Genomic DNA, 144,179 nt, shown 5'->3' with positions numbered 1-144,179 from the left:
AGAAACACATTAAAAGTATTATGATAATATTTACGTGGGGTAAAGTTAAATTAATTTCTTGTAATGGAATTTAGACAGAAAGCTAAAGCAAGGAGAATGTGTTAATGGAGAATGTGACATTAGCTAATGTAGATGGAAGATGTCTACCTTCTTTAAAATGATTCCAAGAATTTTGGTACAGAGGAAACTAAAACATACATATTTCAGAAAATTTTTCTTCTTAGAGCAATAAAATATGGAATATTAAAGTAATTTTTACACTCTATATAATATTCTCTTTCCAATATAAAGCACTTTTGTACATTTATAAAATGTATTTAACAATAGTTGGATAGATAGAATAGGAAATATTAGAATACAGCTAAAATTAGAAAGATTAAATTATTAACAAAATCAACAGCAAAGAAAGCTTATTATTGTTTAGTTGAGGCATTATCTAGTTTCGAGTTATTGTTTTCCCACCCAGTATAATCATGTTAAATTGGTACCTGGAGCACTTGGGACATGTGACGCATTTTAAATTAATATCTCTATGTTCAGGAACATATTTATCTCTCCTCTGGAGACAGAATTCAGAGAACAGTTTTCTTCTTCTTCTTCTTCTTTTTTCTTTTTGAGGAAGATTAGCTCTGAGCTAACATCTGCTGCCAATCCTCCTCTTTTTTTCACTGAGGAAGGTTGGCCCTGAGCTAACATCCATGTCCATTTTCTTCTACTTTATATGTGGGACGCCTGCCACAGTATGGCTTGCCAAGCCATGCCAAGTCCGCACTCAGGATCCGAACCAGCCACCCCTAGGTTCCTGAAGTAGAACGTGCGCACTTAACCACTGCGCCACTGGGCCAGCCCCCAGAGAACAGTTTTCTTAATCCTCAAATATACTAATTTAAAAGTTGGATTTTATATTTTATTGCATCTAAGCACTACCATCATATAGCAATTAGAAAGCACATTCTCTCCTGCCTATCAAAACCACCACTCACAGCTCTGTCACCTTTCTTTTCTCTGTACTCTCCTTTCCCATCCAAGAACTTGCCCTTTATGACTCTACAAGTTTTTAAGACACCCCATACAGGTATTCTGTTATTGCTTCCTCTGTTTATTTTCCACAGTTTTTACATTTTACTTGCCATATTGTATCACAAAATGTTGAATGTCAACTCACATGATATCTTAAGAGACCTTATTTTCAAAGCTTCTCCTACCCTGGTGAAAACACATATCCCTCGAATGTATGCCTTGACAAGGAGAGACTGGATATTTCCGCAAAATATTAGGAAATATGTCACTGAGTTTCAGCTTCTTTCAAAGTTAGTATATTATAGAGAACAGGAGAAATGTTGTTCCATTTTATGTTAGTTTTTCATAATCAATTATGCACAAAGGGCTATGCAACACAACAGAAGAGTCACAATGTACATTTTAGTTAATCATAATGGTCTTGAGAGGCTGAATATAGAAACTGATAAAGGCAAGACCACATATAAAAACAGAACTCTGACCTCTCAGCAGCCAGCCCAAGGAGCCAAATCACAGCCTCTGGAGCAGTTAGAAGCCAGCAGTTGGTTGAAAACTGCCACTTCCCTAATTTTTGCTGCTATTTCCAACTTGGGATGAACCAGAGAAAGCAAAATATGCACATTTAACCAATAACATAGCACGCCCCCCTTCTAGTTAGCCCACTTCCAGCTTCCCCATGCCAACAACTTGCAATTAGGGCATATCTAAATCTTTCCCTTTTTCCACCATAAGGCTCTCACACTTTCCTGCTTGCCTTTGAGTTTCTGCCCTTCGAGAGTAATGGTGGCTGACTCCCTTTCTATAGCAAGTTCTGAATAAATATCTTTTCTTTGTTCTCATTTGTGTGGTCTTCATTCATTTCTAGTTTTTCTGGAGGTTCCAACAAGATGTGGTCTACATTGCTTGTCACCGTGAGCCCCAGCCTTCAACCAGGCGTGGTACCTACAGAAGCCACTTGTGCCTTGTGGTAAGTCAGCACCAGATCTGAGCTTTGCTCTCTTTGCATTGAGTTCCTTGGTTATTTATGTTCAGTTTGATACTCAATTTTGGTTATTGGTTCCTATCTGTTTAGCATCCTTGGTAGAACCAGGTCATTCCATTTAATCCCTTTCCACTACCTTCTGTGTTACTGTTTTGTGTTGTGATGTGTAAAAGTATTGTTTATCATAAAAGGAGAACCACAGGGTAGAACACAGGCATAGACCCCACAAACCTGTTATTTAAGCCAGCCTCCCAAACCAATGAATTTGCAGTTTTCACTGGACCTCTGTCATTTTTGACAAACTTTGCTATGTGTCATCAATAAAACCAGATGAGGTTTCCCTTCTTTCTTGATTTTTTTGGTCCTGAGAACTTGACATTGATCTAAGAGACGTCACAGTTTTCCACTTGCCAAAGGAGCACAGCTTTTTGGGTCTGCATTGGGAGACGACCCCCTTCAGGTCAGGGGTTACACAAGCAGTACATTTCTGCCCACTGTGGTCAACTTTCCTGGGATTGTCTAAATTGAAATCTTCTCTTCCAAGAAAAACTCCTTGCTCTCATAGGTACTCTCATTATATTCTAACCTTGTGCCTGTCTTTCTAAATGGCGTAACTTCAGCAATGATGATTTGGATGTTTAGTGGCCACTTGGAAGAACATTTGAATTGAACAAAATCGTTACTTGTCTTCCATTCCCTCTTTATATCCTTCTATCCTCTATCCTCCTGATCTCTCTCCTTTCACAACTCTATTGACCCTGCCTTCTCTTTTTTCATGTGCAGACCTCCTACCTTTTTTCAATGTCTCTTAAAACCATTCTTATTCTCATAATAAATCTCTCTCTTTATATATATATATATATAGAGAGAGAGAGAGAGAGAGAGAGATTTATTATAAGTATTGGCTCAGGAAAGCCAGTGGTATAATTCATCCAAATCCGAAAGCCTTACACAGGAGACAATGGTGTAAGGCCCAGTCTGATTAGAAAGGCCTGAGAATGGGAGGTCAATGATGCAAATCACAGTCCAAGTCCAAAGGCCAGAGAACCACAGCACTGACACCCAAGTGCAGGAGAAGATGATGTCCTAGCTCAGGCAGAGGAAGCGAATTTGCCCTTTCTCTGCTTTTTTGTTCTATTTGGGCCCTTAATGGACTAGATGATGCCCACTCACATTGGTAAGGGAGATCTTCTTTACTCAGCCTACTGATTCAAATGCTAATCTCTTTCTGAAACAGCCTTACAGACATACCCAGAAATATTTTGTCAGCCATCTTGGCATCCTTTAGTCCAGTCAAGTTGACACATAGAATTAAGCAACACACTGACCTCCATCAAGTTGTACACATGTTGGTCAGAACCTCAGATGCTAAATCCTGAGGGCAAAAGCTGATTGGACTAGCCTGAAAAGGGACTTACAGGATCCCTTTCTCACAATAAACCCTATCATCAAAGAAAAGCTCAAAAAGTAGAGCAAATTCTTTTAAAAGTCACACCCAAAACATTTCTAATAAAAATTGATTGGATCATAATACAACCATGCAAACAAAAAAGATCAAACTAGAGAAGACTTTTGGGATGGACTAGAATTCTTCCGATAACAGTTGGAAGTTAAAGAGAGGCTAATGTAACAGGAGCTCTTTTATCTCATTTTGTCAATGGAATTAAACCTGAAATTAGACACCTAACTGGAAGACAGAAACTAAAATGGGAAATAGCTCCTTTACCTGAACTAAAACACCTGGCAGAACAGTTTGAAAGGGCTTTACAATAAAAATTAGGCAGAACCTAAAATAAACTTGTGGCCTGCAGATCAAACAGGTAGGTGGCCCACGTCCTGACCAACCACATACTATCAAGGACCTTGGAAGCATTGTATACAGAAGGGGCACTGGAATAAAGACTGTCCCATCTTACAAAAGAAAAACCAAGACACAAAGAAAAATTCTTCACTTCAGATCAATGAGGATGCCCTGCGGAAGGAAAAAGTGCCCCATATGCTGCCTTACCCTTAAACACTCGAGGTGAATTAACTACAAATATAGAGGGTACTATGCACTGAATTATGCTCCCTCAAATCCATATGCTGAAGCCCTAACCCCCAATGTAACTGTATTTGGAGATGGGCGTTTTTAAATTTATATTACCTACAAGGAGGTAATACAGGTTAAGTGAGGTCATAAGAGTGTGGCTCTAGTCTGATAAGATTAATGTCCTTATAAGAAGAAATACCAGAGAGTTCTTCCTTCTCCTTCCCCTTTCCTCCTACTACCCCCTCTCCCCTGACTTCTCCTACACATACCACCGGTGCACAAACCAAGTAGGAGAGGCCATGTGAACACACCAAAGGCGGCCGACTGCAAACCAGGAAGAGAGCTCTCATCAGAAACTGAATTTGCCAGCACCTTGATCATGGACTTCCCAGCTTCCAGAACTGTGAGAAACAAATTTTTGTTTTTTAAGTCACTCAGAATATGATGCTTTGTCATGGCAGCTCAAGTTCACTAATACGGAGGCTCAAGCTCTTTGACTCCTGGTAGATACAGGTGCTATTCTTTCTACATTAAACCCTGCCACCTTTGCTCAACCGTCCTCTGAGTAAACCAAACACACAGGTGGTAGGTATTTCAAATAACCCAAAGGATTTTTTCTGTTGACCTCAGCTGTGACCCCTGAGCCCTTGACTGGAAAACATTTCTTCCTGCTTTGTGTTATGATCCTGGCAATTTTAATAGGAAGAGACTTTTTTTGCAAATGGTGTTGAAATATTAAATGTACATCAGCAGGACTGTTTCTTGTGGTTCCAGAAGGCTTCTCTATTCCTAATCAAGTTATGTCTACTCTGTATATGCCTTTGCCTTCTCCATTATATTTGATACATACCCTAGATAAATATCTTACCCCATACCTGACACTCTATGGGCTAAAAGTTCCAATGAATAGGAAATAGAGAGGAACCTATTAAAAGTCAGACAGATCCTACAAAAGTATTACCCGAACTTCTCCAATATCCCTTGAAGCCCGAAGCAAGAAAAGAGCTCAAATCTATAGTTGAAAGCCTGATATACAAAGGTCTTCTCATACCCAGTACTGGCCCTTTTAACACTCCCATCCTGCCAGTAAATAAAGCAAATGAAGGAGGATATCAATTTGTTAAAGACCTTTGATAATACTGAGCCAGGATTATTTGTTGATAGACAATATCTCAAAACTGAAACTGGAGGAGATCAAGTATGATATATTATCAATAATTTAAGCTCACCTTTAGAGTATAATTCTTTACCTGAGTTAAAATCAGCCCAGATGACAGAACTTACTGCATTTACTAGATCTTGTTAACTAGCCAAATGCCAGAGATTAAGAATATATACAGATAACAGGTTTGCTTCTGGAGTTGTACACGATTTGGGGATGCTTTGGAAACAAGTGAGGTTTCTCATCTTTGCTGAAACTCCCAGCAAAAATGAATAGCGAGTTTAAGGAATGCTTAGATGCAACCCTACTTCCTAGAGAGGTGGCTATTAGACAGATTGAGACTCATGCGAAAAGATAATGCGGACGCTAAAGGAAGTACTCTAGTAGTTCACCATGCCAACAGAAATCAGCCTTAATCAAGGTTATGATCCTATCTAATTCTTTAAAGGATAATTCTCTGGAGGAATTTAAAGAGGCCATTATAAAACAACAATGTTTATCCCCTGATTCTGAAAAGGAAGAATGGAAAAAATCTGACTGCACCCTTTAATCAATAATCTATGGCATGCCGAAGGTCACTGCTTGGTGGCACCAGATGATTTCAAATGGATATTAGCTAAATTCCTCCATGCAACTAGTCATCATGATATAGGCAAATTGGTTACTATTTTAATTCAACACTGGTGGGGAAAATTTTAAAAAATAGCTGAGGTTATTTGGGGGCCGTGTATTACCTATCAGCAACATACTCCTGGAAAAACTGTAAAGATGGGACAAAGCCAGCAACCAAAATTTCAAGAGTGCTTTGACCATCTTCAGTTGGATTTTATACAGCTCCCAGTCTCCTTGGGATTTGAATTGGTTTTAATTAATATATGTCTATTTCTCAAGATGATTTGGAGCATTTCTAGTATTAGAGGTGGAAACCTTAAACACAGGGCCTTCCTGTTGCCAGTTCATGGGAAGATAACTATGTGTCCCCGACGTAGTAGAAAACATATGTTCACAAGGGCTAGTGGGAGTACCTTTGGCCACAGGACCTCAAGGATTCCTGAAAGTTTTGGTAAATTTAATTTAAGGATATCATTGGTCCTTTCAACCTTTCTAGAAGACTGTGGTTATTAAGGACAGTGTAGTAAGGGGTAACACCTTACAGAGTTCTTTTATAATGGCTATTATAAAGTGTATGCCTTGATCATTTGATACAAAGATCAGCATGCCCCAGGTCAGAAACACAAAATCAAGCAGCTTTTTATCTAATATAAAGGTTGTAGCCTAAATTCAGCAGCCTTTGTAGGGCAATAGGCCAAATACGTGCCACGTGGAAGAGATGAATAGAGATCTGAATATGTAGCCCAGTTAATGTCTGGCTGTGGTTCAGACTTCATGCTATGAACATGTCTTTTTTTTTCCTGGATCTCCATATGCCCCTCCTGGGTAAATATTTCCTTTGTGCTCAGGACACCTTGTCCTGTCTTCCTCAGACTAACACCTCCTACACTTTATAAATAGTATTCTGAGATTTTTCTGTACACAGAAACCCTGATTATATAAATAACCAAGCATGGAAATTCTGTCGCAGATGTGAGCACCAAAATGAGTCCACTCTTACTTTTTTTTTCAAGACTGGCACCTGAACTAACAACTGTTGCCAATCTTTTTTTTTTTCTGCTTTATCTCCCCAAACCCCCTAGTACATATTCGTATATTTTAGTTGCAGGTCCTTCTAGTTGTGGGATGTGGGACGTCGCCTAAACGTGGCCTGACAAGCAGTGCCATGTCCGCGCCCAGTATCCCAACCCTGGGCCACCACAGCGGAGCGCGAACTTAACCACTTGGCCACGGAGCCGGCCCCTACGAGTCCACTCTTGATTATCCAGGAAAACTATCTGAATTGCTAACTAATTGTTTAAGTGAAAAAAATCAGAATAGCATTCCCATCAGTGGGAATCATACAAATCATACAGAAAAGACTGTAAGAAACTTATCACTAATTCTGGTAGAAGTTATTGATGATACCACTTCTGCCCTAGATGGAACATAGATCACTCATTCATTGGCACAGTAGTGAAGGAAAATCACAGTGCTCTAGATTTCTGTTGGCTGATCCTGATGGCATGTGTGTCATTACTAATACTACTTTCCTGGATTAATGAAACAGGCAAAGTGGAACAGGCTATACATAACCTTAAGATATAAGCTATTTGGATCTCTAAGTTTCATCCTCATGGTTGATGGGATTTGTTCCTTTGGCATAGTTTGGGCAATTGCGATTCCTGGTTCTGAAGCATCTTACAAGGACTATTAAGGGGGCCGGCCTGGTAGCGCAGCAGTTAAAGTTTGCACGTTCTGTTTCAGTGACTCGGAGTTCGCTGGCTTGGATCTGGGGTGCGGACCTACACACTGCTTGTCAAGCCTTGTTGTGGCAGATGTCCCACATATGAAGTAGAGGAAGATGGGCATGGATGTTAGCTCAGGGCCAGTCTTCCTCAGCAAAAAGAGGAGGATTGGTGGCAGATATTAGCTCACAGCTAATCTTCCTCAATTAATAAATAAATAAAGTATATTTTAAAAAAGGACCATTCATTATTCTTTTTATAATAGTGCTCATAATGTTGGTCCATTGCATTCTATCCAGAATCGTATTGTGATTTTTTTTTTTTGTGAAGCTGTTTTCTCATTAGATGATTGCCGTGATGATATAACAAAAAAATCAAGAAGATCCGCCAATACAGTTGACTATAAAGATGACTGAACAATCCCTGAACAGTAATGATGTGGATCTCCAGACTTCCCTGAATTGTTGAACCTCTTATAATTAATAGAATGACCAAAAGAGGGTACTGAGAGACTAAATATACAAACATTCAGTAGCCAGACCATATACGAAAATAGAACTCTGACCCACAACCTCTATAGCAAATAGCTTGGAAGTCAAACCACTACCTCTGCAGCAATGAGTCAAAAAGAGCCAGGGCTTGGTTGATAACTTCCAGTGTCCCTAATTTTTGCCCATGCTTCCAAGACGAACCAACAAAAACCAAATATGCTCCCCAACCAATCACACAGAATGCTCCACCTCTGTTTAGCCTGCCCCCAACTTCCCCATGCCATCAACCTCCAATCAGAACATACCTCAAGTCTTTTTCCACTGCAAAGTTTTCAAATTCCCCTGCCTGCTACTGAGTCTCTGCCAAACGCAAGTGATGGTGGCTCACTCCCAAGCTACAGCAAAATCTGAATAAATAGCCTTTGCTTGCCTCATTTAGATGACCTTTGTTTATTTCCACAGTTTACAGCTAGTAATCATTGAGCAAGAAGTCTTTTTCTCCTTGGTGGGAATCCTGATACATATGAAGAATGTTGGAATTGTTTTTCTTAGCAGTGGACACTAAATACTGATATCCTACTTCTTAGTATATTCAAGCTGATAGTCAACTGTGAAGTCAGAGCTAAATATATTCATTTTACAAATGATACAGAAGGTCATGTCGAGGCTTGCTTTATACTAGACCACAATGAAAGAATCAGGAAATAGAAGTTTATTATTGTGGGACAACAAACAAACACCCGTGTGGTGGCTAGGTATTAAGTAATTGAAGAGATTATGGATTCTGTTCCCACATAACGATACAAAATGCAATGAACCCACTACTCTGGATTCTTGGAGTGGAAGTTTCTTACCTTCAAAGTCTGCACTGAACACAGAACTTCAAGGAAGTCTGAAGTGAGGCTAGAGAGATTGAGAGGCAAAGGGAGATATATCCAGTCATCTGGAATTTTATATAAGTTTTTATAGTTTTCAGTAATAATGTGCATCTTTGAAGTGGTCCCAGAGTCTTCTACTCTAGAATAATAGCCTTTGTCAATTTCTAACCCTGGATCATTTCTTATTAGTCTTGACTTCTTTGTGGTGTGGAAAACTCTAACAATGAAGTGAGCCTGGCAAGGCTAAATCTGCACCAAAGTCCTGATACCTAGTGATTTCTGACTCAGTGCAAAGCTTCTTCTACTGTGCCATGCCACTCCAGGGAAATTTTTACTTGGCAGAATGGAACAAATCCGTTTGTATGATTTAAACCACAACATCAAGTGAGTAAAAGAATAAGAATTATGTGTAGCTGCAGTATATGCGTAACTAAACTTAGTATTTTTTAAAAATTAAATTCAGTAGAACTACTTTTGTGTCTAATGTATTCAGCTATGTGACATTTATCAGATGTAAATTTTATGTATCACAAAGCCTTTCTAAAACTAAAAAATAATAGATTTTTCCACATCCTTGAACAACACTTCACCCTGTGGAAACCAAAGATGTATGTGTTTAATGAACTTAATCCACCGAGCAGTATTTACACAGATCTTTTCATTTATACCTGATGTATAGTCTAAGCTTCAGAATAAGCTGCAGGGACAGAAAATTTTGAAAATTTGCTTCTTAGATATAGGAATAAACAGGCATTCTGTTTATAAATATGAAATTCAATGAAATCCAGCCTTTCTTATTTCCTCTAGGTGCAATTCCATAAAAATGAGTAAAACGTTCAAATTCTTTATAAAGCATTTGAGATTCAAGATTATGAGCATATTTTAATATAATTAAATCTTTTTAAGTTAAAATATTGCAAAGATGGTAATTTCTTAATACATTAACATTGATGTTACATAGATTTCCTGAAAAACGGTTATTGGATTTTTTCATGCTTTATGTTTTCAGTTATAGCTAAGACTCTTATCCTCACTGTGAGTAGGGATTCAATCGACAGCATCATCTACATTTTTTATTTTACTTCAAATGCTGCATGAAGAAAGAGAAATGAGAAACTTCTAGCTCTGTGAACACTAACATTGGTTCCTCATCAAAATAACAATTTTTTAATGCAGAACATTAGGACCAAAAGCTAAGTAGTAAGAAAGAGTATAAATTGCAATTTATCAGGCTGATGTTACCATTAATATTATTCTGTTAGCTGATTACACAATTTTCAGTTCCATTCTACTTAAATCCTGTTATTTAATTGCAATGTACATCCGATTCAAAAATAAAACTATTAAATATTCAGCTCAGGTATTTTACATAGACTCTCTATTCAATTCTATGTCTCAATCAGTGCTAGGGTGAATCTTAAAGCGCCTCTTGCTGAAGGTAATGTTCCTACTTTATCAGAATTCAAAGCTTGATCCTAAAGACAAAAAATTCTAAGGGTGAAACACATTACCAGAAAGGGTCTAGGAGGTGAGGTGAAGTGATCATGAAGGAGGAGTCTTTGGGGAGAGTCAGAAAGGACTCTGAAATCATAACACATACTTACCAATGCTATCTCCTTGTAAGACAGATCCTTCTGCTCCTGTGGAAGCTACTACATCTGTGGCTGTATCTCCAGTTTCTCCCATTGCCTTACCAAGTTTCTTCAGTTGACCACTTTCACTGCTTTCTCTGCTTCATGTGGAATGTGGATGGCCCGGCATGATATTATCTCCTCCATCTAAGTTATGAAGCTGTGAAACAATGTTTCTCATGAGAGTGCCAGCATTTAGGACTCACTTGAGTCCTCTGGATGACTAGAATAATGTAAACAATTCTTTTCTGGTTGACTATGTTTTTTCATTGTTATGATTGCATTGTTCGGTTGCTTTGCTTTCAAATCTATGTTGTTTACAAAAGTTCAATAAATTCTAATAAAATTGAACTAATATTAACCTTACTGATAGATTTCACAAACTTTACAGAGAACTGATGAAATCCTCTTCAGGACTAACTCAAATGATGAGGCTAGGATGTTTGCTATGAAAGCAAAGAACACAATTGGGGAGTAATCCACTCATGGTTCTATGATTGGGGTACCTTCCTTTATTTTCACATATGATCTGTAGAAGTAAGACAGAACCCAGCCACATAACAGGATACAGCTCAGAGTAAATCAGTAGTGTGTTGCACTAGCAAATCTACTGAGAAGAATATTTTTCTGCAAGGCATATTTAATCATATCGCCTCCTGTTTAAAAGAAAATTGGAGGCATTGCTTCCACTGATGATGTAGAAAGCTGCAAGAAAATGACATTTCTGCCATTAAAAGGAGAAAATTCATAATTATCTGGAGCTCACCATAAAGCAGAGAACACAAGGTAACCAAGTAAATTGAACTTTAAGGAACAGCAATCCCACCCAAGAAGACAGATTTCATCATTGGCAGAGGTGTCTGCCATACAAGTTAAAAAGACAAAATCAGCACAACTTTTAAAAAATTCTTAAAAGCCAGATGTAGATTACCATGTCAGTTTGGAATAGGTACGGTCTCCAGTAATGGGGGGAGCTTGCACTCACCAACAAATTTTTCACAAGATATGTGTTTCTTCTCAGGTGATGAAAATGTTCTAACATTGGCTGTGATTATTGATGCTCATATCTGCAAATATTCTAAAACACATTTAATTGTATACAATACCATACAATTGTATGGTATATGAATTATATCTCAATAAAGTTATTAAAAAATCTACCGAGGGGGTTGGTGACCTCAGTGTCATGGAGGAGTGAGCTTGCCCAGGACTCTCTCCCCTTCAACATACAACAAAAAGGAGCAACCATATTCCAACAGAAAAAATCCTAATAGCACAGGAATCCTTGGAGACCCAGAGCAGCCAAATGACAGAGAGTGGAGAGGCTGGAGCCCCCCTAGGAGGAGATGGAACAGGGTAAGAGAGAACTTTGCTCCCTCCCCTAAAGACTGGGATAGCTACTCCAAGATGCTTAGTGAGGGGAGGAGTGGGGGAGGAGTTGCGCATCCACAGGATCACCCAGGACTCCTTAGCACCCTTGCAGCCTAGAGGGAAGCCCTCTAAAGAGGCAAAAATCAAGATCCCAGGAGAGCAGATAGTGAGAGCTGATCTGGAAACCCGGTCTGGTCCAAGACAAAATGCCCCTTCCAACTCGTGCTGTGTGTCGCCATCTCAGCTGAAGGCGGAGGGCTCAGAATACATGGCTCTCAACCCCCATCTAGTGGTGATAGGCTGTAACTGCAACTGAATAATATCACAATGGGAAAGACCCAAACTTCCAGCATCAGGCAGTTCATAAAAGCTCCAGACCAGAGGGAATACAATAAATTCCCAGAATTATGTCCTGAAGACTCAGAAATAAGTAAACTGAATGACAATGAATTCAGAATAGCTATCATCAAAAAACTCAATGGGGTAAAATAAAAAATAGAGAAACAATTCAATGAGTTCTGGAGCTACTTCACAAAAGAGATTGAAACTATAAAGAAGAATCAATCAGAAATACTAGAGATGAAAAATACAATGGAAGAGATAAAATAAAATGTGGATTCCCTGAATGCTTGTGTGGACAGCATAGAGGAGTGAAGCAGCATAATTGAAGATAGACATGTTGAATCGCTCCAGACAGAGGAGGAGACGGAACTAAGACTACAAAGAAATGAAGAAGATCTCCGAGAAATAGCGCATTCAGTTAGGAAATGCAACATAAGAATTATAGGTATCCAAGAAGGTGAAGAGAAGGAGAATGGAGCAGAAAGTGTGCTCAAAGAAATAATAGAGAACTTCCCAAATCTAGGGATGAGAGAGAAATGTACGTGGAGGAAGCTTTCAAATATCCTAGATTTGTTAATGTAAAAAGACCTACTGCAAGGCATATAGTAGTAAAACTGGCAAAAATGAATGGCAAAGAAAGAAGACTCAAGGCAGCAAGGCAGAAGAAAATAACCTACAAAGGAACCCCTATCAGACTTTCAATGAATTTCTCTGCAGAAACCTTACAAGCTAGGAGAGAATGGAATGACATATTCAAAACTTTAAAAGATAAAAACTTCAACCAAGAATACTCTATCCAGCAAAAATATCCTTCAGATATGAGGGAGAAAGTAAATCTTTCCCAGACAAACAAAAGCTAAGGGACTTTGTAGCCACGAGAGCTGCCCCCCACAAGAAATCCTCAAGAAAGCCCTCCTACCTGAAAAAAGAAAAAAAGGGAGAAAGGGGTCACAAAACACAGAGTAAGGAGACAAACAGATAGAATCAAAAACGATAGCAAATATTCAACTATAGCAATAGGATAAAGAGAAGGAAAACACCAAAAACAAAGACAGTCTTGTCACTTTAACCACAAACTCACAACACAAATTGGAATAAGATATGAAAATAATAACTTAGGAGGGGAGGAGGAAAGGGACTGAACTAGTTTAGACTAAGGAAATACGAGGCCATCAGAAAATGGACTATGTTATGCACGAGATTCTGAATACAAACTTCAGGGTAGCCACTAAACTAAAAAGCAGAACAGAGACACAAAAAATAAATAAGGAAAAAATTAAGAAACACAGCATAAGAAACTGCAGAAGTCAATGGGTAGGCCAAAACACACAGGATGAGAAACAAAGGAAATGCAGGAAAACCGGGAAACGAGTGACAGAATGACAGCATTAAGCCCTCATACATCAATAATCACCCTCAATGTAAATGGATCGAACTCTCCAATAAAAAGACACAGAGTGGCAAGACAGATTAAAGAACAAGATCCAACAATTTGTTGCCTCCAGGAAACACACCTTAGCTCCATTGTCAAATACAGGTTCAGAGTGAAGGGGTGGAAGATGATATTCCAAGCTAATGGTAAATAAAAGAAAGCAGGTGTCACAATACTTATATCAGTTAAAGTAGATTTCAAGATAAAGCAGGTAAAGAGAGACAAAGAGGAGCTGTATATAATGATCAAAGTGACACTATGTGAAGAAGAAATGGTGCTTATAAATATCCATGCACCCAACACAGGAGCACCAAAGTTCATAAAGCAACTATTCACAAACCTAAAAGAAGATATCAAAAATAAAACAATAATAGTAGGGGACCTTAACACCCCACTCACATCATTGGACAGATCATCCAGACAGAAAATCAACAAGGAAAATGTGGAATTATATGAAAAGCTAAGACAGTTGGACTAAATAGACATATGTAGAACACTCCATCCCAAAACAGTAGAATACACATTCTTCTCAAGTGCACGCGGAACATTCTCAAGGATAGGCCATATGTTGGGAAACAAGGCAAGACTCTATAAATTAAAAAAAAAATTGAAATAATAGCAAACATCTTCTCCAATCATAATACTATAAAGCTAGAAATTAATTACAAGAAAAATGCTGAGAAAGGGACAAAGATGTGGAGACTAAACAATATGCTATTGAACAAGCAATGGATCATTGAAGAAATTAAAGAAGAAATAAAAAAATATCTGGAGACAAATGAAAACAGTAACATGACATACCAACTCATATGGGATACAGCAAAAGCTGTATTAAGAGGGAAATTCATCGCAATACACACACACCTTAACAAACAAGAAAAATCACAAATAAGCCATCTCAAATTACACCTAACTGAATTAGAGAAAGAAGAACTAATAAAGCCAAAAGTCAGCAGAAGGAGAGAAATAATAAAAATCAGAGCAGAAATAAATGCTATTGAAACAAAAAAGGCAGTCAAAAGGATCAATGAAACAAAGGTCTGGTTCTTTGAGAAGATAAATAAAATTGACAAACCCCAAGCCATACTTACAAAGAAAACACAGAAAGAAAGCTCAAACAAACAAAATCAGAAATGAAAGAGGAGAAATAACAGCAGACTCCACAGAAATACAATGGACTACAAGAGAATACTATGAAAAACTACATGCCAACAAAATGGATAACCTAGATGAAATGGATAAATTCTTAGACTCTTACAATCTCCCAATGCTAAGTCAAGAAGAAGCAGACAATCTGAACAGATCAATGATAAGGAAAGAGATTGAAACAGCAATCAAAAGCATCCCAAAGAATAAAACCCCAGGACCAGACGGCTTTCCTGAGGAATTCTACCAAACTTTCAGAGAGGATTTAATACCTATACTATTCAAGCTATTCCAAAAATTTAGGGAGGATGGAACACTTCCTAACACATTCTACGAGGCCAACATAACTCTGATACCGAATCCTGACAAGGACAGCACAAAAAAGTAGAACTACAAGCCAAAATCGCTGATGACCATAGATGCAAAAATTATGAACAAAATTTTGGCAACCAGAATTCAGCAATACATCAAAAGGATCATACATCATGATCAAGTGGGATTCATACCAGGGACACAGGGATGGTTCAACACCTGCAAATCAGTCAATGTGATGCACCACGTCAACAAAATTAAGAACAAAAACCACGTGATCATCTCAACAGATGCAGAGAAAGCATTTGACAAGATCCAACAGCCATCTATGATAAAAAGTCTGAACAAAATGGGGATAGAAGGAAATTACCTCGACATAATAAAGGCCATATATGACAAACCCACAGCCAACATCATACTCAATGAGCAAAAAATGAGCACCATCCACCTGAGAACAGGAATGAGACAAGGATGACCTCTATCACCACTCTTATTCAACATAGTACTGGAGGTTTTGGCCAGAGCAATTAGGTAAGAGAAAGGAATAAAAGGAACCCAAATGAGGAGGGATGAAGTGAAACTCTTGCTGTTTACAGATGACATGATCTTATATATAGAAAACCCCAAAGAATCCATTGGAAAACTTTTAGAAATAATCAACAACTACAGCAAAGTTGCAGGGTATAAAATCAGCTTACATAAATCAGTAGCATTTCTATACTCTAATAACGAACTAACAGAAAAAGAACTCAAGAACGCAATACCATTCACAATTGCAAGAAGAATAATAAAATATCTTGGGGTGAATTTAACTAATGAAGTGAAAGACCTATACAACAAAAACTACAAGACTTTCCTAAAAGAAATTGATGACGACATAAAGAGTTGGAAAGACATTCCATGCACATGGATTGGAAGAATAAACATAGTTAAAATGTCCATACTACCTAACGCAATCTGCAGATTCAATGCAATCCCAATCAGAATCCCAATGACATTCTTTACAGAAACAGAACAAAGAATCCTAAAGTTCGTACAGGGCAGCAAAAGACCCCAAATAGCTAAAGCAATCCTGAGAAAAAAGAACAAAGCTGGAGGTATCATAATCCCTGACTTCAAAATATACTACAAAGTTACAGTAATCAAAACACCATGGTACTGGTACAAAAACAGGTGCACAGGTCAATGGAACAGAATTGAAATTCCAGAAATAAAACCACACATCTGTGGACAGCTAATCTTCAACACAGGAGCTGAGGGCATACGATGGGGAAAAGAAAGTCTTTTCAGAAAATGCTGCTAGGAAAACTGGACAACCACATGCAAAAGAATGAAAATTGACCATTCTTTTTCACCATTCACAAAAATAAACTCAAAATAGATCAAAGACCTAAAGGTAAGACCTGAAACCATAAGGCTTCTAGAAGAAGATATAGGCAGTACACTCTTTGACATCAGTATCAAAAGGATCTTTTCTGACACCATGTCTTCTCAGACAAGGGAAACAATAGAAAGAATAAACAAATGGGACTTCATCAGACTAAAGAGCTTCTTCAAGGCAAGGGAAAACAGGTTTCATTAATTGGGAGAAAATATTTGCAAGTCCTGTATCCGACAAAGGGTTAATCTCCATAATATATAAAGAACTCACACAACTCAACAACAAAAAATCAAACAACTTGATCCAAAAATGGGCAGGAGACATGAACAGACATTTCTCCAAATAAGATATATGGATGGCCAATAGGCACATGAAAAGATGCTCATCATCACTGATCATCAGGGAAATGCAAATCAAAACTACACAAAGATTTCACCTCACACCCATTAGAATGGCAAAAATAACCAAAACAAAAAGTAACAAATGTTGGAGAGGTTGTGGGGAAAAAGGAACCCTCAGACACTGCTTGTGGGAATGCAAACTGGTGCAGCCGCTATGGGAAACAGTATGGAGATTCCTCAAAAAATTAAAAATCGAAATACCATATGATCCAGCCATCCCTCTACTGGCTATCTATCTAAAGAGCTTGAAGTCAGCAATTCCAAAAGCCTCATGCACCCCTATGTTCATTGTAGCATTATTTACAATAGCCAAGAGGTGGAAGCAACTTAAGTGCCCATCGACTGATGAATGGATAAAGAAGATGTGGTATATCTATATACAACGGAATACTACTCAGCCATAAAAAAGGATACAATGGTCCCATTCACAGCAACATGGATGGACTTTGGGGGAATTATGTTAAGTGAAATAAGCCAGATAGAGAAAGACAATCTCTGTGTGACTCCACTCACACGTGGAAGTTAAATATGTAGACTAAGAGAACAGATTAGTAGCTACCAGGGGAAAGGGGTAGACGGGGGTGGGCACAAAGAGTGAAGTGTTGCACCTACAACACAAATGACAAACAATAATGTACTGAAATTTCACAAGGTTGTAAACTATCATATACTCAATAAAATTTTAAAAAAAATCTACAGGGGTAGAAATCAGATCAGTGATTGCCAAGAGCTGGGTAGGTGAGTGTAGATTGACTAAAAAGTAAACTTTTTTGGCCTAATGGAAATATTCCAAACTTTGATTGTGGTGTTGGTTATGTAACTACACAAGTGTGTCAAAACTAGTGAACCTGTATATTTAAAAAGGATTAATTTTGCTACATGTAAATGATGCCTCAATAAACCTGACTTTATAATTGGAGGTGATAAAGACAAGAGAAGCTGGAGATAACAGTGATGACTTGAAGTAAGAGGAACAGAAATAAGACAAAATCCAGACTGAAAGAAATGAGAGAAGATCTAGATTTTGAAAGATGATTTTGAAATGCATTTCATGACTCCTGTACAATGTACTACCCTTCTAGAACTGGACATAGTTGGCAATTTAAAAAAAATTGCCCCACCTGCTTCTAGCCAAAGAGAATGTAATCCTCCAGGTTAAAACATTTTTAACTACCTTTAAAAATCACTGGAGTATTAGTCAGGAGTCCTGGCAGGGAATATTCAAAGCTTACTTGAACACAATTTAATAAAGAGACAATTACAGACCTAGAGGGAGTTCTCTGTCCTTTCCGACTTGGATTCCTTTCTGAGCCTACCACTCCTAAACCCAACCAGAAGTCAGAGGATAAGGGAGTCTTATGATGCAGTCTGTGGAGGCCAGTGACTTAGAGCAGAGAGCAATGCGGAGAAGGACAGAGTGGACCTAGTGGATAAATGGAAAAGAACTAGTGCAACATTAAAAGCAATTTTGTGAGGCTGGTCCTATGGTCTAGTGGTTAAGTTTGGTGTGCTCTGCTTCAGCGGCCCAGGTTCGGTTCCCAGGCATGGACCTCCACCACTCATTGGTGACCATACTGTGGCAGCAACCCATACACAAAATAGAAGAAGATTGGCATGGATGTTAGCTCAGAGAAAATTTTCCTCTTGCAAAAGGAGGAAGATTGGAAATAGATAGTAGCTCAGGGTGAATCTTCCTCAGAAAAAAAAAAGGAATTTTGAAATTACAATTATGATTTACTATGGACCAGTAGAAGATCTATTTGAGTATGATAAAACACGCTATCTGCAATGGTCTTTCCTTAATATATTTTTTAAATAGGAGACTTAGGCAAAGATATATACATACATTATTGCCCTAAAAATATGTTTGTGTGTGTGTGCACACAGAGAGCAAATTCTAGACACACTTTTCAAAGGAATTGAAAAAAAAGGAAAGGAAACTCTGAAGAAAAACGTAATTCCTGAGACTGCCTGGCTCATAATGCCTCCAGGGGCTGATCAGTTTTGTGATTACATATAATAATAAAACACCACTTTCTGGATGAATTAGAGTTCATGTGACCAAGCTGGACCAATCAGAGAACCCCTCTTTCTAGGCACAATGACTGGTCCAAGGGACTGTGACTCGTAGATTTCCCCTGAATTTTTTCAAATTTATGTGAAAAGTACATAGTCTTTTCTCTTTAGTCACAATATTGTATAGACATGTTTATGCTTTGCCTGTGGTCATCATTCCACGTTTGTGTGGTAAGAGATAATAAACCAAGTACTTGAAGAGAATCGAAGATAAAGAGAGAGAGAGTCCCAGAAATATTGATCTAACATTCCAGGTCATTCCCACCCAAACTCCTTCTTTTTCTAGTCATGTCAAACATGAAATTTCTATTGTTTGCTTAATCAAAATGAGTTATTGTCACATTATTAAAGAAGCCAGGTAAAACAGAAATTGGCATCTGGTGGAGAAGTGTGGCAAGTGCCTGAACTTCGTTGGGGCAGGATAGTTACTATGACTTTAGCTTTCCTTTATCCTGGTAGGCGGTAGTCCACATAGCTGGCTGAATAATTCTGTTTTGTAGTTTGTGGGCTCAAATTGTGGTCACTGAAGCTGTAATGTTAGGGAACTTGCTAGAATGAAGTCAGCATTTTGGAATGTTTTAGCTGCTTGTTTTGATGAGTAGTCTCATAAAATTTTAAATTCATACAAAGGCACACACTCTTGCAAATACACACACACACACACACACACACGCACACACAGATATGATGGAATATCCAAACCACAAATGAAGTGAATTTAAAGATAAATATATAAATGTTATGGAAAAGCATACCTAAATTTTTGATGCTTCTGTAAATAATAGTTCTAGCTCATTGTGCTCCTTTAAGCCCTTAATTAACTGATGAATGCCTTTTAACAAGCCTTCATAGGTGTGGATGAGAAAGCATGGGAGGAGGAGCCAAATGTGTTGAGTAGTAAGATCAATGCGTCCTCACAGGGGACTGCTCGGTTTGAAGCAGAGTTCTAACAAGAGGACAAGATCCTGGGTAGAATCTACTTGAGAAGATAAACAGCTTTGCTCTGTGTTTATTGGCCTCAGCTTCATTCCTAACAGCCAAATGTCTAGTTTAGGCTTTCAGATCAACTGGGAGAAAAATGTGGGTTAATTGGAGGAATTCTATTGTCACTTACAAGAAAAGAAAAAGAAAACAAAATGAGAAAACCACAAAAACTTCAAAGCACATGTTTTGCAAATGATAAATCAGTAGAAACATATTTTTTTGTGTGTACTACAAAATACAAAAGCAAAAAAGACGAAAATACTCAGTGAGCAAAGCTCTGCAAGACCTCCATGAATATAAAGCCACAATAAAATGCAAGAATCTACAAAATGTGTCACATCCCTTGGTTTAGTCACTGATGACGCCTCATTAATAACATTATTTTTATCTTCCCTTTCTCTTCTAAGGATAACATACGTACGTGGCAAAGTCAAACCCTTTCCTTTATATACATTATTAATAGACTTGACTTTTTAGAGAAATTTTTGGTTTACAGAAAAATTGAGTGGAAAATAGAGTTCCCATATACCCATTTACATCCGCTACTGCGTCCTCTATTAACAACTTGCCTTCGTGTGCTACATTTGTTACAATTGCTGTGTAATATTGATACATTATTATTAACTGAAGCGCATAGTTTACATTAGGGTTCACTATTTGTGCTTTGTTGCAGGTCTATGGGCTTTGGCAAGTGGTTAATGTCGTGTATCTATCATTACAGTATCATACAGAATGATTTCACTGCCCTAAATGTCCCCTGTGCCCCACCTATACATCCCTCCTTTTGAATCCCTCCAAATCTTCCATATTTTCACTGCTGCTATAGCTTTTCCTTTTAAAGGATGTCATAGATTTGGAATCACATTAAGTATCCTTTCCGGACTGGCTTCTTTCATCTAGGAATACGCATTTAAGTTTCCTCCACATGTTTTAGGGGCTTAAGAGCTGATTTATTTTTACAAATGAATGATATTCCATTGTATGAATGTACACAGTTTATTCATCTATTGAAGGACATCTTGGTTGCTTCCAAGTTTAACCAGTGAGGAATCAAGCTGCTTTCAGCATTCGTGTTCAGATTTTTTTGTGTGGATGTAAATTTTCAACACATTAGGATAAAAACTTATGTGCCTCATTGCTGGATGATATAGTAAGACTATTTTTAGCTTGGTAAGAAACTGCTAAACTGTCTTCCAACGTGGCTGTACCATTTCGCATTCTCACAAGCAATGAATTAGAACTCTTATTGCTCTCCTTCCTTTTCAGCATTCGGTGTTATCAATGCTTTGGATATTAGACATTTTCATAGCCGTGTAGTCATATCCCATTGTTGGTGTAATTTGCAATTTCCAAATGGTGTATAATGCTGAGCATCTTTTCATATGTTTATTTGCCATCTGTCTATCTTCTTCAATGTGGTATCTGTTCTGATCTTTTGCCACTTTTTAATTGGATTGTTTGGTTTCTTTTTTTTTTCTTTTACCAGCTTTATTGAGATATAATTGACAAATAAAAATTGTATATATTTGAGATGTATAACTTGATTTTTGGTACACATAAACATTGTGATATAATCACCACAATCACGTTAATTAACATATTCATCATTTTCTCTTTTTTTGTGATGAGAATACTTAAGATCTACCCTCTTAGTAAATTTGAAGTCAACAATACAGTATTGTTAACTAAAGTCACAATGCTGTATGTTAGACCTAAAGAACAATCCATCTTGCATAACTGAAACGTTGAACGCTTTGACCAGCAACTCTCCATTTCCCCCTCCCCCCAGCCCATGGTAATCAACATTTTACTCTCTGCTTCTATGAATTTGAGTATTTTCAGTTCCACATATAAGCAAGATCATACAGTACTTGTCTTTCTGTGTCTGGCTGATTTCACCTAGCATAAGGTCCTCCAGGTTCATCCATGTTGTCACAAATGGCAGGACTCCCTTCTTTTTTGAAGGCTGAATAATATTCCATTGCATATGTCTACACACATATACATATATACACACATACATGTGTATATATATATGCAAGTAAATATATACACAGACATGTACAGACACACACGTACATGTATAAATATACATATATATATATATAACATTTTCTTTATCCATTCATCCATCAATGGACATTTAGGTTGTATCCATATCTGGGCTATTGTGAATAATGCTCAAATAAACATGGAAATACAGATATCTATTTGAGATCTTGACTTCATTTCCTTTGTATCTATACCAAGAAGTGGGATTGCTGGATCATAAGGTAGTGTATTTTTAATTTTTTGAGGAACCTCCATTGTGTTTTCCATAATGATTGTACCAATTTATATTCTCACAAACAGTATACAAGGATTCCCTTTTCTCCACATTCTTGCCAACATTTGATATCACCTCATGTCTGATAGGATGGCTAATATCCAAAAGATGAAAGACATCAAATATGTCTAGTAACAGTAGAAATCCTCAAAAACTGTGATGGATTCAAGGAAAATGATATACTGGCTCTCGAATATTTTTGTATTGAGAGTCCATAAATTTTTTATTTTTGTTTCTATATTACCAGTCACTATGATATTGGAAGTCCTTTCTGTAACTTCTAGAAAACAAGCCTGGATTCTCTTCTGAAATCTTGCACTGAAACGCAATGTAAAATTGGACAAGTTACTTACCCTTCTTAGCATAAATTTTTCTTCTCTAAAATGAGCATGCTATATTAAACTATATTAAAAAATTCATGTAAAGATTAAATAAGACAAAATGGAAGGGGCTTAATACACAGTAACTAGTTTTAAAAGAATATCTTCCATTTCCCTTTACATTATCTTCTTATCTATTTTTACTACCACTACTGGCCAAGAGGTCATTTAATTTCAGATACTATATTTTTATGAAAGTATCCATTGCAAATTTAAAATGGAGTATTGAACATCTTAAAATTATTTCTTTTTAATCAGTAACTCAAAAAATATAAACACTTGATATGAAATAAGATTGCAATGGAATTGTATCATATTAAAAAGAGTTAGGAAACTGAGATTCAGAATAATCCTATGATCTAATATGCGTGAGTATGATGCCACAGTTTAAAGGTTTTATAGTTTGCTATATTCAAGAACATTCATATATTCGTATGTTTATATATTCATATATTCAAGAACAGTATCATGTTACTTTTTTATTTACATTGTTTTAGTAGAAAATCATCTTTTCTCTAAGCATTATAAAGCCATCTAAATAATAACTTGTAATAATACTTGTTAGAAGTAAGTACAAATGTTCTTAATCTCTATTAATGACCCATTTTAACTGTAGTCAGTAACCCTAGCTCTGGCTGTGCATAGTTATCATCCTTATATACCATATATAAACCAGCCTGCCAGTGACATCAAGAATTCTGAGATGTTAGGATAAAATTCCCTTATAATATCCATTCTGTCCCCAAAATCATTTCTCATGGGACTAGTTTGATAGGATATTGAAGTAATTTTGCAAGTGGAAACTCTAAATAATCTGTAATTTAATGAGGCATAAAATGTTATAAAACAAATTGTGCTAGAAATTTCATATAAAATCCACTCTAGGGAACATCATATTATATTGCCTCCATTTCAGGTTAAATATTTTAGGATGAGTGTACACTATTCAAGTTATTTGCATATATTGGAAATTACACTGAAAAGTGCACAATGAATGTATAGACATTATTTTTTAAAAAAAGGAGAAGCTGGATTATTAACCTGAGAGACTCTTACTTGGAGGTTCATTGAGCATACAAAAAAAGATAGACTATATAATGTAGAAAATATTAAAACTTTCCACAGACTTTAAAAAGAAATTCTGAATTTTGAAATCATTATTCTCAGGACAGTATAAAGAAATGTACAGTGAGGTCTGCATACCTTTCATCCAGCTACCGCCAACCAATATTAACATCTTGTACAGCTATAGTACAATATCAAGACCAGGAGATTAACGTTGATACCAACCATAGAGCTTATTCACCTTTCATCAGTTATACATGCACTCATTTGTGCGTTTATGTGTGTATATAGCTTTATGCAATCTTATCACGTGTGTAGCTTTGCGTAAATACCACCACAATTAAGATACTGAACTATACCATCACAAGACTCCTTCATTCTATCCATTTATAGCTATGCCTTAGGTATCCCATTTCTAATTCCTGGCAGCCACTAATCAGTTCTTCATCTCTATATTAGGTATTTCACAAATATTATACCAATCAAATTATACAATGTGTATCCTTTTGAGATTTTTTTGCATCCCACATACTTTCCTTGAGATTCATCCAAATTGTCGGTGCATCATTTTCATTAATCCTTTATATTGCTGAGAAGTATTCCATGATATAGATGTACCTGAGTTTGTTTAACCATTCAGCCGGTGAAGGGCATTTGGGTAGTTTCCAGTTTGAGTCTATTATGAATAAAACTCAAACGTCCATTGCCTAAGTCCATGTGTTAAAACTATTAGTGCTTCTGATTTTATACTCTGCTTGGAAGATAAGGCTACTGCTGAGGCCGGTTACTCCACAGCCAAGATACAGCTTCCAGACTGCACCCCTGCCCCCGGATTTCCCATCTGAGGCACCACTACTTCCGCCAGGGCTCTGCAAAGGAGCTGAGCTCAGGTCACAACCACCTGAGAACTTGCAAACTCCAGTCCTCTTCTAATCTTGGAGGAATTCCTTTTTTGCTCAGCTTCAGGTGTAATTGCTCTCTTCCTTCCTTAATGCCTAGTATTATCGGCCAAAGAAAAACAGGTTCTGGGAAGAAACAAATAAATAAATAAAAAGGCAATATCACATTATCTGTAAGCAACTCAGCTTTATGACTGGTAAAAGAAAAAATTCTTGCAGTAAGAGAACTTGAACTTGAAAATATGAAGAAATAAAAATATAGAGATAATAAAATACAAGTTAATTTCTGTATGAATTTTGTGCTACATGCACAATTAAAAAAAGTGAAATAATATTTAAAAAAGCAAAATGATTGTATGCCACCCTTAATCTCATACCCCCCAGATATTTTTCTTTATATACATCTTCTCATCACACTCTTACACATAATAAGACATAAATAATGTGTAATCATCTTTATTATAAATAATAAATAGGATTACAATATTGTCAATGTTTTCCCTCAAAATCTTATATCTACTTTGGAAAACTATAATTTCCAATGTGATGTGACCTTTATATAAAAACTTGACGTTTAAAATTTTGTTACACATAGAATATTTAAAATGTAAAGGCCATATATTAAGGAAGTAATCCTCAAACTATCCTTTCCAAATCTAAATTATAATACACGTAATAATTCTATTTTCTATATATTAGATGCAGTTGATAAAACATAATTTATTTTTCTATAATTGTTAAAATACTAATTTTTCATTTATATATTTATAATTATAGTCTATAATTATTAGACTGTTTTCATTATATTTTAGTTCATTAACTACAGTCATTTAGTAATGAAAACTAGTTTTTATTACTTCACTATCTCAAATATCATTTTTTATAAATCTATTTGATACAATTTAAACTGCATTGTAAGTGGATTTTACAGTACATATGCTTTCAAAAATCAATTTTATTTATAAACCAACAAAAATGGATGACAGCACAGTCACTGGACGTGGAGTTATATTATTGTTTTGTTTTATTAAATAAATAAAGTAAGTTTCTACATTGTTGTTTTACTTAATTACTGGCAATTGTACAGTAGAAAATATTCCTGGAATCGCCAGTGTGCTGAAAAGCCAGAGGCTATAGAAGAAAAAGACGGAGGGACTTGATATTAGTGTTTATAAATTTCTATGGTGAAATACTCCCACTATGATCAATTTCAAGCTGCAAATACATTGCTGTATTGAGGTTTGTGAAGCAATGTGTACAAATGGCTCTTGTTATCCTGTGACTGCTTCTGCCTGCGCACCACTGCCTGGAATTCTTGTGGCATTTCCTTCAGAGTTTATTAAATGCTCTTGCAGGGAAATCAGTTTCATTGCTTTATTGTTAACATTGTCTATGTGGACCATGATATTAGCAGTCAAACTCTTCCATTACTAGTCAAAATCCTAGTCTGTAAAGAAGTTTGGGCCACATGCAATCATTAAATCTAACTTGTTAAGGACAATATTTGCTATCATAGTGAATATTTACAAAAATGTCATGGAAACATTAAACAAAGTTTAAAAAAAGAAATTTCAAATATATGACTGAAATCAATTGAGGTATTTAACTAATTAATTTTTTTATAAGATATATACCAGTATAAAGAAAAAGACAGTCCTCCTGAAAGGTTCATAAATAGTAAAACTAATATTGAACTCTTAGAAGAATATTGAAAAAAGTGATAACTTTAAATCTATGATATCCAAGTATATGACATTATGGAAAAGGCAAAATTATAGATACAGTAATATGATCAGTGGTTGCTGGCAGGGAGATGAGAAGTCAGGGTTGAATAGATGAAGCATAAGTGATATTTAAGGCAGCAAAACTATCCTGTAATAGATACATAGCATTATGCCTTTGTCAAAACCTATGGAAGTTTACAGCACTAAGAGCGAAATTTCATGTATGCGTATTTTTAAAAAATCATTTAAGATTTCAGGATACACAGGAAGGAATACAGGCTGTGACAAGAGAATTTAGCTGTATTACAAATGTATGAAACAACCTTACTGAAGGGATGTGGGAAGAGGACGTGCTGACCTAAGTAACTATGGAAGTGAGTGGTGTCTATAAGACTAAAGATAAAAGGAACTGCCTGTATGCACTATACTTTAGTTGACTAAGTTGTTTCCTATGGGAGCATGAATTAATCATGATATTGCTATACACATATACTGGAATTGAACAACTAAGTAAATGGTGAGAGTTAGGTTTCTCAATGCTGGAGTTGAAATTTACAGACAAGCAAGAGGAGAAGCCTAAAATGATACATGTGATAACGTGTTAGAGGTGGAGATATCAAAATGAATCCATGTTTAGCTTAAAATAGATGCAGAAGGTTGCGTACGGAAATATGTATAGATAGGTGTATATCCACAGGTTGGTATACCTACATGTATTTCTCGGCTCTCTGAGAGTCTAGAAGCAATGATATCCCCATAGCAACGAGTACACCTAGCATTCAGATCTTGGTTTCTGAAATGATTCCCCAATAAGAGAAATCAGTGCTCCTTGAAGAGATGGCTGATTTTAGGACTAGAGCAGGAAATATACAAGATGAGCCTGGATCATTTTATAGTCTCATAAAGTAAGAAAGTGCTCAAAAAGAAAACAAAACAAAAACTACATTGATGGGGAGCTATCAAAAGGACATATTAGTCACAAAATTGAAACAACAAGTTATACCTGATAAGCTAATTAAGAAAACAGAATTATGAAAAACACTATTTAAACCAAAAAAACTCAGAAAAAGAACATAAAAGATAAACAGGAATAAGAGCAAACATATTGTAAGATGGTAGACTTCAAACCATATATCATCTAAATATCCCATTAAAATCAGAAAATGATAATTTATATAGAAAAGAGAGAAAACATCTGCCTGCCTATAATAAACCCACTTTATACAAATACAGATAGATTGAAATTAAAAGAATGGATAAAAAGCAGCAAAATAAGCACAAATAAGTAGAAGGAAGGAAATAATTACAAGACTACAGATCAATGAAATTGAAAATAAGCAAAAATAGGCAAAATTAATTTAACAAAAACTTTGTCCTTGAAAGAATTAACAAAATTGATAAACCTCGAGCAAGACTGACAAACATTAAAACAAAGAGAGAAGATACGAGCATCCTATATCAGGAATAAAACACAGAATATCAAAACAATCCTGATGCCATTAAATGGGTAATAAGGAAATACTATAAAAACTATCCTCAACTTAGAAGAAATGGACCAATCCCTCAAACATCACAAACTAGAAAATTCAGTCTTCCAACTAGTACCTAGAGTAAATTTGCATTTAAAAAGCTTCCTAAGTAGAAATCACCAGGCCCAGATGGTTTCACTGAAAAACTTTACCAAACATTTAAAAAATTAACGCCAATTTTACAAAATCTTTTCCAGAAAGCAGAATTGCCTACTTCCCAATTCATTTTATGAATTCAGCATTACACTGATACAAAAACCAAGACCAAATAAATCTAAAACAGAAAAATGCAGCCTGATATGTCCCTTAAATTCAGGTTCACCAATCCTCAACAAAATATCAGGACACCAAATTCAACAACATATAAAAAGAATTAAACATCATAACAAATTTTGGATTATTACACTGTTACACAACCAGACAAAGGCATTGCAAAAAAAGAAGACTTCAGAGCAACAGTCTTCAGAAACATAGATGCAATTGTAAAACAAAATCTTAGCAAATCAAATTATAAACATATCAAAAGCATAATACGTTACGACCCTAAGAGGTTTATTGTGGTTATTCAGAGTCAGTTTAACATTTGAAAATTAATCAGTATAATTCACCATAAAATGCAGTATGTGTGTTAGTACTTTAAAATACATCCGGAATTTGGAAAGTAAGAAGTGCATCTGTCTGTATTTGTAGATAACATAATCGCTTATATAGAAACTCTGATAGAATCAAAAATCCTACCAGAACTACTAAACGAGTTTAGAAATGTTGTGCAATATAAAATCAATATACACAAAATCAATTGCATTTCCATATACTAGCAACAAAAAATTAGAAATAAAATTATAAAATATATCACTTTCAATAGCATCAAAATTATTAAATACTTAGGAATAAATATAGCAAAAGTTGTACAAATTGTGTACAAAGTAATTTTAACTTTTGGGACCCTTTATATAATGTTGGAATATTTTCTCACCTTAGTATTCTTAGTATTGGCATTTCTTAACTATAGTATTCCTATGCACTAAAAAACCTTTAACTGAATGGATAATTAAAATAAGAAATTATTGTTAATGTTTCTAAATTATCTGTTTCTAAATTTATATCCATGTACTAAAAACAAAAGAAAAATGCTTTTCTATGTATTTTCTAGTTCAATCTCACAATTCACTTGGAACATTTGTATCTACATATTACAGTTTCTAGTTTCTATAATTTTGCTTTTATGAAAAATCTTTTAGTTTTGCCAAATGTAAGAAAAGTTTTTCCTTTCATTCTATAACATTAATTTCCACTGATGTCAAGCTATAATTCTTTAGACAAAACTGATTGTTGTTTTAAACACATAAATTGAATTTAATGATAACATTGTTAATATTTCAATTTAAATGGAAAACTATTATCAGGGAAATAATTTGTGACTGATATCATAAATGTATACCATTCTTTTATTGTTAGGATAACTATTTTAAAAAGAGGAGCCCATGCAACTTAAATATGAATGATGTTAAATGAGCTAAATTTCGGAAAGAGTAAAATGCTGTGTTTGAAATTATACTGTTATATTTTGCAAAGGTTAAATGAGCCATTTCTAAATGGTTCTTAGAAAATATATGAGAAGAATTCTAAGAAATAATAGAGAAGAGTGCTTTAAACCATAAGGAAAAATTAATTCACCAACTGCTTTGTGTTATAGGAAAGTGGAGAGGCGGCCTAATAATTTTGGCTTTAGTAATAAACTAATAGGTTAATTTCTTGTTCAATTTCAGAATTATCTCATTAATATCTTAATTAAATACATAATGGAATTTGATGAAGAATGATCAGGTTTTAAATCTGATGTTTTTCTTTGCACCATTTGCACCTTCTGAGAAAGAAATGTTCATTTGAAATATGACATAATGAAAATATTAGAACATTTGGGAACTTGCCACTTAACCCTGGCTGCAGGAGCAGCCATGTGTATTCTTTTCCTTGCTGTTGCTTCTTGATTATTTGAGACATTGTAATCCCTCTAATTTACAATATGACCCTTTGAGGATTTCAATGGGTACATTTTCCCCGAGGAACATGAAACACAGGTTTCAGAGTCAGACCTACTTAAACCTGATTGCTGGCCTACAGTACTTGCTATCTGAATAAGCTTGGTCAAGGTCACCACTTAATGTAGGTGATTGTTTAGTGCTGGTGACCGCACTGACCTTAGAAGGAAACATTGTCTTAGCTCAAGCTTTATCCTTTGTTGCAGTCTCCGCCCCCCCGGCCCAGTCCTATTAGGGTGTTCATCACTAAGTGTGATTTCCCAGGATTTTATGAGATCTTGTGAAGTTTAAGTCACAGTGCATGTATTGATATAGAGAGAGCACTGAATTTGAAGCAAGTGGTATTTTCTTCAGGTTGACCACGGTAACCTGAGCTATTTGGAGAATATGTATAAAGATCAAGTAACAAATCAACATGATTGCCAAAACTTCAGAGGAATTTGATATCCTGTAAGTGCTCCTGAGATATGGCAGGCAGAAGCGAGGCTTAGACCTGTCTTTCTGGAGCAGTTATGCTGATACGCAGGATACAGCAGACTTGGGGCAACTTTGACTGTGAACGTCACAGAAAATTCTTGCAGTTCCCTAGCCTTTGGGTGGAGCAGTGGTTCTTGTCATTTAGGTAGCTCGATTCAGCCACAGGATGGAACCCAGATCTCCTGGCTTTTGCTCCTTTAGTTCTTCTGATTATTTTTTAGTCTCCTAGTTAACCCTAAAATTCCTTGTTCCTAAAATACGTAGAATGGTTTTTATTTCCTTCACTAAAATATGTCTAAAATGAGTCAAAGTGCATAAATACACATTGCTGATCAGATTTCCAAAAAGTAACCTTGACATATTATTTAAATATATTATTACCATAAAGTAAGTTAGAAGACAAAGACTTTGGGATTGGGCAAATTTGAGTTACAATTCTGGTTTCATCAATTATTGTTCAGCCTTGGACAAGTTATATAAATTCTTTAGTCTTCTCTTTGCTGTTAATATTCTTAACTGCATCTTCTAAAAAACAAAAAATTTGAATTTTGGTAAAGTCAACTTATTTTTTTCTTCCACTGATCATGCTTACTGGTGTATCTAAAGACTGGTGTATCTAAAAAAGATCAAGGCACCAGCTGATTCTGTGTCTGATGAGGACCTGTGTCCTGGCCATCATTTCGATGTGTCCTCACATGGTGGAAAGAGGAAGAGAGCTGTCTACGGTCTCTTTTATTTATAATTCCATTTATGAGGTCTTCACTCCCGTGACCTAGTCGCCACTCAAAGGCCCCCTTTCCTAATACCATCACAATGGAGGTTAGGATTTTGATATATGAATTTGGAAAGATATAAACATGTGGTCCACTGCAGATGTGTTTTGGATTTTGTGAAAAGAATTTTCTGTGTCTATTGACATGATTGTAAGATATGTTTTCCTTTTTCAGCCTGTTGATATGAAGGATTTTATTGATTGAATTCCTAATGTTCAATTAGCTTTGTGTACCTAGAATAAATCGCACTTGGTCGTGGTATATAATTCTGTTTATATATTGATGAAGTTTATTTGCTACTACTTTTTGAATATTTTTGCAATTATGTTCATGAGAGATATTAGTCTTTAGTTTTCCTCCCTTGGGATGTCTATTCAATTTTGTTATTAAGATAATGCTGACCTCATAGAATAAGTTAGTGAATTCGTTCTCTGCTTGTATATTCTGAGAGAGGTTTTGGATAGTTAATATCATTTTTTCCATAAATGTTCTGTAGAATTCACCAGTGACACCCTCTGGACCTGATGAGGTTTCTTTTCATGGTTTTTTATTATTGATCAAAGTTTTCGATAGGATAGGGCTATTCAGGATATCTATTTTTTCTCATGTGAGTTTTGGTAGTTTGTGTCTTTCTAGAGATTTGTCTATGACATCTCATTGTCAAATTTGTGGGCACAGAGTTAATTACTCTTTTTTCTCTAGTTCCCTAAAGTGGAAGCTTGAGGTGTTGCATATTACCTTTGTAAATCCGAAAAATCCTGAATTCCTAAACACAATTAGCCAACAGGTTTCAGATAAGGGATTATGTACTGGTGCATTAACAATTATTTGGAGAAAAATATAATTATTTTTATGAGTTTCCTTTTGTTTTGATACTTTTTTTGCATACAATTACTTATTTGCACTTTGGTCCATTATTTATTTAGCATAGCCTTAGGTTAATTTATTTTACAAACTATTTTTCTAATATTCCTTCAAGAGTGTATGGCTTTCATTTCCACTCATCCATTTATCTTTCTTTGCTAGTTCCAGTTCTCATTTGTCAGGTATTATTACTTCTGGGACTATCCCCAAAATCGATCTTTTCACTGGTTTTATATTTGAATTTTATCCTAAAAAACTCCGTTTATTCAATTTTCTGCACACTAAATCACTATTTAGCCATGTCCTTTTAGGTACCTGGAAGTCTATTGAATTTGGGATCATATTTAACTTTCCTGAGTTATACCTGTTTCTATTTTGCACTCATAATTAGCCAGCTCATATTTGATGGAAATGAAGCAAATTTTATCCTTCCTATACTAGTAGCTGTGCTTATTTTAAAGTCTACTTTATGACTTATTATCTCTGATTAGGTATTAGAATTTTGTTTGTTTATTTGTTTTTGATTCTTCTTCCCTATGTTGGTAATCATCAAGTCAATGGTGATTCTAGCTTATGTGTCCATATAGGTAACTGAGTTCCTTATTTCCACGTTATGGATACTGCATCCATTGATCATAGCATCCCTCTAATAATTATGCAGGGAAGATAGTACGTCTTGTTGGTCTGTTTATTAGTACTCTGTTTTCTTAAAGATGTCACCCTGCCTCTCTGACCACAGTGGCTCTGACATAGATTGGCAGTCTGCAGTGTCACCACTGCTGCAAATTACTATAAAAGGCAACGTGCAGAGGATGCACAATCTGTGTGATCATGAGTGTTTTATGACTGCAGAGTTTTACTCTCTAGGATATCTTTGCAGATTTACCACATCACCTTAAGTGAATGACACGAATGGATTCTATACTAGTTAATTCTGGGCTTGCAACTTTTCCAAACTACTCACAGTATTTTCTCCAAAAAACTTTTTGGAAGTCTTCTCCACTGGTTTTGAGCCTTATTTCCTCCCAATATTTAATATAATCTCTTTTATCTTTCAAGGATTCTTCAAAATTACTATCAATGTTAACATGGTTTCTTGAATTCCGGAATTCACCTATTCTTAAAATATGTTTTCGTCTATTTAATATGATTTTGGATTAGAGTACGGGATGTTATACTTGTTTAGTTTGCCATCTTAAACTCGGGGTATTACATATTACCTGTATAAAGAAAAATGATAGGGCTTAACTACAAATAATAGATTAGGTAGAATATGAGCCTACTGCTTAAGGAGAACAGCTGAAAGAATATTAGAATAACAAGGGCACAAATATGTGATGGTTTAGATGAGTTCCTTAACATTAGACACATACAAGTGTGTGTATGGAAAATTTAAGACTGTTATGTTAAACAAATGATTCTGCTAGGGATGAGTCAAACATGGCTTTAAGATTTCATGTGTGCTTAGCAGAAATTAACCAAAGGAAAGTAATTTTCATACAAGCAATTTGATATTAGACATATATTATTCATGTAGGGTCAGGAAAAATCTTTAAAAATAACCCTGCAACAGAAACTGAAAAAAAAAATCACAGAAAACATTATCTAAGACACTTACAATTCACTTATGTATCTAAGTTGTAAGCAGGATCAAGTGCCTGCCATGTTTCAAGCACTTGGCTTTGAACTAGCGAAGAACAAAATGTAAGGCCTAACTTTGCCTTTTAAAGTGTTACAGTGGAGGGCTAGCTACAGGCAAAGAATTCAATATTTAAAGCCCAGTGTAAAATTTTTCGTAATAAAAATAGGCAAAAGGAGCTGTGGGATTATAAAGGTAGATCACAATAGGGGAGGTGTCTAACCAACCATGGTACTTAGGTGGAGAATTAAACGTTCCTAAGAGCACAGAATGCTTGACATACATCTGGAGAGAGAAAGAGGACTTTTACGGGTATTATTAATAAAGGGTCTCAGGAGGAAGGAGGTAGATTCTATGAAAAGCAAACTTCTAAGAAGTTTATAAATGACACTCATAATACCACCAAAATTATCTATCCTTATTTAAAATTTGGAATACAATTTTTTGGGTTTTTTTTTTTTGAATAGCAAATACCTACTAAATTTTTAAAACATTAGGAACTGAGTATGGTAACTGCAACTGAAGTGTGTCGGAAATCTTTGGCCTTATCATAATATATCCTTCAATAAAGTCATTCCTTAAAGCAAAAATTTGTGTCATGTTGAGCATTTTCTCCCTATATTAAGAACAAATGAGTATTTGAATGTCTTTATTTTGTTTTGTTTTGTTTTGTTTTTCTTTTTGGCAGAATTTCATGTGTCTTTTTAGTTCCATGCTTTTAAATTGAGTAGTCACATTTTACACATCAAACTAAACCTTCTGATTTTATTTGAAAATAAATACCTTAGCATATAAAATAAAATTAAATAGATTATAAAGAAAGCAATGAGGGCTCTTATGTGAAGAAAATCAACAGTTTCCATTCTCATTTCTTATTATCCTTCAGAAGTATCATAAATTTCTGCCACGTGTATTGGCATCTTATATCTCCAAAACTACGTGGTGCCCCCTTCCTTTCAAAACAGTTTTTCTAATCACATGAAACACATAGTAGGGAAATAATGTTCACAGAAGATAAAATAGAAGGGGCTGTCAATATCTTCTGGAAATTCTATGTGTTGACTCTAAAAATTAAATAAAGTATTATTAGAAGAAGTATCTAGTGACCAGCCCAGTGGTGTAGCGGTTAAGTTCTCAAGCTCTGCTTCAGCGGCCCGGGGTTCACCAGTTCAGATCCTGGACGCAGGCCTACTCACTGCTCATCAAGCCACGCTGTGGTAGGTGTCCCACATACAAAATAGAGGAAGATGGGCACAGATGTTAGCTCAGAGCCACTCTTCCTCAGCAAAATAAAAGAAGAAGAAGAAGTGGTAGCTGATTGCATAATTATAATGTATGGTCAGGGGAGGTATATTTATAGGTATTTAAAACTTTCTGTTGAATTTTTTGGATGAATTTTTTTGTTATTCCTGTTGCTTTTGTTAAGTAAAATGACAATACTTTAAAGAATTTTCTCACTGCAAACCAAAGTTCATTTTGTGATATGAAGTTTTGTGATATAATATTAAAAAGCTAAGGAAAAAGAATGATAAACTGACCATAAGAAGAGTGATAGGGTATGACTACACCAACTTTGAGGAAAACATCATCCTGGGGATAGAAAAACGAAACACAGATATAAATCTGCAGATGAGGTCAGATATTTTGCTGGTTGGGTCAACTCCAGTAACAATATCCTACAATAATTGCTTATTCTTGACAACTCACATCTACTGACGAAAATGTGTGTTTACTCTTTTCTTCATAGCTTCTTCCCTGACCCATGACCCCAAAACCCTTTTATTTGGTAACTTTAAAGATATAGCCATTCTTTTGATCAGGAATTTTGCAGAACCATGGGAATACATGTTATATATATAAAAATATATTACTACAATGAATTTTAGAGGTATGGTGAGTGGTGTTCTCTTTTTTCCTTAAACAACAAGCACAGCTTTTTAAAAAAAAAATCTCATATCAAAAGTTTACTGATAATTTATACAACATACACTGAGTCACAGATCTAAGGAGAGCTTCGCTTATGTTGGGGTTGACAGATCATTTATATTTTACAATTCAAACATATTTATCAATTACTTATTACATCATAATTAACCATTTACTTCCTGACCTTTTCTAAAATATTTGAGGTAGATCACTTTGATATCTATTAATCTGTTATTTCATGGGATATCCATTTTCTTACACCTACATTGTTTTATTTCTAAAAGAATATTCCAATTTATGAAAATATTCAAGTGTTTTTATTGATATTGACAAATACAGCTCCATGAGAAATTAATGGTAACAAATGAGCATACAACATAAATGCTGTAATATCTATGGATTTTAGTATCCCAAAACATAGCATTTGTTACAACCTTAGTCTAATATCTTTAATAATATACAGATGTATTTTATTTTAGCATGCTTGCTTCACTTTATTGCTCTTTGCAGATGCTGCCTTTTTTACAAATTGAAGGTTTGTGTCAACCCCGCATTGAGCAAGTCTGTCAGCACCACTTTCCAACAGCATTTGCTTACTTCATGTCTCTGTCTAACCTTTGGTAATTCGTGCAATATTTCAAAATTTTTCAATATTACTCTATTTGTCATGGTGATCTGTGATCAGTGATTTTTTTTGTTTAAAGATTTTATTTTTTTTCCTTTTTCTCCCCAAAGCCTCCCTGGCACACAGTTGTATATTCTTAGTTGTGGGTCCCTCTACTTGTGGTATGTGGGATGCCACCTCAGCGTGGCTCGATGAGCAGTGCCATGTCCGTACCCAGGATTCAAACCAATGAAACACTGGGCTGCTTGCAGCGGAGCGTGTGAATTTAACCACTCAGCCACGGGGCCGGCCCCAAGTGATCAGTGATTTTTGATGTTACTGTTGTAATAGTTTTGGGGCACCACAAACTGCACCCATATAAGACAGCAAACCTAATTGATAAATGGTGGGTGTTCTGACTGCCTCACCCACCAGCCGTTCCCCTATCTCTTTTCCTCTCCCTGGCTTCCCTACCCTGAGACACAACAATATTGAAATTAGGCAAATTAATGAGCCTACAATGGACTCTAAGAGTTCAAGTGAAAGGAAGAGTCGCATTTCTCTCACTGTAAATCAAAAGCTAGAAATGATTAAGTAAATTTATTTGTACTAAATAGTTAGCCAAGTTGTGAATGCAAAGGAAAACTTTTAAAGGAAATTAAAAATGCTACTCCAGTGAACATGTGAATGATAAGAAAGTGAAACAGCCTTATTGCTGATATGGAGAAAGTTTCAGTGATCTGGATGGAAGATCAAACCAGCCACATTTCCTTAAGCCAAAGCCTAATCCAGATCAAGGCCCTAACTCTCTTCAGTTCGATGAAGGCTGAGCAAGATGAGGAAGCTGCAAAAGAAAATTTTGAAGCTAGCAGATGTTGGTTCATGAGATTTAAGAAAAGAAGCCATCTCCATAACATAAAAGTGCAAGGTGAAGTGGAAAATGCTGATGTAGAAGCTGCAGCAAGTTATCCAGAAGATCTAACTAAGATAATTAATGAAGATGGCTACACTAAACAATAGATTTTCAATGTAGATGAAACAACCATCTATTGGAAGAAGACGACATCTAGGACTTTCATAGCTAGAGAGGAGACGTTAATGCTTGTGTTCAAAGCTTCAAAGGACAGACTCTCTCTAGATAAGGGTTAATACAACTGCTGACTTTAAGTGGAAATAAGCATCTGTTTACAACATGGTTTACTGAATATTTTAAGCCCACTGTTGAAACCTACTGCTCAGAAAAAAGATTCTTTTCAAAATACTACTGCTCATTGACAATGCATCTGGTCAGCCAAGGGCTCTGATGGAGTTATACAATGAGATTAATTTTGTTTTCATGCCTGCCAACACAACGTCCATTCTGCAGCCCATAGATTAAGGAGTAACTCCAATTTTCAAGTCTTACTATTTAAGAAATGTGTCATTTTGTAAGACTATAGCTGCCATGGATATTCCTCTGATGGATCTTGGCAAAGCAAGCTGAAAACCTTCTGGAAAGGATTCACTATTCTAGATGCCGTTAAGAACATTCATGATTTATGGGATAAGGTCAAAATATCAACATTTACAGGAGTTTGGAAGAAGTTGATTTCAACTCTCATGGATGAGTTTGAAGGGTTCAAGACTTCAGTGGAGGAAGTAATTGCAGATGTGGTGGAAATAGCAAGAGAACTAGATTTTGAAGTGGAGCCCAAAGATGTGACTGACTGCTGCAATCTCATGATAAAACTTTAACAGATGAGGAGTTGCTTCTTATGAATGAGCAAAGAAAGTGGTTTCTTGAGATGGAATCTACTCCTGGTGGAGATTCTGTGAAGATTGGTGAAATGATAATAAAGATTTAGAATATTACATAAACTTAGTTGGTAGAGCAGTGGCAGGGGTTAAAAGAGTAAACTCCAATTTTGAAGACATTCTGTGTGGGTAAAATGCTACCAAAGACCAGTGCATGCCACATAGAAATCCTTCTTGGAAAGAAGAGACAATTGACGAAGCAAACTTCATTGATGTCTTATTTTAAGATATTACCACAGCCACCCCAACCTTCAGCAATCACAATCTTGATCAGTCAGCAGCCATCAACATGGAGGGAAGACCTACCAGCAAAAAGATTATGACTCACTGAAAGCTCAGATGATAGCATTTTATAATCAATGAAATGTTTTTTAATCAAGGTACATACATGTTTTGTAGACATAATGCTATTGCACACTTGGTAGACCACAGTATAGTGGTACAGTATAGTATAAACAATTTTTGTTTGCCCCCGGAAATCAAAAAATTCATGTGACTCACTTTATTGCAATCCTTGCTTTATTGCGGTGGTCTGGAACTGAATCCACAATATCTCCAAGGTATCCCTGTACTCAAATACATATATCTAAACACACACATACTTTTTGCTAGATTTCTTGAGAACACAGGAGCTAGGTACTGGTTTTACAAATTTGGATTAAAATTGATTCAAAAACTATTGGTAGGAAGAGACATTTCATCAACTCAAAATTAAACTGTGATAATAAGAGTGCTGTGATAATGTAGAGGAATACCATGAAACACAACAAAGAGAGAAAAAATCTTCGTAGAGTAATGTCAGAGAAATCTTCATAAAAGTGATGATATTCAAAAGATAAGTAGTATTAATCCAAGTGTTTGGTGTGTGTACGCGTGTGTCCACAGCAGAAAGTTTGTATTTGTTTCTTAGTCCATTTTACTACTTCTTTTAATATGGATAAGTTGAGAACTTTCCAAGCTCTTAAATTCTGTTTCCCTTCTGATTACCCACTCCATCTTTAAGTCACTTCTCTCTGCTTGCATTTTACTGTAAGCATTCAAAAGAAACTAAGCTGCTCCTTCAACACTTTGCCTTGAAATTTCTTTAGTCAAATATCCAATTGTGTTGCTCACAAATTCTACCTTCCACATAATACTGGGACACAAGCACAATTCAGCCTGCCACTTTATAACAAGGATCGCCTTTCCTCCAGTTTCCAATAACAATTCCTAGTCCTCATTTCCAACTGTGACCTCACCAGAATGACCTTTAACATCCATGTTTCTGTCAACATTCTATTCATGACTACGATGTATTCTCTGAGAAGACTGAGGCTTTCTCTATAGCTTTCCTCCTCTCCTCTGAGCCACCGTGAGAATCATCCTTAACAGTCCATTTGTGACAATGTAGGAGCTCTCTAGCATACACCCTGAAACTTCCTGAGTCTGCCTGTTACCCGGTTTCGGAGCTGCTTCCACATTTTTAGGTATTTATTACAGCAGCACCCCATTCTCAGCACTGATTTTTTGTCTTAGTCCTTTCAAACCGCTATAACCAAATATAGTCTGGGTAGCTTATCAACAAAATAAATTTATTTCTCACAATTCTGGGGGCTGAAAGTCCAAGATCATGGCACTGGCACAGTTGGGTGAGAGCCTTCTTCTGTATTGCAAACTTCTCACTTTATCCTCACATGGAAAAAGGGGCTAGAAATATTTCTGGAGACTTTTTTATAAGAGGCTAGTCCCACTCATGAAGGCTTGCCCTCATGACCTAATTGCTTCCCAAAGGGGACGGGGCCTTTGGGAACAGAGTACTCTGTACAGCAGAGTAGAACCCTGCCTGGTCTTTTTGTGCCATCCTCTCACCTTCTTGCTCTATATCAGACAATTCTCCACTGCATTCACAGTGTTTTCATGGCCAATTTTCTTAGAAGTGAGTGGTCAGGTCCTTCTTCGCAGTCTGTCTTAGTCTGGAAGCTCCACTGAAACCTGTCCACCATGCATGACCCTGCTGGTATTTGAAATACTGGTGGCATAGCTTTCAGCATCACAGAAACATGCAGTCATAACAGAATGACAACTGGCAGATAGGTGATGCTGTTGCTTGACCCAGAAACCAAGCTGGGCTGTGGTAGTGAGAGTGCTGAATCTTAACCACTAGACAACCAAGGCTGGCTCTTAATAAGTATAGATTGACGTAATTTTGACTATTATTTCCAAATATATTTAAGGTAATAATAAAATATTAGACAAGCCCAATTTCAGATACCTTGACTGAAAGTCATTTTATGTGATTGCATAGCATTCAGTGAGTCCCTTAAACTCTGTCTATATTTCTTCAACAATAATTTGGTAATACCTATTTCTCTAACTTAAAATGGTATTATTAACATAACATCAGAGGATGCAGGGAGAAAATATTTTGAAAACAGAGCAAAAACTACACGCAAATATCCAAAAACACTGTTAGAGGACAAGTCTGCATCAGAAATAACCTAATGATGATGTTTCAACTGGATTATTATACATGAAAAAATAATTTTCCTTCTTAGTTCACACTATATATAATTCTAGGTTATATTATCAGGAGAGGATAAATGAGAAGCGTCTTAGTCTGCTTAGGCTACCATAACAAATACCATAAACTAGGTGGTCTAGATAACAGAAATTCATTTCTTATGGTTCTGGAGTCTGAAAAGACTAAGATCAAGGTTCTGGCAAATTTAGTTTCTGGTGAGGTCTTTCTTTCTGGTTTGCAGGCTACTGTCTTCTTGCTGTGTCCTCACATGTGGGAGAGAGAAAGGAAGCAAGCTCTCTGGTATCTCTTCTTATAAGGGCACTAATGCCATCATGAGGGCCCCACCCTCATGAACCCCCTTAAACTTAACTACCTCCCAAAGGGCCCATCTCCAACTAGCATCACATTGGGAGTTGGGGCTGCGACATGTGAATGTGGCAGGAAGAAACAACTCAGTCTACAGCAGGTAGATTGATCTTCTTATCAATTGTTGTGTGTGTGTGTGTGTGTTGAACGAGGTAATTTTTTGTTTGTATATGTGTTTGCCTTTTGCACTTGGACTACTCCTTATGAAAAATCACTGAACCCAACATCTGGTCTTCATTGCAATTATAATGTAGCTATATACTTTCATAAATTATATCTAGAAGAGTTTTTTCCCTATGTCAGTAAAATATAAGGAATTTTCTTAGTTATTTTACTTAATTGTACCTTTAATATTATTTTTCCAGGAAGAAACTGACAACTCTCTAAAATACACGATTGTCACTTTGATTTTAACAAAATTTCTCTGCTATTCTGGAGTAATGAACACCCTTATAATTTTGCAAAATAGGACTTTTTAAAGTTAAACAGCGATTTTATTAACTTACGTCAAAACATTTCTGACAAGTCTTAACAAGAACTTTTTTCTTTTTAATCTCAAAGTGATAAAAATTGGATTATAATTTTACTAGTTGTTATTAAAGTCCTATCAAATTTTATTTATCTTATTCACTTGGCACTCTAATCACACCCATAGAATGGCAAAGTCATCCCTCTGCTGATATTATACTTACATACATACACATATATCCACATATGTATGTGTGTGTGCGTATATATATATATATATATATATATGTGAAAATCAAAGTGATGTGATGAAACCAGTGCAGATGGAAATGAGAAGTGATTGATTAGCTCATTTGATTAACATGAGAAGATGAAATAGAGATAATCTCTCAAGTAGTGAGATGTGATTGATGAATACCAATTATTTTTTCCACTGTATATTCCATTCTCCTTAATTATAGATGGAGAGATAAATAGATAGAGTTAGCAATAGAGATGAAAATAAAGAGTAGAATTTGCTTCGGTTTGCTTCTTATTGAACAGAGATTCTCAAACTAGAGTCCACAGATTCTTGGCTCACTGTGATTTACTTTAAGATATTAAGCTTATTTTAATGTTCACTAAAATTTGATGAAAATCTTAACATACACAGCATACTCCTATCATATAAGTGGTCACCTTATAACTATTTCCTCACAATTTCAGTATCTTATTTTATTTATACAATCACTTTGGTGTCATTTAGTAGTATTTTAACTACCATTAGCTATTGAGAAAGAAAAATTAACAATAAAAGAAGGAACCAGAGAGTGAAGGATTTACATCATGCTTGGGCTGGCATAGACCTTCCTTGGAATGCAGTTGGGCTCCATCTTCCTCAGTGCTGTTCCCTTGAAAATTAAAGAGTTTAAGATCTTCCCTTACTGGGATGTAGGGGATTGGAATGGGCACGGTACCTGTGGAGGAAGCTGAGGGCTGGCTTGTGGGCATTTGACCTACTTGATTGCATGATATAAAAGATTGTCAGGACATCAGGACTGGGGATTTTCTGTGTCCAGATGATCAATACACATCTGTGGCAGTCTTAGTGCCTTGTGTAGATAAGGGAATTTTTAAAAAATGGTTGGTATCTGGGCTCCCAACATAACGAGATAATGATATCATATTTGCTATATCTTGCGCCTTATATATTTCTATAAAACTAAGCAAATGTGGGGCTGGCCCCGTGGCCGAGTGGTTAAGTTTGTGCGCTCCGCTGCAGGCGGCCCAGTGTTTCGTTGGTTTGAATCCTGGGCGCGGACATGGCACTGCTCATCAAACCACACTGAGGCAGCGTCCCACATGCCACATCTAGAAGGACCCACAATGAAGAATATACAACTATGTACTGGGGGGCTTTGGGGAGAAAAAGGAAAAAAATAAAATCTAAAAAAAAAAAAACTAAGTAAATGTGATGTTGTATCATATTGGTAACAACCAACGACCAACTCGAACATGCAACCATAACTGTGTTGCCACATAGTGGTTTTTGATGTTGAAGAATATAGTCATAGGAGAAAGGCTAGGAAGTTCTGAGGAGAATGTGATGCCTCAGTGGCTGCTTTTCTACCTATGATTTTACTGACCAAAAGCTCTGTAACAGATAACCAGTGATGTCTCTTACCAGTGGAATACGTAACACACAGATTTTACCACTGGAGAATTGGTGAAATATGAGGTCCAGAAGAAGCAAAATGAGGAGGCAATCAACCGTTAAAATTCTCTGATTACTTCTTGAAACTTCCCTTCATGAAACTGAAACCTCTTGGAGGAGAGGGAAATGACACAAGTAATTATATAATCAGCTCTTTTCTGGTACTTGAGATGAAAAAAGATCCAAATTTTAAACCAAAAGCCACATGGTAGACTTGGGAAAACACTGTGCTTCATCCTGATGTTATCCCCTTTGATTGCTGGTCCTTGAATGAATCATTCAGGAACACATGTGATGGGCAGATAAATCTGGAAAGCAGGGGTTATAGTACAAAACATCTCAGTCATTTTCTCGAGAAATACCAAAAGATGCCTAGAGAATCCCTACTTTCCTGTGTTCCCAAGTGAGTTGACTTAAGGCTATTAATTTATGTGTGGACACTGAAGAATGAAAAGGAATGTTTGGTGTGAATATTAGTCCACAACTTTCTGTAGTATTTGGTGTTTAGTAATTACCAGTAGCTTAATAGCCATGTCTTGTTTGGAACGGGTTGTGACAATTGGAGGAAGAAAATTGTATGTAAAGAAAAGAAACTTGAACTGCTTTCACTGGCTGTGAAAAGGAATACCTCCACGGAAACAGTAGAAATATTAATGGCAACTGCCTCCCTGAACTGCCTATGAGGTAACCAGAGACCAACTTCCTCATAAAATATTCCTCTGACCCAAACTATGGAAGACATTGGAATTAAGACATGCCTTCCATCATGTGCTCCACATATAATTCACCTACTGAGAGAGCAGGAGAGTCTATGAAATGTCACAGCAGATTTACTTTAGCATATCTTTTACTGAGAGAATGAAAATCCAGACTCTCCAGAAAAAAGTAAAAAGCTAGAGGAATGATAATACTTAGAGAAACAGAAGTAACAAAACAGGGAATCAGGTACAATACTTTAAGTGGCTATTAAAATACAAGATGAAATAAATTTATAGGATTCCCTATGAAAATTTAACTAGTATATGCTTATGTTATCCTGCACTGGTTGGGAGGAAGGAAGGCTGCTTCAGCCTCAGCAGCCACTTCTAGGGAACCCTGTCAAGTTCACTCCCTCTGTCCCAGGCTGGATGAATCTAAATCCATTCAACCCAATAGAGAAGAGGAACGGAAAGTCCTGACACAGATTACTAAGACTGTTTTAGCCACTGAGGCAGTTAAAAACAAAGTGAATTCATCAGTTTGTCCAACCACCAGTGGGGTGTCTGAGGCTATATGATAGGAATGATGAACAAGACTTTATAGAATGCCACTGCACAGTGTACTTCAATAGCCATGGCAGCATTAAGGGGTGAAAGTAAACCTTGAGAGTTAGGCAAGGCCTTGGGAAATTCACAGATAGGAAAAGAAGAATATAAGAGATGTTCAGTTTTGGCATCACCTTTACCTGAATGTGTAATTGGAATAGATGTGATGCATGCGTGGATAGGCTTGCCAAAACCAGCTGATAAGTAAATGTTGGGCAAGTGCAGCCTTCTCCAGATTTTAGCCGGACATGCTAAATAGGAAGCCTTAGAATTGCCCAAACAATATCAAATATTAAGCAATACTGGGTTCAGAAAAAACAACAGAAGAAAATTAGCCTTGATTAGAAAACTGTCCGGTCTGGCTCAGGAGAAATTTAGATGGCTCTCATACACTGATTGTTGACTATTATGGGTTTGAAAATGTATCCCCCTTCCTTGAGTCAAGGAGAAAATAAAACTGTGCTTGTCATGGAGAAAAATATTTAAGATGTTCCACAGGAAAAAGTTGACTCATATGGTCTCACAGCCTTGCCTAATGCTATCTTTCTAACCTTATCTTGAAAAGCGAAAGTTAAGTACAGTTGGCCTTCAAGTGAGACAGATTTCATTACATATACATTATTCTCTCCAAAGGGCACCAAAGTTTTCCAGCCTTCTGTCACATCCTATAAGACAAGATTTGAACCAAATTAAATTAATTCATGACCTTGACATTACGATGATAGTTATCCTCTCAAAAGAGCATATCAGGGAAGCTTTGGAATGTGCAATGCACATATGACTAGCCAGAATGGTTCCTTAATCTGGCTAGGATTCAGGATCAGTCCAATCAATCAAGTTTCTGGAAATAACCTGAGCTTGGGATATTTGGAATTATTGCAGAAACAGTAAACAAAAAAATAGCTGTCCCTTTTAGGCTCTACTAATAAAAGAGGGACAATTACATGTAGAGAAATTTGACTTCTGAGAGACACATACATCCCATTTGATAATTTTGTTGGCCCCATTATACAAAGTGATTAGGAAAATAACTCAAAGTGTATCCAGACAAATGTAAACTCTAAGAGATCCGAGTGAGCACTACTGGTTCAAGCCATTACACTGGGAACTGACGATCCTGATAACAATGATTTTGGTACCTTCTACTAAAATTCTGCAGATTAAAGTTCTAGGAAAAGCCTAATAATGCCACCCAAAGGCATGCACTGAGGTTATAGACTAGAATAGTCTCCACGGTGTGACTAAGTACAGCCCAACTGTGAGAGTTACTGGCAGAGGACTAGGTGATCCTGGAAAGAGCCCTCAGGGCATCAGATTTAAGGCCTGAGATTCCTATCACACCATGGGTGATACCAGAAAGATATTTCTGTAAGGAAGGACTTGTATAACAAAAGCCTCTGGTTAAATTGGAATGATACATTTGGGAACAGAATAAAGGAAACTGTTCTGGAGGAAGTCATCATATCCAGCAGATAGCCTGTGTCTCTAGACATGACAAAGGAACTTACTAAGAATCCTGCTGCTGAATAGTCTGAAACTTATGACTTTTATCACAGGAGCAAAAGAGGCTGTCTTATTCATCAATGGGAACTATCTTATTGAAGGGAATGGCACAGTGCGGAAGACAATTGCCATTCTTCTGGAAGATAGTAAAATCCTAATTGAAGGCAAAAGTGAATTTATAAAATGATCTGAATGGTAGGAAGTCAGTACATGTGGCAATATAAGAACTTGGTCATTCCCACCAAGGCAAGGCTTGAGTACCAAAAATTTCTATACCACAGTCAATGATTTTGCTGTATGATCGGGTAGGTTTACTTTTGACGAATGGACAACTAAGAATATCGTAGTGTAGGGGATGCAATTATGGAAGACCCTATGAGAATTATGAGGAAGAATTAAAGTGGGTCATATATGAGCCCTCTAAAAAAATTGTTTTAGAAGGCAATCCCAACACAACATTGGGTAGTACACATCCTGGTCTTTGTAGGTATACTAAATTATTTTTATTGTGTTTTTATCCAAGAAAATATTTGATCTGTGTTTATCAAACCCAATATCACAAACCATCTGAGAAGTATATAATGTGAGTATGTTGACCTTTGGTAATGAGGTTAGAATTGTGACTAAAGGGTTCAATCAGCCTTGGGCTGAAACAGTTTCTGTTAAGGGATTAAACTTGGTCTCATCTTTTCATAGTATTGTTTCCTTGGAAACTGAAAGCATTTATTGTAACTGTGGAAAGTCGTGTCTTTGTTCACTATGCCGGAACTGCTTTAGGAGAACTAGCTCATGTTGGAATGCAAGCATTGGGCCTAAATGACTAAGACAAAGCTTGTTGACATTGTGCCAGAGGCTTCTTTGTACAAAAATGATTGCCATACACCTTGGCTCTTATATGTGGCAACCTTACATGTCACATATGGGTCAGGGGAGAAAAAAAGAATGTACTTGGATATACCCTGGACCTCGAGATGAGATGAATGTGTTGTACCTGCTAAATTTCCTGCCTTGTGTAGATCAATAAATCTAAGTAAAATCTAAGTAAATTGTGTATTATATGAAAGCCTATTTACATTTTATGAGTCTGATGACCAACTTGAGCTTGTAGTTAACAGCTATGCTGCTGTGACATTGCTATATAAATATGGATCTTTCATAATATGAGGTCCAAACAACATCAATTTGCATTCTGGAAATAAAATTTTGCTTCATTTTGAATAGATAGTAATTATGAGAAAATTTAGTCAAGACAAATACAGTCTAGGATACGCACCCAAACTCCCAAAGGTCTATGCCACGGCAGACATGATCTTAATTTTCTGTAAGAAGCAATTTAATTTCAGCAAAATAATATTACTTATCATAGTAAATTAGTAATAAAAATAATTTTTGCTTCTTTTATGGTTTTGATTGCATGCGCAATGGTTAAGGATGCAGGCTTTGATTTTAGACTTCTGAAGAGACCCACTGCTTAGTAATAGTGTGACTTGTATAATATATTTTACTTTTCTAAGTAGTAGTTTCCCAACTGTAAAATGGGCATAATAAACTTTTACTCCAAGGGATTGTTTTGACTAATAACTGAGTTAATTCGAGTAAAGGATTTAGCACAGTGCTATGCATGTATCAGGTACCAGACAACTACTGTCTAATATTATGATTTAATTTCTGTCTTATTTTATGATTGTATAAATGTCAGGCTCAAAAGATATTTGTACTTCATTTTATGCTTGTAGGTATGTGAGGAACATTTTAGGAAAGAATAGTTTATTTTAATGGTAGGATTATTGAGGATACTTTTCCTTTTAAAGGGTTTTATATATAGCTCATGAGTGAGTGATACTAACCTGCAATGATTAAATGAGTTTTTGATTTCATAGTTTCTATGCATTGTGACCATATGGATATATATATATATATATATATATATATATATATAAAATATATAAATATATATATATAATAAATAGATTATATTTCCTACTTTGGTTATTTTACAGATGACACATTTTTTATATTTGCACACATTTTAGAAAAAATTTAGTCATCCTTTGGGTCATCAATAATTTGTTTTTCTTAAAAAGATTCTATTCATTACACATGTTTTAGGGATCCTAAACCTCAGCATTTGTGAGTACTTGCTAGTTAAATCTCATCTTTCCACCGTTTGAGATTATAAGCAAACTCATTGAAAGGTTTGATGATTCTTCCAACCTTTGAATTATTTCTGCATTTTAATATTTAAATCACATTACTAGGTTTTCATATCTCCATATGAAAAAAATTTAATACTATTTCTTTTGATAAAAAACATACTCTTGTATTCTTGCTTCAATGAGTGGCCAGGTCGCTCATGAAACATTTCTGTTTGCCTATACAAACCTAAAGTTTTTCAAATTTTATTAGTTTTAAGATGTATTTATATTTTACTCTTGATTTAGGAAGAAATTTTCTCCCACTTTTAGTTTGGAAATAATGTTTCAATTAAATTTAAATATTTGCTGTTATGTTCACACAGCTCTTACAGAAGTGCAATACATATTTTCATTATGTTAATTTGATGATTGTTTTTCAGAGACTGATCCATTTTATTTGACAAAGGTGCTACAGTTAGGGTAGCCATAATTGTCCCTGAATAATACATGTTTGCAACAGTTTTTTCAGCCTAATTATAAGTGGAACTACAATTCACTTTCAAATATGTATCATTTTGGATTATAAGATATGTGTTTTTCCTATATATTTCTTGCATGGTGCATGTAGAATACCCATGTGGAGGTGTCACACTATAGCAGTGGTTCTCATGTGACTACATGGCTTGTTAAAACACAGAGTGCTGGGTGTCAATCCCAGAGTTTATGAAGTATGTCTGTGGCGGGGACTGAGAGGTGGCTTTTGTAATGATTCCCCAAGTGTTGCTGATTCTCCGGGTCCAGAGCTCAGATTCTGAGAGCCACTGCTATAGCGTAAACAGTTGCAATGTTGGAGGCAGTTTAAACCAACGCCATACTGTGGTGATAAAGGATGACAAAAGCAGATTGAGCACGGAGGAGTAATCTAAACACAATAATCTTGGTTGTTCTCTCTCTCTCCTGAAGGAAAATAAAAGTGTTCAAATTGCTTATTGTAGAATTTAAGCCTTCTAAAACTTGATCACAGTCTTGTCTATCATCAACTCTTAATTCTCAAGGTAAAATTTGGAAAAAATAGATGTAAAGATCTCATACAAATCAATGGCAAAAACAAGTAATCCAATTAAAAATGGGCAAAGGATCTAAATAGACGATTTTCCAAAGAAGAGATTCAAATGGCCAATAAGTATGTGAAAAAGTGCTCAACATCACTAAACATTAGGGAAATGCAAACCAAAACCATAATGAGATATCATCTCACACCTGTTGGGATGGCGATTCTCAAAAAGACAAGAGATAGCAAACCTCAGAAGGGATTTGTATAAAAGAGAACTCTTATACCCTGGTGGTGAGGATGTAAATTGTTACAGCCATAATGGAAAATAGTATGGCAGTTCCTCAACAAATTAAAAATAGAACTAACACATGGTCCAGCCATCCCACTTCTGGGTATATATCTTAAGGAAGTGAAATCAGCATCTAGAAGAGATATCCTCACAGCCAAGTTCATTTCAGCATTATTCACATCGCCTGGGATAAAGAAATGACCTAAATGTCCTTCAATAGATGAATGGATAAAGAAAATATATATATTTATAATTATTAAGCCTTAAAAAGAAGGAGATCTTGCCATTTATAACAACATGGATGAACCTAGAAGGCCTTATGGTAAGTGAAATAAGCCAGACAAAGACAAATACTGTATGGTGTCACTTACATATAGCATTCTAAAAAAAATGAAAAACAGCTAATTTCGTAGAAGTAGAGTATAGAATGGTCATTGCTATGGGCTAGAAGGAGGGTGAAAGGGGGAGATGTAGGTCAAATGATACAACTTTCAGTTACAAGGAGAATAAATTCTGAGGATCTAATGTATAAAATGGTGAATACAGTTAATAATTCAGTATTGTATATTTGAAAGTTGTTGAGGGTAGATCTTAAGAATTCCCATCACAGACACAAAAAAGTTAACTATGTGAGGTAATAGATGTGTTAATTATCCTGATCTGGGTAACCATTCCACAATGTATATATATATCAAATAGTCACATTGTACACTTTAATTATATACGATTATATTTGCCAACTATTCCTCAATAAAATTGAGGGAAAATAAATAAATAAACTGCAGTTATACACACACACACACAAAATCTATGTATTTATTGATCCACAATATGACTTGCTATCTACATCCAAGTATTTAATTTATATACATATAAATGGTAAAATACTTAATTTTAAAATGTGATTCTTTCCAAATGAACATGGTAATTAATGTCATACACTTTAGTGACATCTATTCTTGTTTGAGAACATAATAAAAATTGTCCACTGTTTAGTTATTTTTTTGCTTTGTTTTTTGGTGATGAAGATTGGCCCTGAACTAACACCTCTTGCCAATTTTACTCTTTTTTTTCCTCCCAAAAGCCCCAGTACATAGCTGTATACCCTAGTTGTAAGTCAGTCTAGTTCTTCAATTTGGGGTGCCACCACAGTATGGCTTGATGAGTGGTGTGTAGGTCCGTACCCAGGATCCGAACCGGCGAACCTCAGGCCACTGAAGGAGAGTGCAAGAACTTAACCACTTGGCCATGGAGCCGTTCCCCATTAGTTATTTTATTTATGTGTGTCCTTTTAAACAAAACTGAATTTTCCTTGAAGTAAAAAGGACAGAGCCATTTTCATCATTTTATTTTTGACAGCACAATGTATTAGTCTTTCTGTATAGCGTATTTTCAATAAACATTGCATACTAGTTAAAATATTGATTTAGTTTTATAAGTTATAAAGTAAAACAAAAAAATACCAAAACAAAACTGAACTATTTATTATGTGCTAGGCACAGACTAGGTCCTTATGTACAATGTTCAATTTACTTATCACCAGATTTTTCTGTAATATTATTATTACATATGATAGATGAATAAATCAAATTTTAAAAAATAAAGTAATGTAACTTGAAACAGAATTCTAAAATCAATAATTTTTTCATGATTGTTCCCTTGCTTGAAAATATTATTTCTAAGTAAACATCACAGTAATGGAAATGAGGTAAGGCAGCCTCAGATAAGGTAAAATTCTGGAAAAAAGCAAAAAAGACAATATGTTTGCAAATATTTTGCTTCTGATTCTATCTCACTCTCTCTTTATAGAAAATTAATTTACAAGTTAAATTAAAAAGATTTTTTTTTCTATAAAGAGTGATACAAAGTGAGGGGCAAAGTTCATGGAATCTTACAGCATTTAACTAACATTAATATCATCAAAAACGAAAAGAAACGTTCAACGTAATAACCAATGCTCTGTCTGTTTAAGAAGAGAAAAAATAGTACTGATCCTGGACAGATTAAGATATTAAATGCATAATAGTCATTACTAACAAATCAAATGGGTGTCTAGTTAATATTTAGAGATCTGCATCAAACATATCACGTAAGTATTTTGTTTAGAAAGTGCCTCCCAGATTTCTTTTTGAGTCTTATTGCTGGAAAAGTGAAGAATACTTGAAATTGAAGCAAAATGAAATCTCCCACGTAAATTATCTATGTCAGCTTTTGGCAGAAATTGCATTTGTCATCTCATCATATCATTCTCTGTTAATTATTCCAGAAAGAAAGCTTCCTGGGAGAAAGCTTTTGGCAGCAAAGTAGAGACCAGTTGACTTAGAAGAAAAACAGGTTTATAAATCAAGCCAGGAGTCAAAAAAATTGTTTGACTGTAATGACAAGACACATTTTACAATTGATTATCTGGAATTAATTACCATCTTGTCAGGGATCTACAGAAAAAGCTGCATCCTAAAATCTTCATCTCTGTTTGAAACTTCCTTCTGTTTGCTGAGAGTAGTTTTAAGTAGAAAAGTTACTAATTTAACAGATATTGTTCTGACCTAGTAGAATCTAAAGGAAGAAAGGTAAAGGCTTACTTATGACACATATAAACAAAAAATATATAACTGTTCACACGCATACAATTAATTTCTTGAAATAAACATTAGTTCAAAGCTTATTAATTTTCATAACATTAAATGTGAATTGATGAGGCATGAATTGAATATGTGGATTTCAGTGTAATGGGTTAAGTGCTTTAATTTCCCTGTGTGGTAATGAGTGGACATTGGGGTTGCAGATTTAGGGTGGTTTTATAGGGTAGGGTGGGACAAAGTCTCTTGTACAAAGTTGTCTTTTTATAGCAGCATACTTTTCTTCTCTTCCTACAGGGCAGAGAAAAACAGGTGTGTGTGTGTTTCCCTAAATATCCCCATCCCTCCACTAAGTGCTTAGCAGAATTATCTCGTTAAACATACATCATTCTTTGGTTACCCTACAGATAAAAGGAAATTAGTTAGTGGCTTAGAGTGAAGCCCCCGGGAGGCTTTATCAGAAAAAAAACATATGTAGGTACAAGAAGGATGAAGAATTTAGCTCACAGTAGTTCACATACTGGGGGGTTAATAAGCATGTTATAGTTGAAGAAAGCAACAAACACAAAAAGTTCCAGAGAATTCATTTCATTTTGTTTCTCCTTCAAGTGCATTTTTCCATTACATATTTATTTATTCTTTTCTAGAATTGCTCCCTCCTTTTTTTCAAGTTTCAATCCTTTACTCCAATGATTCTGAAACTTTAGTATGCATCAAAATCCCTTAGAGGACTTGCTAAACTAGAGATTGCTGGACACTTCCTCCAGAATTTCTAATTTGGTGGATCTAGAATGCACCCACCCTTCCAGATGCCGCTGCTGGTGGTGTAGGAACCAAACTTTGAGAACCACTGCTGGTCTGGGAACCACATTTTGACAACCACCACCTTGGTGACTCTTTGTCGTATACATACCACTTTCCTTTAATCCATGATCACCCAGAGTATTCCTGTATCTCAGGGAAGACATTAACATTTCAGAACAATCATTACCCATTCATGAAGACCTTTAATAATGTTTAGTATTTATACTGTGCAGGCATTGTGCTAGGGTAGTGTGGCTTGCCAAGCTTTACCAAGAGGAGCTCCTGACCCAGGCACCTTATATACCTCCTGCTCTGAACCTTTTGCCTACCTGCCTTGAAGAGGGCAAGGAACCAAAAAAAGGGCATACCTAACTGCAGCCGGCATCTACTTTTCCAGACCATGTTCTAGACCAGGCCTTGGGATTCACTGCTCAAACAGCTTTGAGAGTGTCCAGTCTTAGTAGGTTTCTTCCATAGGGCTGTCCTCTCATGAGCAGACAGTGGGACCGCTGTGCAGACCCTCATCCTGTGGTGTGTCCAAGAGCAATATTTTTTTGGAGGATGTGGACAGAACTTAGACTTTTGGGCTGAGTATCCACACACATACATGGGGGCCCTGTGGTGCAAGATCTACCCAAAGATAGGGAGAGAATGAAGACAAACTGTGGGCCTTGAGCCAGCAATCCCCACACCACTATATATCTGTTTAGAGAGTCTGAGGATTCTACATTTGAATCTGGCCTTCAAGGTCATTGTAAGGGTACACTGGTCAAGACTGAAAGATAAATCATATTTTATTTAACAATTTCTTCAACTTTACTCTTAATGTCTAAAAAATAGACCTATGGCATATATAGCTCCATTTGTACTCACGGTTTAGCCTCCACAAATATTAAGGACAGAGTTAAGTGTAAGGATTCAAGATGAGTAAATAGAAGCTACTTAATTTTAACAAAGTTTCTAATTCAGAAGATAAATTTTGTATATATCTATGAATCCATTAATTCACTTATTACACATTTAGAGATAAATGTTAAAAGTTCTAGATAATATATGTTGACAATTCTGTAGTAAATTAATGTGATATGAACAGCCAATATTAGATTCTTCCCTGTAAATGAGCTTTATTTGGACTGAGACAGTAGAAGCAGAGAATGAAAATGCTGGACATATGGACTTAGGTGAAGGGGCATACCAAGCAAAGGGATTAAAGGTTAAAGGCCTCAGAAAATAGAGGTTAGGGGACGTATTTTCCTGCTGTATGAGGACATTAGGGTTTCAGGTATGGTACAAGAAACAGAAAACCCTATTCCAACTGGCTTATATGGTATTGAGACTTTATTAGATAAAAAGGCAAAAGATAAGGTAGGGTTGAAGATGGTTTGATCAGGATTCTAGTCCTTGGTTTTGGGTCTTATATTGATCTACTGGTGATATCTGGCTGATATATCAATCAGCTTTTTCCTCAAGTTCACTTCTTTTCTTTCTTTCTATCCCTCTGTAGTCAACACCATCCAAGATAGACCCTATATGTCCTGGACTGACAGGTAAAAGTCCTTGAGCTTTACACAGATTGCACCCTCCCCTCCCCCAACCCATCCCTGTAGTCAGGGGAAGGCTATTTGTAGATTAGCTAGGCCTAGGTTAACACATCAGGTAATAAACACGGGAAATGTGATTATTCTGATTGCTTTGCGATAGTCAGTACTCAATTGAGGTGGAGGTGGCGTCAATTCCACTTAAACTTCATCATGGGTAGGCAAGGTGGTTAGAATGGGAGTTGGAGAAAAAACACACTGTGTATCACAGATGTTCTATAATTTGCCAGTGTGAGCTCTAATTTTTTGCTCTTGAAGACAAGTTTACTCTACTTCAGATAAAAGATGGGATATTGCCACCAATTAATCAGGAAATACATATCACACATTTTCTAAAGTTAGTTGAATCTTAGTTCTAAAATTTAATCTGACTAATAAAAATATTAATTTCAGGATAGCATGGGAAATTTTTTTAAAATAATTTTGACTTCATTGCTCTTTCTTTTCAGAGAAAAGTACACATAACTTGTATGTGTTCATAGTACACATAGTTTATAATTTTATATTTTAAAAACCAGACATTCTGATTATTTTACAGTCAGTTCTCACTTCGATTTACTTGTATATTTTTCAATTTTTTGCTACTATATTTTGCCACTATTCCTTCTTGCAATTCTTCTTTCTATTCCATTTTTTTCTACTTAAGTATATCATTTACTATTTATTTAACAATAATAATAATATTTAGTAATTATCTCTCTCAATATAAACTTTAAATCATTTATTCTCTCTTTAGTTTACATCATCAATTATTTAACTTATTGTGGCGGATGTTACTGTTTCAACTTCTTGGGACATGGCTGCCCAGCTAGAGATTAAATTCCTCTGCCCCGTAGATAGGTGTGGCCCTGTGACAAAGTTATCTTCAAGAGAATATGAACATAAGGGTTTGTGCAAATACCTCACTTGCATACATGGAAATTGCTTGAGGTGGACTCTATCTCTTTCCTTCTATAGGTTATTACTCGTACTTGACAGGCATCTAGAATCTAACACGGAAATGAGGACAACTCTCTCAGGAGTAGAAGAAAGATGGAAGAATCTGGAATTCTAAATAATGTGAGCCATATCCACCTTTCCAGGCTAGAACACTTTCTTCCAGACTACTATGTGGCAGAAATTATGACATACATGTTACCAGAATCGATATAATTTTTAACAAAATTTTGTATTTTGGGATAATTGAAGACTCGTATACGATTGTTAAGAAATAATACAGAGAAATCTCATATATCCTTTACCCAGTTGCACCAATAGTAATATCTTGCAAAACTATAGTAAATATTACAGGTGTGATTTTCTTTATTTTTGTATTGTCTTTGTCTGGTTTGACATTAGAGTAATACTAACTTCATAGAATTAATTGAAATGCATCCCACCTTTTCCGTTTTATTTAAGAGACTGTGTAGAATTGGTGTTAGTTCTCCATCAAACGTTTCATAGAATTTGCTAGTGAAATAAATTGAATGAGTAACTATATATGTTTTGGAGATCGTATGTTATAAATTCCATTTCCTTAACAGAATATTTGAATTATCTATTTCATGGTGGGTGAATTATGATAGTTTGCATCTTTTTGAAAGATTGCTCCATTTCATGTAAATTGTCAAATATATGGGTACAATTGGTCATAGTGTTCCCTTGTTATCTTTTTGATGTCTGCAATGTCCATAGTGATACCTGTTATTTCATTCTGATATTGACAATTTGCGTCTTCCTTTTTTCCTTATTAATCTTGTGAGAAACTTGTTAAATTTGTTAGTTTTAAGATACATTTCTTTGGTTAATTTATTTTCTCTATTGTTTTACTGCTTTCAATTTCATGAATTTATCCTCTTGTTTTTATTCCCTTCCTTCTGCTTGTTTTGCATTTATTTTGTGCTTCATTTGCCAGGGTCTTGAGGTGGTATCTTAGATTATTGATTTCCCATATTTTCCTCTCTTCTAATATGCACATTCATGCTATAAATTTTCCTCTTAGCACTGCCTTAACTGAGTCCCACACATTTAATATGTTGCATTTTATTTCTTTTTTTTTGCTGAGGAAGACCCCCCCAACCTAACATTTGATACCTGTCTTCCTCCTTCCGCTTGTGAAAGATTCACCCTGAGCTAACATCTGTGCCAATCTTCCTCTATTTTGTATGTGGGTCGCTGCCACAGCATGACTGATGAGTGGTGTATGCCCACACTCGGGAACCAAACCTGCGAACCTGGACCACTGAAGGGGAGCATACCAACTTAACCACTAGGCCACAGGGCCGTTCCCAGATATGTTGTATTTACAATTGTATTGTGTTCAATTTTTTTAAATTTCCCTTGAGACTTTTGCTTTGACCCATGAGTTACTTGGAATCATGTTGTTTAGTTTCAAGTTTTGGAGTTTTTCCTATTATCTCTATGGTATTAGTTTCTAGATTAATTATATTGTGATCACCATCTGTATGATTAAATTTCCTTTAAATTTATTGAGACATGTTTTATGGTCCAGGATATGTTCTATCTTGATATATTTTCTGAAGGAAAAATGTGTGTATTCTGCTTGCTGTGGCTTGAATATTTATGTCTCCCCAAAATACTTGTGTTGAAATCTTAAGCCCAAGGTGATGGTATTAGGAGGTGGGGCCTTTGGGAAGTGATTAGGTCATGGTGGTGGGGGAGAGCCTTATGATTGGGATATAAAAGAGACGTGAGAGAGTTAGCTTGTCCTTTCCACACAGGGAGAATCTGCCATCTATAAACCAGAAACTGGACTCTCATCAGACACCAAATCTGTCAGCACCCTGATCTTGGAGTTCCCAGACTCCAGAACAGTGAGAAATAAATTTTTGTTTATAATCCATTGAGTTTATGGTACTTTACTATAGCTGCCTGAACAGACTAACCCACTATTGCTGTTGGGTGAAGTGTTCTATAAATTTCATTTATCTATTGGTCAATGGTACTTTTTTATATCTTTGCTTGTTTTCTGACTAGTCCATCTATCAATTATTGAAAGAGGGGTATTGAAACCACCAAATATAACCATGAAAGGTATATTTTTCCTTTTAGTGCAATAAGTTTTTGATTCAAATAATCTGCAGTTCTATTTTTTGGCACACATACATTTAGGATTGCAATGTCTCCTTGGTGGGCTGACCATTTTATCATTATGTGATGTTCCTTTCTTCTCTGGAAATTTTCTTTACCCCAAAGTATAACTTATTAATATAAATATAGCCACTGTTGCCTTCCTTTGATTAACATTTACATCATGTATTTCTTCCATACTTTTACTTTCAACTTGCCTATAATCATTATATTTAAAGTGATTTTCTTGTCAGCAAAACATAGTTGGATCATGTTTTTCAATCCAATTTTCCAATCTCTGTCTTGTAATTTGTGTATTTTAGACTATTTATGTTTTATGTGCTTATTGACATCTTAAGACTTAGGTTTGCCTTTTTAGATTTTGTGTTTGCTCTTGCTGTTTTCTATTTCTTTGCTTCATTTTTCCTGCCTTGCTGTTGGTTATTTGGACAATTTTTAGAACTCTATTTAGTAGCTTAATTATCAAAGATAGTACAGACTCTGGTTCGGATCACAGCATAGGGAGGAAATATGGCAGATAAAACAGAATACAGCTGGGGCTGGCCCCGTGGCCAAGTGGTTAAGCTCGCGTGCTCCGCTGCAGGCGGCCCAGTGTTTCGTTAGTTCGAATCCTGGGCGCGGACATGGCACTGCTCATCAGACCACGCTGAGGCAGTCTCCCACATGCCACAACTAGAAGGATCCACAACGAAGAATATACAACTATGTACCTGGGGGCTTTGGGGAGAAAAAGGAAAAATTAAAATCTTTAAAAAAAAAAAACAAACAGAATACAGTGGATAAAACTTCATTTTATGTTCGTATAGACCAGGTTTGAATCCAATGTCAGACTTCAGGTAAGTTGTTCCCTTCAAGCATGATCCTTGTATTCTCATTGTAAAATAGAGGTAATAATAGTTCCCTAATCTATATTAAATGAGATAATAAATGTAAAATATTTCATATATTATAATTACTGCTTGAATTAAGTATATGCTGTTGCCGCATAAATTACAGCAAACTTAGTGTTTTAAAAAAAATACATATTTATTAGCTCACAGTTCTGTGGGTCAAAAGCATAGTCACAGCCTGGCTGGATCACTGTCCAGGTCCTACTAAGCTGAAAGTAAGGTGTCACTTGGGCTGTGTTCCCTTCCGGAGGCTATGGGGAAGATTCTTTTGCCAAACTCATTCAGGTTGTGAGCAGAATTTAGTTCCTTGTAGTTGCAGTACTGTGTGCCCGTTTTCTTCCTGGCTGTCAACCACGTGGTGTAGCATCACCTTCAAGAAATCACGCACGTGCAGATGAGAAAGAGTAACCAAGTAATGAAGCCAACCACACATGTTCTGGAATTTCTACACCAAAAAAAAAAAAAAAAAAAAAAAAATGTGTGAAAGGGGTCATTTAACTAAAACTTAATAAACGATAGCAACAAATGTTTATCCTGTCATTATGATTAAGTACTCAAAAATGTTTAAACCACTATAAAGATAGAAATATTTTATGCATGCATTTCGTTTTGAAACATTTTGTGCCTCTTGATTCCAAAACTATGTCTATTTAGCCATAGATTAAACTTGGAGTACTGTATTAGGTCATTATAATGATAATTATTCTCTCAGAAGAGAATACCAGAAGGATTTAGAAAGTGTAATGCAGATATGACTAGCCAGAATGGTTCTTTAATCTGGCTAGGACTCAGGATCGGCCCAATCAGTCAAGTTTCTGAAAATAACCTGTGCTTGGAGTATTTCTATATGATTCTAATCATTGCAGAAATAGTGAAGAAGAAACAGCTATCGTTTTCAGACTCTACAAATAAGAAAGGGACAATTTCAAGTAGAGCTGTTTGAGTTCCAACTGACATATATATCCTGTTTGCTAATCACGTTTGCCCCGTTGTACAAAGTGACTAGGAAAATAATTCAAAGTGGATCCAGACCAAGATAAACTCCAAGAGTTCTAGAGCGAGCACTACTCATCCAAGCTGTTGCTCTGCAATCTGATGATCCTGAAACAGCAATGGTTTTGGTTCTACTACTAAAACTCTGCAGACTGAAGTTTCTAGCAAAAGCTGACACCGTCAGCTCCTAGAGCCCACCTGCTTTCTTTGGCAAATGACTCACAATGGAGAATGTCCGTCTCACCCTTTGAATCTCTGCCTGCAGGAGGATCCCAGTTCTTTTAAGGGCTCAAATGATTAACTTAAGCCCACTCAGATGATATTTCTTTCTCGAATCTTATGCCAGGTATCATAACCTAATTAAAAGGGTAAATCCCATTTTATTCACAGTTCCTGTGGAATATGTAGGATATGTACACAAAGAGATGAAGATCTTGGGAGCTGGTTCAGAATTCTAATGCTACATATGAATTAGCGTTTCATTATAAAGACAACTGAGCATAATCTAACCAGTATACAAATGGACATGCTGGAAATAGTGTAGAGAAAAATATATTATCACACTAAAAATTCTAAACGTAATGAATCTATTGCAGAAGGCTACAGAATTTTATATTTTATTTGCAAAATTGCAACAAAAATGTAATACTATTTCAGAGTGCTACACAATAGCAATAAAGTAACATCAAAAGAAGGAAACCTCCTTACCTATTGGTATTTAAATTGCAGAGTTGTTTTGTTAGAATGCCTAAAATTTGAGTTAGCAGAAGGAAAACGTAAAGCCCTTGAGATGTATATTTGTGAAATGAAGAAGTAAAAATACGTAGACCAACAATGAAAAAGCGTAGACCTAATGCCTGAGTTTGATCTATGGCTAAATGGCTGTAGTCTACTCTGGGATCAAGAGGAAAAAATGGTTTAAAAAAAAATGCATGCATATAATGCTTTTATTATCTTTTTAACTCTTTAAACATTGTTGAGCACTTAATCTGAATTACAGGGTAAACATTTGTTGCTGATGTTTCTTAAGTTTTAATTATATCATATCTGTACGCTTTTTTTTTTTTGGTGTAGAAATTATAGAACTTGTGTGGTCAGTATGATTATTCAGTTACTCTTTCTCAGTCAGTGATGGTAATGTGCATAAAACGGTTCTACATTTGCAAAGTGGTAAACCACAGTGCAGGAACTGAAGATAATCCATCTGAGTTATTATCTATCTTTAGCATTATAAAAAAATCGAACACAGGATTCTGTCAGAAAGCTCATTAAGCAACTGAAAAACTGAATCTAAATCCTGATTTTCAGCTGATTTATGTCTGTGCAGTTTGCTGTGGGTCATTGTCATAAGGCTATAACTTTTGTTCCCTAAGCCAATTTTCAAGATGACTCATTCATGATACTGCTTTGGGCAAATCATTTATTCTTTCAAAAACTCATAAGTCACTGTTCCTAGTAGTTGTAAGAGAATTTATTGAATTATGGAAATTTTAAGGAATTGAGTGTCAGTCTTCTGCACATTGTTTCAATTGTTTCATTAAAAATGTAAGCGGGTTAAAGGGGCAGCCTGGTGGCATAGCAGTTAAGCTCACCTGCTCCACTTTGGCTGCCCGAGGTTCGCCGGTTCGGATCCCAGGTGCAGGCCTATGCACCCCTTATCAAATCATGCTGTGGCAGGCATCTCACATGTAAAGTAAAGGAAAATTGGCACTGATGTCAGCTCAGGGCCAGTCTTCCTCTGCAAAAAAGAGGAGGATCGGTGGTGGATGTTAGCTCAGGGCTAATCTTCCTAAAAAAAAATATATATATATATATATATATGTATAGGTGGGTTAAGAAAATTATTGTGTGCAATATCACTATGCTGTATCTAAAGAACTTGAGATAGTGACCCTTTATTTGCCTCTTCAGCTAACCTGGTACAGGAAAATGATACAAGAATAGAGACAGCATGGCTTCTGCAGATGGTACTAAAGGGACCAAAGCAATTATTATACAAATTCAAATATCTTAAAACAAGAAACTCCCACATACACCCAAACCTCTTATATTGCCATTTTGCAACTGTTTTCCTCTTTAAAAATGACTCTGCTTTTCATTCTAGATTGATTTGGTGAATTCCTGGTGAATGTAGAAAAAGGGTATGATTGAGTGATACACAACGATATTTACTCAGGGTTTGAAAATCACATCCCATGAGAGCTGATGGCTCTGGTTATTGATTAAAATATCTTACATATATATTTCCCTAGTATCTCAAAAATGTAATAACAAGTCTATTGAGAGTGAGCAAATAAATTCTTTCATGATTTCTTCCCTTTTGGGTTGCACATTTTAATAATATTTAGTTGGAATGGAAGATCACATAATCAGTGTAAAGCTGTCAGTTCCACATAGACTTGTTAGTCACCATTTTTAGAGGGATCTACCAATGGGACTGATCTTTGAAGTTAAAGATAAATTCGATTGGTATTGCAGATTTACAGTTCAAGTACAAGCAATCAGACAGGTTCAGACATGGCTGGCCAACGGAAGGGGCAGCTCACCAAATCTGATTTGCATCAGGGCTAAGAAGTTTACCGAAGTTCAAGTACACTGTAAATGACCCAGTGAAAAGACTTTGATTGACAGCAGGAAGAGGAAATGCTGAGTTCAGTCTGGTGTTTCTTATCCAGACTGTAACTTGTTCCGCTCCTCCGGACGTGTGCTTCACATGAGGCCCTCGCGACTGTATTTGTGGAGGTAAGAAGCAGAAGTAAGTAGACCAACAATGACGAGACACAGACTTAAGGCAGCACTCTCAGTCTGATCTAGGACTAAATAGATACCTCCTGCAAAATCAAGAGGAACCAAATATTTCCAATCGGAATGTATGCATGAAGCATTTTTCAAATCTTTATAACTCTTCAAACTTTTATTTATTCTTAATTATGGGTTAATGTTTGCTTCTAATGTTTCTTAAGTTTTAAATAAATAATCCCCTTTACATATTTTCGGTGTAGAAATACCTGAAATTCTGCAGACTGGGGGCGTGGAAGAAAAAAAGAACAGAGGGTATAAAGAGGTATTTCACAAATACCGTGTAGTGGCACATGTCGCCCTTTTTAAATAACCGGGGGAAAGAAAGAATGAACTCAATTTGATAAATAAAGAAATGAAAGATACTAGCTTTGGCATCTTGGAAACTCAGAAGCCAGGGGTTGAGCTGATGAGAAGCTTGTGGCATAAAGTTGTGCTCAGCTGCTGCCTTTCGGAGCAGCAATGACTGACGGGAGAAGCCACGCTTGCGAGCACATGTAAGATGCCCCAGAAATATTTAGAAGGATTATTTTGAGAGACTGCAGTTCTTATATCAGAGGTTACAGGAAAGAAGCCGTGACATCCTGGTTAATCCTATTATGAAACCCTATCTGTAAACACACGTGGGGAGGCTTGAGAAACCTAGATTGCACTTAATCATTGTGAAAAAAAAATTGTTCCTCTCTTCTTGGCTTTACAGAAAATCTCATAGAAAGAAAGTCCTGATTCTTAAAAAAGGAAAAAAGTTCATGGTGATTATTTACATCTACAAGCTGCTAGGGAAGATAATGGCTGGCCCACTTAATCCCTCATTAATTTTCACCATCCAAGTTTAACTGTTACTAAACGTATTGGTTGGGCATATTGTGGGGCATTTAGAAACTTGCTTTAGAAACAGTTTTAGAAAAGTTTTACGCATATTTAGGTCTCATTAATAAATACATTTCTCCTTATAGGTTGTCACCCAGAATTTAAAGCAAAATGAAAAATTAGTGGAAGGGCCAATTGTAATACAAAGTAGCTGAACCTGAATCTTCTACAAAAATAATACTATGATTCATTCACCTGTTTTATTCTTTTCGACCTCGCTGCAGTGCTTACGGTTTGTCAGGGTCTTCCTGTTCTTCCCGTCTTAGAGTTGTGGGGCCTTGGTTTGTTTTCTGGAAACCCTGGAGTCCTCAGCATGTGACTGAGGCCTCCAGCTCTTATCACCACAAGCAAAGCTGTCAGTTCTGAAACACTGCTGAGAAGGGAACTCTGAGGCGAAAAGAAATGCAAAACAAGCACTTTGCAGGGTAGAGGGGCAAGGACAGCTAGAAAACTTATTGATGAAGGATTAAATGTATAAAAATAATGCCCTGAGTCCCTGAAGTTTATTTATCACTCAAAAAGATGGGATTAAAAGTAGCCATGTTGGTGCAGTTTGAGAAGTTATGGAGGAGTGTTTTGTGTTGGCTCAGCTAATAAATATTCTCACTTTGTTCATCTTTCCTTAATGGTATAAAAATAATGTGAGCAAATAGAATGCACATGTTTTTATCACTTTTACTTATTTTTGCATATATTGACACTGTGATAAATATTTTTTACACGCAAAGTTGAAACTTAATTCACTTAGACAGAAAATAAATATGAAGATGACAAAGGCTAGTCCATAAAAGAACTTTAGAAATCTAAAATTGACTCTAACATATTATTTAAGTTTTTGCAGTTTTCATCTCACCCATTTTTTTCCAGTTTTATTGAGAAATAATTGAGCTACATCACTGTATAAGTTTAAGGTGTACAGTATGATGGTTTGGTTTACACATATTGTGAAATGGTCACTACAATAGGTTCGGCTAACGACCATCTTCTCACACAGATCATACATTTTTAATAGCAGGGCAAAAGTGGAAGTTATTGCTAAGGATTTTGATGACTCACATGTGTAGAGTCTTTGATGTTGAGCAATATATGCTTGTTTTTGTACATGAACTCATTTTCTCTGATAGCTTAAGTTATCCGCTGGTAAGGTGGGAAAACAGAAATCCAAAAGTGAGGATTGAGTTTTGCCATCCCTTTAGATTTTTGTGGCAGTGTTGCTGTCAAATAAAGTAGGAGGATGAAGAAAGCCCAAGGGTAGAAAAGAATTGGGTGGGAAAGAAAAGACATGACAGTTAGGGGAAAGCCACCTTTCTCCGACCTCTATTTGATACTTTCTCACCAGATACACCTGGCTTGTGTGTATTTCTACTCTGGGCACTGACATTTTCCTAAAATTGTAATTTTCCAACCCTCAGAGTATAGCGAACAGTGGATTTAACAAGGAGCACTCACTGGTGGGAGATCTGTGGAATTGCTGTGTTGAAACCTTGGCAAATCTTATGCTCCTAGACTGGTCTTGCTGTTTATCCTCAAGTATGTTAGTAGGGAGGCAAAACTTTCCTATAAACTATCCCCTCACTCTGTCACCCAAGCCTTCTTCACTCTGGAGTGGAATGTTCTCCTCATTTAACAACCATCCCTTCATTTTCCATGATTTCTTTACATTTTTCATTTGGTTTGAAAGTTCACATACTTTCCTCTTGTGTGATGTGTCTTGGGTTTGGCTGGGATGAAGGATAGACGTAAGCATCCCTTGTTATTTGTTTACCTTCTTATTGATCCATCCTTTGTATGTATGAAATATACATTGAAATGCTGTTTGGGGCATTTTTTGAAAATTAATTTTATATCATGATTATTTTCCTATATCATGAAGTATTCTTTGATAACGACATTTTAGTGTCATAATAGTTCATCTATTCTTGTGTGACTTGGCTTTGGTGATCTCTTCAAGCTCTAGTGTAAATAACAGTGAGGGAATGGCTTTTCACAAAAAAACATTACTTTGAATCTTTCATTATTTGAATCTACATGTCACTTTTCAACGATGTATCATCTGTAAACAAAGACTTAAATTACAATTAGAAATCTAGTTTACTTTAAGAGTTCAGATATATGAACCAAATCCAGACATGTCCTCAGAATATGAAACTTGAATTATTTCAGCTCCTCCAGGAAATTTACTGTGACTTACTATCATACTTGGATAGATTCCCTTGCCCACAGTACATTGATGATAGGAATTTTTTCTTATTACTGAATTTGTTTATCTCAAGTATATAGTAATCTGGAGGGAAACAGTTTCCTCAACAGTCTGTTCTTTCCTGAGTATAGAGACCATGTTTTTATTATCTAAGTATCAATGGAGACTGGAATATCACAGACATATACTTTTTATTTGTGGAATGAATGGAACTGGCATCCACATCTGAGACATTATGGAAATCTAAACACTTCATTTAACCTTAGTGGTGTCAGTTTCATTATATGTAATACTATTAAACTTTCTTCCAAATGTGCTATATTAGTCAGAGTCTGAAAATAATCATAAAGATTCATTTGTCTGGAATTCTAAAGATAATTTAATGAAGATATTATTTATAGTGTTGTGGAAAGGGCTAAGAGAACAAACAAAAGATATTAAATAAACCAAAGACTAGCTACAGCCAGAAGCCATTTTCTTCCCCAGGCCCGAGAGGATAATAGAGATAATGGGAAAACCATGTCTCTGGATCCAAGGGTAGCTGGAACCACGGAAGAAGGAACACAGCATGTCCACCACCAAAGCCCAAAGTGAAGAGAGAAATCTCAATATCTTTCCCCTCCTGTTCTCTTGTCTTCTACTGGTGCATCTCTTGCTAATTCAACCAGAAGCTAGAGGGCAATGGCTCCCAGTGATGCAATCTATAAAGATCAACTTCCTGGGGCACAGAACATTGAAGAGAAGGCAAAAGATTAATTTCCTAGGGCACAGAATAATGAAGAGCAGGCAAAAATTGATTGTGAAGTAAGTGGAAAACATCATAGTTGTTATAGAAGAGGTAAACTTGATATTTGTTTTGAAGAATTGTATTGTCATTAAAAATCTAATATAAAATTATATATGTATTTGTGGCACAGCCATACATGCATGCATATACATATATCTATACACACATTAAGAAAAGATTGAAAGCAGATGCAAATAAATCAGGGGGCTTACAGCACAACAGTGCTCTTGATATTTTTTTACATTTAAAAAGCATTTCTTTTAGAAGGGTTTAAATTCATGTCTATTATTATCACAATCATCATTATTACTAAGAGGACCATAATAATAGCAGCCCTTTAATTTTAATGAATACCTTAAATATTTACTTCTATGATTTTCAATCACCTTGTCTTTTTATTTTGATCTATTGGTTACAGAAATAGTACAAAGTAATAATTTTAATTTTGCTACAATTTATAATTATTAACCTTCATTAACTTTCCCACATATCTTAATCTTTATTTAATTTATCCTGTAAGTTTACATGACAAGGATTACATGATAAATGGTCATGAGTCACCTTAAATGTTTTAGGTCCTTTTAAATTCATGGAACAAAAGTCAATTGATTTAAATGACTTGTATATACTTCAACAGGAAGCAATAAGGAAATTAGTTTTTGGCATTATTGGGCCATGTGAACATAACTAGCTTCATGCTTAGATCCAATAGTTCAATGCAAGGTACCGGTGCTTTATCTCTATCTTTGTTTGTAGCTCTGTTTCCCTCTGTTTGTTGACTTTGTTCTCTAAGAGGTTCTCAACACCCAGGAAGAATGACAACTGTTTGCAACCCCAAGAAATATTCCTATGGCTTAACGAATCAATGGCTTAAAATATCTTATCTTTCTCAGTGACTATATATCAAACACATCGAAATTTTCCCACTGGACATACTTGGTTAATATGCCCAATCCTGAGCCCAATACTGTAGCCAAGAGGATATGTTGTCTACTTGACTGACATGAGCTTATCCTGATGATCTGGGAAAGGCAGTTCATTGTGATGGGTCACAAGTCTGGGTCACATGTCTTATTCCCGTGGCCTATGAAGGGCATGACACTGAGACTTTCACTCATAGGGAATAAAAGGATAACAGGTAATGAAAAACAGTTCTGCATAAGAAGATTGGAGTATTGATATCAAAGCAAGCATATGAGAAAGTTTTCTGGGCAGATGGAACTATCAGTACCATAATCCAAAATGGGCAATGGTCAGAGGATTCCATGGCAGGTGAATTAAGAGAATTCAGGAAACAGATAATATAATGTCTGATGTTATATATAATAATCTTGCATGTGGTTGAAGTAGCACTTTAAATCTGCCAAAGTCTAGCTTACTCTGCCTTCTGGTATTTCCCTTCATATAGGAAGTTTACTCCACCAGCAGGTAAATTGAAAAGATAAGATGTGCGCATGTGCATGTGTATGTGTACGTGTAGGGGATACGTGTGTGTATGTATGTATACATAAGTTAGCATAAACCAATATGGTATGCATATAGGCAAACACACATTGTAGAGATTATAGCCTTTTTTTAACTTCCAACAGCACAGTATCTAGTATATAGAAGATACTCAATAATTGTTAGTGAAACATTCTTGAATCAATTAATAAATAAAATAAATGTTTCATACATGACCATGATCTGTAAAGATTGTTTCCAGTGTATTCATTCTTATATGCAATAACTTCTTATATGAAGTAAGGCTCTCTTTTTTTAAAGGGAGAAGCTAAATCCCAAAAAGTGATACACTTTAAAATTCCTCTTCCTAATTCTTCTTTTCTCATTTTTTTCTTCATTTGCATTTAAATTTGGAATTTAAATGAAAATATCTTAAATGTTAACTTGTTAATACAGGATCAAAAGCAAGATTTAAAACATATGTGATTGTGTGTGCTTTAATTATATTTTTCTTCTGTTTCTTTTCTTTCTATCTCCTTTACTTATAGGAGGTGAAACCAATTCTTATTTTAACTTTATTTTAAAAGTGCTATTATATTCAGAATGAACACAATTTGCACCACTGTGTTAAACACATTCATATTCATTCATTTTATAGAAACACCTTGTGACAATTGTTTCACCTTCCTAAATTGTTTTGTATAGACACAAAACACATCTGCTTAACGTGATGATCCCACCTCTACCAAAATATTTGGCAGTGTGACAGGATGCAATTTGTTTTCTTCCACATACTGGTGACTAAGATGGGCTAATGTACCTGAACTTTCTAATGTTTCAATTTCTGACGCATACATTTTACACAAACTGCCAAGCATGGGTCAGAGGATATTTCTGGGTACAAGATAATGAAATGAAATGAAAATGAAAAATGAAATCTTATAGTTTCTCTGCACTAGGTAGAGCGAAATCACAATAATACATTTTATATTTTTAAGTAGAAGGGTCATGTGAATGAGCCCACACATTAAAACACCAATTTTTTTTTTCTCAAAAAGTTCAGAGACTGGTCTCGTGGCCAAGTGGTTAAGTTCGTGTGCTCCACTTCAGCGGCCCAGGATTTCACCAGTTCTGATCCTGGGCGCAGATATGTCACCACTCATCAGGCCTGTTGAGGCACTGTTGAGGCAGTGTCCCACATGCCACAACTAGAAGGACCCACAACTAAAATATACAACTATATACTGGGGGGATTTGGGGATATATACGAAAAAAAAAAATTCAGCAGAAATTAAATCATTAATTTAATTGGATGGAAATGTGACCACGTTACCCTGAAAAATGGGTCTTTCTTAACTGCATACTATATTTAAAAAGGAGAAAAAGCAAAGAAAGTCCCTGTTTATAAAACTTAACTTCCTATGAAAACATTCTTTGAATGGAAAGTTATCATTTTGTTCATTATTTATAGTACCTAACATTACAATAAATAACACATTAGATATGTTTATGACTGCAAAACGAATATGTGACCCATTTTCTTTATGGATTATGGAAGAAAAGAGGTCATTTTACTATTCTGTTAACAGATTTCACCGACTTACCATCCTCTCCCTTCAAGATATAATATTTGGGGTCTCTATGTTGAGGATATAGATCTGTCACTATTACACATATGACAAGTGCATTGCTTCTGATGTGACCTTTTTCTAAAGAAACCATTCCTAGACACTGTCTGTCAGGCATCCTTTCTCTGCAATCTCAAGATATGAACTCAATTGGCAAAAGGATTTATCGTGGGGAACTTTGCACATTATTCTCATGACTCTTAAGGCATCTCAAAGCCTACACAGCTGTAAAATTGTTTCTCTCCTCTTCTCTCCCCCAATAAGGATTAGCTGAGGTCCAGGGAGTATTATAGCCTGACAAAGCTTTGAGTGCTTTTACACTGAACTTGGAATGAGTCCAAATATCTCTAACTCAATTTATCAAACTTGAAGTATCACAAAAAGTTCAAGTGGTTCAAAACTCCTCAACCACTTCTAGGACTGAAGCACTCATTTCTCCAGTGCTAGGAGTGTAGTCTCTCAGCTGAGTCTCTCTGAAGAAATTGTTCTAAGTTTCAAAGAACCATCTTACTAAGATTATCTGTCCTTCTGGAAACGCAGCCCATGTCCAATGACTGGTCCACACAGGGGGGCAAGGTGGGTTGGGTAAAAGGAACTGTTATAAGTCTCAGTCCTTTTCTCTCTATTCATGACAACGCTGCTAAGGTCTTTGTTCCAATGGTGTGCAGTTCCGATTATCCCCCTGCTCAGTCTTGTTCTTTTACTCTCCAACAGATGTTATTCTTGAAAGCAATAAACTTCTTGCATACAAATCTGACTAGCAACACACCTTGTTTAAAGTAAGAATTTGCAATTTCATTTCTTCACAAACCCTTGAAATTAATGAAGAGTATCTTCCATCACTAGCTTCAATATGTGAAATTACAGTGGACAGAATAAAATTATTTGACTGCTTTTGAGTGGTATTGTCACAGGGACTAAGTATATATTTATTCCCTTGATTAGCTTTTAAATTATAATTCTAAGTCTGATGAAAAAAATAATGAACTAACGTTGAGGCCTTTTCTTTACACTTGTATATCCTTTCAATGCTGACTCTTTTTAAAAAATAATTGATAAGTCCACTGCTGTTTCTCTGTCTGTGTGTATCTGGAGGTTGGAGGTAAAGTTTAAAATCATAAAATATTAGACTCAGTTGTGACATCCATTTTTAGAATGTGCCTAAAAAGTGTTCCTTTGATTTTATTTTAAAATTTTGAAATTTCATTTTCAAAGTTGAAGAGAAGTTAAAAATATTTTAGGTCTTAGTGACTCCCTTCCTCTAGTTTAGTTGTGGGCATTTTTTCTCCTATCTCTTCTGTGTTTCTCATTATAAATGCTTTTTTCAAATATTAACAAATTTGCTCCAGGAAGGTACTAATTAACCATCCCATCAGCAATGTAGGAGAGTGCCCATTTTACAATGTTAATTATCTGCCATATTATCTTGTTTTTTTCCCTTTGTCAACATAATGGATGCAATACATCTCACTGTTTATTTTACCTGTCTAAAAGTAACTAATGAAATTGAAAATATTTATACACTGATGACCAACAAAGTGGTGGAATGACCTGTAGACCCTTGCCACAATATAAATTAAGAAAGAAATTGCTCCTAGGATCCAGTGCCAAGATGGTGGTCTAGGCAGACTCTGAACTCATCTCCTCCCACATTCACGACAAATTTACAGCTACTCTTGGAACAATTATCCCTGAGAGAGAACTGAAAACTGGATAGAAAGAACCCCTATAGCAGAGACAGTGCTGACTGAGGTGGAAAAGGCAGAAATTACTTTCTGGAGGAAAAAAACACCACCTTCTAGCTGTACTGCTTCATAGCCAGCCAGGAGTAATCCTAAGGCACAAAGCCTTCCCTGGAGGAGTGGGGGATGTGATCAGGGGAGTGTTACCACTGTAAGCAGCTTTTGGACTCAGCACAATCAAGACAAATGTCATAATATCTGCCTTGCTGGCTATTAACAACAGCAGGGAAAACCTGAAGAAAAGCTATCAGACATAAGGGGGTGGGGGGAGGCTGCTCTTAAAGGACCCATGCACAAATTCACTTGTTTCAGACAGCAACCTAAAATTGCCATAAAGAAAGGTGCACAGTCCTTTGGTGAAAAGAGATTCACTTGATAGGCTTTGGGCACATCTTGGTGAGAGGTAAGACCTTCCCAGGTGGGGACCACCTCCCCAGGGACAGAGAAATTGTTAGCAGCCATTATTGTGACTTAGTATAGGTGTGTTGACACAGATGCTGGCAGATGCCATTGGAATTCTTCCCCTGGCCTCTTAGCCCAGGGTCTCCCCCACCCACTAGAGCACCAATTTAATGTAGCTCAGCCAGGGCAGGCAACCTGCCCTAGGGACTAGCTCCACCCAAGAGCAAGCCCTCAGGCAACTTGTGGGCCTGCATAGGTGGAGTGTGTGGGACCTCTGAAAGGGGCCGAATGGGTCTCCCTCTGTGGGGCAGGGCATGCACAAGGGGTGGGACCCCCTTGGTGGAGTGTGTAGAGCCTCTCTAGTGAGGCAACTGGATCCACATCAGTGGGTTGGGGCGTGTGCACAGAGCAGGACTGTATTGATAAGGTTTGGGTCCCTGTGGGTGATGGGGCTGGTCAGCTGCAACAGACTTGTGCTTCTCAAACAACCACATAGGAGATTGGCCCTGCAATCCAAAGCCTGAAGCAATTGGGTACTCCCATGCCTGTGGCCGCCCCACTCAGCTGCAGTCCTGAGACAGCTGAAAACAGCCTTGAAGGCCGGAGGCTTAAAGCAATTGTAAACCCCTGAGCCTAACAACCAGCCATGCTGGAGACCAACTCACTTAACAGAAAAACTGACCTTAAAGCCAAATGTGCTAGGGCTTCCCACACCTGATAAAGTGACTGAAGGGACCATAGCAGCCACACTCAGCTGAGCATTACAACCAGCCAGCCAGGGGGATGACATAGCCTCCCTGGGCACCTGTAGCAACCCTGCCACAACAGAAGGACACATGGAGCCCACACAGGGGACACTCCTGGAACATTTGGAACTGGTAATGAGAGGAAAGCACACAGCTGAGCCTCATAAGTCATCACTTACATAAGCCCATCTCTCCAAAATCAGGAGACATAGCTAATCTATCTAGTACATAGATATAAGCACAGAGAAAGAGGAAAAATGAGGATACAAAGGAATACATTCCAAGAAAGGGAACAGGAAAAACCCACAGCAAAAGAACTAAATGAAACAGAGATAAACAATCTACCTGACCAAAACATAGAAACTAATCATCATAAGTATTCTCACTGATTTTGGGAGAAGAACGGATGAACTCAGTGAGAACTTTAACAAGGAATTGGAAAAGATAGAAAAGAACCAATAATAAATTAAGAATACAATACTGGAAATGAAAAATTCACTAGAGTGTCTGAATAGAGTAGATGATACAGAATAACAGATCACTGAACTGGACAAAAGACTAGAGGAAATCACCAAGCTGGAAAGATAAAGAAAAAAGAATTAAAAATAATGGGGACAGTATAAGGGGCCTCTGGGACAATATCAAGAACACTAACACCTGTCTCATAGGTGTCCCAGAAGGAGAAGAACGAGACAAAGGGGCAGAGAATCTATCTGAAGAAGTAATAGCTGAAAACATTCCTAACCTAAGGAAGGAAACAGACATCCAGGTACAGGAAGCACAGAGAAGACAAAACAAGATAAACCCAACCAAGACCCATTATAATTAAAATATCAAGAATTAAAGAGAAAGAGAGAATCCTAAAAGCTGCAAGAGAAAGGCAACAAGTTGCATACAGAGGAAACCCCATAAGGCTATCAGTTGACTTGTCTTCAGAAACCCTACAGCTAGAAGGGAGTGGCATAATATATTCAAAGCGCTGAGAGGAAAAAACCTACAGCCAAGAATATTCTACCCCAGAAGGTTATCATTCAGAACGGAAGGAGAGATAAACAGTTTCTCAGACAAGCAAATACTAAAGGAGTTTATCACCAAGAAACCAGCCTTACAATATATGCTAAGAGACTTATTTAAGTAGAAAAGAGAAGACCACAAATAGGAATAAGAAAATTATCAAAAAATAAGTAAATAAAACCACTGATAAAGGCAAATATATGGTAAAGGTAGCAGATCAACCATCTATGAAGCTAATATGGTCAGAAGACAAAAGTACTAAAATTACCTATTTCCATGATAAGAGGGTAATGGATACACATGCACAAAAAAAGAGGTTAGATATGATATCAAAAACATAAAATGTGGGAGGACAAGAGTAAAAGAGTAGCGCTTTTAGCAAGAGGTCAAACTTAAGAGACAATCAACTCAATATAGATTGCTATTTACATAGTTTATTACATATGAACCTCATGGTAATCGCAAACCAGAAACCTATAATAAATACACAAAAACAATTAAGAGAAAAGAACCCAAACATAATACTAAAGAAAGTCGTCAAACCACAAGGGAAGAGAGCAAGAGAAGAAGAAAAGAACAGAAAAGAACTACTAAAACACCCAGAAAAATGTAACAAAATGGTAATAAGTACATACTTATCAATAGCTCCTTTAAATGTCAATGGACTAAATGCTCTAATAAAAAGGCATAGGGTGGCCAACTGGATAAAAAAACAAGACCCATATATATGCTGCATACCAGAGACCCACTTCATACCTAAAGACACTCACAAACTGAACATGAAGGGATGGAAAAAGATACTCCGTGCAAATGGCAATGAAAAGAAAGCTGGGGTAGCAATACTTATATCAGACAAAATAGACTTTAAAACAAAAACCGTAACAAGACACAAAGAAGGGTACTACATAATGATAAAGGGAACAATCCTACAAGAGGATATACCACTTGTAAATATCTATATAGCCAACATAAGAACACCTAAATATATAAAGCAGCTATTAACGGAGATAAAAGGAGAAATAGATAGCAACACAATAATAGTGGACTTTAACATGCTACTTGCACCAATGGATAAATCATCCAAATTTAAGATCAGTAAGGAAACATTAGCCTTAAATGACACATTAGACCAGATGGACTTAGGAGTCCAGAACTTAGTAGTTCAGAACATTCCATCCAAAAACCACAGAATATACATTCTTTTCAAATGCATATGGAACATTCTTCAGGATAGATTACATATTAGGCTACAACACAATTCTCAATAAATTTAAGAAGATTAAAATAATACCATGCATCTTTTCTGACTGCAATGGTATGAAACTAGAAATCAACTACAGGAAGAATACTGGGAAAGCCAGAAATATGTGGAGATTAAACAAAATGCTACTGAACAACGACTGGGTAAACAAAGAAATCAAAGGATAAATAAAAAAATATCCTGAGACAATTAAAAGTGAAAATATGACATTCCATGGATAAAAGAGATGTGGTCTATATACACAATGGAATAATAACCAGCCATAAAAAACAATGAAATCTGGCCATTTGTGACTACATGGATAGGCCTTGAGGGTATTATGCTAAACAAGATAAATCAGAGTGAGAAAGTCAAATACCATATGATCTTACTCAGAAACAGAAGATAAAAGCAACAACAAATAAACACATAAAGACAGATTGGATTGATGGTTACTGGGGGAAAGGGTGAGGGAGGCGGGTGAAATGGGTGATTAGACACGCATGTATAGTGATGGATTATAATTAGTCTTCGGGTGGTGAACATGATGTAATCTACACAGAAGTCTAAATATAATGATATATACCTGAAATTTATATAATGTTATAAGCCAATATTACTCCAGTAAAAAAAAACAATTAATTTTAAAAAAAAGTTGCTCCTAAGCTACACCTGGGTTAGTGTCTTGCGGTTGCCTGATGGAGGGTAGGATCAGCCCCCAATCCAAAATTTGTTTCAGATATTGAGATACATGATGCCACCAAAGTACCAAGAGTTATAAAGAGATTTATTACTCATATTGTAAGATTTTCTTGGCAGAGCAAGGCAGACTTCCACAAACGTACCAAAATGACTGAATGGAGCAAAGAGGGACACGTGGCTTGGAGGTTTATAATGGCTAGGAAGTAGTTTAGAGTTCCCACTCATGGTCCTGGTTTTTGCGTGGTTTGAACTTTCCACCAGAGCTAAGGGAGAGAGCCTGTGGGCTTTTAAATGAGCTTGCTATTATGTGGGGCAAAAGATGTATAATGAAGTCTTGGGCTTGAAAGCTGCCAGCAGTCAAACATGAAAAATGAAATAAGACTCTGTGTTACAGTTAAGAATAAAGTAAAACAACAAGTGCTAGAAATTTAGAAGGAACTCAAAACCGTAGAGCGAAGAGCAAACTGACATCCTGAGAAGAGCATTGGTATTGTAAACCATAGAATCTGATTGACTGAGACCATGGATGACTTTATGTCCTCACCTAAGGAAAATGGCAAGTGACAGTCTTCAAACTTCAGCGTGCTGCCCCACAACTTAACAAAGAAATGATCAAATCAACCTGCATCCTCAACCCACCCTTAGCTAGGGAGACGTCAATGATGTTTGTCATCTACCTGAGACTTTGAGTTTTAAAAGCTTACTCCTTTGAGAAAAAATGAAGACTTAAATCTGAAATAAATATAAATTTCGTAATCGGAGTTCAAAATTTATACCATACACTCACTACTGGAATATACAGCCAAAGAATTACTACAAAAACTGATTAATGACCTGAAATTTCTTGGACTCTGATAGAAATAAACAAAATACCTTCCTGTAGAAACACATCTACAGCTAAGAGAAAAGGACACTATAGAGGAATAAAATGACTTTTGATCATGACGAGCTTACAATAAATGATTTAAAACAATACCAAGAAATGAAACTTCAAAAAAAGGAAGAACAAAAGCCCAAAGAATTAGCATTCATCAGCAATTTAGAAGGAATATAATACTAGCATGTGTAAAATATAAAAATATAAAAAGGTAAAAAGGAAGACCTCGAGGAAATCATACAATTTTATGAAAAGTGTAATAATGAAAAAAAAATCAAAGAGAAATTATAACACAAATAAAATATGGTTAACAAAATTAAAAATGTAATGAGTAGTCATGCTAAATGGGGCAAAACCTTAAAAGTACATTGACCTCCAAAAAATGCATTAATAGGCATATGTCAAAGGCACACAGAAGCAAGCTGAAGTAGATCTCAATGACCAAAGTTGGAACAATTTGAACAACAAAATGAATTGAGTGTAACACCCCAAAATATAACATAAATATCTATGAGTTGATACTGATGTACATACATAATTGAATATATAAACTAATGGGAGAAATCCCTGATGTAGAATAATTCCAATTTATGTAGAGACTCTGTAATTTATGTAGATACTCTGTAATAATGTAGATACTCTGCCCTTAAAGTAGAGGATATAAATCACCACTATCTAAATATTGCTGTCCCGACTGATTTCTCACAAGTACAGTAGGGAAAAGTGGTCAAAAGCTTAACTTTACAGTGAAGAAATCTGCAAACATTACTGTAGCCAGGTAATCTAGATCAATATCTACAGTGGTAAATTATGTTGATACTATGCACACTTGATATGATGAGTTGAAAATCTCACTTTTTATGGTGTTTCTCCCAAAAACCGAAAACCCCAGTTTAATCATGACAAAACACCAGATAAATTCCAATGGAAGCGCATCCTGCAATATTCTAGACCAGCGTTCCTCAAGACTATCAAGGTCATCGAAAATTAGGAAAGTCTGAGAAATTGTCACAGCTAAGAGGAGTTAAAGGAGACATGATCACTTAAGGTAATGTGGTATCCTGGATCGGATCTTGGAGTAGAAGAAAATTTTAGGTAAAACTAAGAAAATTGCAATAAACTATGGATTTTAACTAATACTAGTGTATTGATATCATTTTAAGAAATTCAACAAACTAATGCAAGATATTAATAATAGGAGAAACTGAGTGAGTATATGTGAACTCTCTACTATCTTCTCAATTTTTATGTAAATTTAAAATTGTCCTAAAAATCAAAATCCATCAATGTAACAAAATAAAGTTCAGAAATAGACATATTTTCATTTCTACAAATTGAGTTTTGACAAAGAGCAAAAGCATTCAGCAAAGAAAAAAACAATCTTTTTAACACATTTCATTGGAAAAACTAGGTACCTATATGCAAAGAAGTAAACATTGATCCACACTCCACACTGCATATATAAGTGTATTCAAATTGGTCCTACATGTAAATGTTAAGTTTAAAATTAAAAGACTTCAAAATTTGATAAGGTTTGCCATGCTTGAAAAATATTTATGGTGAAACTAAACACTTCAAGCTCTCCAGAAATGGGGTAGTACTTTTGTTTTACTATGTTGGTAGATAGAGGTGATTCCAGGGACCTCCACTTGGTGTTTCATATCATAATAACCCTCACTACACGCATTGGGGAAACAATATGCAGATTATGCTGAGGGCTGAGCATATCTGTTCCAACTATGCATTCCAGAACTGGAGAAATAGATACAGGGAATATAAGGAAACCAATGAGTCCACTGAATTAACTTCTCAAAATTTCTAACTGGTGGACCTCAATGATTTTTGGGTTTTCAGGAATTAGTGTCAATTCTGAACCAATGCCCAAGCAATCCTGTAAAATCCTGTGTTTCTCCTATTTCTCATATATTTATGTTTCCCAGTGCACAGTCACATTATTAAATTGTTGCAGGTCATTTGGGAAAGACCAAGAGGAAAACTTAGAATACAAATTTTGGCAACATAACAGAATCGTTCTTCAAATTAACTTATTCTCCCTCATTAGACTCTGAGTCTGAAATTAAGAATTGACCAAGATCCTGTGATCTGTTGTTAAAAATTGTTACAGATTTTCCTCTTACACTGATCACTAAGACTTTTGGAGACTATCTATCTCTTCAGTCTTAGAGTGACCAAGGTCAATTTGCCAATAACATCAAATATTTCTACATACCAAACCATTCTGATTATCATTTCAACTCTGCTGCCGCTTATGGTAACCACATCTACCCTGTCTCTGTCAGTTGTGTGCTCCCTGTACAACCAAATTCCCTAATAAAATTCCAATTTACCACCTCCTTTGTCCTTGAGAAAACCTCAAGTTAAATAATACTCATCATGTTGAATACTGGTTATTTTCTTCTTTATAAAGTGGATTCACATACCATTTTACCTGAGTCTTCAATCACTTTTCTCACAACATATCACTAGATTAGTTCTGGAGAATATTTTAGGTCTAATTTCCATTTGATGTTTAGATCATTTTATTTCAGTCTTAATTTCTACTGAATTGCACTCTGCTCTGCTTTTCTAAACTATTCCAAAGTAATTTCTATTTGTTTCCATTTTAATTCCAGTGTTTTATGCTGAGTCTGATGCAGTTGATTGATTTTACTTTATTATTCCATTTTATAACTACTACAAAAGAAATTTAATTTCTAAATCTTATTTTGTCGACATCAGTGATGTATAATGTAAAATATAATTATTTTATTCTTATTTTATGTCTTCAACATAACTCAATAAATCAGAACTTACTTATTATAATGTCTCCCACATATTGTACCAGTTAGTGCCTGTTATTAAGATCTATGTTATTATTGTGCCATCTTTTAAAAAATAAAGCTTTCTTTTCTTTTCAAGTGATTATTTCTGGTTTTAAAAAGTAATACATCTTTCTGAACATGTCCTTAAGTTAGACTTGCTGAAAAATTCTGGCACATATCTCTGCTTATTGGCGACCTTTGCAAATACAAAAAACGAGGTCATCATGGATATTTCACAAAACGTATTATTGATATTAACAGTTCACTTGTCTACATATCAGTGAAGACTATACCCTTAAAAGATTGGATTGGAAAAGAGAGAGAAATATAGAGATAATAAGACATGCTAAGTAAACGTAACTTTATGTTTGTCATTTTCCTCTCTCTCTACTATCATCGTGTCTATTTTATTGGTTACACCTAATATAATATAGCATTTAAATACATTTACATTTTCTCTTATAAAACTGAAATTTCAAACATACTTGACATTCAAGTTAGTGAAACACACGTCACGGTAAAGATGAAATATGACTATTAGAAATATCATATATTGCCCATTAAATATGCATGATAGCTTTATGTGAATATTCTGTTTTCTAAAATCTTGTCATTTTGACCTTTTAATCTTTCAAAAAACATACCACATTTTGCTTTTGCATATCTTTTATCTTGTAAAAACTCTTGTGATTTCAAGAAAGTTACTTTCTCTTTTTGCTGATTTTGTATGTTGCTATGCAACTTAAATACTTGCTATGATTTTTTTTCTCTATTTGAACTATTTGCTGTCATTCTCTTCACGTTACTAAACTTACAGTATTTATGAGAAAAAATATACATTGTGTTAGTCAATTAAAGGTAATATTTCCTATCATCTGTTATATAAATAATTAAGATTAATCATTGTATTATTTAGTCTGTGCATACTCATTTGGGTTTCAGAATTATAAAAAATTGAAATTACATTACTGTAGGAATGTTATGATTTTATTATAAAATTACAGTAATGTAACAAGTTTTAGAGTACTAAAAATGTACATCAAACTAAAATCAAAATCACTTATTTGTTAATCATTGGTTCCTTTAGCTAGTCTTCCAGGATCTCTTTTTTCTGATATGCAAGCTTTAAACACATAGGTGATACTCTTAACCAAAAATTCTGTAGGTTTAATTTTGTAGACTGACAATTAATCTAAGGATAGATCAGTATATCTTCCTCATAGCCAAAATATTGGACTAGTAATTCAGGTCTGAGAATAGTTACTTCATTTTGATTCAAAGAGAATCCACTGGCCCAAGTTGCACCGACTAAGGAGAAAAAAAGGGCAGAGATGAGCAACAGTAGAAGGAAACGAAACAAGAAGGAAAGGAGAGAGGCCAGAAGGAAGAACTGATTTCACAGTTTACACTAACCTGTTAGAGATTTTGACCACAAGCTTGCCCACACAGGTATGCCATCTAGAGGAGACTTCGGTGCTACATAGTGCTGACGCTATTCAGTGTCATGTAGAGGTTGACCCTCAATTTTCTGTGAAAACAGTCTGAATATCATACCTATATATTATGAGGGTAAAACAGCGGACCTCCACGATTAATGTTTTAGTGAATAGAGAAATAGCTCCACACGGACACTAGATGGAAGGGACACATAGCTCCATAGCACTATTTCAGCTATGACAATATATGAATAGGTCATCTGTTCATACAGCATAGAAAAAGGTAGATAATTTGTAATCTCAAAAATAAAGAAAAATATATGTATGTTTTCAGGTAGGTAAGTATGCATAGGTTTACTGATTTATAAATACAGACAAATAAGCTAGGAAGAACGTGGGGGTATCAATCTCTTCCTAACCTAGGCAGGTATATTTATAAATGTGTCAACATTGGTCCCAAACAGACTGGTTCCACTGTCAGCAGTTGACTGCATTAATGTGGAACTGATTAAGAAGTAGCTAAACTACTTGCTTCTGTTCTAAAAATAATGTTTAATGAGTTGCATTTTTTCAACTTCTGTGTGTGAGTGTGTGTGTGCTCTTAACTGTGCTAGGTGACTTCCCTCTTAATGAGAAATAAGAGAAAAGACCATAATGTGTGAGGGAGAAAAATGAAAACATAAAAATTGTAGGGTATAAACTTTTGATCCTCTGCTCTCCACAAGTTTTGCTGTGCTCCAAGTTAAATGGAAGGGGAAAAAAATCCCAGAACCATATTTAATTATTCATTTAGCCACCTGTCTTCCTCATAATTTAAGGACTCTTGATTAGAAGAGGATATGGATGTTCTCTGAACACTTAAGATCAGAACTATTCATACTGAAGTAAGATTAAAATGGCCAACCTAGAGCGCACGTGTCGCCTAAGTTTAATCCATTCAACAGGCAGTGTCAAACTGGCTTTTCTGACTTCTTATGGTTCTTCTTCCACATGTTCCTCCAGCCTCTGCTTAGTCTTCTCAACTCACCTCTCATTCAGAATTAATAGCATTTTATAATACAGAGAGCATAATGAAAGCAAAACCAAAGTTCAACCAAAATGTCTTGTATTAAAAGAATTTTTAGCCTTTATTATCCCATCTTCTCATTATTTAGTAATATCAAGTCATTATATAAAAAGAAAGTGAAAGTCAGAAAGAGATAAAGTCTTCATAAAATATTTTTAACATTTATTAGATCTACTTCCAATTTTTTTTTCTGATTGTGCTCCTATGATATAAACTGAAGGAAATACTTTCAGTAAATGATCAGCTTAAATAATCACTTTCATCTGAAAATTACCCTTCACAAGACTGGGTGGAGGCCACCATATTTCTACTGCTTGGTCTACCATACTCTTTGGCCATGGTTAAAGGTAGTGACTCAGGTTCTGGCGACTTGGAATTGTGAATGAGGAATTCTAGTTTCTTCTGAATATTGTTTTAAACTGCAGTTATTTAAATGTGGCATGCTATCTTTCACTATATGTTTATAGAAACCAAACTGTTCAGACTGCTGAGAAAGATGAATAAATCGGATATGGAGAGTAAAATTTTGACATTAACTCCAAGAGAAAGAAACTGAAAGAGTGGCTTTCTGAACTCAAGACTGTGTTCACATTCATTTCCATCTTTCTGGAGATTAGAATACTTTCTTAGATGTAGCTTGGTAAACTTCTCATTAGAAGTTTCATTTTCTTGCTTAAAGTATCTCAAATTTGTTTCTTTACTTGGAACACACAAATATGAAATGAGATACATTTCACTTTGTAGCTTAACTTTTATCAGCTTTAAAATATAAGTAATGATTGTGCTAGGGAAAAATTAACATCCTTGAATTGATATGTAAACTGTATTTATCTTTGAAAATCTCAAAAATAACGTATTTCATAGCAGGAAGCAACTCTCAGCAAATATTCTCATATGCTAACACATATAATTAAGAAAATGGGCATTAATTAAACAGGCACATAAACAAAACACAGTAATTTGTCAACAATAGAAGTATAAACAAAAGTGTAACTATAGGCTATTAGAATTTCTGCTTAGAATAAGTCCTTAAGCAGTGTAAATGTATTCAGATCTTGACTAAGCTGAGCAAACCAAAGGATGATATTTTAGTCTATTTATTCATAAAAGAGGCTGATTCATGTGTTTGTTTTAAGGGAGTAATCATGGCATTATCAAGGGGAAACTTCTCCTCTTAGGTAGCCAAGATAATAATCTAGCGAGAGCAAGATCATTTGACCTAAAATCATCTCTTGACTTCCCGGGATGTCTGCCTATAATTGAGATGGAGCCACTAGGAGGAAGCATTTTCCAGCTGAGCTGATACATCCTGTGATGGCTAGTCAGAGAATGATTTTGAATAGTTTCAATCTGGTAACTTGTTTCTTGCACAAGGGTCTTTATTCAACATATTAAAAGAATACCAAGAAGCAACTTGGAAAAGGTGCCAATATGCAGGAGTAAAGTTGAGGTATGGAAACCTATTGTACACTTTCTATAAATAGGGCTGAATATCTGCTTCTCTAAGGTGACAGAAGATGTGATGACTTTTTCTGAAGAAAGGTTGTATGGATTTAGTTTTCAATGAACGTTTTATGAAAATGTCCAAGTGCTCTCCCTCATTTTACGAAATCTGGTCCAGGGTTCAGCCCATTAGGTTTCATCGTAATTTCACTTTATTACAATAATGTACTACAATATGTTGCATTATTTTAATTTAAAAATTCATTTCATTCATTACAAATGAGAACAAATGTGTTCCCGTGCTTATTGCCTCAAACATACTGGAGGCTCATTAGATAAGTGCTGGGTAGATGGACTGATTGCTAGAGAGGAAAAGAGTAGATGGATAGATTATTACTTATTATCATTTAATCACTACTTTTGAAAATTGCCTGCTCAAATCCTTTTATTTCTGTTTATGATTTTTTTTAATTAATTAAATTTTTTTTCCCAGGAAGATTAGCTCTAAGCAAACATCCCCACCAATCCTCCTCTTTTTGCTGAGGAAGACTGGCCCTGAGCTAACAAACATACCCATCTTCCCCTACTTTATATGTGGGACGCCTGCCACAGCATGGCTTGATAAGCTGTGCGAATGTCCATGTGCAGGATCTGAACCAGTGAACCCCGGGTCACTGAAGTAGAATATGCAAACTTAACCACTGTGCCTTCAGGCCAGCCCCTTAATTAATTTTAAAAGTAACTTAGACATATATGAAGTTTCATGTTGACTTTTAATTGTGTTTACATTTATGCTATGTGGAATTTTCTAATAGTTTCTTGTCAAATTTAACCTTTTCATTTATTATTACTTTGTTTTCATACTTGGAATGTCCTGCCTTCACTGAGACTGGTTATAACCTAAAATATTTTTGTTGTTTATTTTTTTCATATTTAAATCATTAATTTACCTCAATCTACATTATTAAGTGAATCAAGTTTCTAAGGACTCTATTTGGTCATAGTTAAAAATAAAAGTTAAACAAATGAAATTCCCATCATTCACAGATTTGAATAACTACTTTAGCTTATATGTCAATCTTTTGGAAATTCCAAGCCTATTATCAGAGGAATTCCTTTATTTTTTCTATGTTCTAACTTAATTTATTTTATAAGGAAACGTGTGAAGGTTTCAGAATTCCAAAGAACAGATATCAAATAGAATTTTTAACCAATTTTATTTTTAAAAAGAAAGTAATTTTTAAAAGTAAGGGAAACATTACCCTTATTGATTTTTCAGGGCTTTTCTGGTGAATTTTCTCTCTTTCAGAATCTGAAGAGAAAAGACTAATCTGTCATTGGAGGGACAAATGGGGAGAAGCTCATCCACAGACGAGCTCCCAGGGCATTCTTTTTCAAGGGTAAAACGACATGGCCATTGCCTCAATAAGCAAAATCATTGGAAACATAACATTCAACTCAAATTTCTCATTTGGGGGATGAGTATCAAGCTGTCTTGATAGTCCAGTAAAAAGTTTACTTTTGTAAAATCTATGTGTAATCTTTTAAATTGTAAAGCAAGACTGAATCATCTGTCAGAATGGACCTATAACAGCTGGAACATTGAGGAATCTTTTGTTCTGGGCCTCTGACAAACACAAACATCAAAATTCCCACGACTCCAGAGCAGCATCCACCCACAGCAAACATAGATTTTATTTTTTAAAAGAAGTTTCCAGCTAATTTCTGAGCTGCTTGAATAAAAATACACTTGGTTACTTGAAGCTGAAATTTTCCTGTTTAGGCTACCGTTGTACACATGTCTTTGCTGAAATCCTTAACTTATGTAACAATTGCTCTTTGTGGATTTTTTGTAGGCTCTGATAATAACAATTATTAAAAATGCCCTTACATGGCAAAGGAAGAGTTGTCACCTTGTCAGCAGCATATTTCACAGCTATATAACCCAAAGAAAGTTGCAGATTACAGACTTTTACCGTATAACTGCAAATACCTGTAGATTCTCTTTCAAAGAAGACTATGGTTGAGTCTTTTTCTCTACTAGTGACAGCAAACAACCTCTTGGGGATTTTTTTTTCTTTTCCTCTCAGTAACTTTGATCTTTGTCTTTTAATTTATTTCTTTCTGAGTCATTACTGCTACTGATGTTGACATATCCATTCCTCTTGTATGAATCATTGACGGCTAAAATAGAGCATTAGATGAAGACACTATTAGTGTGCTGTGCCAAAAACAAATAAAAACAAAAAAAACTAGATTTGGAGTCAGAAAATATTTTATTAACACTGGCTTTAAGCTAAGCTTTTCTGTTAAATAAACTAGATGATTACACTTACCTCCTAAGATTTGATGCAATGTGAGTATAAAGCCGTTGGCCAACCACCTGACACAAAGTAGAAACTTAGTGAATATCAGTTTCCATTTCTTCACTTTCTTCCTATATCTTATGTGGAATTCATTATCTCAATAATTAATGTTACATAAGTTGTTCAATTTCTTACAGATAAATAAATTGTCCATTAAAAGTGAAGTAGAAAATGTAGCTACTAATTCTTTTTGAAGTTATAGCAATTACTAGTAAAAATAAGCATTAAATGTCCATAAAATATTTGTCATAGGAATTGTGGTACAATATTTGATAATATTCTATTGTGCATTGCCTACATTCTAATAGTAGGGTTTATATTTACTTTAAATTAGCACTCATATTTGCCCCTTATAATTTCTTTCCATGGCTCTCAAAGTAGATTGCCTGCCATTACCTCAAATGTGGTTTTGGTTTCAACTTCTAAACTGAGATTCTTGAAAAGAGTATTTTTTTGGTCTAATTTTTTGAACTGCTAGATAATATTTCTAAAGCATTTTTGTAATGCAATATGCACCCCTTGACTATCACACCCATTCCAAATTACTTTGCTTTAAAATCTTCCCATATGGTAATATCTACCTAGCCAAACTCCTGTCTCACTGGGCCCAACAATATTTTCATCTCAAAAGAATATTTGTAACTGTTTCCTAAACAAACAATGACAATTTCTATATCTGGAAATTTATGTTTATTTGTTTTCTCATGCAGACATTTCTTTGACATTCTAAATAATTTATGTAATACATTCTAGCAAATTTAATTTTCTTTATGTTTCTGTTGCATTTTTTATTAGTCTCATAAAATTGATATGTCATATTCACCATGTGCAAACTTGTTAATAGTATAGTTAACCATACCCTTGTAAACCACACTACATCTGAAAAAGGAAGAGGCATTTAGTAGATATCTACTGCATCTATATGTTGATATACAAGAATCCATAAGTAAAATGTCAAGGTGAGTTATGAATAAGCAAAAATATAATTTAAGATTATTTGAAAATAATTTCAATAACATTACTATGAAAAAGATACTAAGGGTTCTAATAGACAAAGTAGACATCACACAAAACAGATGGCAATGCAAGCAAAAGACGGAAATTCTAAAAAAGGACGAAAAAGAAATGCTAGAGCTAAAAAGCAATGTGACAGAAATAATGTTTTTGATGGGCTCATTAGTACACTGGACACGGCTGAGGAAAGAATTTCTGAGCTAGAGGATATATCGATAGAATCCTTGAAATTGAAAAGCAAAGGAAACAAAAATGGAAAAAAAAATAAAAGAATATCCAAGGACTGTGGGACAACTATGAAAGTTGTAACATACACATAATAAGAATACTAGAAGGAAAAGAAAGGGAGGGAGGAACAGAAGAAATATTTGAAATGATCATAATGTAGAATTTCTCCAAATCAATATCAGCCCCAAACTATGTATCCATGAAACTTTGAGCAGGAAAAACGCCACGAAACTACACCTAGACATATTTCCAAATAAAGAAAATCAAAGATAAAAAAGTCTTGAAAGAAGCTAGAGGAAAAAACATCTTACCTATAGAAGAACAAAGGTAAGAATTACATCAAACTTATCTTGAGAAACCATGTGCCAAGAAGAGAATGCAGTTAAATATTTAAAATTTTGAGAGAAAAAACCACCAACTGAAAATTATGTACTTCGTGCAATTACCCTTCAAAAAGAAGAAGAAATAAAGACTTTCTCAGATAAGTAAGAATTGGAATTTGTTGCCAGTAGATCTGGCTTGCAAGAAATGTTAAAAGTTCTTTAGAGAGAGGGAAAATAATACAGGTCAAAAACTTGGATCTATGTAAAGTAAGGAAGAGCATCAGGGAAGGAATAAGTGAAAACTTTTATTTTTTTGTTCTTAATTGATCTAACAACAGCTTGTTCAAAATAATAATAGCAACAATGTAATTGATTAGGTATGTTTATGTATATATCATATATATATATGCTTATGTATGCTAGTATATAAGTGAAATGAATGACAACAAAGACAAGGAATGGAAGGGAGGAATTCGGATTATTTTGTTATCAAAAGGCACGCTCACTACCTGTGAAGTAGACTTAGTTTAATTGTAAATGTATATTGCAAGTTCTAGGGAAACCACTACAAAAAGTGGAAAAAGGAGTACAGGTCTCCCTCTCAATCTGAAAGTTTGCTTTAAGCCGCATCATGTTTATGAAAGACCTACATCGGTACCTGTTTTTGTTAACTTAAAGAAATCTAAAGAAGATTTTCACTTTTACGAAAAAGGCAAAAGCAAAAATAGCGTTTAGCATTTGTTTTTCAGTGAGCCATTATAGAGGCTAAGTAGTCAAGCATACTGTCATATTTCAAGCCTTCCACATCAGTCACATAGGCCACATAGACAATGAACCTCAACCTTCGACATCGAGGTCGGCAGACATAGAAGAAGGTGTGGACATTAGCGACCTGCCTGCCCTGATGGATTCAGATGATGATGAGATACTAACAGATGTTCTTCTTCCTCTCTCTCCTACCCCCAGTTTCCTGTACTACCCACCACCCTGACCTCCAACTCAGCCTAACACAGCATCATCACCTCCACCACCTGCCAGCATCCCAGTATGCTCACTGTACACACTGTGTATACTGTTCAGTGAAACCACACTGTACATACATAATTTTACTTTAGCTAGGCTGTGAATTTATCATATCAGTCCTACTTTTACTATATGTTAGAGTCATTCTAGGTTTTATGTGTTATTTGGTATGATTTTGTAGGCTATTTTTTAGGTCTGGGAATGCTCAAAAATTTTTCCCATATAAATTAATCATAATTGTTTCTTTGCTTTATGCCATTTCGACTTATGAAAGCTTTCATATGAAGATTCTACTTGTGGATAGTGAGGAAATCTGTATAACTGATATGCTAAGATAGGAGAGAAAATGGTTCATATAAAATGCTCAGTTAAAACCGTGAAAGGCAGGAAAAGCGTAGAAAAGAAAAATAGGAACAAAGAACAAGGACAACAAATAGAAAGCTGTAACAAATATGGTAAATATTAATCCAACTAAATCAATAAGCACTTGTAATGTCAATGGTCTAAATGCACCAATTAAAAGTCAGAGATAGCCAGAACACATCAAAAAACAAGACCCAACTATACACTGTCTACAAGAAACCCATTTTAAATTTAAAGACAGATGTGGATCAAAAGAAAATGGATGGAGAGAAATATACCATGCTAACACTAATCAAATAAAACAGGAGTATTTATATTACTATCACACAGAACAGACTTCAAAGAAAGGAAAGTAATAATGATAAAGAAGGACATTACATAATGATAAAGAGTTTGTTTCTCCAAGAAGACATAACAAATCTGTAACGTGTATGTGCCTAACTAAAGAGCGTCAAAATGTCTGAGACAAAAACTAATAGAATTATAAAAAGAAATAGTTTAATACACTATCATAGTTGGAGACTTTAACACCTCTCTATCAGAAATGGACAGATCCAGAAATGGACAGAAAATCAGTACAGGTGTAGTTTAATTCAACAACGCTATCAAACAACTAAATATAATTGACATTGATAGACTACTTCATCTTGTGACAGCAGAATACATGTTCTTCTCAAGCTCATGTGGAATGTTCAGCACATTGTGTTCCAGAAAACACATCTTAACAAATTAAAAAGAAAAAACTCATACAATGTCTGCTCTCAGACCACAATGGAGTTAAACTAAAAATCACTAACAGAAAGATAACTGGAAAATCCCCAAATACACCGAGATTAAGCAACATACTTCCAAATAACATATGGGTCAGACAAGAATCTCAAGGGAAATTTTAAAAATGCTTTGAACTAAATTAAAATGGAAACTCAACTTAAAATTTGAGGGAATGCAGCAAAAACAGTACTTAGAGAGATGCTGATAGCATTGAAGGCATATTTTAGAAAAGAACAATGATCTAAAATCAGTAATCTAAGTTTTCACCTGAGGAAACTAAAAAATGAAGAGAAATTCTATCCAAAGCAAGCAGAAGAAAATAAATAATATAAGTTAGAGCAGAAATCAATGAAATTGAAAATAGGAAATCATAGAGAAAGTCAATAAAACCAAAAGATGGTTCTTTTAAGAGACCAATAAAGTCAATAAGCCTCTAGCGAGGCTAACTAAGAAAATGACAGAAAAGCAAATATGGATGAGGGGATGTCACTACAGATTCTGTAGACATTAAAAATATAACCAAGGAATATAAGAACAACTTTAGGCCAACAAATTTGCTAACCTAGTGAAATGAACCAATTCCTTGAAGGACACATTCTGCCAAAAATCACACAAGAAGAAATAGACAATCTGAATAAGCCTCTATCTATTAAAGAAATTGGATCAATACTTAACAACCTTCCAAAGAAGAAAGCATCAGGCCAGAAGGATTCACTGGTGAAAACCACCAAAAGTTTAAGGGAGAAATTATGCCAATTCTTTACAATCTCTCTCAGAGGATAGAAGCAGAGGGAATAATTCCTTACTGAATTTATAAAGCCAGCATTACCCTAGGACCCAAACCAGACAAAGCTATTACAAGAAAAGAAAGCTACAGATCAATATCTCTTATGAAGATAGATGCAAAAATCCTCAACAAAATATAAGCAAATTAAACCCAACAATGTGTAAAAAGAATTTTGCACCACAACCAGGTGAGATTTATCCCAGGTATGTTAAGCTTACTCAACATTTGAAGATCAATTAATGTAATTCATAACATCAATAGGCTTTAAAAAATTACATAATCATATCAATAGAGGCAGAAAAAGCATTTGACAAAAACCAATATTCATGCACTATAAAAACTCTCAGTAAAGTGGGATCGGAGCAGAATTTCCTCAAACTGATAAATATCTATAAAACACCTCCGGTTAATATCATATTTAATGCTGAGAAATGTAAAGCTTTCCCACTATAATCACATGCAGGGAAAGAATGTCCCTTCTCATCACTCCTTTTCAGCATTGCACTGAAATTACTAGCTAATGTGATGGGACAAGTAGAGGGAATAAAAGATATACAGACTGGGAAGGAAGAAGCAAAACTGTCATATTCACAGATGACATGATCATCTATGTAGAAAATTCAAAAAAATTGACAATAAAATTCCTGAAACAATTGCAGCAAAGTTGCAGAATACAAGGTTAATCTACAAAAGTCAATCACTTTTCTCCATACCAGCAATGAACAATTGGAATTTGAAACTAAAAACACAATATCATTTATGTTAGCACCCCCAAAAGGAAACTCTTAAGTACAAACCTAACAAAACATGCACAAGATCTATATGAGGAAAACTACAAAACTCCGATGAATGAAATCAAAGAACTAAATAAATAGAGAGATATTCCATGTTCATGGATAGGAAGACTCAACATTGTCAAGATGTCAGTTCTTCCCAACTTGATTGATAGATTCAATACAATCTCAAGCAAAGTCCCGGCAAGTTATTTTGTGGATATCAACAAAGTGATTCTAAAATTTATATGAAAAGGCAAAAGACCGAATACAGCAAACACGATGTTGAAGAATAACAAAATTGGAGGACTGACATAACCTGACTTCATGATGTACTATATTGTTGTCTATGTTCACTATACTATACTGCACATTAGATCTCCAGGACTTATTTGTCAACAATATTATGTTATAATCATCAAACTTAGTAAGAGATTAAATCTTAATTATTCCTACCACAAAAAAAAGATAATTATGTGACATGATAAAGGTTCTAACTATTGCTACAATGACAATCATATTACAATATATAATGTATTAAATCAATATGTTGTACACCTTAAATATATGTCAATATATTTCAATAAAAAGGAGAAAAAAAGACATACTATAAAGTTACAGTAATCAAGACAGTGTTAATATTGGCAAAGGAATAAACAAATAGATGAATGGAATAGAATAGGGAGCCCAGAAATAGACCCCTATAAATAAAGTCAACTGATTTTTGACAAAGGAGCAAATACAATGCAGAAAAGATAGACTTTTCAACAAATGGTGCTAGAACAAATGGGCATTACATAGGCAAAAAAATAAATCTAAACACAGATCTTACACTTTTCACAAAAATTAACTCAAAATGTATCATAGACCTAAATATAAAGTGGAAAACTATAAAACTCTGAAGAGGAAACCCAGATAACCTTGGGTATGGTGATGGCTTTTTAGATACAACACCAAAGGCATGATTCATGAAAGAAATAAATGATAAGCTGAACTTCATTAAAATTAGAAACTTCTGCTCTGCAAAAGACAGCTTCAAGAGAATGAAAAGACAAATTACAGATTGGGAGAAAATATTTGCAAAGACACGTCTGATAAAGAACTATTATCCAAAAGATACAAAGCACTCTTAAAATCCAATAATAAGACAGCAAACAACTTGATTAAAAATGGTCCAAAGTCTTTAACTGACGTCTTACCAAAGCATATATACAGATGGCAAATAAGCATATGAAAAGATGATCCACATCATATCTCATCAGGGAAATGAAAATTATAAAAAAACTAAGATACTTCACACCTATTAAAATGCCCAAAATCCGAACACACACAATACCAAATGCTGGTTAGGATGTGGAGCAACAGGAACTCTCATTCACAGCTTGTGGGAATGCAAAATGGGACAGCCACTTTAGAAGACAGTTTGACTGTTTCTTACAAAACTATCCATACTCTTACTATACGATCCAGTTGTCAACACTTCTTGGTATTTAACCAAAGGAGTTCAAAAGTTACGTCCGCACAAAAACCTGCAAATGAATGTTTTTAGCAGCTTTATTCATAATTGCCAAAACTTGGAAGCAACTAAGATGACCTTCAGTAAGTGAATGGATAAATAATCTGTAGTGCATCCAGACAATGGAATGCTATTTAGCACTAAAAAGAAATAAGCTATCAAGCCATGAAAAGACACAGATAAATTTAAATGCATAATATTAAGTGAAAGAATCCAATCTGAAAAGGCTACTGTATGATTCCAACTTTATGACATCCTGGAAAAGGCAAACTATGGAGACAGTAAAAAGATCAGTTATTGACAGGGGTTGGGGGAAGGGAGAGAAAATGTAGAGAACAGAGGATTTTTAGGGCATTAAAAATATCATTGGACATCATAATGATGGATACATGTCATTACACATTTTTCTACACCCATGGAATGTACAACACCAAGAATGAATCACAATGTAAACTATGGACTTTGAGTGATTATGATGTGTCACTGTAGGTTCACCAAAAGTACTTCTAGTAGGGTATATGAATACTGGAGGAGCCTATCTATGTGTGTGGGGGGCAAAGGGTACATGGGAAATCTCAGTATCTTCCCTCAATTTTACTGCAAACCTTAATCTGCTCTACAAATTAAACTCAACAAAAAAAATTTTCTAAATAATTAGTAATTGAAGTATAATCTATTTTTCTGACACTCACTGACACAAGGAGATTATAATAAAGCATCATAGTAGCTCCTTTTAAATGAGAACATTTCAATGTAGAGGTGATAAAATAGTTACATAGGACCTCCGAATTATTGCCTTCTCTTTGGTTGTGGAGTTCAGAAAAATCATGAGATAGTACTGCTACATTATCCAAATTTATAATTTTCTTTGTTGTGTTTTTGCTTATTTGTGGGTGATTGGCACCACATTTAATTTTAAAAGGTTTGATTTATTATTTTCTTAAATATTCTGCTTAGATTACATTAGATGTACCTTACGATTTGCATTTAATGTGCAGAAATATATATTGACATGCTTAATATGCTTTTATCATATTAATATTCTATTATTCTTGTTTTATGATTATGAACAATAGTAAACCAAAAACTAAAATATTCCTCTGTCATATCAACATGAGGAGAAATAAAATAATTCTGTTTAAAAATTAAATACTATGGTTATCATGGAGCATCAAATTTCCTCATTATCATACTTGACATTTTTAGACTTCATTTCTTAGCACTCATGCCCATCAAACACTATTATTTGATATTCCTTATACATGAGTCACTTTTAATTACGTTTTTTATACTCTTTTCCAGCCAAAGGATAATTTTCTGAACGTTTATGCATATATACACTTGTATATGTGTAAATGTTTGCGTATTTGCATACATAGGTGTTCATCTTTTATTTTATGTAAATTTTGTTCTAGAATATGAATTATTTAACAAATAAAATTTGAGAAAGCCTGGTCTTCTCCAACATTAATTATTCTGTAACAGGTCTTGGAAACTACCATATATTGCCAAAGTAATAATATCGCTAACACTATGAGGCTGTATATCTGGGCCAAGATCATCAGACATAAATATATTTGACAAGCCATTGAAGCAAGTTCAGAATGTCAACTGTGTTTCTTTTTTTTCTTTCTTTTTCTCTTTATCTTTTTTTTTCACTACGAGCAAGCTGTAAAATCTATTTTGACCTCTTTTTCTGTCATATATTATAGCTACATAATCAGACAAAAGGATTTGTTTAGAAAATCTATAATGTATTCTCCAATATGTTACACAATCTTAAAAGTTTGAGACAAAAATCTTCAACCCTCCACACATTTACAAGTTTTAGTGACTTTACTTTATTTAAATTAAAATATATATCATGTAATGAAAAGAATGTAATATTCCTATATTTAAGTATTTTTAAAACTTTAAAGGTCTTAGTCATACTGCTCATTGTAAATACAGAGCTCTCATACATATCAGAGAATAATGTTATTTTAAAAAGATGAAGTATCACATCGGGACATAATGCTAACTACACATGTAGTTATAAATATTGACTTGCATATTTTACTTAAATAAATGGAAATTGTGCTCTCTATCCAGGTTGTCCATTGCAAATGTTCTATTTGATATTCTGTTAAGAATCATGAAACTATTCCATAGACACATAGAGACATTTAAAGACTAACGTTATGCCACTAATAACATTACATCAAACATCTTCAGTAATAAGATAATTTTTTAATAATACTAATTTAGATACCAGAGTAGCTACTGGAATTGCACAAATCTTCCCACATCCAACACTACTTCTGAAAAGAAGAAAATAATTCTTATTACTGATGTCTCTTCTGGTTTATGTTTGAAAAATTTTTCTTTGAAGTATCAAATGCTATAAACATGGACTTGTTTGGTAGATGGAAAAGTCTATTATTATTTAAAGGCATCTATATGTTTTACTTTACTCTTGCACAACTAATAATAAGGCATTTTATCACTGGCCTTTCACGTACAGATTAACATTTAACAAATTCAGCCAGGACCTACAAAGAGATGGAAAGAATGTCCAAAATATAAAATGATCTTGGATTTTTACATGTGATGTTGCAACAGAACAATTGCGTATAAATACTATAAAGCAGATAATTATAAATTATTAGACTCAAGATCTCCCAGGTAGAATGATCTTGCTTTTAAACTATGGTATCATAAAGAACATATGGTTTTGTAATATGCTTTTTGCATTTTTATTTACCTAATCTCATTCTTTTGTTTAAAGTCTCTTTGTAGTACTAATTCTTTTTGCCCCAAATATCTCCTTATTGTTTCTCACTGTGTTGGTATTAGTGTTAGCTCATAAATGCTTTCCCAGCGATCAGGAAATAAAGTTCTTAAGTAAATTATCTATAAGAAGGATCTCAGCCATGAGAACAAATCTGAGTGATGTGTTCATGGTACCAAGTATAAGCAAGTGCTGTTCTCAGTGATTAGCAGACATTTGGTCCTGTCCAAAACGTCCGTAAGACAAGACCAAATGAAATGTCCTGCAAGGTTCTCAGTTGTGCATTGTGTTAATGTACAAAATACAGCTAAAATATTCCTGAAAGGGAGATCCAAATGGGAATTTGCACATGTGTTAAGAGACTTGACTTGAGATACCTATAAAAACAATGTGTGTGTATGTATTTAACTTAAATAAAACATGCAGACAGAATCTAAACAGCCTTCCATATGTTTATTGGCAGTAACAAAGGCACGAAATGACTGAACTCAAGGATAAGAATTCAGGCAACAATATTTTGATGTGATGCTATAGTTATTTACGGCAAAAACAATTCAGAAGAATCTTTAATCTCAAGGTCAAGAAGTCTGGATATCAACTTGTATTGCTATATTTACAAAAATGGCGCAATGTTCTAAGGATGAAGGCATGCTGTTGTATGGTAGCTTAAAGAACTGAAGAACGTTTTTTGTACGGTAGTTTTTGGTTTGTTTTTTTCCAAAATTTTGTCCAAGGTGACTCTTAAATTGACATATCAATATGTAATAAATTACTTCTAGTGGATGGTAGCTTGCTTTTTTTTCCCCTTAATTATTTACATGACAGTTACTCAGGCTGTGATCTAAAAAAGTGACTGCCACCTCTAAAGCATACACATTAAAAGTGCTTCTATTATTAAGATTTTTAACTGTCTTATTTCAAGTTACAGTTGTTGAATTCATTTTTTCTATCAGAAAATAAATTAAATGTCCTATCTGAAACTGACATAATAGTGGGAGTAGTTGATTAATGGGGCTATAAAATAGGCCTAGTTATGTTAAACTTGACTCAGGTGTGACATTAAGGACTTTGCACTAGGCGACCAAGTTGTAGGTAAGCTAATCTCAGTGGCATTATCTCCTACATCTTCAGTAGAATTGTATGAACAATTTAATAAAGTTTAGAACCAATGCACAGTTAGTTAGGACTACAAAGAACTTTTACATAATTTTTGTCTGCTGTCTTAGAAATGTAATTAATGCTTACTTTTGTCTGCAGTAAATGGTATGCCAGCACTTGAACTGTTACCATTTTGCAGAAATGTGATATTCTTGTCTGATCACAGTGGAAGTTGAACACATTTTGTTGTAATCCTTATGACATTTTTGTGAATACTATTAATATTTATTATTAATAGAGAATAATCTTGTTTTAGATTGCTTCCAGAAAACTGGTGTTTAAAGCAAATGATTGCCTATTTATCTGTGTTACTCTTATTTTTTCAGATGTGCATCTATAGGAAAAGTACGTTTCTGCCAAAAGTAATAATACACTTATGATAGCTGCAAGGTATTTTATTCAACTTTCAATGAAAACCATAGGTATGTACACATATAAATACATTTAAGTATATATACACAAATATTTCACATATACACATATAATACACATAGATGTATAAACAAAGCAATATTATTGATGTTCTAGAATATAAATGTTTCTAGGGAAATCTTCTGGATTCCATAACACTGACATAATAGTGGAAATAATTCTGAATAGGGAAGCTGGACTTGAGATAGTCTTTGTCCCTTAGAACAGTACAAATCAATACAAATAAATAAATGTTCCATTATTTTAAAATTATTTTAATAGCCACATTTTATTTGTAAACATTCTAAATTTTCCATACTTTGAATCTTATGCATCTGCACTTCCCACAGGCAAGCTCTGCCACTGGCTCTCTGGATCATCACCCATGTGGTCTCTGCTTTAGAAATTTAGAATTGAGTATGTAATGGTTTGAAAAGAGAAATATGATTACTAATTGTTTAATGGAGAATGAGGAAAAAGGTTAAATTAAATCTCAGAAGTTGAAGATTAGCTGTATGTTAAAATATACAGTAAAGTTAATTCAGATTTTATTTTAAGTTATTGCTGATTCCATGAAAATAGAATATTTAAGATATTCTAAGTTCAGCCGAACTCACTAACGGGAAACACTACATGGAACTGAATTGTTCAGACGACTTACATTATTAGCTTTACTGGATTTATTATAATGGCCTATCAAAGGCTCAATTTAAAAATATTTTCATATGAATTAGATGATTTTCAACAAAATTATCAAGGTTTTTCTGATATCTTTATGTCTGGTCATGGAACAAAATGGGAAGAAAGAGGAAAGAAAAACAATATCCATTCTGAAAGGTAAGATTGTACATTAATGTTGGACTAACCAGTGGGAAATATTTACTGAGAAAAGCTTTAAATTCCTTAAAATTCAAGGGTTACAAACCATCTAAGATCTTGTAAAGTTGCTTTAATAAAAGATTTGCATGTTAACATTGAATATGCTAATTATAAATAATTGTTACCTAATTATTAAAATGCTAAGGCTTCGGATTTTAAGCAGGTTCTCAGCTAGTAATTTACTAAAAATAACGTCATAGATATTCTCTCGAATTTTCTTAATTTATGGTCACATGCCTGTACTACAAAACAGCACATTAAGAAAATAGGAATTACATCATGAGAATTTAGGCTGATGCTCAAAAGTGTCATACGTAATGACAGTTCAGATAAATGTGTATAAATTTATACAACAGAGCTTTTGTGGACCATCTGGGAAGAAGAGATGGGGAAATAAATAAGGACTGCAATTAATTAAGAACATTTTATGTAATAGACCTTATACTAGCAACAGTTGTCCTCTATGCCCTCTGTGCAGTAGAGCTACCTAGAGAGAATTCTTTTTAGGAGGTATGCTGACACCCCAGCACTGTGAACATTCTGATTCAGTGAGTTTAGTTTTCTCTCTCTCTGGTGGACAGTGATATCTTTTAATCCTCACACTCACCTTATATCTGTAAGATGCCTTGACTAAAGATGAGTAAACTATAGTTTAGAGAATAACTCTCTTATATGCAAAAAATACCAAGAAGCATTAAAATTAGAATCCAAATTCATGTCTGCTTGACTTTTTCGACATGCGCTCTTTTCATTTTGATATGAGACTAACATACCTGAGAATATTTGAATCCACAACCTCAGAGACCAAAGCCCTACAGAGGTTTCTCAACTTAGCATTTCCACTCCTTTCTGTGATTCTCACTGTCAGTGACTGAAAGCTTTTCTAGGAGTAGTAATAGTCATTGTTATCACATAGATACATACTAATTTTTTCCAATTATATTCTAATCAAATACAACTAATATTAGATTCTTTATGTAATAATGTGACTTTCATTTTTACTCAAGTATAATTTCTTGAATGTGAGACAAATGGTGGCATTGCCTTCATTTTACTAAGAATCTCAAGTAAACTGCAGCCTATTGTTTAGGTCACATCCTCCAGTGAGTAAGTATCCCTGAACACATAGAGGCAATTACCTTTAATTACAGTGATTAAACTTCCAGAAAACATTTCAGATTTCTTCAAAATCCAGTATACTCACAGAGGGTGTAGCACATTACAATCCTTAGTTAATGCAGATCAGATGAAGATGTACAGTTGGAAAAATGACCAGATTCTAAATTAAAATTCTTATTTTCTCAAAATAGATTAATCAAAAGCATTTCTAACTTCTTAGCCCTAATGTGTGAGGATCTAATGAGCACATTTAAAGTTTTAAACATTCTAAGGTGTTAAATTGTAAACTAAAGTACATCTCAAATTAATGGAGTTATGACATTTTGGGAGATAATGGATGACAATTTTAGCAAGATGATAACAGCTAGCTTACACATTCTTGGAACATCAAATGCAAAGCGAAAATTTCCTTAAGTGATCCTGTTGCCTCTCTGCTCCCTTTGTTCTCTAATTCTGGGTTTTTTGTCTGCTTATTTTTCTCTGACTCTGCCATATTCTACCTACCCTTCTCCTTTAATTGAAACTTTATTGATTCTAATGCCCCACTTGCTTTCCCCTTTCACCTTATCCAAAGCCATTATATAATCTATACAGTTATTTTGGTTTTCCTAGTCTAAAATCATTATATTGTCATGCAGCAATATATTTCTGTGAATTCACTTAAGTATATATTTTCTTTAACTTTTAAAACATATTTTCATATTCAGTGTTTACAAATACTCTTGCCTGAAAACAAGAAGTAAGATACTGGCTTAATTCTTAATAGTTGGCAGGCTCATATTAGCTGAATTTACACTTAATCACATAGAAAACAAGACCATAGGAAAACCATGTGCTATATGACACCTGCTGTGGTGATAATAGATTTTAGGCTGAGGAAAATTTAAACATTATTGTCTCATTGCTTTAGACAGGATTCATTATGTCATAAGCAATTTGTAAGTGCTGCAGTCAACCTATAAGATGTTTCCCTATCATAACAGTGCACTGTTTACCACTGACATTTTTCCAGTTGCAGATTTTGATTCTTTAAATATATTAAAATCTCTAAACCATTTTAAAATTCTGAAACTCTTATTTAAATATACACATTCAGGACTTCCAGTTTCTGCTAGGACATACAAAGAGCTTGGAAGACATCACTCCCATCCTTCCAACAAGAAAAAAGCTGAACAAATTGAAAACAACAACTCTTCTTAGACACATCAGAGAATTGAGAGTACATGATAAAGTGATATCCCTAAAATTGAAGAGAGAGGCAAACCCAGAGAATCATAGCTTACCAGGAGCAGAAATTGTGGGGGCAGGAATGGGAAGAAAATTTAAATGGTAGTTGACAAACTGTTGATGGCTTTGTGTGGAATAGCTTGAGAGTTGAAAACTGGCGACCCAGTCTTAGGTGTCACTGTTGTAAGTTTGGCCTCCAGGAGCTCTTCTGATTTTTCAGAGTAAAGATCTGAGGAACTCTCCTCATGCTTCCAGGAAGAGAGGGGGAAAATGGACCCATGTGCAGTATATTCATGGGAAAGTAATGATTTTGAAATATGTTCAGAGCATTTTGTTGTCTGCCTGAACTCAAAGTAAACTACTTTTCCAGAGCATAACAATGGATGTAGGGAAATACTCAACTTTCAGTCCCCTCTAGACTTCTTCTCTCAACAAGAGGTTGAGGGGAAACTGAGAAGCACTGTGAATCTCAAACCCAAAGACACAGGCCTCCTAAAGGACCGAGACTTAATCATAGGATTATAGGAAGCTTCTCCTCTCCCCACATTTTACCACCACATCAACAGGACTCCTGCATAATAAGAGGATTACATCTAAAAGAACTGCAAGACACAGATTCTCTTTAAGAAGGAGTTTTAGGGAAACCTAAAGTCAATAGGGAAGACAGAAATAAGGACACTAGAGGGAACTGACACCACAGACACCTGCACCCACAGCAAACAGTAAACGCAGTGCATTTCCTAGCCACATAAACATAAATCCTCTTACTCAGTTCCTATTAACCAATACATCATGTCTGAATTTCAACAACGACAACAAAATTACAAGGCATACTATAAGATAAGAAAAAATATAGCCAGAATAGACAAAACAAGCAACAGAACAAGACCCAGATATGGCAGAGATTTTGGAATTATCTATATTTCCTCTTGATTCAGTTTCTCTGGGGATCCCTCAGAGATAACAGATTTGGTGCTGAGTGTGGATCTAGAGGAACAGAATCTTAAGGATGAGTTTTCTGAATTGGTTCTTGGATTTCTGGAATTGGTTTTCTAATCTACTTAGATATAAAGGCATATGTAAGTTATATGAGGAAGTTATATGATTCAAATATCCATGGCCCCCACTCATGCTATATTACCTTCTGTCTTCCAGCCTGCACCTATAGTTTTGTGAGGAGTTCCCTGAGATCTGTTGACTTTGGAAGGGGAAACTTGTACTGATTAGCAGATGGTTCTGCAGGATTTGCAGGCACAACCCAAAAGTAGACGGTTACGACACTATAACCCCTTTAATCAGTGAATCTAGTTGTTCATTTGGCTTGGAAGGAGAAATGACCAGAGATATATTATACATAGGTTTATGGGATATGGCCAATGGTTTCACCACATGGTCAGAAAATTGAAAGAAGCAGAACTGAAAAATTGGTAGAAAGGAGATCCAAAGAAGAGGTCTGTGAATAGACACTTTTATGGGAGGCAGGGGTAGATGGAGAGAAGATATTTGTGCCCCATGTGAATACTCACCAAAGGGTAGCATTGTCAGAGGAATATATCAATTAAAAAGTGAAAAAGCTGATCCTTTCTATGGATAGCAATCTCATGTTCCTCACCTGGACAATTCTGAGCTGCATTTTCATGTGATATGAGTGGCTAAGTTGCCCACAGTGATGACCAGATTAAAAATATAACATTGTTTTGACTTCTCCTTCTTCTCTCTTTCACTCTTTTCAGTCCCCTTCTTCTGTTCCCTGGAATGAATTTCTAAACTAAACCAGCTCCACACAGGTCCTTATCTCAGTTTCTACTTTCCTCAGGAAAACTGGATTCAGCCAGTTTTGCCAAGGAAAGAGATACCCCCCGTCAGTGGTGAAGGCAGCCACATGAGTCAGTCCACGTAAGTCAAACCACGTGTTTGTGAGAAAAAAATAAGTGGTTATTGTTTGAAGCCACTAAGTTTTGTGATGGTTTCTTATGCAGCAAGAAAAAGCTGACGTGTCCTCACCTCTCTTCTTTCTGTGACCCTTCTGGAGCATGACGTTTTTCTCTTGAGGAAGATTAGTCCTGAGCTAACATCCACTGCCAATCCTCCTCTTTTTGATGAGGAAGATTGGCCCTGTGCTAACATCTATGCCCATCATCCTCTGCTTCACATGTGGGATGGCTGCCACAGCATGGCTTGATAAGTGGTGTGTAGGTCCACACCTGGGATCCAAGCCGCTGAACCCTGGGCTGCCAAAGCAGAGTATGAACTTAACCTCTGCGCCACTGGGCTGGCCCCAAGCATGAATCTTTTTGACCTGTAATCTCTTCTCTATGATAAAATAATCCCTCCATTATTTACTTACCTCAGGTTTTATAAATGGGTTTTGAGTTTACTTTGCTCCTTTATGGAGTAATCCTCTTTTTAAAAAAGTTTGAAATGCACAAAAAAAACTTTAAAAATGATTTAGAAGGTGTTTTTTTCCCTTAGTTATTGAGTTTTTAAGGTTTGTCCAAATTTTTTAGAGAGAAATTATTTATACGAAATTTAATTACTTTCTGATAGAAATACTCATGAAAGATTTGCAATAAAAGGTTATATTCCTAGTGTTCAATTTAAGCTCAAAAGATATACAAATATTATTGCTAAAAACTTGGAATAAAGAACTTAAAACAATTTGCAAAATATTGTAGTTTGAACAGAGAATAGAAATTCTAAACTTTTAGAAAAATTTTTGAACAAGATAGTAATGTAGTAAATTTTAATGTCACCAAGCAAGTTATTTGATAATAAGTTTGATGGAAGCATTGATTTTAATTTTTGAAACCCTAGAAAATTAACAATTTGCTTTCTTATTTATATAAATTTTAAATCCAAAGTGGCACAGGGAAAGAAGTTTCCAAAGGAAAATTGGCAACATTAGCCACTGATATGCTCTTTTTTTCATGAAAAAGGTAGGGGCCATCCCCATGGTGTAGTGGTAAACTTCAGTGTGCTCCACTTTAGTGGCCCAGGGTTTCAGGTTCAGATCCCAGGTGTGACCTATCCCACTTGTCAGCCACAGTGTGACAGCGACCCACATATAAAGTAGCAGAAGATTGGCACAGATGTTAGTGCAGGACTAATCTTCCTCAGCAAAAAAAAAACAAAAAAGGATATGTTTACAGTGAGTATATGATGTCCAGATGGTCATGGTTTTTGAGTGTATATTTCCCAAATAGGGAACATTACACTATCTGGATTTATCTAAAAGGAACAGTGAAATCAGAAGAGTTTCAAAAGTTAAGAATCTTAAAATTTATTCAATCACAAATTTAAAAACAAGTAAATATTCTTTATTTTTATTAAAATATGTAGGCTTTCAACTGACATGTCTCTTCCTGGTGGTAACTACTATACTTATCTTGTAATAATTGCATGCATCCCTAAGTAATATGGTTGGGTTTTGCTCATTTTAAATGGACATGGATAAAATCTTATTGCAGATAATATTTTGGGAGTTGTCTCTTTGGCTTCATATTATACTTACAACATTCATCCTGTTTTTGCATGCTTTTATGCTTCTTTAATTTTCACTTTTGTCTGGTGTTTAATTATATGAATATAAAAATATTATTTTTATTGTTACTCTTAATGGACATGATTTTTTTTTCTGATTGAAGCTATTACAAACAATAAGCTACGAACATTCTTATACATGAACCTTAGATGCAAAACATTGTCACAAGTAGAAAAAAATCACATAGGTAAATAAAAACTGGTTTACTCAGAGGCCTATTTTTTAAAGTTCAAATTTTGCTTATTGGATATATTTTATCATTTTAGACCGATTCTGCACAAACTTACTACAGAATAGCTCCAGGGAAAATATGACTACTGGGCCAAAGCTTTGGAATACAGGTCAATGGTAATATTACAAAGTAAAGGGCAGGGTAAACTGGTTTAACTCTCTGCACCCTTTCTGACCTCAGCACTTTCTCTGGGGCAGCTGGGTCTAAAACAGCAGTAATTGCTAATTGCCAACTGGTTTGTGGAGCTTTTGGAAAACTCATCTTAAAACTGACTTCGCTGTGCAGTAGCACATTATTTGAAATAAATTATATATTCACTAACTTGGCAAATACATTTGAACCCCTCAACTGTGTACTCCTGAAAGTTGGAGAGTTGTCTTACTTGATTTTGTATTCCTAAAGTCTCTAATTACCAGGGGAATAAAAAAGTAATCAACAATTATTTTGAGAGAATGGATTCATTTAATTGATGGTAAGACGTAAAGTTTATTTATAGGAAATTGCCAATAATTTTCCAAAATTGGTTTCCTTCAGATATGAGGTACACAGTGGGCAGAGCACAAAGCTCAAGGGCCAGGCAGTATGGAATATTGTGGAGGGGAAGAAAACTACAATAAATATGAGAGATCACAGATTTGTGAGGAAATATAGTGTGCTCACAATTTTGACTACATTGGATGTGTAGAGGGGAACTAAGTAAATATGATGTGACATGAGTTATTTGAACAAGACCTGAGTTGCTAAAGCAGATCATGCTGGATATTTTACAATTTCCTTCCTGCTTTCTGATTTTTACCACCTCAGAGATTTTTAGACTTCTTGCCAGTGACATATGGTTATATCTCAAATTTATATTGGAGCAAATTTATATTTTCCTGAAACGTGGGATAGGTGTTCTGTACCAGTGTACTTTATATTGTTCTTTTCTTGCTCCTTTTATTTGCATTATCTGTTTCCACACTAAGTTGTTGTTTTTTATTTATTTATTTATTTTATGAGGAAGATTAGCCCTGAGCTAACATCTGCCACCAATCCTCCACTTTTTGCTGAGGAAGATTGGCCCTGAGTTAACAGCCATGCCCAACTTCCTCCGTTTTATATGTGGGACACCTGCCACAGCATGGCTTGATAAGCGGTGAGTCGGTCCACATCCGAGATCCAAACCGGTGAACTCCAGGCCATGAATGTGCCAACTTAACCACTACACCACTGGGCCAGCCTCCTAACTTGCTATTTTTGATGCAGCAAATGTTTATCTTGGATGGCACAAAAGGCTCGTCCTCTCCGCATTATTGTCTGTCTTATTGTGAATCCTGCAGTATGTATGTGATATGTATGCAATATGATTTACCATTTATCTGCGCTGAAAAATGGCATCTTCTTTTTTTAAGACATATAATTTTCCCATTCTTTTTTGTGTGGTTATAACTATGTAGTTGGTTAAAATTTTTAGATTTTAAAATTTTAGTTTCTGTTTTTAGATTTAAGCCAATTCTAAGGGAAGCAGAGTCATCACAAGTCAATAAATGGAAAATGTGCTACAGTTGTGATTCTGAACTAAGGCTTTTATATAGACATTAGTTTATTATGTTTTTATAATTTTAAATAAGATTATTCCCCTATATGGTTAGCAGAGAATTTTGCTCCACTTCCACAGTTTTATGTCACTAGCTTACAAAAATGTCATGCTTTGGGTATGCATACAAAAATAACAAAATTTTGCAAATTCTCACTGCATAATCAATTGTTAATGATGGAGGAATATTTCATCTATTGCATTTATGGTCTTTTGTCATGCCCAGAAATTAATTTATTGGACAAAATCATAGCGTAATAGACTATAGAGATATAAATCTTAGTTGGAAATTTAGCAATGTTTGTTGCTATTAAAATTCTATATGATTAAAATGATCACTGATTTATAAATTGAACTCAGTGTACCTTGATGAAAAGTACTATTTTATCTAATGTAAAGACGAGAAAATTTGCTTTAGCTTTGAGTTTCTAAAATGTCAATCTGTATTTATAGGATTGTAATAAACTTAAGCCAGTAGCATGAAAGCATGCTAAGGATTTATTTTCTAACAATTTAATACATTGAGAGCAGAAGTGTACAGGACATCTTAATAAATGCAAAAGTTATTTTCAATTTATAGAAAGTTTTCATATGTGTGAAATTGATATTATCTTCTGCTTTTATTACCCTCTCATTAACTTATTTAATCTCTATTTCATATAAAATTAAAAATATCATAGAACATATCTAAAAATATAAATAAAACAGCATAGAAATTATTTCCAATGCTCCAGTTTTCTGTTTACTATTTCTAAAATCCACAGAAGTAGCTGAGTGTGGGAAAAACGACAGCTACATATTTCACTAATTCAATATAATGTCAGAAAGGCATTCACTAATCATACAACATCTCTCAATACAATATTAGTTTCATAGGCCAATTTCCAAAATAATGTATAAATGCTCACTTCTGACTACCCAAGTGTATGTGAGATAAAATTAAAGATACAAATTTTAATTACTGCAATTATAAAATATGTTGTCTTTCTAAAATTCTCTAAAAGCCTCTCACAGTGCTGTATTTATAGCCTAGTCTTCTGCCATTTTTGGAACTTCTGTTGATCATATTTTCTTGTTTTATTGTCCAGAAGTTGATGACCTATCTGTAACTGTAGCATATATTACAAATTATGTCCTCAATTATTTTGATAGATTAACCTTTCGGAGATTTCATTTTGAAGGAAGAGCATGCCCTGGTCATCTCTGACTAATTTAGAGTATAAAGCCTCTTTGGAACTACTTGATAAACATCGATAATTATTGTAGGGACTTCCGCTGAGCTACAAATATTACCCCTCTAAAACAGGCACAAGGAACGCACATATTTATATCACTAAAAGCAATCCTTCATAAAATAGATGACCTTTTTCATGGTGATGAATTGAGTAGAGTTTACATAAAATGTTTACCTTAATCATGAGGGGAAAAATTAATACTATGCACAAGAACGGTGGTTTGAAGGAATTAAGAGCCTGGACTGTGGAGCCGACTGCTTGGGGATGGCCAGATTCCATCGTTTACTTGCCTATGAACCTTGTCAAGTCATGAACTTCATTTTATCTCAGTTTCTTCATCTGTAAAGTGGGAATAATACCTGTCTCAGAAGATTATTTTGAGGATTTAATGAACGAATATATATAAATTAATAAAAAACTAGTGCCTAGCATAGAATACGTACTGCCTACCTGTTAACCTTTATCCTAATAAAAGCAGTACCCAAATTTCCTTTAAGTCAAGTTTCATTATATGTTGCCACACATGTTCCACTTTGTTTTCGACCACTATTTTACTTTAGCTTAATCTGTCTTATATTTATCTCACTTAAACTTGCCATATTGTACAAACATTTAGAAGTGGATTTAAATCCTAACATGGAATAATATAAATTTAAAGAAACAAGAGATTTATTTCTCTAACACTAAAGCACCTCTGAATATTTTAATTTAAAGCCTGTGTAGTTTAATAAAAGTAAAGATCATTGACTTCTTTTCAAAATTATGAAAGCAAAAATACATACAGCATTTTTAATTAGGCATTAGTATTGTTATAGAATAATATTTGCCTATACTCATTCAGCTCTCAATTATTTATAAAATTAGAGGTAAAACTACATTCTGGAAAAGCTGAGAAAAATTAACTTTAATATATGAATATATTATTTATGTTAAAATCACACTAAAACTCATTTTACTAAATTATGTGCGTGCACGCGCACTTGTTTTTCCTATGGTAAACCCATTGAGGTAACTATCCTTTGTTTGTTTGATTTTGTAATGTAAATTAAGTTACATTAAATAACTTGTTTGACTGACTTTAAAGAATCTTTTTGGAGACAATACTTTAATATGTTTTACCGAAATAAATTTCAAGGAAATCATGTAGCCCATAATAGGCTTTGAAAATGTTGCAATAGAAATACAAGCTTGGACCCTATAATGTCAATTTTAAGTTTAGGATCCATTTACAAATGAGCTTTTTAAAACCAAAATACATTTATAAACCTAATATATAATCTAGATCATACACTTTTATTACATGACAGAATAATTGTACTATCTAGAGTCTAGCCATACTGGGTTTGAATTTGATTTTAAATCTTTTAAATTCAATCTCTTTTACTTTGGGTAAATGATTAGATATTTGGAACAATCTGTTTTTGTTTTCCACTTAAGACAGCAATAACAATAACTATCTGTCAGAGATTTCCTGAGCATTAATTGATAGAATCTACCTGAAAAATTCTCAGTGCAAGGTTTTAAATATAGAAGGGTGTCAGTTTACAGTAACCACTACTAACATAAATGTCTTATTGTACCAAATATAGCAAAAATCTGTATTTAAATCAAATTATACAAAATGATAGATGAGATATATGGTTATACAATGCTATTAACTAGCTTGATATATCTGTTCTTGTAATAATTGTATATACTCAATTATTATTAGCTAAGCTCCTATTTTTTGCAACTGCAGCCATATTTTTCTATGTTTTCATATTTTCATACATTTAAAAATATTAACACTTGCTCTGCTCTTGACAGTTTAACAGTAGTCTTGATCTCTCTTTGAAAATCAAATTTATAAGACAAAAAAGGGTTTTATCCCATCTCGTGGATACCTAGCTTTGAGAAAGGACCGCAGACAGGCAGCACATGCATGGAGCTAACATGATGGAGGTCTTGTGACTCCCACCTGAGGGTTCTGAATGTCTCAATTGCACCACATTAGGTTTTCATGGCCACAGAAATGAGACTGGTTTGGTAAAGAAAAGTTGTCAGATCAGGAGACCTTCCTACTTTTATATCTTCCTAGTTACATAGCCCCCTGAAGGGCTACTGTCAAGATTTTGTGACTATCGCTTATTCTTTACTGAAGCTAAATTGTATCAAATAGAGATGATTCATTAATTATAGGTTACTCAAGAATTATGGGTTATTTGTCAGTGACATATTACTCAATATATAATCCTGACAAACATTCAAAGGAACTTGGTTCAGTATATAGGAACTTTAGCAGGACTCTCATTTATCTCAGATTCAGCATACTCCTATATATTTCTTGAAACATTATGCAGGGCTAATGATGAGCTGTTAACCATTTCCAATTTATTAATCACTCCTTGAGTGCTAGGCATTGTGGTAGGCTCTCCAGATACAATGGTGAACAAGACTGATAGTGAAACTGTCTTCATTTAACGTACAATCTAGTGTGTATGTCCAATAAATAATGTCTATAAAGATATGTTAAGGGAAGTGGTAGATGACATGGGGGTATATGGAGTGAGCTATGGAAAGTGTCCTGAAGAAGACGTAGAATTTATTCAGAGAAAGATGAGGAGTATGAATGTTCCTAAAATCATGTGTCTATTCTCATACTCAATAGCATTGGAGTTCTGCCCAATCCCCTCCTTCTTGTTTTTCTCTTCAAGTGATCAGGTTAAATAAGTTATGAAAGAAAATAGCAAAATGAGTTTTTATGGACTATTTCAAAATTCAGGATGGAGATAACAAAAGCCAAAAACATAACCAACATTTAGAGAAGGAGAAAATCTCTAATTTTAGAAAGGAGAAATAAAGGCAGACAAGAAAAGGAAACTAATGCCATGATGGCACATGGGTAATTGACCACAATATAGGTTATCAAGGCTGGAAGCTGAGGTTTTAATGTCAACATGCATCTAGAAAACACATCCTCATGGTTTGCAGAAGAGGAAAATAAAAGTAAACCAATCTACATAAATGTAGGATATAAAACATAATCTCAAACTGGTTAGCCACACGTCTAGGAAAGCAGAAAAGAATTCATAATCTGACTAGTTTGGGGAATGGAGAAAAAAATTCACCCAAGAGATGTAAATAGCTCTATCATAGGCTATGCACAGAAAAGCAGCAAAAGTTTAATAGAAAAACTGATTGAAAATCCATTAGAATTGAATCTAATATTTAAATTTGGATGTATTTCACTTAGTATAATGCCCTCAAGGTCCATCCATGTCTCAAATGGCCAGATATCCTTCTTTCTCATGGCTGAATAATATTCTATTATATATACGTATATATATCACATCTTATTTATTCATTCATCCGTTGACAGACACTTAGGTTGTCTCCATATCTTGGTTATTGTGAATAATGATGCAGTGAAAATGGAGTGCAATGTCTCTTTGATATACTCTTTTTATTTCCTTTGGATATATACTCAGAAGTGAAAATGCTGGGTCATATGGTAGTTCTATTTTTAATTTTTTGAGCAACCTCCATACTGTTTTCCATAGTGGCTGTACCAGTTTATGTTCTCATCAATAGTGCACAAGGGTTCCATTTCCTCCACATCCTCATCAATGCTTGTCATCTCTTGTCTTTTTGACAATAGCCATTCTAAAGGATGTAAGGTAATATCTCATTGTGATCTTGATTTGCATTTCCCTAATGACTAGCGATATTGAGCACCTTTTCGTGTACCTGTTGGCCATCTGAATATCTTCTTTGGAAAAATATCTATGAAGTTTCTATGCCTGTTTTTTAATTGGATTATTTGTTCTTTCTCTTTTCACTTGTATGAGTCCCTTGTCACTTATGTTTAGAATCTTAAAAGACCCAAACCAAACTGATTGAAACAGAGAACAGATTGGTGGTTGCCAGAGGTGGAGAGTGGGAAGTGGTGGAAACGAGTGAAGGTGGTCAAAGGGTACAAACTTCCAGTTATAGGATGAATGATTTCTGGGGATATAATGTACTGCCTGGTGACTATAGTTAATAATATCGTAGTGTATGTTTGAAAATTGCTAAGAGAGTGGATTTTAAAAGTTCTCCCCACATGTTCACACACAAATTATAGCTAATGGTAAATATGTGACGTGATGGATGTGTTAACTAACCTTATTGTAGTAATCATTGGCAGTATATACATATATAAAATCACTACATTGTACACCTGAAACTTAAAGTGTTAAATGTCAATATCACAATAAAGCTGGAAAAAATCAACATAAATAAATAAATAAATTTGAATCCAGGTATGGCTCATTTCTTTTGCCTCAAAGTGGTAATTAAGCTGTTTTATTAAAACATTATCTTTTCATGGGATTTCCATATATCTCATTATAGTATTTGGAATGTGATTTAAGGTTATTTCTGGGGGCTGGCCCAGAGGTGCAGTGGTTAAGTTCACACGTTCTACTTCAGCGGACTGGGGTTCATTGGTTTGGACCCTGGGCATAGACCTATGCACTGCTTATCAAGCCATGCTGTGGCAGACATCCCACATATAAAGTGGAGGAAGATGGGCATGGATGTTTTTCTCAGGGCTAATCTTCCTCAAAAAAAAAAAAAAAAAGATTATTTCTGTGTCCCCTTTCCTTTCATGGTTTGGAGAAATTTTACCATTAAATTTTAACTGATAAAAAACAATAAGTGGGCTGCTTATTAACTCTATGGCACACGCTTCTCAGTGTCTCAAGTATTTAACATTTAATATAATAAAACACTTCGTAAATTCCATAAGAGGTTTGTCTCCTATAAACTTAAACGTAATACTTGAATTTGCCACCCTGGTTGCTGGTTATTCTATCATGTCAAATTATAAGACCCAAAAAACTGTGTATTAAATATTATTATCTCAGTAGACCATTCCTCAAGCAATTTAAACTAATGATAAATTTTCTTTCAAAAGTATAATTTCTCTCACATTACAATTCTCAGCTTGAATTCGTTTCTGTAAATGGTTTCTTCTCTTCTCAGGAACCCATGGATACTTCCACTTTCCTGACTAACACCACAACATATTTCTCCCAGCCAGGTTATCGTTCCTTCTCTGGTCGGCTGTGGTACACTTTAAAAATCAGAATTCTTCTATTTCATAGAAAAAATATAATAATGTCAGAAGGCTAAGGAAGCTATGGGAAGAGTGACACTGATGTGTTTTCCAGCTCCTTCCTTTTCTCATTGTAATGATTCAGACTCCATTTTTTGCTGATTGACTTCTGTCATTTTTTTAAAGCCCACCCCTCCCTCTTTCCCTTCTTTCCCATATCTGAGCAAGCTAATAAAAAAGTCTGAGGGCTCCCTCCTTTTATGCCAGCAGGGGATTCAAACTGCAAAGGCCCCAGCTTGTACATGGGAATTCTCAACCTGGCCTTAACTCCTGAAGACAATAAAAACCACAAGCCAGTTTCATTTCCTTACTCTTCCAAACCATATATAGATAAGTTTTGGAGGCATTCCCTGGTTTTCACAGAATGATCATTGTGTAAGTAATAAAGCTTCTGGTATTTTCTTAGTATGTGTGTGGCCTCATAAGTCTTGTTATCAACCAAATTTTGCATAGGAGTTCATCCAGTGACAACAGGGTGGCTTCAGTGAAAATTTTCCATTCTGCTTCATATTCTTTCCTAAATTAGCATCTATTTCAATTGAAAGGAACAGCCCTGACATTTTCAGGGGAAGGAATGAGAATGAGCACTAAATAAAGGAGAGGAAAGGCAAGGAGAGGCCCACAGTATACCAGACTCTGATAGGTAGGCAGAAAGAGGGAACTCTTAGGATCTTGGATATTCATAAACATATGCCTGAAGGATATTCCTTACAATCATTAAAAAAATATCTTGCCAAGAAATAGAATTTGCTTAGGCTTATTGTATTAGTTTGTTAGGATTGCTGTAACAAAGCACCACAAAATGGGTCCCTTAAACAACAGAAATTTTTGTTTCACATTCTAACCTCTAGATGCTAGGGGTTAGAGATAAAAGTATCAACCAGTTTGATTCCTTCTGAAGGAAGTAATGAAAGATTCGGTTCTAGCCCTTTATCCTTGACTCACAGAAAGGAATTCTTCTTCCTCTGTATTCACATCATCTTCCCTCTGTCCCTTTGTCTGTATCTAAATTTCCCCTTCTGAGATCTACTATCAAGATGGTGGTGTAGGCAGATTCAGAACTCATCTCCTCCCACAGACACACCAAATTTACAACTGCTCTTGGAATAATTACCCTTGAGAGAGAATTGGAAACTGGATAAAAAGAACTCCCACAACAAGGGACAGTGCTGACTGAGGTGGAAGAGGCAAAAATTCCTTTCTGGGGAGGAAAAAAGCCACCTTCTAGCCACCTTCACAGCCAGCTGGGAGCAATCTTAAGGTACAAAGCCTTTCCTGGAGGAGTAGGGGATCTGGTGGAGGAATTTTGCCACAATAAGCAGCTTTTGGACTCAGCATAATCAAGATGAATGACATAATATCAGGTTTTGCAGGCTATTGACAAGAGCAGGGAATACCCACAGAAAAGCTACTGGACACAAGGGGGAAAAAAGCCTGCTCTTAAAGGTCCCACACACAAATTCACCCTTTTTGGAAAGCAACTTAAAATCACCAGAAAGAAAGGGGCAAAGTCTCTTGGTGAAAAGACTCGCTTGATAGGCTCTAGGTACATCTCAGTGAGAAGTGAGACCTCCCCAGCCTGGGACCACCTCCCCAGGGACTGAGACATTGGCAGCAGCTATTATTGTGACCTAGTATAGGCATGCTGACACAGATGCTGGCAGACACTCTTGGAGTGCTTCCACTGTCCTGTTAGCCCAGGGGTCTGCCCCGCCCACTACAGCACTGATTTAATCTAACTCAGCCAGGGCAGACAGCCTTCCCTAAGGACTGACCCCACCAAATAGCAAGCCCTTGGGCTACTTGTGGGCCTGCATAGCTGCAGTGCTTAGGACCTCCACAGCAGAACAGTGGGCCTGCATCTGTGGGGCACAGTGTGCATGAGGGGTGGGTCTGCATTGGGGGAGTGTGTGGGACCTCTGCAGCAGGGTAACTGGGTCCACATCAATGAGTTGGGGTGTGTAAATGGGGCAGGACTGTGTTGACAGAGTGTGTGGTCCTGCAGCTATGGGGCTTGTCAGGTCCAGCAGACTTGTGCTTCACAAAAAGCCACATAGGGTATTGACCCCAACCTCCAAAGCCTGAAGCAACTGAGTGCCCTCATGCTTGGGGCCAGCAACACTCAGCTACAATCCTGAAAGAGTTGACAACAGCCTTACAGCCCAGAGGTCTAAAGCAATTGTAAGCTCCTGAGCCTAGTAACCAGCCACACTGGAGGACAACTCACTTAACAGAAAATCTTCAAAAGGAATATGCTATTAAAACTTGCAGCCACCTGTGCTGGGGCTCCCCAGGCCTGATAAAGTGACTGAAGGGACCATAGCAGCCACACACAGCTGAACATTATGACTGTGTGGTAAGGAGGACAGCTTAGCATCCCCAGATACCTGCAGCAAGAGCAATAATGCCACCACAGAAGGACACATGAAGCCCACACAGGGGATACTCCTGGAACATTTGGAACATGTGATGAGAGGGAAGCACACTGCTGAGCCTCATAAGGCATCTCTTATTTAAGGCCACCTCATCAAGATCAGGAGATGTAGGTAATCTATCTAATGCATGGATATAAGCACAGAGAAAGAGGCAAAATGAGGAGACAAAGGAATACATTGCAAATAAGAGAACAGGATGAATATTCAAAAAAAAAAAAAACAACTGGACAAAACAGAGATAAACAATCTACCTGACAAAGAGTACAAACTAATCGTCATAAGGATGCTCACTGATCTTGGGAGAAGAATGGGTGAACTCAGTGAAAACTTCAACAGAGAATTGGAAAAGATAGAAAAGAACCAATCAGAAATGAAGAATAGAATACTGGAAATGAAAAATCAACTAAAGAGACTCAATAGCTGGGTAGATGATACAGAAGAACAGATCAGTGAGCTGGATGAAGGACTAGAGGAAACCAGCCCAGCTTAAAAGATAGAAGAAAAAAGAATTTAAAAGTATGAGGATAGTCTCTGAAACAACATCAAGAGCACTAACATCCATATCACAGGGGCTGCAGAAGAAGAAGAGAGAGACAAAGGGGCAGAGAACGTATTTGAGGAAATAATAGCTGAAAACTTCCCTAGCCTAAGGAAGGAAATAGACATACAAGTACAGGAAGCACAGACAGAACCAAACAAGATAAACCCAAAGATGCCCGCATGAAGACTCACTGTAATTAAAATATCAAGAATTGAAGATAAAGAGAGAATCCTAGAAGCTGCAAGAGAAAGACAACAAGTGACATACAAAGAAAACTCAATAAGGCTATCAGCTCATTTCTCAGAAGAAACCTTTCAGGCCAGAAGGGAGTGGCACAATATATTTAAAGTACTTAAGGAAAAAACCTACAGCCAAGAGTACTCTACCAAGCAATGTTATCATTCAGAATGAAAGGAACGATAAAAAGTTTCCCAGACAAACAAAAACTAAAGGAGTTTATCAAGAAGAAACCAGCCTTATAAGAAATGCCAAAGGGAGTTATTTAAGTGGAAAAGACGAGAAAGAGGAATAAGAAAATTATAAAAAAAAAAAAAACACACAAAAAAAAAGCAAAATAGAGGCCGGTCCCATGGATGAGTGATTAATTTCATGTGCTCTGCCTCAGTAGCCCAGGGTTTTGCTGGTTCAGATCCTGGACACGGACATGGCACTGGATCATCAGGCCACACTGAGGCGATGTCCCACATGCCACAGCTAGAAGGACCCACAACCAAAAAATATATAACTATGTACTGGAGGAATTGGGGAGAAAAAGCAGAAAAAAAGAAAACAAAAGATTGGCAACAGCTGTTAGCTCAGGTGCCAATCTTTAAAAAGAAGAAAAACAATAAAATTACTGGTAAAGGCAAATGTACAGTAAAGGTAGAAGAGCAACCACCTATGAAGCTAACATGAAGGTCATAAAACCAAAGTACTAAAATTATCTATGTCCATGATAAGAAGGTAATAGATACACAGGCTCAAAAAAGAAGTTAGATGTGATATCAAAAACATAAAATTTGGTGGGAGAGGGGTAAAAGGGTGGAGCTTTTAGCAAGAGCTCAAATTAAAGAGACCATCAACTTAATACAGACTGTTATATCCATAGGTTAATATATATGAACCTCATGGTAATCACAAACCAGAAACCTATGATAAATACACAAAAACTTAAGAGAAAGGAAGCCAAACATAATACTAAAGAAAGGCATCAAACCATAAAAGAAGAGAACAAGAGGAGAAGAAAGGAACAGAGAAGAACTGATAAAGCATCCAGAAAAAAAAAGCAACAAAATGGCAGGAAGTACATTCTTATCAATAGTTGCTTTAAATGTCAATGGACTAAATGCTCCAATCAAAAGGCATAGGGTGGCCGGTTGGATAAGAAAATAAGACCCATCTATATGCTGCGTACAAGAAACACACATCAAAGCTATAGACACTCACAAACTCAAAGGGAAGGCATGGAAAAGGTACTCCATTCAAATGGCAATGAAAGAAAGCTGGGATAACAATACTTGGACGAAATAGACTGTGAAACAAAAACAGTAACAAGAGACAAAGAAGGGCACTACCTAATGATAAAGGGAACATTCCTACAGGATAATATTCCACTTGTAAATATCTACACACACAACAGAGGAGCACCTAAATATATAAAGCAATTATTAACAGACATAAATGGAGAAATAAATAGCAACAAAATGATAGTAGGGGATTTTAACACTCCACTTACACCAATGGATAGATCATCCAAACAGAAGATCAATAAGGAAATATTGGCCTTAGATGACACATTAGACCAGATGGGTTTAGTAGATATACACAGAACATTCCATCCAAAAACCACAGAATATACATTCATTTCAAATGCACCTGGAATGTTCTTCAGGATAGTTCACATATTAGGCCACAAAACAAGTCTCAATAAATGTAAGAAGATTGAAATAATCATTTCTGACCACAACAGTATGAAAGTAGACATCAACTACTGAAAGAAAACTGGAAAAAGCACAAATATGTGGGGAAGGAAAATGCACTCATGTTCAATATCACTAATTATTAGGGAAATGCAAATCAAAACTACAATGAGATATCACCTCACACCTATCAGAATGTGTATAATTAACAAGACAAGAAATAACAACCATTGAAGAGGATGTGGAGAAAAGAGAACTCTGATACACTGCTGGTGGCAGTACTAACTGGGGCAGCCACTATGAAAAAAAGTATGAAGATTGTTCAGAAAACTAAGAATAGAACTACCATATGATCCAGTTATTCCACTGCTGAGTATACACTTATATTTTTTTGGTCAGGAAGATTGTCCCTGAGTGAACATCTGTGCCAATGTCCCTCTATTTTGTATACGGGGTACTGCCGCAGCATGGCTTGATGAGCAATGTGCAGGTCCGTGCCTGGGATCTTAACCCACAAACCCCAGGTCACTGAAGTAGAGCATGCAAACTTAACCACCATGCCACCAGACCAGCCCATCCAATGCTGGGCTTTATCAAAGGAACAGGAAAACATGAATGCATAAAGATACATGCACCCCTATGATCATTGCATCATTATTCACAATAGCCAAGACTTAGAAGCAACCCAGGTGCCCATCAAGGGACAAAGGGATAAAGAAGATGTGGTGTATATATATACATAATGGAATACTGCTTAGTCATAAAAAAGGATGAAATCTTGCCATTTGTGACAACATGGATGGACCTTAAGGGTATTATACTAAGTGAAATAAGTTGGAGGGAGAAAGTCAAATATCATATGATCTCATTTATAAATAGGAGATAAAAAACAACAACAAATAAACACATAGAGACAGAGATTACATTGGTGGTTACCAGAGGGGAAGGAGGGAAGGAGGAGGGAGAAAGAGGTGACTAGGCAGGTGCATGTGGTGATGGATTGTAATTAGTCTTTGGGTGGTGAACATGATGTAATCTACACAGAAATCAAAATATATTATGATATACACCTGAAATTAATATAATGTTATAAACCAATGTTACTGCAATAAAAAAATAAATTTCCACTCCTTATAAGGACACCAGTCATATTGTATTAGGGCCCACCCTAGTCAACTCACTTTGACTTGATTACCTCTGTAAAACGCTTATCTCCAAATAAGGTCACATTCTGAGGTACTGGGGTAAGGACTTCAACATATGAACTGGGAGGACACAATTCAACCCATAACGTCTATCTACTAATTTTCTTCAATCTGGATTATAAAATATTGTGCAACCAGATTGTTTAATATGTTCTCATTATTCACCTTAGCGATTACTATAGTTTAAAGGGGATTACTACACAGACCTGATTAGATTCTATAGGTCTATTTCTTGTCCATCATAACCCCAAATGTTTCCTTTTCTTTCTTCACAAATTTTTATAATCATTTATTAGGTTGGAAATGAAAAAGATTATCTACCTTGCCAATATGATTAACAAATCAGTTTCCTTCATGAGATTACTGTGATCTGCTTTTTCTCCCCTCACTATTCAATAAGAGAAAACCTAATATTTTTGAGCCTCTATTTTCATTTGCAGTCATCAGATACATTGCATAATTTAATTATTACAAAAGCTTGTGATTACTGGAGGGATAGTTTTCTTCTTAAGAGTAAAATGAAACTCAGAGAGGATAAGAAACTCTTCTAAGGTGGAATATATAGTGTATATCAGAAATGAAATTCAAACTCTTAATTCAGCAATTATTTATAATGACTTAGTAATAATTCTAGGCCCTGGCAACAAAAGTGGAAAAAGAAAAAACTATAAAATGGAGCTTACAGTGTGTTCTGGGCACTGTCATGAGATATGAACAAAATTCACATAGTAGGTATAAGAATTGGCAATAGAAGTAAACAAAGTACAGCCAAAAATATTAATATGGTATCAGGATGTGCTAAATGTCAAAAGAAAAATAAAAATGTAAGATAAAGGAATAGGGAATAGGAAGTAGTATTATCAATGAGACTGGAATTGTTGTCTAAGGCCAGGGGAAATTGCTAAAAGGAACATAATTTTTTCTTTTAAATAAAATGGAAGGTAAGTCAAGAAAAAATATACAAAGACTATGAAAATTCTTTTGAGGGCATGGAATTTAAGCAGGGCCTCAGCGGAGTGTGAATTGTATGGAGTTTGCATTTGTAGAAAAGCTTTGGAGGCTGAAGGAGGCGCCGATGAAAAGCCCTAAGAAGAGAGAATGATTTACCAATTGCTGAAAAACAGCAAGACTTTCGTGAGTAGACAAGAACAAGCAGGAGAAAAAAAGTGACAGGAGTCAAAGGAGTCAGATGATGATGATCCGCGAATGCTCCGGGATGGTTTTGGAGATTATTCACAGTGTGATGGGGTGCTATCTGCTTTGATTTAGGGACTCATCCTTGATACACAACAAGGACACCAAAGTAACCCCAGAGCACAAGTAAGGAAGCAAGACTTAGTTTAACTAGAACAAATCCAGGCAGGAAAAGATGATGTCAGGTGCTATGTAATAGCAGCACATGTGGTAGAAAGGAGCTGAGTTGAGGACACAATTTCGTGTTACGGCAACAGGATATGTATTTGGACTGAATTTGAGGCAGGGCAGGAAAACAAGAGTCAAGGTGGACCTATGTTTTTACCCAAGCAATGGATAAATCATGTTACTATATTCTATGGTGGGGAACACTGGAGCAGGAGCAGATTTGGAGTGAAATTTTAAAAATTGTTTTAGTTATGTTAAAATCGCCTAGGAGGTGAGTGTAAAGGAAGAAAAGAAGAGCTTAGAAAACTGAGCCCTGGGGTTCTTCAACATTCACTGTTTGGAAAGAGACAAGACAGTCAGCAAAGATACTGAGATAAAACTGGCAGTGAAGGACAAAGAAAACCTGAAGAGCATGATGTCTTAGAAACCAAGAGAAGAAAATATTTCAAGACAGAGAGAATGATCAACTCAGAACGGACCTTGGGATGCAGAAACCTAGGGGTGACTGGTGACGCTGATGAAAGAAATTTTTGTGGAGTGATAAGCAAAAGTATCTGATTGGGATGGGTTCGAGATAGAATTTCTAGGGAAGACCTTGGTGCTACAGTGATACAACTATTTTCAGGAGAATTATAGAAATGAGTGATTTACAGTGAGAGATCAGGTCAATGTTATTTTTTGTTTTTTAACATGAAAGATACTAGAACATGTTCAATGGTTCAGTAAATGGGGGAAAAGATGATGCATAGGGCGAAAGAAATGATCACATTAGTCAAATACTTGATTAGGAGAAAATGTTGAAATCACTTGCTTGGGTCGGGCTTGGTCTTAGGCAACAGCAGGAATGACTAATCCGCCACAATAGGCAAGGCCAAGTATACAACAAAGCTGCACGAGTTTTCATAGATTTGTGACAAATAGATGTGAAAAATTTCCTTTGATTGTTCTATTTTTCTAGTAAAATCAGAAGTAAGGTCAATGGTCAATATATGGAGGAAAAAGCAGAAACGATTTTTTTGTCTTGAGAAAGGGGATGAAATATAAAAAGGTCAATAAAAGGAGAGTTTTCAGAGAGTAGGAAAGTGAATTAACTATAGAGAAACACAGTGGGACTTTTGGATGCCTTTTGTCAATCTGCTTCAGGCTTTTGGCAATATACTTGAAATGATTCCTACCAGCAGAATTTTAAGTTTCTTTTCAGCCATGTTCACTTGCTCATGTGTGGTTACAAAGTAACTGGAAAATGGAAAGATGGATGCCAACAGAATTTGTTTTGTTTTGTTTTCAAAGTAAATAAATACAGGAAGAAGGGAGCAAGGAATTCAATGATATAAACAAGAAATTAGTACAAGGATAGGTCTTGGAAACTGAGAAAGAGATGAAGGGAGGTTATGGGAAGAGGGTATGGACAGGGACCAATCAGTAGGGCTAATAGATTGCAGGTGTCAGTAGGGGAAAAACGTTTTGGAATGGGATGCCAGAGTGAGAGACCTTGAATATTTAAGAGTCGTGGTCAGAGATCATGTGCTTGTACCTTAAATTTTGGAGATGATACAGTTAATGTTGTGATCTAAGTTATGCCTGTGGAATTGAAAGCTGTGATGGGATAAAAGGAAATACCTTTGGAGGTGAGTTAATGAAGGAATTGGAAGTCCAGAACGTTAGATGAATTATTCAAATGAATACTTTAATAACTATGAATTATGAGTTCTTCTGGCAGTAGCATACTAGGTTGTGTCAGACTGGTTCTTCTGTTGGGAATACATAGAAAAGTTTAGAAAAAATATTTTAAAAGTCTGTTTGAAGACTTCAGACAGCTTTCAAGGCAGTGAGAATTCGCAGGGGCAAAATCAATGAATATGGGAAAGCCCATGGTGTCACTTTTCCCTCTTATACAACTGCCAATTCAGGTTGCACACTTTCAAGGTGCATTGCTGTTACCCTCTTTCCCCCAAGCAAAACTGAAACAATACCAATCGATGTGAAAGGATGAGCTAACAATTGACTTGCTCTCAAATTGCATGCCTATGACTACTTTTTATCAAAAAGTTATTTCTAGCAATCAAAGCATTGCAGTAATTAATTATTTTCACATATATGATTGATGGTCCTCAAATATTTGCTTGTCTCTTTCCTTTTTTATTGAAGTAAAATTCATATAACATATAATTCACCATTTTAGTGTTTTTAAACTGTGCAACTCATTAAGTACATTTACAGTGTTGTGCAAGGATCCCTACTATCTAGTTCCAGAATATTTTCATTACCCCAAAAGGAAACCCCTGTGCATTAAGCATTCTCTCTTTATCCCCCCTCCCTGCAGCCACTGACAACATGCAATCTGCTTTCTGTCTCTATGGATTTGCCTATTCTGAATATTTCGTATCAATGTAATTACACGCTACGTAGCTTTTTACGTCTGGCTTCCTGCCCTATGTGGCATAGTTTCCTGGTCCATACACACCGTAGCACGCATCTGTGCTCTCTTCCTTTTCATGGCTGAAAAATATCCATTATATGGAGTCTTAGTCTGCTTCAGGTGCCATTACAAAATACCATAAACCAGGTGGGTTTAAAAACAGAAATTTATTCTCTCACACTTCTGGGGACTGGAAAGTCCAAGATGAGTTTCCGGCAGGGTTCAGTTTCTGTCTTTCTGGCTAGCAGAGGAGCCCACTTCTCCCCATCTCCTCACACGACCTTTCCTCCTCTGCATGTGCAGACAGAGAGAGAGAGAGAGAAATCTCTCTTTCTTCCTAGTCCTCAAGGGCCACCAGTCCTATCAGATTAGGACCCTACCCTTATGACCTCATTTAACCTTAATTACCTCCTAAAAGCCCTGTCTCCAATTACAGTTACATTGGTGGTTAAGGTTTCAACATATGAATTTTGGGGAGACATAATTCAGTCCATAACACATGGATATACCACATTTTGTTTATCCACTCATCTGTTGGTAGACATTTGACTTGTTTTCACCTTTTGGCTGTTGTGAATAGGGTTTCTATGAACATTTGTTTATAAGTTTTTTTGTTTAAACACCTCTTTTTAATTCTTTTGTGTACATGCAAAAGAGTAGACTTGCTGAGCCTTATGGTAATTCTATTTTAACTTATTGAGAAATCACCAAACTGTTTTCATAGGGACTGTGCCATTTTATAAAGCCCCTAGTGATGTACCAGGCTTCCAATTTCCACATATCCTCGCTCGTCAGCATTAGTAATTTTCTGTTTTCTTTTTTTCCAATTCTAGCCGTCCTATTCAGTGTGAAGCGGGATCTTATTGTGGTTTTGATTTGCATTTCCTAATAATTAATGCTATTGGGTATCTTTTTATGTGCTTATTGATAATTTGTATATCTTCTCTGGAAAAATGTCTATTCAAATTCTTTGCCCACTTTTTATTTGAGTCATTTGTTGTTTTGTTGAATTATAGGAGTTCTTTATATATATTCTGGATGTTAAATCCTTACCAGATATATAACTTACAAATATTTACTTCCGTTCTGTAGATTGTCTTTTCACTTTCTTGTCAATATTATTTGATGCACAAAAGTTTTTAATTTTGATGAAGTCAAATTTATCATTTTTCCTTTTTTTTTCTCATGCTTTTGGTATCATATCTAAGAATCCATTGCCAAATCTGTCATGAAGATTACTTACATGTTTTCTTCTAATAATTTTATAGTTTCACTTAAATCTTGCATTTAGGTGTTTGGTTCATTTTGAGTTAATTTTCATATATGCTGTGAGGTACGGGTCTAACTTCATTCTTTTGCTTGTAGATATCCAGTTACCCTGTTTCTATTGGTTGAAAGGACTGTTTTTCTCCAGTGAATATTCTTTGCACCCTTGTTAAAAATGCATTGGCTCTGGATGTTTGGATTTACTTCTGAACTTTCAATTCTATTCCATTGGCCTATATGCCTAATTTTATGCCAGTACCACCCTGTTTTGATTATGGTAGCTTTGTAGTAAGTTTTGTATTTGAGAAATGTGAGTCCTCCTACTTTGCTCTTTTCCAAAACCATTTTTGCAATTAGGGCTCCCTGCCATTCATATATGAATTCTAGGATTAGCTTTTCTATTTCAGCATTGGAATTTTGATAGGGATTGCATTGTATCTGTAGATTTCTTTGAGTAATATGGCCATTTAAAAAAAAATGCCTTCCAATCCATGAATACAAAATATCTTTCCATTTATTTGTGTCTTCCTTAATTTCTTTCAGCAATATTACTTAGTTTTGAGTTTGCATGGCTTGCATCTCCCAGGTTACATTTATTCCTAAGTAATTTATTGTTTTGGATGGTATCATAAATTGAATTTTTTTCTTAATTTTTTTTCCATATTGTTCATTGCTGGTGTATAAAAACACAACTGATTTGGATGTTGATCTTGTGACTTTGCTAAATTTGTTTATAAATGTTAATAGTTTGTGTGTGTGTGTGTGTGTGTGATTTCCTCAGGATTTTTATATACATATATATATGTGTATATATGTATATGTGGGTGCATATATACACATGCACACATATATGATCATACATGATCATGTTGTCAGTGAACAGAGATAGTTTAATTTCTTTTTTCCCAATTTGGATGCTTTTTAATTTCTTTTTCTTGCATAATATGCTGGCTGTAACTTTTAATACATTGTTGAATAGTTGTAGTGACAGTAAATGTACTTGTCTTGTTCCAGATCAAATGGGGCAAGCTTTCATCTTTTCACCTTTACATGTGATGTTAGCTGTGGATTTTTCATAAATGTCTTATCGTGGTGAGGAAGTTCCCTTCTATTCCTAGTTTTCTGAGCGCTTTTATCATGAAAGGGTGTGAGATCTTATCAAACGCTTTTCCTGCATAAATTGTAATGATCACGTAGGTTTTCTTTAATTTGTTCTAACAATGTGGTATATAACACTGATTAGTTTCATATGTTGAATCACCCTCACATTTCTATTTGGTCATGGTGTATAATCATTTTATTATATTGTTAGATTTGATGTGTTAATATTTTGTTGAGGGTTTTTTTCATCTGTGTTCATAACAGATATTGGTATGTAGTTTTCTTTACCTGTGACACATTATAATTGTCTTCAGTATCAGGGTGAAGCTGGCCTCATAGGATGAGTTAGGAAGTGTTCCCTCCTCTTCTATTTCCTGGAAGAGTTGGAAAAGGACTGATGTTAATTCTTTACTAAATGCTTGAAAGAATTCACCAGTGAAGCTATACGGTCCTTGGCTTTTCTTCATTGGGAAGTTATTGATTACTGATGTATCTATTGATTTGTTACAGTTTTGTTCAGATTCCCATGTCTTCATCAGTTTTGGTAGCCTCATTATTCTTTAACATTTGCTTTCTAGGGCAAATTCTTCTCTTTTAAATAATTTTTAATTATACACTTCGCCTACATAGAGGATGAGAAAATTTGTGTAGTTTTTCTCTTCCCTTTCTCAGTCGAAGTATCTTACACATACTGCTCAAACTCAGTCTCTTTTCAGAGATGGGGAAGCTCCTGCAATTAATTATGCTCAAATGACTTAAACTCAAATCTTAGACTTTCTATTTAATATTTCAACATCACTTAAATTTCTGAGTGTATTTTGGATAGGAATATCAAGGTATAGCAAACTGAGAGTTTCCCAAACATTCCAAACCAGAAGATAACAACAAATACTCTTAGATATTCCAGTGATTGGGTAATACATATACAAACTGAGAAAATACCAAAAAAAGCTACTGTATATGCATATGTGTATATACACACATATTGTGCATATATATGTATGTATGCATATATATAACTATGTGTGTACATATATATATGTATAATCTCTAAAGCTATATTGTCCTGAATATGTCCAATATTGTGTAATCTCAGAAGGTAAGCAGCATCTGGCCTGGTTAGTACACGCATGGAAAACCACTTGAAATACTAGGCGCTGTATGCTTTTGCCTCCAATCAGCCAGTCATCCCTCTGTTTTTTTACCATCTCCACCTCCATCAGGCCTCATGGCTCCCTTCAAACACCTCCTGCCAACTCTGCCTCTGCCCACCATCATCTCAATCTCCATCACCATCTCCAGCCCACTGTGGCCCTGACAGGCAGCAGCATCCTAGCCCTTCAACTTTGCAGCCCTATACCCAGAACCAACCAGAAGTGGAGAGGAACTGACTCCATAGACAAGGATATACATAACATAATATAATAAATGTAATATGTATATTTTGGACATATATTTATGATATATATATTTATAGTATAGTATTATTAAGAAAATCTTGATATATATATATATGAAAATTAATATATATTTTAAAATATATGTTTATTATGCATAAAGATTTGTGCACCACTTGAAATCACTTCCTGTTACCAGGCTAGACACTAGGTTAAAAATCAGAGAAAAACATCAATTATTGTTTTTTCACTGTTAAGTATAACTGCTACATTAATACACCTGGTTTTGTACATGAGGATATAGAAAGCTATTTTTATGATTTTCGGGGATAATCACCATCATGTTAATCTTTTGATTCACCAGTCCCTCCGCTCAAGCATGTATAAATTCAGAGTATCCATAACACAAAACAGACGTTGAAATTCTGGTCTTAGTTGCTCAGAGTTCTTAATTACACAAATGTTTGTGTTTCATTTGATATTAAAATCATGAAATATTTAAAAACGTAAATGTAATTTTTGCATTTGATTAATTTTATCTTGTTTCTATAGAGCAAGTGCTCTCTGGTGTAGTTCTGAGAAGTCATCTTTGAATGTACTCTCAAATGGATAAAAGAATTCATTTTCTTGGACAATCAAGATGAACTAACATTAATTAGCTAATAGTTCATAAATTTGGACTATTTTTTGTAAAATGATACTCACATTTATAAAATATATGTAGTTTACATTTTTCTATTCATAATAACATTGCCTTAGACCTAAAAACAATACACTCATGCATGCTTGTGTCATGTATGTCATTTATTATTTGGAAAGTGAGCACAATTTTATTTACTTTTTGGAAATATTATTATCATTGCATGTTTCACTTTATAAAATAGAATTCTAAAGAAAGAATCTTAAGTAAATAGTCTTTTATACAGTTATTAAATAGTCCTTAAATTTTATATTTCTTTAGAAAAAAGCCTGGTGCTTTGCTCATTCTAAGCTGTGAATTATTTTCCAAAATTCTTAAAATAAAGATTACAAGATTTATTTCATATAGATATGTGCATATGTATATGTATAAAATATGACATAGAGTTGGAAAAATGATAATAAGACTAGTGGATCTGTATAAATTACCAAGAAGATTGTATGGGTTAGGATGCAATCAGATTGCAATGAACATTTAAAATTATACTATTAAAGATGTCTTCTTATTGTAATTTTATAGATGAGTATAGTAGTTTCTTGTAACCGCTGCAACAAATTACCACAGGTATGGTGACTTAAAACAAGAGTAATTTATTCTTCCACACTTCTTCAGGACGGAAGTCCGAAATCAGTGTCACTGAGCCGAAGTCAATTTATCACCAGGGCCACACTCCCTGTCCTCTTCCAGCTTCTGGGGGCTGCCAACATTCCTTGACTCCTGGATGCATCACTGTAATTCTGTCTCTATAGGTCACATTGCCTCCTCTTGGTATTACCAGGATAATCTTCTCATTTCAAGACCTTTAATTTAATTGCATCTGCAACATTTTTTGTTGCTTTTGTTACCATCCCTGCCTGTTCCTTGAGCCTTTCCCCTAACAACCAGCCTCAGGGCATTGCTCTCTCTTTCTGACCCAGCCCAAGGGCCAGCACCTTGTCTTGGGGGAGCGGACCTCTTCACCCAAGCCCCACCATCAGGAAATGTTCCCTTCTTTTAAACACCATTGGGGGATGGCCAGGGGCCAGGGCCTGGTCTGGGTGAATAGAGTGTGAGATTTCCCAGGCAAACAGGACTGTGGCTGGACTCTCAGGGTGTGCTTTGTGTCTTCAGTGTAGAGAAGTATGTGAGTTCTGATGGAAGGACAGAGGGAGGATGGGCTGAGCATCATGGGGTCTCAGAGGCAACAAAATCAGGCCTCAGAAGCTGCCTCCATGACTACCCTTCCCAGACTCGTTAGTAGGACGAGCTGGCTCTCCCCACCTATCAAGCAAACCCCAATCCTTACCAAAGCCTCTCACCCGACCGTTCCAGTCAGAGTCCCATCTAGCTGCTGCTGGCCCTACGGGCCCAGGCAGATGTGAGGCTCTAGCCCAGCTGACGTGCAGGGCAGGAATGCCCATGGCCAGGTGGAGGAGTGAATTGCACATGCACCTGCCTTCCAGAAGGCCCAGGTCCCCCACTGCCCAGGCTTCCGCAGCAAACTCCCAGGGCATCAATCTGCCATCTGCCAAGGTCCAAGGCCACAGCAACCCATGATTGCAACCTCTTTCCTAATAAGGTAACATTTGCAGGATCCAAAGATTAGAATGTGGATATATCTTTGGGAGGCATTAACAGCTTAGCACAATGAAGAAATCAAATTACAGCAAATTATTCTGTCCATGATCACATAGCCAGCAAACGACCTGGCCAGGATCAGCTCCCGGATGATCCTCAAGACTTATCTCTCTCTCAAGCACTATATTGTAAACCTAAAGAAAACACAAATCTCTGTTTAGTTTACTAATATTTTATCAACACTTAGCTATGCATGATGCATAATACATGTTAAATAAATTCTTTTTTGTTAGCTATTCAGATAATTTTGGTTTTTATCTAACATATTTCTCTAAATTCATTGGATGAAAGTTGCATTGTTTAGTTATTTGCTTTAATTCTTTTGAACAGAAAAGATATGTAAAATTAAGACTAGACTATGTACTTGGTTTTGTCTAAACCCAAGTTTTTGCTAAACTTAATCTTGTCAGCTAACACTGTTATTTCACTTATAGGAAATTAAAGCTCGCAGAAAAGTATTTGTACAACTGCGCCAGAAAAGAAAATCATGTAAAGCAGAACCAGGACACAAATCTACTGAAGACTCATAATTTTTCTACTATGCTACACTGCCAAAGGTTGCACGTTTACTTTGATTTCATAGTTAAAGCTCTATTGGCTTTCTTTCTTTTTATTTGAGCCGTAATACCTCTCTTGGTAGAGATTCAAGTTTTCATAGTCCTCTAAATTTCTAAAATGATAAATTATGTTTTTCGAGACAGAAATTTTAAAAAGTGATAGTGATTTGGGTGGGAAATAAACTACTGAAACATACAAAGAGCATTGTCCTACGACCTAAGAATCTTGGTTTTCAGGCCGAAAGTAACACACTGACACTCTAAAAAGTGGTTTTGTATACTTTTTCATTATAAAAAAAATGTGGGTGGTAGATAATTTACAAAATATAGTGGTTATTACCTTAGTTCACCGTTACATATTCGATTTCCTGATTTATTAAACTTAGAGAGTACTGATTGACTCCCTATTTATGAAAGATAAGGAATTAATAAACTCTCATAAACTTTCTGCCTTCTTATTCTCAATTTTTTGCTATGTTTTTTCATTTCTTCTAGTTATAATGATATACCAAATTCTTTTAGTGCTCACGTTCCTAATACAAAATAATCACTTAAGCCTCCAGCTCTCATTCTAACCAATACAGATACACTTTATTTTTCTATTACATTTATAATAACTTGCTGTATTTTTTTCTTTTACAGTTATGAGGGATTCTGGAACACTTAATAACATAGAGTTATATATTTAATGAAGTAACTTTTGTGAATTCAACTAGAAAATAACTTCATATATTATAGATATTTGGAGAAAAAATTCTTTTTTCATCCTTGGTTGCTCCCTCACTCATGGTTTCAGCATATCAAGAGCTGCTTTTGGCGAGGCTCACTGCTAACTTATTTAAAAGATCATCCCTTCCCAAAGGGATTTGTTACATATTTTGTGTGAGTGGCTTTTGTTACTGTCCCAGCCGAAGTTCTGGGACACTTTGTATGCATTATCTCTTTCATCATCACAGTAAGTGTGACATTCCTTATGTATTTTATAAAGTGGAGGAAACTTTGGTTGATTGAGTTACCCAAATTCACCTCATTGGTAAGAAACAGAGCTAAGATTAGAGCCCAGATTTTTGAACTCTAAAGCCTTTGCTCTTAACCTATTCACTACAGTGCATGGTCTATAAAAAAAAAAAAAAAAAAAACAGAAGAAACTGCTATTGCAATTTTATTTAGAAAAGTAGCTAGAGGCACACTGTAGGTCTGAAAAATACGTTTTCAGGTAATTGTTAAAAGGGTGAGGGTTATCATCCCCACCATTTTTTTTTCTATTTTGACCATTTTCAACATCAAAGTATAAATGTGATACATGCTTTTGGAGCAAGTTAAATAATAGGATGATGTATAAATAAAGACATATTTTCTCTCTGTCTCCTTGTGTTTAACTTCATCCCAATTACATAGAGTTCACCAAGGTTACTGATCTTGTGTAATCCTCTCAACTTTCTATTTGTTCTTGTAGACTTATACAGTGTGTATGCAAGCATTGCATAATATAGTTTACTCATTACTCAGCAAGGTTTTTAGAATATAGAATAGATATTCCCACAAAATAATTTTACATCACATGAACAGATGCATAAAATTTTAAATAAAAGATAACCTAAAACATGTAGGGGATCAGCACATCATTCATATCCTTCTGAAGTCTTCCTGCTGAGTTGACTGCCCAAGAGTTCAAGCAATCAGAAAATGACCTTTTCTGAAGTTTACCCAAGCCTATTGCATGACAAAGGCTTCCAACAAATTTCCACATCTATTCACTATTAGATATGGAAAATAAATACTTAGCATACCAAGTACAAAAAAAATTTTCAGTATATGCTACTGAAACAGACATTTGTCCATGTCATACTTAATAGTGCACCATTAGACAACACCATTTAAAATCAGAAACATGAAACAAGGCAATAACACTTGCTAGAATAATTTCTTTTTTTTCTTTTCTTTTTCTTTTTTTTTTTGAGGAAGATAAGCCTGAGCTAACTGCTGCCAATCCTCCTCTTTTGGCTGAGGAAGACTGGCCCTGAGCTAACATCCATGCCCATGTTCCTCTGCTTTATATGTGGGACGCCTACCACAGCATAGTGTGCTAAGCAGTGCCATATCCGCACCCAGGATCCGAACCAGCGCACCCCGGGCCACCAAGAAGTGGAAGGTGTGCACTTAACTGCTGTGCCACCGGACTGGCCCTGCTAGAATAATTTCTATTCAGCACTATACTGGGGTGCTGAGGCAGTATATTAAGATAATGTGAGATACAAAGTTTAGAAAGGAAAAATAATCCCATTATTTATAGACAGTATGAATATCCATGTAGAAAACTCCAGGGCTCCTTCAGAGAATTTATTTGAATTAATATGATTTCAACAAAGTTCTTGGATACAAGCTTAATGTGCAGAAATAAATTCCACTTCAATATAACAGCAACCAGAGACAAAAATAAAAATTTTTAGAAAAGAATAGTAGCAAACCATAAGGAATCTCAGTAAGATCCCTCTATGAAATCCGTAACTGCATATACTCGTGGAGTCTAGTCAATTGTCCAACCCATGAAATGTAGTTGGTGTAGTTGGCAGAACTTTTAAACTGATGTCTGTCTCTCAGATTTAGATAACAGTTAAAACTCTGTTTAGGAAAAAGAAAGATGAGGAACGGGGGGAGGTGAGGCTGCTTCCACATTGACTTCCCAGCTGTCCATGAGGTGAGGTAGTGCTCTCATCATCGAGGGCAATAAAAGCATAGTGATGAGACTTGGAGTGGGCAGATCCAAGGTGGAGAAAATTGATAAGGAGATTACAAAGAAAATTAAATAGAAGGTAAGTAAATAAAGAATGTAGCTACCTGGGTGCTTTTGTTTGTTCTAGCAAAAATGAAAATAAATGAGAAACGTTTCAAGGCTGTTAGAACTCCCAGGATATGGCTGATGTTTCAGTCTATAAATGGGAGAGACGCAACACAAAAGGGAGTTAGGCAGATATCTGCTTTGATTGGAATGCGGTCCCTGTCTTATAAATAATCAGTAAAAGACTGTACAAACCCCAGGAACAGAGAATGAAGAGACCGCCAAAACATGGGGATATTTAGTCGGTTATGTTTCTTGGCTCAACCTTACCCAAATGTCTTATTGGAATAAGAATGATGCTCACATGTGAGGCTTCTCTTACCTAAATCATGGAGAAACGGAAAGGCATGTACACTCTCATTTCTGCTTATATTTGGCATGCTGGATAATAAAATCACCCAGGGCAACTCAAGTGGTTAATGTGAATGTATATACGAAACGGAAAGGTATCAAGAAATTCTAGAATTAATTAAGGATATATTAGATATATGTACATTAATACCCACAAAATACCCTGTTATTAGCTAGTATGGCCTGTGAGAAAATCTGATGGATGCTGGAGATAGGCTTTAGATTATAGAGATTTTAAGGAAATAGCGTTCCTTCATATCATCAGCTGTGCCCAATACGGTATTAATATAAGCTATGCAACAAGCTAAGGGAGATTGGCATTCTGGGATTGATTTTTCTAATGCTTTTCTTTTACTTTCTATTTTGGAATAACACCAAAGCCGATTTGTATTCGTGTGGGATGTACTCCAATACACATTACTGTTCTTCCACAAGGATATTTAAATTTTACAGCCTATTGCCACAAACTGGTAAGAACACACTTAGATTTGATTCAGTTGAAAAGGGCTAATTCATTATTTTTATGGTGTAATGTTGGTATTTCAATCTGAAAACAGAGCTAAGACCAAATTACAAATGCTTGTTAATCATAACACTCACAAAAGATGGCTGATTAACCACAGTACAAGGCAAAGTAAAAATGCTAATGATTTTAGACATGATTTGAAAGGCAGTTGTTGACTGTTACCAGGATTTAGTTGAAATTGCTTCTGTTACACAAGTAATAAAGTTTTTTGAGACCTGAAGTAGCCATGTTCCGGTTATGTCAGAATATCATTCCACCAGGAAGGAAATGCTCAGAGGAACTCCCTAAATAAATGGAAATTATGTGGACAGCTAAGAGTATTCATTGCATACAAACAGACATCTGACTTTACTTCGGGTCCTACATTACATCCCATAGGTGAATGTGATTCTTCCTATAATCATTTATTGGAGCATGTCAAATGAGCAGCATGGTCTGCAGATAGTAGCTCAAGGGTGGACAGCCAGTAGTCAGTCAAGAAATAAGCTATGTTGTGACTGCGTTATAACTGCACTTTAACTTAAGGAGGAAAAGATAAATCTTCTCGATAGGCATACTTAAGAGATGTGTTCCTGATGGCACCACAGGAACTAGATAACGATCATGATAGAGTATGGATTTTTACAGATTTTTGGACAGTAAATGATGCACTGGCAATATTATCTGGAAAATGGATCTTAGATGACTGGAAGATAAAGGAAACCCTAATATGGGACACCAGGTCATGGAAATCTTAATGAACTTTAGGAGAGGAGAGGTGGGTAAAGTTGGGACGTGCACATGAGCATCAAAAGAACATTCATCCATATTCTGAAGATGACTGGAGCCAACAAGTTATTCCTATTTGTTCTTTGAGAGTGACCTCTTATGTATATGGGATGAGCAGCCGCTGAAATGGAGGCATTTAAACAGTGAGCAGGAAGAAACAAAAAACATGCAATCCCATTACCTTCAACAGAAGCTTGAAATGTGAATAACAATTTTTTCTATTGTCAATAAGAAAATTAAAGCGTAAAGGCTGCCATAGGCTGTCTACCAAGAGAGTCAGGGCCCCATAGCTTGTAGGCAGATTACATGGGCATATTAGCCATGGTTCCATGTATTTATGGGTGAATCTTGACTGAGAAAGATATTTATTCTGGATTTCTATGTGTATATCCAGTAACTGAAGCAAACACCTTTAACACAAATAGATATCTAGAACAGAAAATATTGCATTCTGGATCTGTATATTGGATTCTGTGATCAAGAAACTCATGTTACGGCAGGTACAGGGCACTGAAAGGCTAAGCAGCATCATTTGCCATGGATTTATATACTTCACCACCACGAGTTAGTGCCCTGATTTAATACTGAAATGGGCAAATGAAACATCCACTTATTAAATGGAAGGAGTGGTGATAAACAATGAAGAGATATCTTTCTTTGTATGTTTGAATGAATGTGTTGTAAATCATGATACACATGGTACTAAAAGGTGATCAACTTTCAATGGATTGTTAATATGCTGAGGGAAAAGTAGAGCAAAGAGTGTGAGGGATGACACAGGAATTTACATAAATTTCTTCCCTACCTCTAATTTTTTTCTTACTTTCAGCCTGATCCTGTGGTAACAGGACTTGGGTTGCCTTTATGATTTAGAGAGAAAAGATGAATTGCTATCAAAATGCTATGAGAATATCTCTAAATATTATTCTGAATTCCTAAGGTGTGATGGGACAGACTGTTCTTTTCCTCAGTTGTATAAGCTGAATTAGAAGTGTCTGCCTCTATCCTGCCAGTGCATGACTTCATATAAGCTTATATTTCTCCAGTTTATTCCTAATGACCGTCATACAAGCTTACACTTATCCAGTTTAGTCCTTATGACTGGGAACAGATGAAGTGGAAGCATTGGGCAGTCTCACAATGCTATTGGTTCTATGGATAAATCTTCCGGCTGAACCCGATTGTCTTACCCTTAGATGGGAGGTCTGGGTTACAATTATTGACAAATGGAAAGAATGAGAATTAACTGCTGATGGAAAAGGAGTCAATCAGTAAGTTATTAATGCAAAAATGAAAATCTAACAGCATTTTAGTAACTCACGAGAGGTTGAAAGAAAAGAATGATATTGATCTTACTTGTATGTCGCAGATAGCCTTTTTTAAAGTAAATGTGAAAACTGTTGCCTCCTGAATGCACACAAAGGAATTTTTCAGCACTATGATTGGTAGCAAATCCAACATTGGTCAAAATACTCTAAAATAACCATAGGTGAAATTAACGTAGGTCTAAAAGTCTTAGGAAAAGCTGAAACTGCCTTTAATAAGAAGAGCCATACTAACTTATTCACTGGTATTGGCCACCTAGAAGCGATGTTATTTTGGGAGGAAAGGAAAGCTTGCCACCTAGCTTGGATATATAACACAGCTTTAGAAATGCATAAGACAAACTTCACAAATATTTAGACAGTTCACTAGGAAACAAATGTGGGAAAGAGCATGCACACTGATATGAGTGTTTGTTAAGCATGCTTCTCAGATGCAAACAGAGGTATCTCAAGTACAACGGCCTGGGATTTTGGCAGTGGAAGCACAAGAAATAAATTTGTGGGAGATTAATGATCCCATAGCCTGAGGGAATTCATAAATGTATAATGTAATTTACACAGGTGCTCTCTGAATGCCGAGGTCTTATATATAAACCAAAAAAGAAATGCATCTGATAGTGCAGTTACGAGGAATTGGTAATCTGTTAAAGTGACTCAAATTTTACCAATAGAGGGAAAACAAAAATGACTTAAAGATAAAGTCTATTGAGAATGCTTAGCCATACAATTTTGTAGTATGAAACAGGGTTTGGTTGAGAGACTGATGGTCCCCTAATCCTTGCAATTTGTAAATATGTCACCTTACATGAAAAAAGGGACTTTGCATATGTGATTAAGAGCACGAACTTTGAGATGGTGATATTATCCTGGATTATCTGGGTGGGACCCATCTAATGACATGAGTCTATAAAAGTGGAGAACTACTTCTGGCTGGGTCAGATAAAGATGAGACTGAAGAAAGAAAAGAAATCTGAAACAAAAGTGGGTCACAACCTGCCATTGCTAACCTTTAAGATAGAAGAAAGGGACCAGGAGTCAAGGAATGCGGGTGGCCTCAAAAAGTGAGAATGGCCCTAAGCTGATAGCAAGGAAAAAACCCAGGATCTCAGTCCTGCAACCCTAAGTTGCTAAATTCTACCAATAACCCGAATGAGCAAGGAAAAGGATCCTTACATAGAGCTCCCAGAAAGGAAAACAGCCCTCTCAACAACTTAATTTTAGCGCAGTGGGACTTGTGTCAGACTTCCTATCCGCAGAATTTTAAGATAATAAATTTATATTGTTTTCAGCTACTAAGTGTGTTGTAATTTTTTACTGAGAAATAGAAATGAATATAAGTATATATGGCTATACCTACAAGAGATTTAGAATTCAGAATTAACTGAGACTTGACCTTCGATATCAATCAATAGATGATATTTGTTATATGGACAGGATGACTTTTGTTGAGAAGGTCAAGAAAATACTACTGTAATTTCAACTGAGTGATTTCATAATGCTCATAGTCCAACTCACAATATATCTCCATTTGGTATAATGCTTGTGCAATTGCTGAGATTAACTTGATTGATTTTAATAACATCTTCAATATACTGATATCAATGACCAAATGTCTTGGGAGACTGAATTTAAAACCTCACAAGATGTTCTTCTTGTGGAAGATAACGAGTCAGAGGAATTAAATTTTGTTAATAATCAGTTAACTGTTCATTGAATCAACTTATTGATTCACTTTATAAAGTTCAACTTTTTGTACCAGAGGAAGATGAGAGAATTGTCAAGTTTTGCATGATTATGACAAATTTGTTCTGGGTATGTGGTAAACAAATATTTCTTTAAAGCCATACCTAAGCCACATTAAATTATACAAACAATTGGTATTTTTTTCTTTACTATAAATGGTATAAAAGACAGAGAAAGCAGCATGATATTGAGTGATTTATAATTGAACAAAAATCAGCAAGGTGGCCTCTTTCAAGACAAATTTAGCTTAAAGAGGAACTGGAACAGGTCTTTTCTTCAGGGATGACTGGAAGTCCAGTACTGACCTGTGGCCAAGCAAAGATGGGCTAGCTAGTAATTGTTCATGTGCTATCTAAAGTTTAAAACTTTCTTGGTGATACCAATGGCCAGCTTGCCTACGTTGCGTAGGCACTCGTAGATTGATAGCTTACACTTGTTTTAAGTGTTTGCACTGTCTGGCACGGCTACGTGACCAGAGGAGCATAAAAGTCCCTGCTGTAAACCATCACCTAAGTTTTTCTAAAACCAAATTCTTCTTTGTGGTTGCTAATCCAGAGGCAGAGCACATCTTGTGTGACTTAGAAAGGATCCTGTATGTGAAGCTTTACCTGGAAATCTCCTAGGATTCTCATGTTTGCCTGTGCTTTCTTTTTGCTACTCTACCATGTCTTTCACCTTTATCAGATCAATATAAAAGTATGCTCTATGAAGTCTTGAGAATCTGTCCAATTGTGCAACCCTGTGAAATCAATGCAATTGCTAGGGAAAAAAAATTAACAAAAGATGTCCAAGACCTTTACAAGGAAAGTTATGTTTACTGGAAGAATAGTTAAACAAATACAATGTACATGCATAAGATAATTCTTTAACATAAATATGTCAGTATTGCTTAAATTAAGTTGTATAGTCAGTATAATTGCAATCAAAATCCCAAAAGTCAATTCTAAAAAGAATTCAGAAGAGAAAAAAGCCAAGAATTGTTCATTTCCCTTTATGGTCTCAGTATACCCATCATCCAGCTGTTCTAAGTTTTGGACCCTGAAAGCACACAGGTGTCTTCTGTTCTGAAGATTTGCCCTCCTCTCTACATGGGAACTGCCCTGTCGAGAAGGTTGCCTATCCTTATTCATGAGGAGTGGAGAACAGTCAGTGACTGACTGGGTGGGATGGCAGTTGTCTCCTTGCCTCAACAAGGAACCAACTTTATGGTACATTAGAACTCTACAGTTCTCTGTGGAACCAGATTAAAGCTAATTCAGATCCTGGCTTGGCTTTCTTCTCCTGCTGTGTCCCGCATCGGTCATTTCCTGCTGCAGAGAACTCTTCCTCCATAAATCATTTAGAGAATAATCCCAATCTATGGCTTTCTCTCACAAAACCTGTCCTATAACACAAATAATATGAGGTCATCCTTACTGTTAGGAAGATGTTACATGTTACAACACACACAGTATATGTATGTATGTATGTATGTGTGTGGATACATGTGTAAGTATACACATACACATGGGTGATGTGATTAGCCTTGCTATATTTCTTTATACGTATTGCTGATTTCACATAGAGGATTCAATGAGCTTTGGTCTATCTGTTCACATTAACAATTACAGTGTAATGTCAGAATCTGTCTTCACCAGAATGGATATGGAAAGAGACATCTTATAGTTGGAGGGCTGTGGATGGAAAGTACTTGACAGAGCTAGGCAATTCCCTTACTCTAATACTATACCTTTTTAAAAATGGTTGATGTCCTCAGCTTTCTTTGCTTCCTTTTTTCTATGATTATTAAACTGAATTAAATACCATGTCAAATGCTTCTTTTAAACAATTTTGTGAATTAAAATATATTGACTTTCATTCAAAAGTATTTTTAATTGAGTCAGGCTCTTATTAATTTGAACATAGTTTACTTACAGATTGCTATTAAAATCATGTGGATTCAGTGCCAGAAAGAGTCAGTTTTTCATGGGCAATAGAAGATAGAAAGGAACTGTGTACAAAGAAAATATTCTTCCTTTGTAACTAATTTAGAACTTTCCTGGTTGATGTTGCAGGTAGAATGCTTGCACGTGAAATACCCAGATCTGGTTACACAACTCTACCATAGCAACCTGATGTGCTTCTGAGGACATTCCCTCTTCATTGTAGTGAGCTAACACCAGAAGTTTCTAAGACAGATGACCTGTCAACGCTATAACTCAGATTCATCTTAAGCTGATTTTGAAGAGATAAAAACACAAATTCTTCTCATAATTTACAAGCTGGGTAATTGTTTATGTGAGACTTCTTATAATTCAGAATGAGAGAGGAAATCCAAGCTAGAAATGGAAGTAGTTTTTCTTTCTGAGTGATGGGTTCCAATAATATGCTAGGTATGTAAGAGAGAAGATCCGAGTTTAGAGTTTCACATATGGAGCACAGGGCTTCTGTTACAATACGTGTCACTTTTGCAAGGTCAATAAGACTCCCTCACTACTACAGTTACTCAACTACTGCATATTCACTCAAACCTTCTTGCCTTTCAATTATATATCTATTTCTCGAAATACATATTTAAACACATTCCAAGGAATGGCCTCTCTAGTGATGAAAACCCACAGTACATAAAATTTCCATGACAGCAAAATTTAGATCCATTGCACCATAATTTGGTTCTAAATCTAACTGTCAAGAAATATATTTTCCAAAAATAATCTCCAGTATTTTTGGTGACAAGATATTGTTAAGAGGCTACTAAGAAAATATCCTTCTCACATCTGCAAAATGTTTCCTTTTAAACTCACATCTAAATTAGGAAAAATCTGTCCAACTAAAAGAATACACACACGCACACACACACACACATACATATTCCCATTGTTATACAGTGGCATGATGAATGCTGTTATTTTGCAAACCCCCAGAAAACATAAAATAATCTGATGCACACATCACTTGGCTGTTCCCTTTCTCCCACCTTTTTGTGCTCCACTATACATTTGGAATCAGAGAGCTGGGATCCTGAGAAGCATGTTTCCCAGAAGCCCTTCCTGAGCTCCAGTTAAGTTCTGACAGTGGGAGCTGTTGGCTGGGGATCGGAAGGCATCTGGAAGGGAGCAGTTTCAAGTAAGTTATTTGCTTAAATCAAACTTAAGCACTGGAACTATATAAAAATTTGTGCAAACTCTGAGACTACTGACTGAAATACTGTGGAACACAAGGTAGATTGTCATATTGAAAAGAGTAAATATCATCATATTACCAGTAATATAACACATTATAGAATATCAAATCACTCTGTAACCAAAGATTTCTACTTTCTGCTATTGCATATTAAGGCATTGTCAAAAAGATAATGAATAAACAATTATAGTTATCTATCATAAAATTATTATTAATAAAAAATCCATTAAAGGGATTGCTTTTTAAATATTAAGAAATATCAAGAGTTAGTAAGAAAGTGGGACAAATATAATAAGTTCACTTAAGTAATGCTATAGAAAATCGTAATGATCAGATTTGATCATCACAAATAATAAGCATGCAAATTACTAAATATTTCATTTACCAATATGTTTATGATATTGGATGAAACTCCAATATATTGAATGACGAACTATATTTCAAAGTGAGTTAACACTTTACACATACATACAAATGTAGACATATATATCATTTGTAGATACAATATATATTGTATGTACATATTACACATATAACATATATGCATATTATATACATGTATATATAATATGCATGTGCATATACACATATATAATAGACTAGTTATTGAATCATCTACTTTCATTTTGACTATAAGACACACACTATGCTCAAATTCACTCTAAGAGTCATGTCCCTTTTATGTGCAACCGGTTGATAAATGGTATACATTTGTGGAAAATATCCACACTTACAACAAAGAAAATGTCTGTTGATTCTATTCTATTCTACAGTTGCCATGGGTTAGAAGTTACTACTTTTCTATTTTCTACAGCACAAAATAATGATTACATTATCACACTTTCTGTCAGGGTTATGTGAAGAGCAAGAATCAATAAAAATGAAATACCTTACAAATGCAAATTGATTGAACTTTTATTTCAGAAGCAATAGACATTATCACCCAATTCATAGCTGTGATACTGAACTGGTACTACTTATTGGATAGATCTAAATTTTCCTCTGAAAAAGCTGAGGGAAATGCAGTTCACTTAAAGCACTAGCTTGAATGCTCCTGTGGTCCTCACAGGGCCAGACCTTCCTTAACTACAAGGCCAACCAAAGTCCCTATCTTTCAGGGAGGCGGTTAAAGGGTTGGAGTTCTTTGGGGTTCCTTTGGCCACTAGAGTATGAATATTTTTTAATGAATATTTACGTGGAATTTAATATTATTTCATTTTATCTCATAAAAGTTCAATGAGGCAATTACCTATATTAACTCTATTTTATGAATGAGGAACCTGAGACATAGAGAGGTAAGAAACTTGACAAAGATCACATATCTAGTAGGTGGCAGACACACAACTAGATATTCTGTCTCCGGGGTCCAGGCCAACTGTTATTCCGTGCTGCCTTTCCATATGTAACGTGATATAAAATTATTATGGTCCAGCCTTCACTGTGAGCCTGTAATCCTTGTATATCATCTCTGTCACAGCACTTTGCACATTGCTTTGGAATGATACCTATGTGTCTTTTCCCCATTGTATTTTAAGTATGGCTTAAACGAGGATGGTAAAATAATTATTTTTGTATACCCAGCAACAACAATAGATACAGTAAATAATTAATTCAATTTATAAAACTACATATTGGTGTAAAATATGTACTTATTGGTTGAATGAATAATAAGTAGATAAAATGGGAATTATGCTCAATATATGTGAGAATAAAACAAAAAGCAGAGAATCTTTTCAATGATATGTTTAAACCATCAGATATGACTGCATCCTCACTGATTTTATTAGATAATGGGAAGTTTTCCCCATTTATTCCCCACCATTAAAGTATTGATTCTTGATGTTTTGGGTCTCATGACTCCTTCACACCCTTTAAAATCATTGAGAAATTCAAACAGCTTCAGTTTATAAGTCACTAGCAATTAAAATTCTAAAATAAGAAAACTTTTGCTTAAAATATAATAAATTTTTGTAAGCATAAATAATAATTTAAATAAAAATAACCATCTTTTCCGAAACAAAATAAGATTTAGTGAAAAGAGTGGCCATTGTTACATTTTTGGAGATTCCTTTAACGTCTAGCTTAATGGAAGATTCTATCTGCTTTTGCTTGCAATGTGTTGTAATATTGGCTAAAAAACATAAAGATGTTCTGGTCTCACACAATTGAAAAAGGGCACATTATATTAATAGCCTTGTTGGATAACTGTGGATATTGTTTTTTTTATTTTATACCAAAACTTCACAAGTACTTGATTCTTAAAGGGTAGTTGCAATGTGGCATCTGAAATCATAGTAATGCTCTTTTAATACTCCAATAAACTAAAAATCATTTTTCTTTCTTATACTTTAACTGGATCTCATGTTTATGCATAATTTTGGGCCATGATCTATTGACAGTTTGGAAAATATTGGTTCAATGATTTATGCAGATACTCCAGATTTCAAGCATTTTCTTTTTATTCTTTCTTAGAATTTCTTCTCTCTCTGCTTACAATATCCGTCTGTTCTTGCAAGTTGCCCACTTTTTTTCCCATGAAAGCCCTTAGGACTTTTAATCATAGTTGTTTTAAACTCCATGTCTCATAATTCCAGTATCACTGCCGTATCTGAGCACAGGTCTGGCACTTGCTCTGTCTCTTCAAACTGTCTTTTTTGCCTTTTAGTATGCTTTGTAATTTTTTGTTGAAATCTGGACATGATAAATTCAGTTGTGTTTCCCACAGAGGTTTCTGCTCTTGGGCTCCTGCTCTGGTAAGCTCTAATTCTCTGTCGCCCCTTATTTGTCTCTGCAATATTTGGGGAAGCAGGTTTCCCTGCAACCTCAATTCTCTGATGGATCTAAAGAGCTGTTAATTTTCAGTTTGTTCAGCTTTTTTTGTTGTTATGAGGATAGGAGTGAGAACTTCCAAGCTACTTACATGACAGACTGCTCTGGCAGCCATTTTTTTTTTCCTCCAAAGAAAATACGGTAACGAAGAATTCATTGACAACCAGCAGAGTTTGGTGCCATGGCATTGACTTGGGCTAAGATGACAGCAGTTTACCCACCATTGCTTTTAGCACAAAGTACAATAATTTAAATGAGATACTAACACCAATCTATTTTTATACATAAATCTTCAATTTGAAAAGTTACTATATAATTTGAAAGTGGCATTTCTGTTGTTTCCTTTGCTGACTTTTCATCCAGCAGGCATGTGAAAACGTACAAATGTCAAATGTACAAGATTTTTCTAGACCCTCAGATGTTTGGATGATCATCTCCATGAAATGTAATATGACAGCTTAGCCTGTGAGATGCTTCAGTAGCTTCTAAATTTCTAGTCTGAAAGCTATAACAGAGACCTTCATCTAAATTTAAAATATTTTTTCTTTAAATTCTGAAAGATTGGTCTTCAAATAATTATACTCCTTTACTGGCATCATCATACTATTCGTTAGAATCTTATTTTAAAAAATAAAATAAGGTAATTTATTAATATCTACAAAATAAGGGGAAGATAGTCTTGTCACATTTTTATTCCTTATTTACAATTGTATTCAGTTACTTCAGAGTAGTTTTCTCCCTCTGGGAGTCAGAGAACTCTCTGAAGTGTCAGTTATACCATTTTGAGCATCTTTGGATACAGGCAGTGCAGCTGTGATGAGAAAATAAATTTTCTAATCTTTTTTAACTCATAAATCATTAAAGATAAAAACGTAAGTACATATTTTAGAATATAATATTACTAAATACTAAAATAATAGTAGTTATAAATAAGCAAATTTTAAACATTTTCCAAAAAACAGATTTTGAAAATACTCTTGTAAGACCAAACAACAAAATGTATTTATGTTTTTGTGGGTTTCCACACGGGCTTCCCCAAGATATTTAATTCAATATCTTGAATTAAAATAAGCTTACAGAAATTGTGACATGTATAATTGAAGACTGCTGGTAGGAATATGCTAGAAGTGCTGAGATCTACTTGTGTTAATATCAGAAAGTGCACATATTTATAACTTAAAATTATTACCTTAGAAAATTCTAATAAAAAACATAAGAATACACAAGCACGCATTCTACCAGCTGTCAGAGTGAAATACCATCACACTAAAGTCAAATATTGTCTTAGTATTATTACAAAAAATAGTTTTGGTCTTTCAGTTTGCCTAGTCTCAAGAGACACTTTCAGGTTCCTCAGACCGCACTTTGGAAACCCCTGGTTTAAGAAGATCTTACATCGGCTTTACTTGGTACAAATGTATAGGAAAATACGCTTGTTTGTTTTTGAATTCCGCCTTTCCCTTCTTTATGCTCAGTGAGAAAGTGACATTTAAGAAGAACCTAAAGGAGATGAGTGACATCATGTTGAGCCCTGAAGACTATTTTAAGGACTGAGCACATCTGATGTGCCACATACTCTGCGCCAAGTGAAAAAGCCAGCCACCCAGACACAGGGCATTCTCTTGCCTCTTCTAATTCACTACCATCCCCCCTTTCTGAGATGCAGGAACAAAGGTTCAAAGATCCTATACTTTTGGAAGGAACGTGTTTAGATGCTAGAGCATTTAAAGATACGTGCACTCATAGACTTGATTTCAAATCCTCGTTCTGACGTTTATTAGCTGTGTGTCATTAATCCAAGCTAAGAAACCAAATTCCATTTTGAAAATTGCAGTAACTTCTGTTTGCAGCTCAGTTCTTCAAGATACACAACCTAATGATGTAACTAGCCACTTTTACCAGAAAACGAAATCACAACCAAGAGTCACTTAATGACAATGTAGACGTGGTGCACATATTTAATTATTCTTTCAACCTTCATTATGCATAGGTCAAGGAATATGAAACACATATAATGCGTGATATTAAATCCTTTTTTTAATTTAAAGATAATTGTCTGAGAATATTATCTGATTTAATAATTGTTGCTAATTATTATATCTATTCCTCCTTTTGTCTTCAGTTTTAGAAATACAATCATGCTCTATAAATAATAAAAACTACACAATACAACTGAATAACAAAATGAGGGACATTGTTTATGATTAGTGCAAGACTTACATTTTCATTAATGTTGATTTCATTTCAGTTAATATTTAATTTATTCATTTACCAATGTTTATATTTGTTCACTCAGTTTCAAATCTGAATAATATATAGGTTTTATTCGTGAACTATTATTACGTAAAGACAAACAAACACAAATTTTAAAACCTCTTAATGGACTGAAGTTAATTGGAAAACAGCCTTAATTTGAGAAATGGCTTACAGTAGAACATAAACATCGGAGGTTCAACTCCTTCTGAAAGTAAATATTAATTTGTTTGCAAATCTAAATTTTATTAAGTACCATTGAAAGTTTTGGGATATTCTTAAATAATTAGGCTATGCTCAAAAAAGGATTAATAAGTGCTATTTATTTTTAGCTATAAGCTCAGAATAAAGTACAGCTATTTAATCTTGTTAAAATAATCATACTACATATACTTATTCATTAAAATTTGGAGCCATGAAATATTTGCTCTTTCAAAAGGAATAAGTATGAACACAAATAGTTACCCAAAAAAATATGTAATCCTACCTTCTTAATATCACTCACTAAGATTAATTCTACTCACATGCAAAGCTGAAAAATTTGGGGCCCTCCCTCAGTTTTAGGTGAGTGCGGTCTTTGCTGACACAAAAGATATTATAGCAATAACCCAAGATGAAGGTTCTTCTACTATTGCCTTCCCCAAAAGAAAGTTTCCAAAATGAGTTAAGAAAATATTAAATCAATTCCTGATATATAGAAGCAGCTCATTTCCTTTAGAAATTGTGTTATATTTTGGCTCCTGGTTCTGTTCACTTGTAAAGAATTTACCCTACCTCAAGAAATATAGTATTTTATTTATGAACCTCTGACATGGCAGAGAAAAATTAAAAAGAAGGATTACCAGTTGTCTAGTTTGTGTTGTAGGATAACGGCTTCCTGTTGCCACAGAAAATGTAAGGCAAAGGCAAG

The sequence above is a fragment of the Equus caballus genome, chromosome 9, assembly GCF_041296265.1.
Source record: "Equus caballus isolate H_3958 breed thoroughbred chromosome 9, TB-T2T, whole genome shotgun sequence".
NCBI lineage: Eukaryota > Metazoa > Chordata > Mammalia > Perissodactyla > Equidae > Equus > Equus caballus.
This window is presented reverse-complemented; position numbering follows the sequence as displayed.